This window comes from Pseudonaja textilis, chromosome 3 (genome assembly GCF_049901715.1).
Source record: "Pseudonaja textilis isolate UNSWEBS1 chromosome 3, rPseTex1.2, whole genome shotgun sequence".
Taxonomy (NCBI): domain Eukaryota; kingdom Metazoa; phylum Chordata; class Lepidosauria; order Squamata; family Elapidae; genus Pseudonaja; species Pseudonaja textilis.
This window is the reverse complement of record NC_141992.1, coordinates 199,850,587-199,971,711: the sequence shown is the minus strand read 5'-3', so window position 1 is coordinate 199,971,711 and position 121,125 is coordinate 199,850,587. Positions and strand designations below refer to the sequence as shown.

General features: G+C 47.4%; 3 protein-coding genes across 3 annotated transcripts in view; all 3 read right to left on the bottom strand.

Moving 5' to 3' along the window:
- Positions 1-820: 820 nt before the first annotated feature.
- On the bottom strand, positions 821-71,320 carry LOC113451644 (uncharacterized). The gene is made up of 23 exons (XM_087930409.1): positions 71,297-71,320; positions 70,173-70,261; positions 68,313-68,669; positions 66,249-66,386; positions 59,936-59,989; positions 59,031-59,119; positions 55,846-56,146; positions 52,818-52,955; positions 45,189-45,277; positions 41,470-41,770; positions 39,699-39,837; positions 33,492-33,571; positions 31,769-31,857; positions 30,704-31,004; positions 28,781-28,920; positions 22,632-22,926; positions 18,695-18,783; positions 14,691-14,985; positions 13,418-13,562; positions 7,719-7,996; positions 5,711-5,805; positions 3,336-3,630; positions 821-1,053 (listed from the first exon to the last, which is right to left on the bottom strand). Exons 1-23 carry the CDS (start codon positions 71,318-71,320, stop codon positions 867-869), a joined length of 4,008 nt encoding a protein of 1,335 aa, XP_087786535.1. The 3' UTR covers positions 821-866.
- Positions 71,321-82,902: 11,582 nt separating this feature from the next.
- Positions 82,903-87,492, bottom strand: LOC113454301 (fucolectin-like). The gene is made up of 3 exons (XM_087931857.1): positions 86,763-87,492; positions 85,158-85,455; positions 82,903-83,237 (listed from the first exon to the last, which is right to left on the bottom strand). The coding sequence occupies exons 1-3, from the start codon at positions 86,845-86,847 to the stop codon at positions 83,078-83,080; spliced, it is 543 nt and encodes a 180-aa protein (XP_087787983.1). The 5' UTR covers positions 86,848-87,492; the 3' UTR covers positions 82,903-83,077.
- A 4,116-nt stretch (positions 87,493-91,608) lies between these two features.
- Positions 91,609-121,125, bottom strand: part of GPT (glutamic--pyruvic transaminase) — a 43,675-nt gene continuing 14,158 nt past the window's right edge. The window contains 12 exon segments of the mRNA XM_087931856.1: positions 91,609-92,335; positions 93,031-93,143; positions 94,702-94,857; positions 98,253-98,427; positions 101,282-101,418; positions 102,992-103,071; positions 104,406-104,649; positions 107,312-107,335; positions 107,337-107,446; positions 108,298-108,406; positions 108,608-108,697; positions 116,023-116,194. Coding sequence (XP_087787982.1) covers positions 92,239-92,335; positions 93,031-93,143; positions 94,702-94,857; positions 98,253-98,427; positions 101,282-101,418; positions 102,992-103,071; positions 104,406-104,649; positions 107,312-107,335; positions 107,337-107,446; positions 108,298-108,406; positions 108,608-108,697; positions 116,023-116,194 — 1,507 coding nt within the window. The 3' untranslated portion in view covers positions 91,609-92,238.

The following is a 121,125-nucleotide window of genomic DNA, read 5'->3' as shown; positions in this document are numbered from 1 at the left end:
CTGATCCCCTTGTGGCCCCCTTCAAATATATTTTTTTTTTTTTTTTTTTTAACCCAACAAACAAAAATTTTTTTGATTTTTTTTTATTTTTTTTTTTTTTTTTTTTTTTTTTTTTTTTTTTTTTTTTTTATTTGCTACCGGTTCGCCCCGGTTCTATAGAACTGGTAGCTCTGTAGAGCAGCTGACCACGAACCAGTTCACTGCAACAACCTTCTGGTTGTCTGGTCCGCCCGCCCCCCGGGGCTCTTGGTTGTCCTTTATTTCTGGCTTTTTCAACCTCAGCCGCTTTGTGCGGCACGGCTGAGGTTGAAAAAGCAGGAAAGAAGACGATTTTCAAACTCTGCGCACTCGCGCACGTTTTCGGCTGTCCGGGTGGCAGAGCAGATGATTTTTGCAATTGCTTTACGCACATGTGCAAAACGCACTCTGACCGAACCAGTAGTAACACCGGTTGAATCCCACCCCTGCCTCGGAGGTCTTCTACTCCAAGCCCCTGCTCGTGCAGGAGACCCTATACAACTTGAGACAAGTGGCTGCCCAGCCTCTTCTTGGAAACCTCCAGGGACGGACACCCAGGACCCGTGGAGGCAAGTGGTTCCACTGGTTGATCGTTCTTGGTACCAGGTTGCTTCTCCCCTTGTTTGGTTTCCGTCTGTTGGGTCTTCTGGTGCTTTGGGCTTAGAAGAGGCTTTTATTAGAGGCCTTGATCTAAGGCCGCAGCACCAGGCAGATCTTGAAGATGCAGACGTTCCCTTCTCCTTCGTAGTCCTGACCCTCCTCGCCTTTGTACCTTACAAACCAACCCCAGGAACAAACCAGAATCGCTCCAAGGAAGTTTATTGAAGAGAATCAAGGTTGGTTATCCGTTATCCCTGTGTGTGTCCCGACACGCATGGGTCCTGGCTACACACCCTGCTCCCGTAGACCTCCACCTCGCACAGCGCCAGGGACACCGTGCAACCAGGAACAGTGACGGTGACATAGCGTCCAACAAGACCGTTGCAAGGGATGGTGCTGATGGCGCCCAGACGGGTGTCGGTGATGGTCCCACAGCTGTTAGGGAAAAAAAGGAAGCCAGAGAGTTCAAGGATGTTTCCAGGATATTTCAAGGCGCCTGGGATGCAGTGGTGGCATTCTACCAGTTCGGCCTGGTTCGAGCAAACTGGTAGTCAAACATGCTATAGTTCGGCTGAAGCGGTAGTAAAAAAACAGCTACTGGTTCAACCAAACCAGTATTTTCCCTCCTCCTGATGATCAGCTGTTCCGATGATCAGCTGTTCTGATGATCAGCTGTGCCAGGATCCCCCTCGCTGTCTTACTGCTTCACCCACAAAAATGGGCTCCCAGGTGGCTTCCCTGAGGCCCAGGAGACAAAGAAAAAGAGAGGGTGGGGGATGCTGCAAAACAAGCCACACCCACCCAGCCAACTAGCCACGCCCATCTAGCCATGCCCACAGAGCCAGTAGTAAAAATATTTGCCTCCCGCCCCTGCTGGGATGATCTCAGGGCAGCCCCAGCGGAAGCGGTTGGATGCAGGAGCAGCTTCCTTAGATATCGAACTATAACATCTATTCCATCGCGTCTGTATAGGGTCGTCTTATGGTGATTTTACTATGGTTTTATCTTAATCCTGTATTTGATCTCCTATATAAAATTGTACATGGTCATGTTTTACCCGTAAGTGACTTTTGTAAAGGACTTTTGTATCCACGAACACCAGCTGGCAGCCAAATGCCACAGCCCCAAATTCCCTCATCTTTACCCAGCACCGACACCAAACAGGACCAGGTCGATTGGAGCAACACGAAAAGCGTTGGCCACGCTACCCCTTCCCCCCCCCACGCCATGCTGGTGAGTCCATCCAAGCCTGGCACTCCATAAGCCATTCCGTGAACTACAACCCGCCTACGGGCCCCTCAGAAGCCAAACCAAACCGCCCAGCTAAGCAGAGGCGGCACCGACCCTCAACCAACCCACGCAACCTTCACCCCCATTGGAAGTTTCCCTCCCAATGATCCCCATCTGAGGCAACTTCCCTGTCACAAGACTCACACCTGACCCATCACAAGACCCTCACTTGACCTACCCACCTGGCTCATCACAGGACCTCCTGACCACAGGAGGCCCTTATAGACAACAACACCGACACGCTTCCCCTAAACTCTGCCGTCTGGTAACAAAATGTTTAGAAACCACCCCTCAAGTTTGGAGAACAAAGCTGCTCCACCCTCATGACTTTGTAATTTTAGTCGTAATGTAACGTGTGAACAACTGGTTTAAACCTAATGTAAATTGCTTTAAATACCATTGTAAAAAAACAACAACACGGATTTTTGTAACGAGAATTGTCAAATTCTGGAATATCCTCCTTGATTCAGTTGTCTTGGGTACTAATTTTCACAGTTTTTAATTCAAACTTAACTTTTGTGGAATTCATTCCATGTTTAAGAGGTTCCTAAAGAGACGTGCGTAAGTGCCCTAATGTGCCTATTGTCTCTGTCACATTTTAATATTTTTTTATTTGAAAATAAAAATAATATATTGCCCACCTATCTATCCATCCATCTATCCCTCCATTCTGATCCTTTATTTAAACATATTTGTATATCATGATTGGATGAACTCTGTATTTAATTTACTTTATTGTCATGGCACCTCATGCAACGAAATCAAACACCACCTTCAGTGCACATCATGACCGTGAAAATAATTGCAAACACACATGCTGTAGATGCCGTACGTTAAATAAAATGAAGATATGCATTCTTAAAAAAGATATGCATAGATTTTACCCCTGTGACTATGTAGGACAGGTGGGAAGGAAGCTAACCACCAGATTGCAAGAAGACAAGCAGGCGGTCAGGTGAGGAGACCCAAATTCATTGCTAGACTCCCACTGCAGTGAACAAGGACACACATTCCATTTCGCATCTAACTAAGATTGTCGGACGAGCAGGCACAAAAACAGCCAGGGAAGTTATGGAACTCTGGGAAACAGGCCCCTTGGGGTCAGTCAACAGGAGGGCTGATTTATCACCAGTTTATCAAACACTTAGGAGGTGAAGGATTGGCAGCAAAAGAAAATGATAGCCGGCACCCCAATCAACAACTAAAAAGCCTCACGCAAGAGGAATCGTAGAAATACCACACACATAACAGCAACACACTGCTAGAGACAAGTTCCCTAAAGATGGGCGCCAGCCCAAGCCTGAAAACTTGGAAGACAAAACCTCACACACACACAAATCCAAGCACTGCCATCGTCTATGATGTTTTGCTACAAAATTGACATCATTTTCCTGGCAATTTTGGCTTTTGTGGAAAGGGGAACTTACAGAGGATTGGATTTTCCATGGTCCGTCACGCAGTCTCCCACGCGGATTTCTGCTCCCCGGAGCCTTTCTCCACAGCAGTCCTCGCGGCTTTTCACCACCACGGAAGAAATGGCATACTGGCTCCCCAGGTCCACGTACCACCAGGGCTCCCTTTCTCGCTTGGTGTGGGTGCAACTGTTCTGCCCGATCCAGCGTCCACTGCAATTCCCGTCCACGGCTTTTCTGGCCACTGAATTGAACGGGCTTTTAATAGTGGACGATTGAAAAGCTGGGCGCCCTCTGGCCACATTTGTAGCTGGAAAGAAGTTGGGGAGAAGAAAGGCACGTCAACAGAATTGGTTCTCGGTTGGACTTCTCTGGATTTTGCAGACAAACCTCCAGGACTTTGAAAAACAAAATCCCTGGGACAACAATCTTGCTCCCTGTTGGAGACCACTTGGAAAAGCACAATGAAGGGGAAAGTGCTCTGGACTTTTCTGCATGCCTGACCAGGAAGTGGCCGACCGGAATGAGTGGACAGAGGCAGTCTGGAGAGCTTCTCACAAGAGGAAAAGAATTGGGGAGTTCTCCTGACTCAGCCAGGCTCCGTAATTGCTTTCTTTGCAAGACAACAAAAGGATGGAAAGGAAAATGGCTGATCTCTATCCTGAAGTAGGAATGTTGGTGCCCTCGGAGTCAGTCTTGGCAACTTCCAGGATGGAAATAATATACTGAAGATGGCTTTGCTAAAAGTGGAGGTCATGAGTGCGGCAGAATTAAGAGCTACAAGTAGACAGGCTCTTTGTAATTCCTCTCCGGACAAGGAGAAGACTTGAGACCAACCTCTAGTGCTCCAGACAGTGGTTCCTCATGAGGAGACCACAAGACTGAAGTTTCTGGTGGCTTTAGACCTGTCCTGCCCCTGTTAGAATCTGACTCTGAGGGAGAGGAGGAGCAGCCAACAGGGAGTGGGAGTGTGGCTCCAGAGGTTGTGGAGGAAACTGGGGAAGGGCAGAGGCTGGCTGGGCATTCAGAGGAAGACCCAGGTCCATCCTCTCTTCATCCTAGGGCACGCAGGGAGGAACGGAGAAGGGAGAAACATGAATGGCATGGTCTATGGGGAGGAAGGGGCCCTGATCCCCTTCATGGGCTGTAGCTGTGAGGGCTGTTTAAAAGGGCAAACTGTGCATGGGCCAGTGCTGGAAGCAAAGGATGAAATAATTCTAGTCTTTCCGTTCTTATCTGAGTTCTGGTGTCCTTCCCAGTGTGTGTATTTCGATATCTGTGGACGTCTTCAAGCCCTTTTCCTGCCTGGTCTCATTAATTGCTTCAGTGTGGTTTGTGTTGTTTTTTTCTATTTATAATTTATATGCATTTTGAGTTTGAACAGAATTTATTCCTTTTCGCAACTGTTTGTGAGGGAGTTTTTTTCTCCAGTCAATGACAATCGGACCTTTGAAGCCAAGTTGGAGGAATTGAAGGGACTTCACCTGTTTTTGTGACTTTCTTGCTTTTGTGTCCCACCCTGGGTCCTCACAAGACCTCTGGAAGACAAGGGAACGCCACCCTTGCTCAAATCATAGCTGGGACATTTAGATGTGCATATTTTCTTTTCTAATCACTTTTGGAAGTTGCTTGTTAATTGCTTTTCAGCTATTATGGATCTTTGGATCAACCACTAGGTGATTTATCTTAGCAAAAGAAGCTTAAATACAGGTTTAAGAACTTTAAAGGTTTTTTTTTTCTCCTTTTGGAATAAACAGCAAAAGGGTGATTAATTTAATTTTGGAAATTAAAACACATTAAGGGTCCAGATGAAATAAGATTTATGAATTCATTATAAGAATCCTCCCTGTGGGAAAATATTTTTGTGTTGAATTCTTTAAAAAAAAAACATGATAGGAGCAACTTTGAAGGCTGATCACTAAGAGGGAATTAGAAGGAACTAAAGATCACAATTAAAAGGAGAAGAATACTTAAATTCAACTTACTAGCGGTAATACAGAACGGAATGAAGTATCGTAACATCAGACTTATTGAAGTATACCTTTGAACAGTAATCCAGAAGTTAATTTTAATAGCATCCGCCATTATAGATTGGGTTGAAAAGATGTCATGAAAAATGAACAGATAATACTGGGCGAGACTATTGGCTGAACTGAAAGCGGGTTTTAAAATGGCGGTTTACAAGAACGGTACACAAAACGATGCTGCGCTTGAATGTACAAAGGAAATCGGACGACGTCCTGATAATTAAAAGGGGTATACCAATGAAAAAACCAAAATGGTGAGCTGGAAGGAAGGCAACGGGCCTTCCCCTTCCCCTTCCAGCATCTGAGCTAGCCAAACTCCTTCAGAGGGATGGCCTCACTTGATCCCATGTCCCCAGAGCTCACCGATGCCTCTCAGCTCCGGTTTGCAGCTCTGGGCCTCCCCGTGGCCAGCCAGGAGCCCCAGAAGAGGCAACCACATCCAGGTGACAAGCATCGTCCTGCAAGGAGACAAAGCAGACGGCAGAGAGAAGGTGTGATGACCCAAAGGGCGAGACGAAAAAATAACAGAGTCACAAAAGTAGAATAAATTCCCTTTAATTCCTCCAACTTGCCCCCCAATGTGCAGCTATCCTCGACTGGAGATCAAACTCTTCCAAAAAACAGTCTACGAAGGGAAGAAATGCAGTCCAAACTCAAAGTAAAGATCATTAGAAATAAAAAAACCCACACAAACCACACTGAAGGAATTAACACGACAGGCCAGGATGATAAATTGCAGATTTCCACAAGATAACGCAGCACCCACAGTTGGGAGGATGCCAAAACCCAGATAAGCCTCGACAAAGATAATGCACGTTTTGCTTCCAGTGAGGTGCTGTGTGCAAACGCCCTTCTTATATCCCTTTCTTCCAGCTGCAACTAATGAAAGGGATCAGGACCGTTTCCTCTCCTATAAGCCATGTTACTCCTTTCTCTGTTCCTCCCTGCATGCCCTAGGATGAAGAAGGGTTGGCCCTGGGTCTTCCTCTGAAGGCCTAGCCAGACTGGGCCCTTCCCCACTTTCCTCCACAGCCACTGGAGCCACACTCCCACTTCATGTCAGCTGCTCAGCCTCCCCCTCAGAATCAGACTCCAACAAGGGCACGACAGACGGAGTATTTGGGGACTGAAGGCTAAAACATATGAAGGACGGTTGCTGGAACTGGGCACGGCTAGTTCGAGGAAAAGAAGGACGAGGGGAGACGTGTGAGCAGTGTTCTGATATTTATGGGGCTCCCCAAAGAAGAGGAGGGGGTCAAGCTATTCTCCAAAGCACCTGAGATTAGGAGAAGAAGCAACGGGTGGAAACTCATCAAGGAAAGAAGCAACCTAGAACTAAGGAGAAATTTCCTTACAGTTAGAACAATTAACCAGTGGAGCAACCTGACTCCAGAGCTTGTGAATGCTCCAACACTGGACATTTTAAAGAAGAGGTTGGATAACCATTTGTCCGAAGTGGTACAGGTTTCCTGCTTAAGCAGGGGGTTGGACTAGAAGACCTCCAAGGTCCCTCCCACCTCTGCTATCCTACTCTATGCTGGAGCCCCTGGACCGGAGTCCTGCTTGGCAACTGACCTCTGCAGAGGCTGGGACTACTTTGGGGATCAAGACCTCTGTTGCCCGAAGAAGGGAGCCCATCCAATGGGACCTTCCCACTGGAAACCAACCAGACCAGCAGGCAGAAAAAGAGTTTTGAAGTGGGACATTCGCTCCCAGGTTCTTCTGTTCTTCCCACCTGCCCGCTCAGGTAATTGGCTACCTTTTATTTCCTGCTTTTTCAACCTCAGCTGTCTCGCGTGGCACAGCTGATCGCCGCGTGAATGTTGTGGTACGCACAGGGCTTCCAGGAGAAGGTGCTTCTCAAAATGCAGTGTGCATTTGGCGCACAAAGCCTGCACTCGCCAAAACCGGTTATTACACCTGGTTGGATCCCACTCCTGTTCTGCCTGCAGCTTCTGCCCAGAGGTTCTGGCTGCTTTCACCCAAAACTGAGCTGCTCCTAGGTGGAAGGACCTGGACTTCACAGCCCGCCAGAAGGCTAAGAGGGCAGCCACAGAGTTTCCTGATCCGCGTGGAATGCCCATTTCATCCAGTTTCGAATAACATCGGTTGAGGGTTGATTCCTTTCATCATATGCCAATGGTGTCTTAAAACATGGGGGGTCCCAGGTCCAGAGGTGGGTCTTCAGCAGGTTCTGACCCGTTCTGGAGAAGCGGTAGTGGAAATTTTGAGTAGTTTGGAGAACTGGCAAATTCCACCTCTGACTGGAGATTTTACAGTATCCTTCCCCTGCCACGTCCATCAAGCTGCACCTACAGAACCGGTAGCAAAAATGTTTGAATCCCACCACTGCTCAGGTCCAATTTCCCACCTTGGAGAACGAGGAAGCTCTCGATGAACTGCAAAAATCAGAGGGAAGCAGGGAGCGAAAGGTGAATTGCAGGAGGCAGATCTTATCCTGACCATGGATTGGAGTGGGATAATCTTGGGCAAATATTGACCCTGTGAGCAGCGAAAACAGATAACAGATGACCAGAGTTGGAAGGGACCTTGTAGGTCATCTAGTCCAACCTCCCCCCTCCCCGCAGGAGACCCTACACCATTTCTGACAAATGGCAGTCCAGCCTCTTCTTGAAAGCCTCCAGGGATGAAGCTCCCACAACTTCTTTCTTCTTTCTTTCTTTCTTTCTTTCTTTCTTTCTTTCTTTCTTTCTTTCTTTCTTTCTTTCTTTCTTTCTTTCTCTCTCTCTCTCTCTCTCTTTCCTTCCTTCCTCCCTTCCTTCCTTCCTTCCTCCCTTCCTTCCTTCCTTCTTTCTCTTTCCTTTCCTTCCTTCCTTCCTTTCTACCTTCCTTTCTACCTACCTACCTACCTACCAACCTATCAGATTAACAAACTTGGAAGGGACCTTGTAGGTCATCTAGTCCAACCCCCAGCCCAAGCAGGAGACCCTACACCATTGTCTGACAGATGGCAGTCCAGCCTCTTCTTGAAAGCCTCCAGTGATGAAGTTCCCACAACTTACTTCTTTCTTTCTTTCTTTCTTTCTTTCTTTCTTTCTTTCTTTCTTTCTTTCTTTCTTTCTTTCTTTCTTTCTTTCTTTCCTTCCTTCCTTCCTTCCTTCCTTCCTTCCTTCCTTCCTTCCTTTCTACCTTCCTTCCTTCCTTCCTTTCTTTCTACCTACCTACCTACCTACCTATCAGATTAACAAACTTGGAAGGGACCTTGTAGGTCATCTAGTCCAACCCCCCCACCCAAGCAGGAGACCCTACACCATTGTCTGACAGAGGGCAGTCCAGTCTCTTCTTGAAAGCCTCCAGGGATGAAGCTCCCACAACTTCTGAAGGCAACTTCTGTTCAATGGGTTGATGGTTCTCCCTGTCAGAAAGTTTCTCCTTATTTCCAGGTTGAATCTCTCCTTGGTCCGTTTCCATCCATGATTCCTTGTCTGGCCTACAGATTTCCTCTGTCCAGGTTTTTGGGATGCTGGGCTAGGGGGCCATGCTTCTGGATTCCTAGGATAGTTATTGGAAAACCTCTGGCTATTCCCAGAGAGGAGATCTAACCCAGCTTCCTTATGACTCTACGGAAATAGTATGGCAACATTTCTGGAAGTGTTTTGCCCTGACCTTCTTTGTAGGGCCGAGAGAGAGTGACTGGCCCAAGGCTGTCTAGTGTAGGTGTCTCCAACCTTGGCAACTTGTGGACTTCCAATACCCAGAATTCCCCAGCCAATTGAAGACTTTCCCCAAGTCTTAAAGTCTCAAGGTTGGACACCCCTGAGTTACAGCAAACGTAGAAGGGGCTGAGGGATTCAGGAGGGTTGAAGTCCACAAGTCTTCAAGTTGCCAAGGGTTAGAGACCCTTGGCCTAGTTGACTTTCATGCCTGTGGCAGGATAAGAACTCATGGCCTCCTGGCTACTCGAGCATGGCTGTATAACACTGTGGCATTTAAATGGCAGTCCGTCTATAAATGATCTCAGGACACACAAACACCCTCAAAACTCTTCAACGCCCATCCAGATGAAAAACATTTTGCAAATAGATCCATCAAGGTGAAGACCTCCTGTTGAAGGTAGAGAAGGCAAGCGGCTTTGTTCTTAGGCATTCCCTCCATAGTTTAACTCACCTGGAGTCTCTCACCTGGCCAACCAAATGGGGGTGAGTTTCACAGCTGCTCCTTCTCAAACTGAGATTTCTCCAGAATATTGGCATTCTTCTATTTTGGACAGTTTTAACTTCTTTCCTAATGGGGGGGTGGCTCCTCCTTCAGAGAGCACAGCCAGCCAACGGGAAGGTGCAGACCAATCAGGACCAGGTTAAAAATCTCCCATTGGCTGTTTCCTCCTTGTTTTTCCAAAGCACCTGGACGCCAGACAAGAAAGAATAGATGGAAACTGAACCAGGAGAGACTCAACCTGGAAATAAGGATAAACTTTCTGACAGGGAGGACAATCCACCCATGGAGCAGATTGCCATCACTTGAGGCTTTCAAGAAGAGATCGGACTGCCATTGGACAGAAATGGTGTAGGGTCTCTCATTTGGGCGAGGGGGTTGGACTAGATGATCTACAAGGCCCCTCCCACTCTGGTTATCTGTTATCTGCTTCTGGCTGCTGACAGTGGGAAGAGAGGACCTCCTGCATTACCCCTTATCCTACAGGATCTCACCTCTTTCTGCCTGTTAAGTGACTATCTTGAGAGGAACACAATAGCCTTCCTTGGCAGAGGCCAACTGGGTTCCATATGGGAACATCACCATGGTCTGTGAGCAAGCAGCATTATGAAGTTTTTTACAAGACTCAAGCATGCTTGCACCTCCAAAGTCAACATAAGTGGGCAGCTACATTTGGAGGAGATGACCGTAATAGTGGATTTGGAGAGAGAATAGTGTCCCACAGGGTATATACAAAGATGTTGAGATTCTACGAAGAGCAACCAACGGTAATTAGGTGACTAAAGGCTAAAACAGGAATTGGGTATGTCTAGTTTAATGAAAAGAAGGACCGGAGTGACATGATAACCGTGTTCCAATATTTGAGGGGCTGCCACAAAGTAGAGGGGGTCAGTTTATTCTCCAAAGCACCTGAAGCAACAGGTGGAAACCAAGTAGAGACGCAACCTGGAACTCAAGAGAAATTTTATGCCAGTGAGAACAATTGACCAGTGGAAGAGTTTCCCTCCGGAAGTTGTAGGTGCTTCATCCCTGGAGGTCTTTCAGAAGAGACTGGACAGCCACTTGTCTCAAATGATATAGGGTCTCCTGCTGGAGCAGGGGGTTGGACTAGAAGACCTCCAAGGTCCCTTCCAATCAGCGGTGGGATTCAAAAAATTTTACTACTGGTTTTGTGGGTGTGTCTTGATAGGCATGGCTTAGCTTGGTGGGTGTGGCATGGTGGGCGTGGCAGGGGAAGGTTACTGCAAAAAAACCCTTCCCTCCCCACCCCACTGACCTGCTTTCCAGCTCCGTTCTCCTGTGCAGGGCAACCAAAGGAGACCCAGCCAATCAGCTGGGACTCAATGGGAGGCAGAGGTGGACTTGGCAGGGCCAGTCAGAGGCGGGATTTGCTGGTTCTCCGAACTACTCAAAATTTCCAGTACTGGTTCTCTGGAACCGGTCAGAACCGGCTGAATTCCACCTCTGCTTCCACCTCTGTTATTCCTCTTTCTGTTTTTGTTATTGTTGTATATATTTTATTTGTTGTTGTATATATTTTATCCTTTAACAACCAACATTTTTTGTGGACAGTGTAATTACTGGGTTAATATATTTTTCACACAATGCTAATGGTAATAATACAATTTACATACACAGTTTTTATCTTCCAACTTCTAACCTTGATATGCTGATTATAATTATAATATATTCTTTTATATATCAATATATATGTGTGTGGGCCTGGCAGGGGAATGATACTCTAAAATCCCCATTGCCCCCCCACCTCACCAACCTGCTTTGCAGCTCTGTTCTCCTGTGCAGGGCAACAAAAGAGGATTCAGCCGATCAGCTGAGACTTGGGAGAAGGGGGGCAGGGTGGGAATCAGAGGTGGGATTTGCCGGTTCTCCGAACTACTTAAAATTTCCGCTACCAGATCTCCAGAACTGGTCAGAACCTGCTGAAGACCACCCTCTGAAGGTATCCACCTGACCACCTTAGTCAATGACTGGAATTCCCACTCTCCTGTTGTAGTAGCTAAGCGATTAATTCAGCCAGAGGGCTCCCAATTTGGCAATTTTAAGACTGGTGGACTTCAATTCCCAGAATTCCCCAGCCAGCCATGGGGAATTCTGGCTGTCAAGGTGAAATTCTTGGTTGAGGTTCAAGGGCCTCTCAGCAAATTCAGCAGGAGAAACAGAGAAAATGAGAACTATCAATTATTATCCAGAATTTTTATAGGAAACAATTTGAAATCCAGTCACTGCGGACGTTGTACTGTGTACAAACTTGGAGAGGACTCTTGTTATGGCCAAAGACTGAATTGGCCAATGTGAGACCTGGATGACGCTTTGTTGCCTTGTATTACTCTTTCTTTTACAGCATAACTTATTTGTTATTTAAGTCTGACCCGCTGCTTATGTTGCGCTGGATTCCTGGAGCTTTGCTAGATATGTGATAGAGCTTCCTTCACAGCGATCAATGGAAGGGATTGTGTCATCCCAATGCAACAAATACATTAAAAAGTTAGAGTATCGTAAATCCCTTGATTAAATATTGACCAAGTAGGCAGACAGGAAGCAGATTGCCACGGCGTGTGATCTGAACTGATACATTTATCCATCCCTGGCAGTCAACAGAAACCAGGGATTTCCTGGAGATATTTGGGGTCTTCTTAGCAATCTAGCAAGGTGTTTCTCGGAGCTCCTGGTGGATTGTTGGAATCGAGAAGCAATAGGTGGCTTGAAATAACACATATGAAGAATGGTTGCAGGAATTGGTTATGTCTAATCTAATTAAAAGGAGGACTTGGGGTGGCATGATAGTGGTCTTCCAATATTTGAGGAGCTGCCCCAAAGAAGACGGGTGGGGGTGGTCAACCTCTTCTCCAAAACCCCAGAAGGCAGGAGAAGAAGCAACAGGTGGAAACTGATCAAGGAGAGAAGCAACCTGGAATTCAGGAGAAACTTCCTAACAGTGAAGACAATCAACCAGTGGAACAGCCTGCCACCCGAAGTTGTGGGTGCTTCTTCATCACTGGAGGTTTTTTTAAGAAGAGACTGGACAGCCACTTGTCTGGAATGGTATATAGGGTCTCCTGCTTGAGCAGGGGGTTGGACTAGAAGACCTCCAAGGTCCCTTCCAGTCCTTTGGATCCGTGTTCTAGTTTGGAGCAGGAGACAGGAGTCTTTTTCCTGGTTTCACGCGTCCACAATTCAGGTTTCTCCACAAAAACAAAATGTGGAAGTTGAAGGGCCATAGAAAAGTTGCAAAGAGGGCTTGACCAAAGCTGGAGGAAGGACATCTCCCAGGGCATTTTTAAGAAGAGAGTGGACAGCAGTGGTGGGGTTCCAATTTTTTTTTACCACCAGTTCTGTGGGTGTGGCTCGGTGGGTGCGCTTTGCCTGTGCATGCACGCTTTGCTTTACGCGTGCACAGAGGGTTGGCTACTAACCTTCTCCTGCAATCCTGCACTCTCCTTGTGTCTCCAACAGCCGACGCTCAGCAATCCGCTGTGCCGCGCGAAACAGCGGAGGTTGAAAAGCAGGAAATCTAGGTCAGAATAGAGCCAGGGTGGGTGGAAGGAGCCAGCAGCTGATCACTGGAGCAAACCGGTTCACTCACAGACGATTGTTGGTGCTACCCGTTCTGCCAAACCAGGCCGAACCGGTAGAATACCACCACTGCTGGACAGGCATTTGTCTGGAATGGTATGGGGTCTCCTGATTGAGTAGTGGGCTGGACTAGAAGACCTTCAATCTCCCTTCCAACTTCGTTATTCTTCGGGGGCGGTTATTATAAACCAAACCCAGAAACAAAAGTGTTGCTTAAAGTAAGTTTATTTGAGAGTCAGAACTGATCTAAATGATGAATTATCCCCACATCTGTCCTGACGCACGTGGGTGCTGGCTTCACACTTTGGTCCCGTAGACCTCCACCTCGCACAGGGCCAGGGATACCGTGTGACCAGGGACGGTGACGATGACATAGCGCCCCACTTGACCCTTGCAGGAGATGGTGTTGATGGCGCCCAGACGGGTGTTGGCGATGGTCCCACAGCTGTTGGAAGGGGGAAAAAAAGAGGACACCCTTTCATGGTTTGTGGTGGCTCAGAAAGAGAGAATTAAAAGAACAGATAATGCGCCCCTGCAAATGGTAACATGTATAGTTGGAGAAGTGTCTCCTGGGACACTTCAAGGCACTTTGGAGGAACTCATGGCAGCCACAGCAGGAGCGGTTAGAAGGCTACCTTCCTTGGGTACCGGCCTGTACACCTACCCCAGGGCTTCTCAACCGTGGGCAACTTGAAGAGGTGGCTGGCTGCAGATTTCTGGCTGCAGAGTTGAAAGTCACACGTCTTTAAGTTGCTATGGTTGAGAACCACTGATCTACCCCATTGTGATTCCATGGTGCCATATTATGGTGGTTTTATTATGGTTTTATCTTAATTTAATGTTTTATCTCCTATATTGCATTGCCCTCATTCCCTATCTATTTTTCTATCTATCTATCATCTCTCTCTCCTCTCTCTATCTATCTATCTATCTATCTATCTATCTATTCTTCCATTTATCTATCTATCTATCTATCATCTATCTATCTATCATCTATCTATCTACCTATTTATCATCTATCTCTATCAATCTATCAATCATCCATTTATCATTCTATCTGTCTATCTATCTATCTATCTATCTATCTATCTATCTATCTATCTATCATCTATCTATCTATCTATCTATCTACCTATTTATCTATCATCTATCTATCTATCTATCAATCTATCAATCATCCATTTATCATTCTATTATCTATCTATCTATCTATCTATCATTCATTCATTCATTCATTCATTATCTCACATATCCTTTATCTAGTTTTATTATCTATCATCTAACTATCTGTCACGTATCTATATTTGCTGAAGCTTCATTTAAACTTATATTTGTACATTTGTGCATTGCATGACCTCTGTAGATGCCTTACACTAAACAAAATTAAGAAATCCATTCCTAAAGAAAGGATGCTCAAAAATACAGAAGACTTAAAGCAATTTAGCTTCCCCCCCCACACACAATCCAAGCGCTGCCACCATCTGTCCTGGGCGCTACCAAATTGACGTTGTATTCCTAGCTCTTTGATCTCCCAATTAACCGCTTTCTGCGGAGTGAGCCAAGAGGAACTTACAGGCGGTTGGAAAATCCACGGTTGGGCACGCAGTCTGCCACGCGGATCTGTGCTCCCCGGAGCCTTTCTCCGCAGCAGTCCTCGCGGCTTTTCACCACCACGGATGAAATGGCATACTGCCTCCCCAGGTCCACGTACCACCAGGGGTCCTTTTCTTTCTTGGTGTGGGTGCAACTGTTCTGCCCGATCCAGCGTCCACTGCAATTCCCGTCCACGGCTTTTCTGGCCACTGAATTGAACTGGCTTTCAATAGTGGACGATTGAAAAGCTGGGCGCCCTCTGGCCACATTTGTAGCTGAAAAGAAGTTGGGGAGAAGACAGGCACGTCAACAGAATTGGTTCTCGGTTGGACTTCTCTGGATTTTGCAGACAAACCTCCAGGAGGAAAAACCAAATCCCTGGGATAAACTTTCAGCTCTCTTGAAGTCTTGTTACCTGCTGGGGACCAGTCTGGGAGAGCGGAAGGGCAGGAAAGGCTGGTGACCCTCGGCACTTTCTCGCATGCCTGACCAGGAAGTGGCCGGCCAGAATGAGTGGACAGACAGAGGCAGTCTGGAGAGCTATTCATGGACATCAACTTATTTCATTAGTTTATCAAAATATAAAATACAGGGATATCAAGAAAAATGAAGACAATGGGAAAATAAGGGAGGAAAAAGGGAAGAGAGAAAAGTTTATCAGATTGACAGAGTCGGAGGGGACCTTGTAGCAAAGCTGGCTGGGGAATTCTGGGAGTTGAAGTCCGCCAGGCTTAAAGTGGCCAAGGTTGGAGACCCCTGCTCTAGAGAGAAGGAAAGAAGTTGGAACTTCTCCTAGCTTGGCTATCTCCATATTTGCTTTGTTTACAAGAGAACAAAAGGGTGGGAACGCAGGGGTGGGATTCAAATTTCTTAACAACCGGTTCTGTGGGTGTGGCCTAATTTGTGGCTTGGTAGTCACTTGACTGGCTGGGCATGGCTTGTATGTAAACATTGTAAACATTTATGTAAATATTGAATTTTTTAATAAAAAAAGAACAACTTCTACCCAAAATCAGGCAAGGCAGGCAGGCAGATTGAGTTGCTCACAGAATCACAGATTCACTCAGAGATCTACCTTTCTGCAATCTGCTGCCTGAGTCTGTCACATAAAATTTGCTTGCACAATGCAGGCAAGTTGGCTGGCACACACGTGAGATAAAGAGTGACTGGGCAGGGAGGGGAGGGGTGAGCAGGGAGGGGCAGGGCCAGCCAGTGGCATGATTTGCCGGTTCTCCAAACTGTGCAGAATGGTAACAACCGGTTCTTATAGAACTGGTCCAAACTGGTAGAATCCCAACCCTGGTGGAAGGGGAAATCCGTATCTCCTTAAGAGGTAGGAATGTGGGGCAGAGTTGGTCTTGATATCAAGGAAGGCAACCTCTGGGGCTTTATTCTTTATTATTTGGTGTATTCAAACAGAATAGAGTTGGAAGGGACCTTGGAGGTCTTCTAGTCCACTCCCGTGCTCAAGCAGGAGACCCTATACCATTTCGGACAGGTGGGCATCCATTCTCTTCTTAAAGACCTCCAGTGTTGGAGCACCCACAACTTCTGGTGGCAGGCAGTTCCACCGGTTAATTGTCCTCACAGTCAGGAAATTTCTCCTTAGTTCCAGGTTGCTTCCTTCCTGGATTTGTTTCCATCTGTTGCTTCTTGTCCTGCCTTCAGGGGCTTTGGGAAACAGATTGTCCCCCTCCCTTCTTTGGGGCAGCCCCTCAAATACTGGAATACTGCTACCATGTCACCCCTAGTCCTTCTTTTCTCTAGACTCAATTCCTGGAATTGTTCTTCATGGGTTTTTTTGGTCTCTGTGCTGTCCAGACAGTATATAATTAATGGGGAATTGGTATTGTTAGTTAGGAATTGGGAGCTGTCCCCTTAAGGGAATGCATCATGGTAAATGTAGTTAAGGTATCCTAGGAAATGTAGCCCATGTCACGAGACCACATCTGTAATCCTGATTGGTCACTGAATGGACCCTTGATGGGTTGGGGGAGGGTCCTTCACTCTGGCCTGAAGCCAGCAACAGGCTGATGCTTCACCCCCTTGCTCCACCGTTATCGGAATGAAAGGAGACCTATTATCCCTTTACACCGGAAAGTCAGCTATGCAAAGAGTTGGACATTGAGATGAATCTCGACGTAACCGTGAGTTATCTCGAGGATGTCTGATGAACCACTAAAAAGTGGAGTTATTCAGTCTGCTTTATAATCAGATATTGATTGTAAGGTCCAGAACAGTCTCCAAGTCCTTAATCGTTTTAGCTGTCCTTCTTTTCACTTTTTTGGGGGAAAGTCTCAGCATATTTTTGTAATGTGGGGACCAAAACCGGGTGCCGTATTCCAGGTGTGGTCCATTCACATCACGTTTTGATAAAAACACAAGAGATAAAAATACAAAACCGTGAACTATAACGTCTAAAACATTATAAACCTATTAGATTACAGGTATCATTTTTTGCTTCCTTCGTCACAGCCAGGAAATCAGCCACGTCTCCATTATAGCCTTTGTTTTGGCACTTTCGATGTTGGCCCCGTCATCACAGTTCAGAATAACAAGAGTTGGAAGGAACCGTCTGTGATTCTATGCTGAATGGAACTACACAATGGCACACGTTAATATGAAATTCCGATGAACTGCTCTTGAAAAAGAAAAAAAAAGAAAAGACCACGCACCAAACAGCGTCACCATCCCAAGGAGAAGGAGGATAACAACAGCAGCATCCCAAAATGCCAAATTATTACCAATGTTCTAAGGCCGTGATGGCGAACTTATGGCACATGTGCCAAACTTACCTGCACTGCACATACGTGTGCCTCCCAGCAGATTTTTGGTCCGTTTGAGGCTGTATTCGCCCTCCCGGAGGCTCGAGGGAAGCCTCTACAGCCTCAGGAGGCCGAAAAATGGGCCTTCCGGAAATACCAGAAGTGCCCATTTTCAGCCTTTGGAGGGCTTCTGGAGCCCAGGGGAGGCTGTTTCCATCCTCCCGGGAGCTTGAGGGAAGCCTCTACAGCCTTTGGAGGCTGAAAAACGGGCCCGTTTCGGCACTTCTGGTATTTCCAGAAATACCGGAAGTGCTGAAATGGGCCTGTGTTTCGGCCTCCAAAGGCTGCAGAGGATTCCCTGGAGCCTCTGGGAAGCTGAAAAAGGCCTCAAATGAGCCAAGCATTAGCTGGGAGGTGCACACATGCTCAGTGCAGATAAGGAGGGCATTGTGTGCACATGAGCATGGGGGTATGGGGCTGATTGCATTGCGGGTGCTGACATGCGTGCGCACAGGCTATCGTGCACGTGCTTTCGGCATACCACAACGAAAAGGTTCACCATCACTGTTCTAAGTTTTTTTTTCTATCTTTATCGTCTGCACTTTCTCACTGATTTCTTCCTTTATTTTTTAGTTTGTGTTACTTTTTATTCTCTTTACTTTGTAATGTTGGATAAAATTACTTAAAAATAGAGCCACCAAGGAAGGCAACACAGGCGCTCCCCTTTCCCCTTCAGCAAATGAGCTGGCCAAACCAGCGGTGGGATTCAAACATCCCAGCAACTGGTTCGCTGCCCAGTTGCTGGGTGGGTGGGGCCATGGTGGGCCCCGGTTCTTCTGGGAGGGCAGTTTTTCACCTTCCCAAGGGTCTGGAGGGTTCCCTCTGGCCTCTGAGAGGGCGAAAATGGCCTCCCCGGGCTCTGGAGGCCTCCCGGAAGCCAGAAACAGGTGTAGAAAGGTCCGTTTTTCCCCCTCCCAGAGCCTCCGCACAGGCCCCGCCCTTACCTGCATTGAAAATGGGCTGCGTGGGGACTCCTGGGAGGGCTGGGAGGGGGTGGGAGAGGCCAGCCGATCAGTTCAAATACAAGTTCGGTGAACCAGATGCAAATTTAACATCCAGTTCAGGCGAACCAGTCCGAACCGGTAGAAACCGAACTCCTTGGCCAAACTCTTTCCAAGGGAGGATTTGAGTTCTCCCGTGTCCGTAGTGCTCACAGTACCTTTCATCTCCGGTTTGCAGCGCTTCGCCTCCCCGTGGCTGGCCAGGAGCCCCAGAAGAGGCAGCCACATCCAGGTGACAAGCATCGTCCTACGAGGAGACAAAGCAGACGGCAGTCAGCAGGAGCGCGACCTGCGGGACCCTCATAGCTGGGTTCCTGCTCAGCAATTGGTCTCTGCAGATCCCCTCTTGGGGGACACTGGGAGGGCCTTGGGCATCAAGACCTTCCCAGTGGAAACGGACCAGACCAGCAGACAGAAAAAGAGTTCTTTTTTTTTTGTAATTTTTTAAAAAATTATTTAAGGTATAGTAGGGGTGGGATTCAAATCTCTTAGCAACCTGTTCTGTGGGCATGGCCTAATTTGTGGGTGTGGCTTGGTGCCCACGTGACTGGCTGGGTGTGGTTTGTATGTAAATATTGTAAATATTTATGTAAATATTTAATTTTTTATTAAAAAGAGCAACTTTTACCCCAAATCAGGCAAAGCAGGCAGGCAGATTGAGTTGCTCACACTTAAGAGACCTGTGTTTCTGCCATCGGCTATCTGAGTCTGTCACATAAAATTTGCTAGCAAGCAAACTCAAATAATTTGCCGGCATGCAAACGCACAAAATTAACTCACAACACACCATATATGTCAATATTGAATTTTTTTAATAGAAAAATAGCAACTTTTACCCAAAATCAAGCAAAGCAGGCAGGCAGATTGAGTTGCTTGCAGAATCACAGATTCACTTCGAGATCTATCTATCTGCAATCTGCTACCTGAGTCTGTCACATAAAATTTGCTAGCAAGCAAACTCACAAACTTAGCTCACAACACGCCATATACGTAAATATTGATTTTTTTTTAATTAAAAAAAGAGCAACTTTTACCCAAAATCAGGCAAGGCAGGCAGGCAGATTGAGTTGCTCACAGAATCACAGATTCACTTAGAAATCGATCTTTCAGCAATCTGCTACACGAGTCCACACTGAAAGATAGAAGCTTCAGCCCTAAAGAAGGTTCAGTTCTGCTTTTAGATTAGCTAGAAAGCAAGAAATCCAACAATTTCCTGCTTTCTAGCTAATCTAGTTGGAACAGCTGATGGTTGGTGGGGGGAAAGGAAAATTAGCATCTTAGCAGGCAAGTTTGCCAGGTAAGGAGTGAGTGAGCAGGGAGCGGAGTGGCCAGCCAGTGGCACAATTTGCCAGTTTTCCAAACTGGGCAGAATCATAACAATTGGTTCTATAGAACTGGTCCGATCAGGTAGAATCCCACCCCTGAGGTACATACAATTCATCTTCCATTTAACAGTGTGTTATCTGGGTATAAATATCTTATGCAATAACAATTAAAATGTACATCCATGTTCATTCGTTTGATATTAATATTCTTATTCTTATCTTATTAGTATACATAATATGACTATTCCTATAACCCTCCTCTTCTTAACATATTTAATTCTGAACCTATTTTCTATATTTCACTAATCTATCAGCTATTTCCAGCTTTCCTTTTTTTTCCCCTCTAGCCATCGTTTAAATAATTCCCATACCTTATAATATTCAGTTTGTTCCTTCTCTTTAATTGCAAGGGTTAATCTATTCATTTCTGCACAGAAAAAGAATTCTGAGAAGAAGCGAACATAACAGTTACGGTCAAGTAAAAAAGACCAGCAAAATTGGAACGAAGGCAGGATTCCAAAGAGGGCAGAAGCAAATTTAAGGGTCGTTTGTGCTCTCTGAGCTTGGTTGATTCTTTGCAGATGTTTCATTACTAGAACTAGGCAACGTAGCACTGGTACTGATGATGTTACTTAGCTTGGGGGATGCAATGTCTCCAAAAAAATCCACCAAGCTCAGAGAGCACCAAGGACCCTGCAGTTGTCATCGTCCTCTTCCTCCTCTCCTCAAACCCTACTCCCTTCTAGCACTGATGATGTTCCCCAGTTGGGTCATGAAACGTCTGCAAGAAAACAACCCAGCTCAGAAAGCATCAAGGACTCCACAGTCCTCCTCCTCCTCCTCCTCCTCCTCCTCCTCCTCCTCCTCCTCCTCCTCCTCCTCCTCCTCCTCTCTCCTCCTCCTCCCTCCTCCTCCTCCCCCCTCCCCTCCCTCCTGAATCCCACTCCCTTCTACCACTTTGGGTAATTTGTGTAATTAAACACCTGCAGGAAAACCACCCAGCTCAGAGAACTCCATGGAGCGCTCCTTTCAATCCTGAGCTACAAATAGTTGCGTTTATTGGTAGCACATTTAGCGTAGTGATTGGGATGGGTGAATGGATGGACTGATTGACAGGACTTACGTGATTGCCTATCACGTACAATGATTCTCAGCGATTCACCACAGGAAAAAAAACTTCTCCCTGAGTACCAAACTGAACAAATTTGCACTTCAACTCCCTCTCTAGGTTTGCTGGACTCTCCGGCAAATTTTTATTTTATTTTTTCCCAAACATATCTTCTTCCATTTGATGACGTGTCATCTGGAAACCAATATCTTGTGCAATAGAGTTGGTGTTTACGGTCATATTCATGACCTAGTGTTATTCTCTGATTTATCTTATTGTACTTATTGTACTTAATATCACTATCTCTTTATCTTTCTTCTTAGCTTTTTATTTCTATTAAAAATATCTATTATCTTTCTTAACTAATCCATTAATTGTAACTAGCCTTCATATTTTTTCTCTAACCATTGATAAAATAATCCCCATACCTTATAATATTCAGTTTGCTCTCTCTCTTTAATTACAAGGGTTAATCTATTCATTTCTGCACATTGTAGTATTTTCCTAATCACATTTTCTCCAGTTGGAGTCTGTTCCCTTTTCCAATTTTGAACAAATACAATTCTCGCTACAGTTATCACATGAATAATCAGATGTACATTTTTCTTTACTGTAAGTTTCAGGTAAGATCACCAACTGGAATATTTCTGGTTTTAAATCAATATGTTGTTGTATCGTCTTTTCCAGCCATATTTTTTAGCTTCCTGTCCAACACTGGAGCGGTATATAAGTCCAGGGGCTACTGCTTTTGGGGTCTATGCACTGCAGGAGGTGGCCAAACCTTCCGCAGAATCTCCGAAGACTTATTTTGCTTTTCCAAAGCAAATCCAGCCAGTCTGGTGAGATTCTTGTAGCTTTGATGACTAGCAAGGAAGCTTCTGTTTGCAACTCTTCACCAGGTGGTTCTGGTTGCTTTCACTGAGACTGAGCTACTACCTGGTGGAAGAACCAAATCTTCACAGCCCTCCGGAACAGGAGGTGTCCAACCTTAGCCACTTTAAGGCTTGTGGAGTTCAACTCCCAGAATTCCTCAGCCCAGCAAAGCTGAAGAATTTCTGGAGGTGTTCTGTCCTGACCTCCTTTTTAGGGCTGAGAGAGAGTGACTGGCCCAAGGTCATCTAGTTCAGGGGTCTCCAACTTGGCAACTTGCAACTCCCAGAATCCCCCAGCCAGCATGTCTTGAGTTGAAACCCACAATCCAGTGTTGCAAGGTTGGACACCCCTGGGTTACAGCAAACCTAGAGGTGGCTGGGGGGGTTCTGAGAGTTGAAGTCCACAAGTCTTCAACTTGCCAAGGTCAGAAACCCCTGAGCTAGTTGACTTTCATGCCCGTGGCAAGATAAGAATTCATGGCTCTCTACCTACTAAGGCATGGGCGTAATCCGGTATCAAATCGCTATCTAAGCATAATAGAATAGAATAGAATTCTTTCTTGGCCAAGTGTGATTGGACACCAAGGAATTTGTCTTGGTGCAGATGCTCTCAGGGTACATAGAAGTAAAGATACATTCATCAAGAGATTGGATCTAAGTCTCTTCAAATGTTTTGTGTGTCAACTCCCCACCAGAAGAAAAGCATTATATTCATCCAGGTAGAGACCACCTGTTTAAGAAAGCCTGTGGCTCTGGTCTTTGACAGAATCTTGGACTTTGTTTAACTCACCTGGAGTCTCTCACTTGGCCAACCAAATGTGGACGAATTTCACAGCTGGTCTTCTCCAAACCGCAATTTCTCCAAAATATTGACCTTCTTCTGTATGGGGCATTTTTAACTTCTTTCTTGGTGGCTTGGCTCCTCCTTATTCTTCCTTCAGACAGCTCAGCCAACCAATGGGAAGGTGCAGAGCTTCTGCCGGAGACCAATCGAGGTCGGGTTACAAATCTTCCATGTCTGTTTCCGCTTTGCTTCGGGGTGCTGGCAATGGCGTGAGACGGCATGTTACCCAACCCACATTTTACTGGATCTCACCTCCTCTTTCCACGTATTAAGTGATTCTTTTGGACAGGCATTTAATAGTCTTCCTTGGCAGAGGTCAACTGGTTTCCCTATGAGAAGATCACTATTGTCTGTGAGCAAACAGCCATATAAATGTAGTTTTTACAAGGCCCGGGGATGCTCACACCTCCAAAGTCAACACCCATGCAATGTTCAGGTGACACCTGTCAGGTTTCCAAGTGATGAAATCCATTTTAAAAGAAAAGAACAAAGTCCATCTTCCAAGATGATTTCTTTTATTTAGGAAAGCATCGGATCGGCCTAGTCCACGGAAATTGACAACACCAAGCTGGCAGGAATAAGCCACACTCCAGCAGATGGGCTCAAGATGCAGAAAGACCTGGGCAGACTTGAACGTTGGAGCCTATCTAACACAAGGAAAGCCAAGGGTGAAAAAAGCCAGGTTCTACATTTAGGCAAGAAAAAACGAACGCACAGCTACGGTATACAGGCGGAACCTGGCTCAACTGCAGTAACTGTGAGAGGGATCTCGGAGTCCTTGGACAGAGATCGTGGCGGATTACCAGGCCTTGAACGGTTGAGAACCAGGCTGAGGAAGTGGCGGGAGAGAAGGCGTGCAGGTGTTCTATTTGCAGGAGTGGCAGGTGTGCAGCTGCTCACACCAATGGAGTTGCATGCACACTCACGCACTTGCTCATTACTTGTGCGGATCCATCCTCTCCACACACACACACACACCCGCCGGTCCACAAAGCCAGAAAGGTTGGAGAAGTCTGTCCTAGGGGACAATCCCTTAGATAGGAGCCAGCTGTGTGCTGCAGCTGCCAAAAAAGCCAACACAATCTGAGGCTGCATCAACAGAGGAGTAGAATCAAGAATACCTGAAGTGTTAATACCACTCTATAAAGCCTGAGTAAGACCACACCTAGAGTACAACATCCAGTTCTGGTCACCTCGCTATAAAAAAAAAGATGTTGAGACTCTAGAAAGAGGGCAGAGAAGAGCAACAAAGAGAATTAGGGGACTGGAGGCTAAAACATATAAAGAACAGTTGCTGGAACTAGATAGGTCTACTTTGATGAAAAGAAGGACTGGGGGAGACATGAGAACAAAACGTAAAATCACCGAACCGTTAGTTACACCGGTTGGATCCCACCCCTGCTCCCAGGGAACCATGCAGGGGCAACTCTGTAGGCTGTCCTGAGTCCCAGTCTTGGTTGAGCCTTGCTGGGGGATGATGGAATGAAAGGGCTTTGGCCAACTCCTATTATAGCTCTACCTGGAATAGATCTTTGTTATGTAAAATAGACTGGCCCAGGCCAGAGTAATGGCCCAATGAGCAAAAATGGGGGCTGAGTTTCTGCTTCTGAGTGTCTATTTTTTCCTTTTAGGGGAAATATTCTGCCTTTTTAGTATATCCTAAAATATTTCATTTTCCTTGGAGAGGGGAGGGTTTTAAACTTCCAACACGACGGATGGAAACTAATCAAGGAGAGAAGCAACCTGGAACTAAGGAGAGACTTCCTGACAGCGAGGGCAATTAACCAGTGGAACGACTGCCACCAGAAGTTGTGGGAGCTCCATCCCTGGAGGTCTTTAAGAAGAGACTGGGCAGCCATTTATCCAGAATGGTTTACAACAGGGGCCTTGGCCACTTTAAGACATGTGGACTTCAACTCCCAGAATCCCTCAGCCAGCCCCCACATCTTAGTGGCCAAGATTGGAGACCCCTGGTTTAGAATTTCCTCCTTGAGCAGGGGGTTAGACTAGAAGATCTTGAAGGTCCCCTTTGGTGGCCCCTCTGCTAAAATAAAGCCAGGTCATGGCACGTGCTTGAAAGTAAACCAGGAAGCCTGTCATTGTGGAGTCTGCCTGGCGAGGACAAAGAATGCTTATCCACAGGAGGATATGCGGGTGTAAACCTTGTAACAATCCTGGTTAACTGGAAAGCTGTAACACGAGTTAGCCAACTTGTAGGGCTTGAAATGGCCTGCAGAAAATCAAATGTGTATTAGATAACTCCTAGGGCATTCATTACCTAAGACTTGGGAATAGGGACAGCGAGAGACCAATAGAACCAACTGTAGAATTATTACTAAAAGATGATATGTCTTATTACCTCGCTTTGTCCCACGTTCTCCTTTAGTAAAAAACCATAAAACTTGCTCAATCCTTTGTTCTTGGCTCTTGGCATTTCGGTCACGAGCCCCTTTTCCTTGGAGGACTCCAGTAAGTAGCGGTCGGAAAACCTGCACCTCGTGTCTGGCGTCTCTCACTGGCTTTGGCACCAGGCTCAGACCCGAATTGGGGACAACACCTTCCAACACTAAAATGGCTCTTCCTGGGCACCCGCTCAGTCCCAGGAGAACCTCATGGCGGTGGGCAGAAGGGATACGCGGAGCCTCCGTGGAGGAAGACCAAAATGGCACTGGACCAAGCCCAGCTCCGAGCTTTCATAGAATAGAATAGAATAGAATAGAATAGAATAGAATAGAATAGAATAGAATTCTTCCTTGGCCAAGTGTGATTGGACACCCAAGGAATTTGTCTTGGTGCAAATGCTCTCTGTGTACATAAAAGAGAAGGTACATTCATTAAGAATCAAGAATCATCAACTGCAACACTTAATGATAGTCATAGGGTACAATAAGCAATCAAATCATACCAGGAAACAGTCAATATAAATCGTAAGGATACAAGCGACAAAGTGACAGTCCTACAATCACAAGAGGGAGGGGAGGGGCGATAAGGAGTGAGGAGAATGTTAACAGTAATAGAAGTGCAGACTTTGTAAATAGTTGGATAGTGTTGAGGGAATGATTTGTTTAGCAGAGTGATGGCTTTCGGGAAAAACCTCCCCTTGTGTCTAGTTGTTCTGGTGTGCAGGGCTCTACAGTGTCGTTTTGAGGGAAGGAGTTGAAACAGTTCCGGTCCGGGATGTGAGGGGTTTGTAGATATTTTCTCAGCCCTCCTTTTGACTAGTGCAGTATACAGGTCCTCCATGGAAGGCAGGTGGGTAGTAATTGTTTTTTCTGCAGTCCTAATTCCCCTCTGGAGTCTGTGTCTGTCCTGTTGGGTTGCAGAACCAAACCAGACAGTTAATAGAGGTGCAGACAACAGACTCAATGATTCCTCTGTAGAACTGGATCAGCAGCTCCTTTTGGGCAGTTTGAGCTTCCTGAGTTGGCGCAGAAAGAACATCCTTTGTTGTGCTTTTTTGATGACGTTTTTGATGTTAGGTGTCCATTTTAGGTCTTGTGATATGATGGAACCTAGAAATTTGAATGTTGATACTGTGTTGTCTAGTATTGTAAGAGGTGGTAGTATGGGAGGGTTTCTCCTAAAGTCTACCACCATTTCTACGGTTTTGAGTGTGTTCAGTTCCAGATTGTTCTGGTTACACCACGAGGCAAATTGTACAACCTCCTGTCTGTATAGGGATTCGGGTTCGTTGTTGTCTCAAATGAGACCAATCACCGTTGTGTCACCTGCAAACTTCAGTATTTTAACAGATGGATCGTTTGAGATGCAGTCATTGGTATATAGGGAGAAGAGAAGTGGAGGAAGCACACAGCCTTGGGGGGGGGAACTGTGCTGATTGTACAGGTATCAGGTGTGATTCTGCCTAGCTTCACCCGCTGCTTCCTGTCTGTTCATGGTGGTGGGGCCAGCAGGGAAGCGCCTGCAAGTCTGGTTTCATTGCCTCAGCCGGTGGCTTCTCCACTGACCAGGTTTAAGGCCCCGTCTTTTGGGGAGACCAGGCAGGAAATGCTGACAATTGGACCAGAATAGGTTTCAAGTAAAGCTTAGTTAGGTACACAAAGGTTGTGTTAAGAGTTGTTTATTTAGCATCCTTTTCAGGACAGACTCAAGGATGTGAGGAAGGAAGGGCATAGTACACAAAGCTTTGCTTGGCTGGTTCTAGAGAATGGCAGAGGTGTGGCGGGGGGCAGGCGGGGGGGGATGATTACACAGGAAAGATTGTTTTTTTTTAAACAAAAGAAATTGGCAACGTTGAAGCTGAAAGGTGAGAATCCGGGCATATTCTTGAAAAGGCCTGGCAGATTTTCAGGCTGACTGTTTTGCCTGTGGACAAATGGAGAAAAGACGTGGAAATGGGCTGCTCTTATTGCAATTGTGAACTTGGATTGTTGCATACAGAATGGTGGCTGTGATGGGGTCTTAAATACGGCAGTGTTATTTACCCTTGTGTTACCTCTTATTCCCCCTTTCTCCTGATTGAACACTTTGAGTGGAATTATTATTACTTTCTCTGTTGTCTTGCAAGTGGAATGAGTGTTTCTCTACCCAAAACACACTTGTTCAAATAACTATTCTATTCTATTCTATTCTATTCTATTCTATTCCATTCCATTCCATTCCATTCCATTCCATTCCATTCCTTTCCAATCTATATTCTATTCTATTCTATTCTATTCTATTCTATTCTATTCTATTCTATTCTATTCTATTCTATTCTATTCTATTCTATTCTATTCTATTCCATTCCATTCCATTCCATTCCAATCTATATTCTTTTCTATTCTATTCTATTCCATTCCATTCTATTCTATGCTATATCTATCTATCTATCTATCTATCTATCTATCTATCTATCTATCTATCTATCTATCTATCTATCTATCTATCTGATTTGATTGCTTACTGTACCCTATGACTATTATTAAGGGTTGTGCCTCATGATTCTTGACTTTTGATAAATGTATCTTTTCTTTTATGTACACTGAGAACATCTGCAACAAGACAAAATCCTTGTGTGTCCGATTACACTTGGCCAATAAAGAATTCTGTTCCGTTCCCTTCCCTTCCCTTCTCTTCCCTTCCAGACGTTTCATTACTCAGCCTTGTAACATCGTGGTGTTTGTCTGCAGAGAGACAGCCAAGGACTCCACTGGCTGGACTGTTGAGGCAGCTGGACTGGCTCAGCCCCAAAGCTCCTCTGTGAAAAAGGGAGAATCCCCACCTCCAAACTCAATTCCATGCAGGTTGATACAGGTGGATTTCCACCCTCAGAGATCTTTGAGCTTCTTGACCAAGCTCACCTTTCAGGCATACAGTCCATCTTCCCTTACATTCTCAAGGAGAGACATGCAGAGGTTGGTTTAAGTCTTACCCCTGTGTAAAGGGGTTTACAAGACCCCCTCTCTCTTCTTCCACTGCGTACAACCTGTGTGGTGTTTTCGTTTACATTTATCACCAGGAGAAGTTGAATAGTATGTGCCATTCTGCAGGAAATGCGATACGCAACTCCCTGTAATACCACGGACCACCAGGATCTCCTAAAGCTAATGTACTGTATATAAAGTAAGTGTGAAGGTCTGTGAGTCTATCCGTCCATGCACCCATGCATCCCTGCATCTATCCCCCCATCCCTCCATCTATCCCTCCATCCCTCCATCCCTTCATTCCTTCATCTATTCCTTCATCCATCTATTTATCCATCCATCTATTTAACCATATATCCATTTATCTACACATCAATTCCTCCATCCATCCATCCAATCCTCTATAGATACACACAATCATCTTCTTAAACGCAAAAGTCGGAAAGTTCAGTCCCAGTAGACGTTGGGACCTCCATCTCTGAGGAGTCCCAATAAGGACCAGCTGGTCACACTGGGATTCCTGGGGGTCAATACATCAGATGACCTGAAAAGCGCATGGAGGAGTGAGGACAATCAGGGAATAATTCTCCCGACAGGCACAAAGGTTTTCACCAAAGAAGGAACAGGGGAAATCCAGGAAGGCATTTTAGGAGCTCGTTTATTTGGGGAGCAATTGGCATTTCGTAGGAGCATTAATGCCCCCCCCCCAATGCAAGGCGTGGCTTCTCTACTTGGCGGTGTAGGCCTCCACTTCACAGATGGTCAAGAACTCCTCCCCGGGTAAGTGGATACTGACGTAGCGGCCTTCCTGCCCGTTGCAGTAGATGGTGGTGATGGAGCCCAGGCTGGTGTTCAGGATAATCCCACAGCTGTGGGGCAAGAGAGGTCACAGGTTAGGAGGACAGTCCTTCTGGGCCCCCACCTGCTGGGGGTGATTCTGCAGGGAATGTTTTTTTTTAAAAAAACCCAAACTTTGATTGCTTTCTCAAGGTCATCAACTGTTCTGACCCAAACCTGGTTCCAAGCAAACAAACACCAAGCAGAGGTAAAAGCAAAACCTTTTAACGCTTCTCTGCGAATTCCTTTCCTTCACAGTTAAAAGGTTGTTTCAAACTCATTGTTTCTGATAAGAACGAGCCTTGCCAAGGTGGCGCAAGGCTGACAAAAGCACTAGATTAAGTTGCCAAGAAATATTCCAAACAAAATGTCTCCAAACACAAACCAGGATAGTCCAAACATCCACAAGGCTTGAGGAGCAAGAATTTCTTTGCTTCCTGCAAAGAATCCCACCTCTGAGGGCTGGCTTTTATCCCTTAAGGGAGAGGCCATCGCCTTGCAGCCTTACTCATGAGTCATCCATGCTGCTGCTGCTGCTCTTTACTTTGAGCAGCCTTGCACGCACGTACACTGGGCACAGGCTCCTCAGGGGACTCTTCCTCACTGCTGCCAGCCTCCACAGACTCCAAAGGCAGCACTTCACTCCCTGATTTTCCTGGCCCCATCCCTGCATCACACACAGGTCCCTCATCCGAGTCCTCGCTCTCTAAGGCCTCAGCCGTCCTCACCGGCTGCCAGCGAATCACCTAATTATCTTGATTTTTCTGGATCCAGCTCTGAAGAATGCTACTGTCAAGTACAAGAAACCAGGAGATCCGGGCAATTCAAAAGATTATATAGGTTTATAGCAAACTGAGTCTCTCTACAAGAATCTGAGCTACTAACGGTCAAAGCAAACTGGCCGTAGATAAGAGTCAGCAGAATTCAAGGCGGGTTGGAGTTGGATCTCTTGTAGGCACGAAGGGATGCGAGTCGAGACTGATAACGTGTTTGACCCCTCCCTCCCCCGGGCTCATCCTGTTCATCTCCGACAGCTACGGCCCTTGTTTTTTGGTCCTGCCCTGAAGAAGGTTACAGTCTTCTTCATCAAGGACCGCATGAATTTATCCAGCCTGGTTTTGTCCCTGACCCAGATGGCTGTCTTGGCCAGATCCATCCTCCGGAGTTGGGCAGCTAATCAGTTCAAATAAACAAACATATATATAAAATCCCATATCTAATGGGAAACCTGAGCAATTTATTCACCCGTGACTTAAAATCTCTCTTTTGCTCCCTTATACAACAGTTTAAGTGCAATAAAATGATCGAATCCACCTATATTTGATGTTGTCTTGTCCTAATTTATTGTTTTAGTTCTAAGTCTTGCCCAAAATACTTTGGAAGCCTCTTTTCCGCGCCGAGAACATCTTTTTTGAGATTCAGAGACCAGAACAAAAGTCCAAGGAGAGAAAACTGCCTTTTCTACCCCAGCCTCATATCAGGTGCTTTACCCGGTTCTGAGGGAACCCAAGTTCTAGATTTGCAACATAAATGATAGCAGGAAATTAGCAATCGGGTCCCCCAAACAACGGATAAGACAACTTTAGCCAGATGTCTCGGGTCTTTCCCTCCCTCTTGGGGGAGCAAGGAGGGAGGTGATCTCACAATATCCACATCAGTGGAGTCACGATATCTTGGTCCCCAGGACAAAGTCAGCACCTCATACCCAACCGCACCCCAAAATCTCCTGCACTGGCTGTGGATTCTGTCTATTCTGGCGATGCCCCAAATACCTGGAGGACTCCAGTTGGGGAGGACGGGCTCCGAGCAACTTACAGAGGGTTGGCTCTTCCGTGGTCATCCAGAGAATCTCCTACGTGGACCTCTGCTCCATACAGCCTTTCTCCACAGCAGTCCTCGCGGTTTTTCAACACCACCACGTAGATTTTATGAGACTCCCGCAGGTCCACCAACAACCAGGGGTTTCTCTCTAGGCTGGTGTGGGTGCAGGAGCCATGTCTCCAGGTCCCATTGCAGTCCCCATCCACGGCTTTGTCTGGTGATCCAAGGCTCTCATATATGTAGTCGGAAGACTGGGAGGTCGGCTTCCCTAAGGCCAAATTCTCTGCGCCTGCACCTGCAGGAGAGAACGGAGGAGATCCTTCAAGCGGAGAACGGTTGGGAGGAGAAGAAAAAGGGAAGGTGCAAAAGCCACATTTTGGAGACACAAGGAGTAAGTTTTGAAACGGGTTAAAAGAAGTGAAGCTGAGTGCCATGCTACCTTCCTTGGCTATTGGGGGAGGAACCTCTTGGCCTCCTTTTCTCCCACTCCCAGGGAAGATCTGGACCTCATCACAGTAGGTTCAATGAGATCCATATCAAGTGGCCATTGACCGTGTGATGTTGCTCCGCTGGAGACCATGTGGGTGATGAGGTCGTAGGACGGATTAGGGAGAGCAAATATCCGGTTGGCCTGAAGTGCTGTGGACAATTACACACACACACACACACACACACACACACACCCAGTTTACACTCTGTTGCCTTGTTCCTCTGCAAGGGTCTCCAGGGGACACCCAGATGTTCTGAAGTGTGCGAGCAGAGAGAAGCAAGGGACACACATCAAAGAGAACATAAGGCCCAGTTTGTAGATAAACCTACAAGCAGGAGTCCCTGCTCCCAAGGACAATCTTACGGTGGTTGTGCAACAGACCCACTGAAGTTCAGGGATCTCATGGCCCTTGTACCCTTTGAGCAACAACTACAGTCTGTGTTGCAGGCAGTGCACCGGTATCTGAAGGTGCCACAAGACTAAGAGGAGAGACAGGGAGAGGACTAGTGGATGTTATATCTGTATCCACACACACACGCAACACACAAGGGTCTTTAGGTGATTCTTACCTATAGGGGGAGGCCTGCAACTCTGAGCTGCTCCAGGGCCTGCCAGGAGGACCACGGTCAGCAGACCCACCCAGACGATGAGCTTCATCCTGCAAGCGAGGAGGGGAGAGATCAGGGAAGGCGTGGGAAGGCCACGTAGAGATGATGAAGAGTTGGCTTCCTCTGCCCAACACACCTGAGCACCAGGACTGGCCATGAAGACCCAAAGGAGGGTTGGCGGTACCTTCAAGGTTCTGCCCTTCTCCCAGAGGTCCATCACGAGCACACCTGAAATCGCTCTTCTGCCTCTTCCCTCACCTGGCCTTTCCCACACGCTGAGGTCAATCTCATTAATAACACCAAGGTGGGTTTATTGGAGTCTCTTTCTCTTCTGCCCACTTTCTCGGGCCATCCCATAATTTCACCCACCCCTCCTCTTCCAGGACACACTCTGTAGTCAGTCCTTCCTTCTTTCCCCGCCACTCACCTCCTTCAATCTCTTGGCGATGTCCAAAGGGCTGGATCTCCTTCCTGGAAGGGGAACAAGGACAGCTCCTTTCCACCCACAGGTGCTTCAGGTGAGCCCAGGGCCTCCCTCTGACCAGCCTCAGGGTTTTATCCCCTTCCTCCCAGGTAGGACTAACCCGACTCAGGAAGCCCAAGCCAATCAGGAGGCCAGAGCAAAGGTTGACCTCTTTCCCAACTCAGGGGGACCTTTAGGTTGGCATTGCTACAAGATTTGTCACCAACTTAGCAAACATGGGATTTTCTCTCCAGTCTTTCCATCACTGTGACTCGTCTCCAACAGGTATTAGCTCTCTCCCACAGTGAAGGACAAGACACGGCTTTTTATCAGGAAACTCTGCACTGCTGTCCAGCTCACGATAAACTCTCAGCAAACACGGGGCTTCTTTCTTCACTCAGCACTGAATTTCCCGAGGTCTCTGGGTCTTATGCATGGAATGGGGGTAGTTCGCTTAGTTTTACAAGCACGAGTTTTACAAACTCAAGGGGTTCTTTTCAGAAAAAACCATGGCTGCATCAACTAAGCCAACTATTCATTATTTTCCCCATAATTATCTTCTCCAACCCCACCTCTTTGTCCACATAAATAAAAACATTGGCTGTTGCCTCTGTTGAAGACCCAAAGGGGAGGAGCAGCAGTGAGATCCTACCTGTTCAACTACTGGTTTGGCGATGGTGTGTGTGCAGAGGTCTGTATACAGGCACACCTAACTCACACGCACTTAACGCACGCGTGCAGCTTTCCAAACTCCAGCTGAGGCTCTGCCGCACCAATCAGCTGAAAGGATAAAGAGGAGAAAAGTGTAGGGGCAGGTGAGAGGGCTGATCCTGTGCTTTTCTCTTCTTCCTCTTCTCAGCTGATCGACTTTCAGCCCAACTGGGTAGCAATTTTTGCAACCGGATCAGTTGAACCGGGCCAAACCGGTAGCCTACAATCACTGGTGTGTGGAGCAACCTTCTCCAACAGATTCTGGTCTCCTGCAGGAGCCAGGATCCTCAAGAACTGGGCCCTTCCAGGAGAGGACCTCAAGGTCCATTGACCTCTCATCATCTTCAGAAGATGCCTGAACGAGCCATCCACAGCTACAGAGCTTCAAAGTCCCCAGGACAAGCTCTGCTCCAGCAAGGTCCCTCAAAGTGGGGACCCTCCCTGTTCATAGGAGACCAGGGTTGAGGGTCTGGTCTTGACATTGTCTCCACAGACTTCTTAAAAACTCACCCATAGTCTGTCACCAACCAAATGAGCTTTCCCAGCTGTTCCTCTTCAACCTGCGATCTCTGCAAAATATTGGAATTCTTCTGTAGCAGATGTTTTTAACTTTGTTCCTCATGGAGTGAACTCTCCCTTCAGGGAGCCAACCAGCCAATGGAAAGTGGCAGAGCTTGTGCTGAAGACCAGGGACCCAATCAAGACTACGTTTCAATTTTTCCACAAGTGGTTTCCTCCCTACCTCCTGGGTGTTGACAGTGAGGGGAGAGCGCACGCGACACAACCCACATTCTACTCGATCTCACTTCCTCCTTCCAGGTGTTCAGGGACTCTCTTCTACACAGGTACACAATAATCTTCCTTGGCAGATGTCAACTGGTTTCCACGTGAGAACCTCATCCTTGTTTGGAAACAAAGAGCAGCGTGAATATTGTTTTTGCAAGGTGCAACCATGCTCACACCTCCAAAGTCAACACGAGTTCTGGTAGCTTCCAAATCACTTCCTCCCAATCCTGAAAAATGCTATTACATAAGAAGAGAATATTTCCAAATTAAAGTCAGAAAAAGGCTTCCTGGCAATGAAAGTGTACCACGCTGACGTGCCTCATCAAAGGAAACATTGAGCTCCTGTGAAAAGTAGTCAAATTGCCATCTTTTGATGTGTCCAACTGAAGAGGAGGCTGGACCTGATAGCCTCCGAGGGAAGCTTCCAGAACACCAGGAAACCTGCTTTCTGGGGACATGAGACTCTTGCTGTGTATGATGAATGTGCTGTTAGGTACCTGGACAGGTACATATACTCTATAAAGCCTTAATAAGACCACACCTAGAATACAGCATCCAGTTTTTGATCACCACACTATAAAAAAGAGGTTGAGACTCTAGAAAAAGTGCAGAGAAGAGCAACCAGGATGATGAGAGGACTGGAGGCTAAAAGATATGAGGAACGGTTGCAGGAACTGGGCCTGGCTAGTCTAGGGAAGAGAAGGACCAGGGGAGACAGGAGAGCAGCCTTCCAATATTTGAGGGGCTGCCCCAGAGAGGAGGAAGGGGATCAAGCTATTCTCCAAAGCTCCTGTAGGCCAGACAAGGAATAATGGATGGAAACTGACCAAGGAGAGATTCAACCTGGAAATAAGGAGAAACTTTCTGACAATGAGAACAATCCACCTGTGGAACAGAAGTTGCCTTCAGAAGTTGTGGGAACTTCATCACTGGAGGCTTTCAAGAAGAGATTGGACGGCCATCTGTCAGAAATGGTGTAGGGTCTCCTGCTTGGACTAGATGACCTCCAAGGTCCCTTCCAACTCTGTTAATCTGTATGGTGGATGGCCAGAACGCCTCTTGCCTCTGATCACCTGGGTTTTCCATCCAGTCCAGTCAGGGTGTGATGGACATTCATTGTCTTAGGTAAACCACAAGCGTTTGCCTGCATCACCGTGTCATGGATGGTTGACACGGCCCCTCTGGCCAAGGAGGACAACTCTGGTTGGGGTGGGAAGGAGTGGAGGGGGGTGTTTCACTTGGAGGACACTTGGTAATTTTGGGGAATCCATCTGCTGGCCCAGCCCAAAGTTGGGCATTTTTTTTCCACCTTGTGTGAGTTAGCTAACATAGGTAGTGTCATGCCTCTTTTAGAATCTCACTCCGAGGGAGAGGAAAAACAGCCAACAGAGAGCGGGAGTGTAGCTCCAGAGGTCGTGGAGGAAACTGGGGAAGGGCACAGGCCGGCTGGGCAGTCAGAGGAAGACCCAGGCCCATCCCCTCTTCATCCTAGGGCACACAGAGAGGAACGGAGAAGGGAGAAACATGAATGGCATGGTCTATGGGGGAGGAAGGGGCCCTGATCCCCTTCATGGGCTGCAGCTGTGAGGCCTGTTTAAAAGGACAAATTGTGCATGGTCCAGTGCTGGAAGCAAAGGATGAAATAATTCTAGTCTGTTCTTATCTCAGTTTTGGCGTCCTTCCCAGTGTGTGTATTTCGATATCCGTGGACGTCTTCAAGCCCTTATCCTGCCTGGTCTCATTAATTGCTTCAGTGTGGTTTGCATTGTTGTTTTTTCTATTTATAATTTAAATGTTATGTTGAGTTTGAACGGCATTTCTTCCTTTTCGCAACTGTTTGTGGGGGAGTTTTTTTCTCCAGTCCATGATAATCGGACCTTTGAAGCCAAGTTGGAGGAATTGAAGGGACTTCACCTGTTTTTGTGACTTTCTTGCTTTTGTGTCCCACCCTGCGTCCTCACAGGTAAGTCCTCGGCTTTACAAAGTTCATTAAGAGACCATTTGAAGTTACAGCAGCAATGAAAAAGGGGACAGGACAACTTTTCACACTTATGACCATCGCAGCCTCCCCGGGGCCAGGTGATTAAAATTTGCTTAGCAAACGGCCCGTACTTATGACGGTTGCAGCATCCTGGGTATGTGGTGTCTCGTCACCACTTTCCATGACATGCAAAATCCTCGGGGAAGCCAAATCTCCCACGACAACTGCGGGACTAATTTTGCACCTGCTGTGATTCACTTAAACAGCGGTGGCAAGAAAGGTCGTAAAACAAGGCTAAAAAAAACTCCGCTAATGACCCTCTCGCTTTGCAACGGGAATTTTTCGGGGTTCGCTTGTGGTCCCAAATTAACGACTGCCTACAATTTCACAAAGGAAGGGGGAAACATTTTTTTAAAAAACTTTATCTCTGCGCAAAAGTCATGGCCAGGACTAATGTCTCAACTTCCTCCCCCTTTTGTGTCATGGCCAAGGGTTGCGTCCCCTTTTCTCTGCTGCAAAGGCGTTATATAATTGGTACTGAGCAATGGAAGATTTTAACATGGCATTTCATGGTCTAGGACAGGGGTCTCCAACTGCGGCCCCTTTAAGATTGGTGGACTTCAACTCCCAGAATTCCTCATCCAGCTTTGCTTTGGGAGTTGAAGTCCACCAGTCTTAAAGGGGCCACAGTTGGAGTCCCCTGGTCCAGGAAGCTTTGGCTCCAAAGAGATAAGCAGAGACAAAGGCCTGCGATGCAAGCACCGACGGACTAAAATTCCCATGATTACTTACAGAACAAGGCAAACAGACCATAATTTCAGCTGTCCAAAATTTGGCAACCGCGAAATAACACAATTCCAAAGTTCAAAGAAAGGAGGGAAAGAGGCATCCGAAGGTCCTACGCTGTGGTGGGATGCTGCCGGTTTGGACAGGTTCTAGCAAACCGGTAGCTCCGATGAACAGCTGGCCACGCCCACTCCCCCCCTCCCTATCCTGTCCTATATCTCCATGTTTTTCAGCTCAGCTGATTTGCGCAGCACAGCGAATTTCCGCGCCTCGGCTGTTTCACTTACCGGGGCTGTAGCGGTTGAAATTGGTGTATTTTGAATGCTGTGCGCACGTGCTCACGGAACCGGTTGTTAAATGGGTTGCAGCCCACCACTGCTTCTATGGTGTGCAATATAGCTGATTGGTTTCAGATGGTCAGGCAAGTATCTGGCCCTCCTGGTCATAGAAGGTATGAGCCAGGGTGGCGCAGTGGTTAAAGTGAAGTACTGCAGGCTCCTTCTTGCTGACTGCAATTTGGCAGTTCGGGTTCAAGGTTGACTCAGCCTTCCGTCCTTCTGAGGTTGGCAAAATGAGGAGCCAAAATTGTGGGGGGTCCAGAGGCTGACTCTATAAACTGCTTAGAGAGAGACGTAAAAGCATTGTGAAGTCTAAGGGCTATCGCTAAGTGGGAAGGAAGGAAGGAAGGAAGGAAGGAAGGAAGGAAGGAAGGAAGGAAGACAGACCGTGGTGGCATAGTGGTGAGAGTGCAGTATTGCAGGCTGCTTCTGCCCACTGCCAGGAGTTTGATCCTGACCAGCTCAAGATTGACTCAGCCTTCCCTCCTTCCGAGGTGGGTCAAATGAGGAGGCAGATTGTTGTGGGGGGAAAAGCCGACTCTGTAAACTGCTTAGAGAGGGCTGCAAAGCACGGTGAAGCGGTAGATAAGTCTAAGGGCTCTTGCCCTTCTCCGGAAGCCCTGGAGGCAGGACAAGGAGCAACGGATGAGCATTAAGGAAGGAGAGAAGCAACCTGGAATTCAGGAGAAATTTCCCCACATGAGGACAACTAACCAGTGGGAGAGAAGTTGTAGGGCTCCATTATGGGGGCTTTCGAGAAGAGGTTGATAACCATTATTGGATAGTTATACCATTCTAGAATATAGTTTCTCCTGTTTGAGGAGGGGGCTGGATTGGGAGACCTCCAAGGTGCCTCCCAATTATTCTATAATCCTGCGAGTGCAGCTGCTAGCATTGATGAGGGCGCAGGGCACAACAATTGGCTGGCTATAAAAAAAAAGTCCGGAGCCTCACAATTCTGCAGGATCCATTCTGGATCCGTCTCCAGGACCAGAAGTTTAGACTTCTGAGTTCTCTCCGATGCGCTGAAGCTCCGTGAGAATGGCATACAGGTAGTCCTTGACTTACAACCGCCATTGAGCCTCACCCTTTCCATTGCTAAGTGAGACAGTTGTTAAGTGAATTTTGCCTCATTCGACGACCTTTCTTGCCTCAGGGGATAAGTGACTCACTGCAGTGGATACGTTAGTAACCCGATTGTTAAGTGAATCGGGCTTCCCCCTTGACTTTGTTCATTGGGAGGTCACAAAAGGGGATCACAGGATCGACGGTCCTAAATAGGAACCGTCTGAATTTTCATCCCACAATCATAGGGAAGCTGGAAAGGTTGCAAGGGTCATAAGTCACTATTTCAGTGCCGTTGTAACTTTGAACGTTCACTAAAAGAGCTGAATTATGGACAACGTTGTCTTGTTCAGCATGGAAGCCTGGGAGTTCACACATACACACCTACAATTACTAACCTTCTTAAAGGCAAATGTCTCTAAATTCAATTCTGAATCAAGGTTGGAACCTCAACAGATCCTGCTCTGACCTCGGCATCCCCAAAACGCACTAAGCCGACGCTTTGTCCTGGCAAAACCCCTTTTCTTAAACGAAGGCAAATTTCTTGCATTCACCGTCCGCCAAAGGCCTGGCCAACCGTCTTTCCAGGGTGTGATTAGAAGCACAGACCTTATCTAGCCTGGAGAGCTGCCAAGTAACTATTTCCAAACTGCAGTGCTGACAAGGAAGGACTCAGCAAAGCGTCTCTTGAGATGCACAGACAGATCTTCACATGGCTGGAACGGACAAATTGTTTCCTGCAAAAGCCCCCCCCCCCCTTACGCTCCTCTTTTAATCCCTAGGGGAGGGGCCATTCACCGTTTACCTGTGGCCTTACTCCCACATCGACCTTTAGTTCGTAATTCTTCTTTTCTTTTGGCAGCTCTGTGCCTTGCAGGCTGGGAACCGGCTCCGCCTCACTGCTGTCACTGCTGATGACTGCCAGCCTGCCCCGGCCCCATCTCCGCTTCCAAAGCAGAGCCCTCATCCGAGCCTTTCTAGGACTCCAGGACCGGCCCAGGTTCTTCCCCAACCTCCTCACTGCCTGACTCTGCTGCCAGCTCTGCTAGCCACTGCCAGGCCCCAACAGATCCTACCCATCTGCATGTCTCCGAGGAGCCCGACTAAAGACAAATGGGTAACACGGGCCTCCTGGGGACCAACAGATCAGATGAGAGGAGGAGCCAAGGGAGCATATGGGCATAGGGGAAGAATGGAGAGTGTCGCCCCAGAAGTGAGCCCGGCTGAGGCCATCTTGGAGGGTTGCCACACAATAAAGGAAGGGCAGAAATAGTTAGATGAGGTTTGGTAGCCAAAACAATAAAGCTTTCCTGTGGGAACCAAGGACATCCTCACAAGTGGCTGGCCAGAGGAGGAGCGAAGTAACCAAGCAACCAGCCAGCAACTGGATTGGACAATGTGACCAATGACTTGAAGGAAAGGGGAAACTTTTACTTTTTAATTAGGTGAAAGGTGCAGGAACTTTCAGAGTCGGCTTTCACCAGTTGTGCCTAAATGAGGTAACCAAGACATCGTTTTTGAGGAATTTGCCTGCCTTGGAGTTTCTATGGGTGCATTACTTGGAATGATGACAGAGAGCAGAGACGGTTTGAGGAAGAGGGGGCTTGGATCCCCCCGACAGACACAAAGGTCTCCCTTTTCCCCAAAGAAGGAACAGGGAAGCCCAGGAATGCATCTTAGGAGCTCGTTTATTTGGGGAGCAATTGACATTTCGTAGGAGCGTTAATGCACACCCCCCCAATGCAAGGCGTGGCTTCTCTACATGGCGCCGTAGACCTCCACTTCACAGACGGTCAAGTACTCCTCCCTGGGTAAGTGGATACTGACGTAGCGGCCTCGATTATTGTCGCAATAGATGGTACTGATGGAGCCCAGGCTGGCGTCCTGGATTGTCCCACAGCTGTGAGACAAGAGAGGTCACGTTAGGAGAGCAGCCCTTCTGGCCCCCACCTGCTGGTCACCCCAAGCCCCCATCCCCCCCATTGACTCTTCAAGCCCAGCCCCATCCGAGCAGAAAACCCGTCCTCCCATGATCCTCTGCTCCCTCAGGTGCTCTGCCTCCATTTTGTCTCTACTATTCCATTCACTGTAAACATGAACCTCGTTGGACAAACCCCGGGGGTGATTCTGCAGGAAATGTTGTTGTTGTTGGGTTTTGAACTTTGATTGCTTTCTCGGGGTCGTCATCATCATCATTTTGATTTTTCCTGGATCCAGCTCTGAAGAATGCTACCGTCAAGTACAAGAAACCAGGAGATCCGGGCAGTCCAAAAGATTATATAGGTTTATAGCAAACAGAGTCTCTCTACAAGAATCTGAGCTCCTAACAGATAACAGAGAATCAGAGTTGGAAGGGACCTTGTAGGTCATCTAGTCCAACCCCCCCACCCAAGCGGGAGACCCTACATCATTTCTGACAGGTGGGAGTCCAATCTCTTCTTGAAAGTCTCAACTAGCCGTAGATGAGAGTCAGCAGAATTCAAGGCGGGCTGGACTTGGATCTTTTGTGGGCACGGAAAGGATGCGAGACCAATGATGTGTTTGACCCTTCCCTCTCCCTGGCTCAGCCTGGTCATCTTCGACAGCTACGGCCGTTGTTTTTTGGTCCTGCCCTGAAGGAGGCTATAGTCTTCTTCATCAAGGACCACGTGAATTTATCCAGCCCGGTTTTGTCCCTGACCCGGATGGCTGTCTTGGCCAGAACCATCCCCTGGAGTTGGGCAGCTAATCAGTTCAAATAAAGAAACATCTAAATAAAATCCCAGATCTAATGGGAAACCAGAGCAATTTATTCAGCCCAGTGGTGGGATTCTACAATCCTCGGTGCCCCTCCCCCTCTTATGCTTCGCCCAGGGAGGCAAAGGAAAGGGAGCGCGGGGGGAGGGGTGCTGCACGAAGAAGAAGAAGAAGAAGCCACGCCCACCCAGCTACAGGGCCACTCCCACCCAGACACACCCACAGATCTGGTAGTAAAAATATTTGCATCCCACCCTGGATTCACCCATAACTAAATCTCTCTCTTTTGCTCCCTTGTACAACAGTTCCTCTAAGTGCAATGAGATGATTGGATCCACCTATATTTGCCGTTGTCTTTTGTTCTAAGCCTCTTTTCTATCTCAAGGGCCCCCTTTTTTTCCCATCTGCAGAGACCAGGACAGAAGTCCAAGCAGAGAAACCCCTTTTTCTACCCCAGCCACGTGGCCTCATCTCAGGTGCTTTACCCAGTGCTGAGGGAACCCAGGTTCTAGATAAACGTTAGCAGAAATCCACCAGTCAGGTGGAGTTCACACAGTCCCCCAAATGAACGGAGACCACAGTGCAGCCAAGCTAACAGGTGTTTTATCAGGCCAGGTCATTTGCTGCCTCTGGGGGAGCAAGGAGGGAGGTGATCTCATGACAACTTGGTCCCCAGGCCGAAAATTGGGGCAGCACCCCAAGATCACCCATACTGGGCTGTGAATTCTGTACGTGGGAGGCCCCAAATCCCTGGAAGTCCCCAACATTTGGTGGCAGCTGGAGCAGAGCAACTTACAGATAATTGAATCTTCCGTTGTTTTCCAGAGAGTCGCCTAAGCGGATCTCCGCTCCAAGGAGCCGATGGCTACAGCAGTCCTGGCGGTTTTTCACCAACACCGCGTAGATTTTATAAGACTCTCCCAGGTTCACCCTCCACCAAGGGTTTCTCTCCAGGTTGGTGTGGGTGCAGGAGGCATGGGTCCAGACCCCGTGGCAGTCCCCATCCACGGCTCTGTCTGGTGGTCCACCATGTCTATTAGGGTAGATGGATGACTGGTAGGTCGGCTTCCTTAAGGCCAAGTTAGTTCGATCTACACCTGCAGGGAAGAATGGAGGAGATCCTTCAAGGAGAGAATGGTTGGGAGAAGAATAGAATAGAATGGAACGGAACGGAACAGAACAGAACAGAACAGAACAGAACAGAACAGAACAGAATAGAATAGAATAGAATAGAATAGAATAGAATAGAATAGAATAGAATAGAATAGAATAGAATTCTTGATTGGCCAAGTGTGATTGGACACCCAAGGAATTTGTCTTGGTGCAAATTGCTCTCAGTGTACATAAAAGAAAACATAAATTCGTCAAGAGTCATCAGGTACAACACTTAATGATAGTCATGGGGTACAATAAGCAATCAAATCATACCAGGAAACAGTCAATATAAATCATAATGATACAAGCAACAAAGTTACAGTCATACAGTCACAAGTAGGAGGAGATGGGTGATAAGAAGTGATGAGAAGATTAACAGTAATAGTAGTGCAGACTTTGTAAATAGTTGGACAGTGTTGAGGGAATGATTTGTTTAGCAGAGGGATGGTGATGAAGGGAAAAACTCCCCTGTGTCTAGTTGTTCTGGTGTGCAGTGCTCTATAGCGTCGTTTTGAGGGAAGGAGTTGAAACAGTTTCTGTCCGGGATGTGAGGGGTCTGTAGATATTTTCTCAGCCCTCCTTTTGATTCGTACAGTATACAAGTCCTTGATTGAAGGCAGGTGGGTAGCAATTGTTTCTTCTGCAGTCCTAATTCTCCTCTGAAGTCTGTGTCTGTCCTGTTGGGTTGCAGAACCAAACCGGACAGTTATAGAGGTGCAGATGACAGACTCAATAATTCCTCTGTAGAAACGGATCAGCAGCTCCTTTTGGGCAGTTTGAGCTTCCTGAGTTGGTGCAGAAAGAACCTTCTTTGTTCGGCTTTTTTGATGATGTTTTTGATGTTAGGTGTCCATTTTAGGTCTTGTGATATGATGGAACCTAGAAATTTGAATGTTGATACTGTGTTGTCTAGTATTGTAAGAGGTGGTAGTGTGGGAGGGGTTCTCCTAAAGTCTACCATCATTTCTATGGTTTTGAGTGTGTTCAGTTCCAGATTGTTCCAGTTACACTATAAGGTGTTGCATAACCTCCTGTCTGTATGACACCAATCACTGTTGTGTCATCTGCAAACTTCAGTATTTTAACAGATGGATCATTTGAGATGCAGTCATTGGTATATAGGGAGAAGAGAAGTGGAGGAAGCACACAGCCTGGGGGAGGGGCTGTGCTGATTGTACAGGTATCAGGTGTGATTCTGCCTAGCTTCACCTGCTGCTTCCTGTCTGTTAGGAAGCTTATGATCCACTTACAAGTGTGTTCAGGTACCACTACCTGGTTTAATTTACTTAGAAGAGTGTCTGGAATGATGGTATTGAATGCTGAACTGAAGTCTACAAAGAGGACCCTTGCGCAGGTCTTTGGAGATTCAAGGTGCTGTAGGATGTAATGCAGAGCCATGTTAACAGCATCATCTGTCTACCTATTTGCTCGGTATGCAAACTGCACGGGATCTAACAGCGGATCCGTGATGGTTTTCAGGTGGATGATATTACAGTATCTGTGAGCTCATCTAGGTCTTCAGAGGCGTCTTCAAAAACATTCCAATCAGTGCAATCAAGGCAGGCCTGGAGTTTCAGCTTTGCCTCATCCGACCGAGTCCTCACTGATTTAATTGTTGGGTTCATGGTTTTAAGTCTTTGTCTGTAGGCAGGTGCAAGGTGAAACATGCAGTGGTCAGAGTGTCCCACAGCTGCTCATGGTTGTTAGGATACCCCCTAGCAGAATCTGCACGGCAGGCAGGCAGACAGGCAAAATATGTGAGATAGACGTTTTTGTAGCTTACACTCAGTAAAACAGATACACCGTGCTAGTTAAATAGTTTATTCCAGTAAGAGTTATAGCATAGTCAAACAGTCCATATATCATTCACTAATTCAGTCCATCCGGGAATTATTCAGTTGCAAAGTCCAGTGTCAAAAAAGAGCTCAGTAAACTTACAAATATCAGTCCAGTAATATATCTCTTCGCAGTAGAGATATGAAGAAGTCAAACCTCCTCTCTTCCTTCAGCAACTCAGCAGCAGGGAAAACACGCAGTTAACAAACCATCAATTCATCAAACCAGGAATTGTCAGCAATCCAGCAGGTTCTCTTGCTCCCTCTTATGGCGGTTTTACACCCACCCAAAATTACATGCTTTGCAGTTTAAAGTGACACACACTTAAACTTACTATCATAGTTTATATATATTATTTTACCCAAACTACGTTAGGTAACCTTGTTATTCCTAACAGTGGTAAAGACCTATAAGCCTCTTTTACTGTTGTGTAGCAGTGGTCTAAAGTATTTTTGCCCCTGGTGGGACAATTGACGTGCTGGAAATATTTTGGGAGCTCTTTCCTTAAATTTGCATGATTTAAATCTCCTAAAATGATGGGAAGGGAACCTGGGTGTTTGGCTTCAGAAGAAGAAGGGAAGGTGCAAAGGGCACGAGGGCAGCCTTTCTGGGGGGATTGTGGGGTGAGTTTTGAAGGCTGTGAAAGGGGTGGAGGGAAGAGAGCCGAGTGCAGCTCTCCATGTTCTTTGCTATTTGGTCGGAGGAAACCTCTTTGGCCTCCTCTTCCTCCCTGGCTGCAAATTGTCCAGAGAAGAACTGGACACCATCACATCAGAGGCAAGGACAACTCAGTGGATAGCAGGTTCTTATTCTGACCGGTGAGATCCATCCTTGGCACCAATACCTGCATAATCGGTATGCAATGTTGCTGCACCGGAGACCTCGTGGGTGATGGAACTGTAGCCAGCGGGAAGACTCGGGAGAGCCAAGATCCAGTTGAAGTACTGAAGTACGATGGGCAGTTATGCCATTCCACGCCCCACACCCCAGTTTTCAGTCCTTGATCTCCCCAGTTCTCTTCAGGGGTCACCCAAACGTTGTGTATGGGCAGGGGTCTCCAACCTTGGCCACTTTAAGACTTGTGGACTTCAACTCCCAGAATTCTGGGAGCCAAAGTCCACAAGTCTTAAAGTTGCAAAGTTCACTGAGGAATTCTGGGAGTTGAAATCCACAAGTCCTAAAGTTGCAAAGCTCGCTGAGGAATTCTGGGAGTTGAAGTCTACAAGTCCTAAAGTTGCAAAGCTCGCTGAGGAATTCTGGGAGTTGAAGTCCAGAAGTCTTAAAGTGGCCAAGGTTGGAGAGCCCTGGTGTAGAAGGTGTTTGTGGAATAGAAAAACATAAAAGGTACATCATAGAACATAGAACCCTAAGGCTGGAGGGGAACCTTGGAGGTCTTCTAGCCTAACCTTCTCCTGCTTGTATCCAAGAGGAGTTGGGGGGGGGATTAGGGAGGCTTTGAAATGGCCAGGAGTACAACTATATCTATGCACATGCAGCACACAGGGATTTTCTGGTGGTTCTTACCTACAGGTAGGTGTGCGCAACCCTGAACTGCTGCAGGGCCTGCCAGGAGGACCACGGCCAGCAGACCCCCCCAGACGGTGAGCTTCATCCTGCAAGCGAGGAGGGGAGAGGTCAGGGAAGGCGTGGGAGGGCCATGTAGAGACGGTGAAGAGCTGGCTTCCTCTGCTCCACACATCAGGACTGGCCTGATGGACCCAAAGGAGGGTTGAAGACTCTGAAAGTCTGTGGAGATTCTTCATCATCTCAATCATGGTTGTCCCAAAGGTGCTTTCTTTTTTTTTTCCCAAAAGGCAACTGGACTTTCTTTGTTTTGCTTTGAAGAAGTTTCGCTTCTCATCAAAGAAGCTTCTTCGGCTCTGACTGGGTGGTGGGACTGAATGGAAGGATCGATAGTCCTTGCGGACAGAACTGGTCGTTTGCATCCTTTTAGAGAGTCCTTGAGGCCACCTGGAGGTTTATCTGTGTCCTGAGGGTCAGGACTTCCAAGCGCTTCAGTGACCCTCCTGTTGCGGTTCGCCAGCAGCCGGTGCAGACAGCAGAGGTATAAGGACGAAAGGGAACCAGTCTGGGAGTCCGGAGAGGACTCAGATAAGGGTCCTGCATCCAATGCAGAGATGGGGCCAGGACAACCTGAGGGTGGGGTGCTGCCTTCGAAGTCTAGCAGCAGTGAGGCAGAGGACCCAGGGGAGCCTGTTCCCAGGGTGTGTGTGTGTGCAGAGCTGCTAGAAGGCGAGAGAAGCTGAAGGGGCAACGTGGGAGTAAGGCTGGGAAGTGATTGGCCCTCCCATCAGGGATAAAAGTCAGCCCTCAGTGACGGAAAGTTTTGCAGGAAGCAAAGCAGTTCAGTAATTTCCAAGTCTGTCTTGAAGCTCTAACTCTGGTCGATTTTTTTTCTGGGCTTTTGGGTTGGTTTATGTTAAGCCTTTAATTGGATGTCTGTTTGTTGGCGGCATTCTACGGCACTGAAAAGCGTGCTCTTATCTGGAGGAAGTGTGTATAATTTGTTCCGGCTGGAAATGCAAGTCATTCCCAGCGTCACATTAAAATAGGCTTTACTTTTAAACTCAGTTTGTGTTTTATTAAGTTTGATGAAGCCTGGTCAGAACAACTCCAAAAAGGATGCAAGTGACCAGCTCTGTCTGCAAGGAGTATGAATCCTTCCCTTCCCCTCCATTCAGTCAGAGCTGAAGAAGCTTCTTGGATGAGAAGCGAAACGCCTTCAAAAGAAAAAGCAAGGAAGTCCAGTCACCTCTTGAAAAAGTGCCCGTGGTCGTATGCTGCCGGTTCACACCAGTTCTAGTGATCTGGTTGTGCTGGTCAGCAGTCGGCCCCACCCACCCGCCCTCACCGTTTCCTCTCCTACATTTCCTTTCTTTGTAGCTCAGCTGATAGGCGCGGCAGAATGAAGTGCACGCCCACAGAACTGGTAGTGAAATATTTCGAATTCCACCACCGAAAAGCACCTTTGGGATCTGAAGGTTGTGCCGTTTTCTTGTCCATCACGAGCACACCTGAAATTGCTCCTCCGCCCCTTCCCTCACCTGGCCTTCCCCACACCCTGGCATCAATCCCATTAAAAACACCAAGGTGGGTTTATTGGAGTCTCTTCCTCATCTGCCCACTTTCTCGGGCCATCCCATAATTTCACCCACCCCTCCTTCCAGGGCTCGCTCTGTGGTCAGTCCTTCCTTCTTTCCCCGCCACTCACCTCCTTCAATCTCTTGGCGATGTCCAAAGGGCTGGATCTCCTTCCTGGCAAGGGAACAAGGGCAGCTCCTTTCCACCAGTAGGTCTAAATTCTTCCGTGTGCTCTGGACTTCTTTCTGGCTGGCCCTGCTTTTATCTCCTTCCTCCTGGATGGGACTAGCCTGACTCAGGAAGTCCAATCAGAAGGAGGCCAGGCCAGAGGCTGGACTCCAACCTGATTCCGATGGACCGTTAGGTTTGCTTTGCTACAAGATCTGTCCCCAACCTAGCAAACATAAGAGTTTTCTCTCCTGTATTTGCAGCACCATGACCGTGACTCATCTCCAGGTGGTGTTGGCTCTTCCCCATAGCAAAGGAAAACAACACACGGCTTTTTCGCGGAAAAGTCAGCCTTCCATACAACCCACGACAAGCTCTCAGCAAACACTAAACTTGGGACTGAGTATCAGAAGACCTGTGCGTCTTATGCATGGAATGCGGCCGTGATTTCGACATGCTCAGTTCATCAAACAGACCAAAAGCAAACTCAATCTTTGATACATCCGCTCAGCCAACGATCCATTGATTTTATTTTCTCAGAAATTATGTTCTCCAACCCCACTTCCTCGTCCATATAATTTTTTTTTAAAAAAGGCCATCGTCTCTGTGGCTATTACCCCCGTGGGGGATCCAAGGGTGAGGAATGTTCTCCAACAAGTTGTAAAACAACCCTTGGGATATTGCAATCAGTTTTGGTCACCAAAATATAGAGATGTTGAAAGAGTGGAAAGAGTGCAGGAAAAAGCAACGAGGATGATGAGAGGACTGGAGGCTGAAACATATGATGAACGGTTGCAGGAACTGGGCGTGGCTAGTCCAGGGAAGAGAAGGACCAGGGGAGACAGGAGAGCATCTTCCAATATTTGAGGGGCTGCCACAAAGAAGAGGCAGTCAAGCTCTTCTCCAAAGCACCTGAGCTACAGGGACAAGAAGCAACAGGTGGAAACTCATCAAGGAGAGAACCAACTTTTGGATAAAAAGCCATGGTAATGTAATAGACTAGATAATTTTGTGATAGAAATTTAATAGATTGATATAAAACCTAATATAGATATATATATATAACCACTGGTTGAAAGTATAACATAAATTTTAAGATAAAACTTGGAACATCTCGTATAAAATGATGGAATAAATAGTTTAGTCACGGATGATTAATAACTGATAAATACATAAGCATATGTTAGTTCGACAACGTGAAAACTGATATAAATTGTGAGTCAGTGACTATAAAAGGATAGCATAAAAGTTTTGCAACCAACTGACACACTGTATGTATATAAAATGGAAGGTGGATTTATGTTTTGTATGTGTATGTTTGTTTTTAAAGATAAAAATTCTTTATATATATAAAAAAGGAGAGAACCAACCTTGAACTAAGGGGGAATTTCCTGACTGGGAGGACAATTAACCAATGGGACAACTTGCCTTCAGAAGTGGTGGGCGCTCTCCATCACTGGAAATTTTCCAGAAGAGACTGGACAGCCATTTGTCCGAAATGGTAGAGGGCAGTGATGGCTAGCCTTTTCGGCACCAAGTGCCCAAAGCGCATGCCCCCTGCATCCCCAAAATGTGCCCTGTGCATGCGCCCCACCTGCCAACCATGAATGTGACCCCATGTGTGCACACACACCCCCTGCAGCGCATGCACGGCAGAGACCTGAAGACCAGCTGCCCAGTGGGAGGCACATGCACACGCGCACAGAGAGAGGGCTCTGCGTGCCACTTCTGGCACACCTGTCATAGGTTCACCATCGTGGGTATGAGATCTCCTGCTTGGACAAGGGTTGGACTAGAAAACTTCCAAGGTTCCTTCCAACCCTGTTTTTCTCCTATTCTTCCAGGACCCAAGATCCTTGAGAATTGGGTCTTTCCAGAGAGACCCTCCCCTCCTTTTCAGAATGCCAGGGTTCCAAGCAACCCCTGCAACAGAATTAAGGCAAAGTCCTTCTTCAAAGTATAAATGTATTGGAGGCATCATATTGGCATATCTGGGGAAAACCTAAATCTAAAATCCCACGTTTTCCCCACCCAAAGTAAAACCCCACAGTTCCTTTCCCTGCATCCATCTCTGCATCGCGTGGTCCAATCATAGCCACGTCCCAACTCCGGCCAACTTCTCTCACACCTTCCCAGGTGCCAGGTGGATGTCCTTGGCTCCCAGAGGAAAGAATGTTGTTATGATTCTACAACCCCACCCCCATCTACACCAGGGGTCTCCAAGCTTGGGCTCTTGAAGCCTGGTGGACTTCGACAGCTTTGCTGGCTGGGGAATTCTGGGAGTCGAAGTCTGCCAGGCTTCAAGGGCCCAAGGTTGGAGACCCCTGGTCTACACCTCCCCCCTTTCGTTCCCAGAGCTAGCTAAACCATCGCTATGGCTGTGGCAGCCCTATAGACTCTCTCATTGGGCGCACCTAACACATGCGCACCTAATGCATGCATGCAGCTTTCCACACGCCAGCTGAGGCTCTGCTGCACCAATCAGCTGAGAGATAAAGAGGAGAAAAGTGTAGGGGCAGGTGAGAGGGCTGATCCTGCGCTTTTCTCTGCTTCCTCTTCTCAGCTGATCGACTTTCAGCCCAACTGGTAGCAATTTTCGCAACCGGATCAGTTGAACCGGGCCAAACCGGTAGCCTACAACCACTGGTGTGTGGAGCAACCTTCTCCAACAGATTCTGGTCTCCTTCAGGAGCCAGGATCCTCGAGAACTGGGCCCTTCCAGGAGAGGACCTCAAGGTCCACTGACCTCCTATCATCTTCAGAAGATGCCCGAACGAGGCATCCACAGCTACAGAGCTTCAAAGTCCCCAGGACAAGCTCTGCTCCAGCAAGGTCCCTCAAAGTGGGGACCCTCCCTGTTCATAGGAGACCAGGATTGAGGGTCTGGTCTTGGCATTGTCTCCACAGACTTCTTAAAAACTCACCTGGAGTCTGTCGCAAAGGTGGTTTTTCAAGAGGCAACCGTATACGCTTTAGCTCTGAGCTGAAGAAGCATCTTGGATGAGAAGTGAAACATCCTCCAAGAAAAGCCAAGAAAGTCCAGGTGCCTCTTGAAAAAAAAAAAAAGTACTTTTGGGAGAACCAGGACCTGGATGACTGAGAATCTCCATAGACATTCACCTGGAGTCAGTCACCTGGCCAGCCAAATAAGCTTTCACAGCTGCTGCTCTTCAAACTATGAAACATTGAAATTCTTATGTACCAGGTATTTTTAACTTCTTTCTAGTGGGGTGAACTCTTCCTTCAGAGGATTCAACCAGCCAATGGAAAGCAGCTGAAGACCAGGGACCCAATAAAGACCTGGTTTCAAACCCCCCACAAGTGGTTTCCCCCTAACAACTAGGTGTTAGCAGTAGGGGAGATGGCATGTCACACAACCCTTATTCTACTGGATTTCACTTCCTCTTTCCAGGTGTTCAGGGACTCTCTTTTGGACCGGAAGACAATAGTCTTCCTTGGCAAATGCCAACTGATTTCCACATCAGAATCTCATCGTTGTCTGGGAGCAAAGAGCAGCACGAATGTTGTTTTTGCAAGATCCAACCACATTCATACCCCCAAAGTCAACACGACTTGCAGCTGCTGAGAGATGCTGAGAGAACCAGAATGCTCCCCCAGTGTTCTAACTTGATAGGACATAAGAAGGGGATATTTCCAAATTAAAGTCAGAAAAAAAATGCTTTCTGGCAATAAATGTGCACGCCGTGTTTCTCAACCTTCGCAACTTTACGACTTGTGGACTTCAACTCCCAGAATTCCCCAGCCAGCAGAGCTTGGCCGTTGAACTCCACCCACCTTCCCGCAGCTAAGATTGAGAAAGTGTGCAACGCCGATCAAGAGAGACGGAAAGAGATGCTCCTGTTCAAAAAAGTAGCCAGAATGCCATCTTTGGAAGATGACCAGTGGAGTGGGAGGTTGGACTTGATGGCCTCAGAGAGAAGCTTCCAAAACACCAGGTAAGTAAAGGACACCTGTTTTCTGGCATCATAAGTTTCCTAATTTGTACTGTGCATCTACTGCTATGTACCTGGAGAGTAAGATGATAGTAAGAGCTACTCCCACCTCTGATCTCCTGGGTTTTCAATTCACCCCAGTCTGGCCTAACGAGTGCAAGCAACACCTTCCTTATGGGCCAAACATTTGCTGTCATATGGAAACCACATTTAGAAAGACTAGAGTAGAATAGAGTAGAAAAGAATAGAGTAGGAGTAGGTTGGAATAGAATAGAGTAGAGTAGAGTAGAGTAGAGTAGAGTAGAGTAGAGTAGAGTAGAGTAGAGTAGAGTAGAGTAGGTTGGAATAAAATAGAAGAGAATAAGGAATAGAAGAGAATAAGGAATAGAAGAGAATAAGGAATAGAATGCAGAATAGATATAGAATAGAATAGAATAGAATAGAATAGAATAGAGAATAGAAAATAATTAGAGAATAAAATAGAGAATAGAACAGAATAGAATAGAGAATAGAGAAGAGAAGAGAAGAGAAGAGAAGAGAGAAGAGAATAGAGAATAGAAAAGAGAATAGAACAGAACAGAATAGAATAAAGAATAGAACAGAACAGAATAGAATAAAGAATAGAATAGAATAGAATAGAATAGAATAGAGAAGAGAAGAGAAGAGAAGAGAAGAAGAGAGAATAGAATAGAGAATAGAAAAGAAAATAGAACAGAACAGAATAGAATAAAGAATAGAATAGAATAGAATAGAGAAGAGCAGAGAAGAGAAGAGAAGAGAAGAGAAGAAGAGAGAATAGAATAGAGAATAGAAAAGAAAATAGAACAGAACAGAATAAAGAATAGAACAGAACAGAATAGAATAAAGAATAGAATAGAATAGAATAGAATAGAATAGAGAAGAGAAGAGAAGAGAAGAGAAGAAGAGAGAATAGAATAGAGAATAGAAAAGAAAATAGAACAGAACAGAATAGAATAAAGAATAGAATAGAATAGAATAGAATAGAGAAGAGCAGAGAAGAGAAGAGAAGAGAAGAGAAGAAGAGAGAATAGAATAGAGAATAGAAAAGAAAATAGAACAGAACAGAATAAAGAATAGAACAGAACAGAACAGGAATAGAATAAATGGAATTCTTTTTTGGCCAAGTGTGAATTAGGTGCGCAAGTAATTTGTCTCTGGTGCAGAAGCTCTCAGTATACATACAAGCGACAAGTGATAAATCGTGGTCATAATCATAAAATACAATCATCATAAATCATAAGATACGAGGCTTGGTGAGTCATAAGCTATTAAACAAGCAATTGATATAATCTGACAGCAGAAAAAGACCTAGTTGTCCATCAAATCAGCCTTTTGAGTTTACTTGCTTTTTGTTTTCTTTCTAATTTATTCATTTTTAAGGACTATTATTTTATTTTGTATTTTATGATACCGAGAAGGCTTCCCTCGCTTTCCCCAAACAGACCTCAAGGCACAGGTGGTCTTCAGCAGGTTCTGACCAATTCTGGAGAACCGGTGGCGGAAATTTTGGGTAGTTCGGAGAGCCGGCCCATCCCGCCTCCGACTGGCCCCGCCAAGCCCCCATCTCTTCTCCGCCTCCCATGGAGTCCCAGCTGATCGGCTGGGTCCCCTTTGGTTGCCCTGCACAGGAGGACGGAGCTGGAAAGCAGGTCAGTGGGGTAGGGAGGGATTGGGGATTTTGCAGTATATCCTTCCCCTGCCACGCCCACCAAGCCACGCCCACCAAGCCACGCCCACAGAACCGGTAGTTTAAAAAGGTTGAATCCCACCCCTGCTCCAAGGCCTCCCTTTCCACCAAAGAAGGACCAGAGGAAACCCAGGAAGTCGTCTCAGGAGCCCAGAGGCCGTTTATTTGGATTTATTTGCAGGTGTCGTCCGTCGTCCCCAGAACAGGGCGTGGCTTCCCTACTGAGTGCCATAGACCTCCACTTCGCACAAGGCCAAGGTGTTGACTCCAGGTAGGTGCACACTGACGTAGCGGCCTTCCTGCCCGTTGCAGTAGATGGTGGTGATGGAGCCCAGGCGGGTGTTCAGGATAATCCCACAGCTGTGGGGCAAGAGAGGTCGCAGGTTAGGAGGGCGGTCCTTCTGCCCCCCCCCCACACGCCCCCTGAGAACAGAGCCCCCCTCGCTCCCCCCAGCTCTCCGGTCCTCTTCTCCCTCTTCCATTCGGCCTCCAGGTGGCCTTTAATATTGAAACTCGTTGGAAAAATTAATCTAGTTGGACAAAGAATAGAATAGGAGTAGAAGAAGAGAACGAAATTCAATACAATGAATAGAATAGAATAGAATAGAATAGAATAGAATAGAATAGAATAGGGGATAGAATATAATAGAAGATAGAAATAGAATAGAATAGAAATTGAATAGAATAGAAAATAGAAGAGAGAATAGAATAGAGAATAGAAATAGAATAGAATAGAAGATAGAAATAGAATAGAATAGAGAATAGAAATAGAATAGAATATAATAGAAGATAGAAATAGAATAGAATAGAAGATAGAAATAGAAATAGAATAGAATAGAAGATAGAAATAGAATAGAATAGAGAATAGAAATAGAATAGAATAGAATAGAAGATAGAAATAGAATAGAATAGAAGATAGAAATAGAATAGAATAGAGAATAGAAATAGAATAGAATAGAAAGAATAGAAGATAGAATAGAATAGAAGATAGAAATAGAATAGAATAGAATAGAAATAGAAATAGAATAGAATAGAGAATAGAAATAGAATAGAATAGAGAGTAGAAATAGAATAGAATAGAAGATAGAAATAGAATAGAATAGAGAATAGAAATAGAATAGAATAGAATAGAATAGAAGATAGAAATAGAATAGAATAGAAGATAGAAATAGAAATAGAATAGAATAGAAGATAGAAATAGAATAGAATAGAGAATAGAAATAGAATAGAATAGAATAGAATAGAAGATAGAAATAGAATAGAATAGAATAGAAATAGAAATAGAAATAGAATAGAATAGAGAATAGAAATAGAATAGAATAGAAGATAGAAATAGAATAGAATAGAGAATAGAAATAGAATAGAATAGAAATAGAATAGAATAGAATAGAATAGAATAGAATAGAATAGAATAGAAGATAGAAATAGAATAGAGAATAGAATAGAAATAGAAATAGAATACAATACAATACAATATAGGAATAAGAATAGAATTAGAATAGAATTAGAATAGCAATAGAATATGCTTTATATGGCCAAGTATGGTTAGATACACTAGGAATTTGTCTCCGGTGCAGAAGCTGTCAATGTACGTACAAACAACAAAGGAATAAATAAGCATAATAACAAAGGAAAATCATAATAATGATACCAATAGAAGGTTGTGGAACAGATGAGAAAGAGAACAGTAATACAGCCATACCACGTGGGTAAATATCCTTAGACGTAACACCGTATTGTGGTCATTAGGTGCTTGGCAGAGGGGTGGCGTAAGGGGAAAACTATAGGGGTACGGTTTTTTTAAAAAAATACCGTCATTGCTTTATCAAGGAAAATGTCTAATTGTGCAGCAGTTTCTCTAAGTGAAGTGCAACGATTGAGTCCATCCTAATTTGCTATTTCCCCCCCATGACTGGTTAGTCCTGGGTCTGGCCCCAAATAATTTGGAAGCATCTTTTCCACCTTGGGACATTTGGTATAGTCACCACGGGCGAATAGGTGGCAATATAAATGTAATAGATAAATAAATAGCGACCAAAACGCCATGCACCAAACCCCAGGCAGAGAAAAAAAAACCTCTTCTACCACAGCCAGGTGCCCTCATATCAGGTGCTCCACCTCAGTTCTGAAGGAGCCCATGTTCTAGATTTGCAACGTACATGCTGGCAGAAATGAACCAATCAGGTGGGATTCACACAGGCCCCAAACTAACTGAGACCCCAATTGAGTCAGGTGAACAGCTGGCATCAGCCCAAAAGTCAGGCCTTTCTCTGTCTCTTGGGGGAGCGAGGAGGGAGGTGAACTCACAATGGAGCCGTGGCCTCTTGGTCCTAAGCCAAAGTTGACACCTCATATTCAACAGCACCCCAAAAGCATCCACACACTAGCTGTGGATTCTATGTGTGACCCCAAACACCCAGACATGGTGGCTCAGTGGCTAAGACGCTGAGCTTGTCAAGCAGAAAGGTCGGTGCCAACTCATCCAACATTCCTGTGCCTGTTTGAGTGGTTGCCATAGAAACAGGAGGAGGGGAGAGGAAGGAAATCTGGAAGAGCCGCGCGGCAGTTTGGAAGCGAAAGTACATTCCAACTCTTCTCTTTAAAAGGCTGTAACTAAACTACCGGAGCTTTTGCCCGCGAATATATTTAATTGGAGAAAGTGATGGATGACACCCAGCCTGTGAACGGGCTCAGTTGGAGAATCTGATTTATGACACACCCGGGAGGGGAGTGGGGGAAACAGGGTCCCAGAGGGCTGTAAATGATGTAGGGCAGAGTTGGCTTCATCCAGGGCCGGGCCAGTAGGTCACCTCTAAGGAATCCTTTGAAGTTTTTTTAAGTTGGGCTTGAGAATCATGATTTAATTAGAGCGATTGCTGGAATCCTGACAGCCGGCAGTTCGGTGGTTCGAATCCCTAGTACTCCGAATTAGAATGAGCTTCTGTTACTTCTCCCAGCTTCTGCCAACCTAGCAGTTTGAAAGCATCTAAAAATGCAAGTAGGAAAATAGGGAGCCCTTTGGTGGGAAGGTCACAGTGTTCTGTGCACCTTCGGCTTTTAGTCATGCCGACCACATGACCATGGAGACATCTTCAGACAGCGCTGGCTCTTTGGCTTTGTAATGGAGATGAGCAGCGCCTCCTAGAGCTGGAAATGACTAGCACATAGGTGCCAGGGGAACCTTTACCTTTTACCTTTAAATACCCGGAGCCCCCAAACACCTGGTGACCGCTGGCTCAGCGCAACTTACAGAGCATTGGATCTCCCGTGGTTTTCCAGAGCGTCTCCCACGTGGACCTCAAGGTGATCGATTAGTTCTCCACAGCAGTCCTCGACGCTTTTGACCACCACCGTGGAGATGTTATAGGAGTGTCCCAGGTCTACATACCACCATGGCTGTGCTTCATGCTTGGTGCGGATGCAGGAGCCGTGGCTCCAGTTCCCGTTGCAGTCCCCATCCACGGCTTTGTCTGCTGACCCAAGGATCTCATGAGGGTGGACGGAGGACTGGTAGGCCGGCTTTCCTAAGGCCACGTTCGTTGCCTTTACTCCTGCAGGAGAGAACAGAGGAGGCCTTGAAGGAGGACAGGCAACGGGGGACCTTCAGGGAGAGAGGAAGGAAGGTGCAAAGCCGCCAGGGGAGCCCTTTTGGAGTGGGCGTGGGGTGAGTTTTGAAGACTGGGAAAGGGGTGAAAGGAAGTGAGCGGAGTTCTGTGCTCTGTTTCTTTGCTATTGGGGGAGGCAACTGGACTTTCTGGTTTTTCTTTGAAGACGTTTCGCTTCTCAGAAGAGCAGGGGGTTAGACTAGAACAGTGGTCGCCAGCCAGTGGTCCACGGCCCACTGGTGGTCTGTGAGAAAATTTTGGTGGTCCACAGAGAAATGTCACCCCCAGGTGACAGGAACACAAGTCTGCCCCACCCACATGGCCCACAGGAACCCTCCCCGCCCACTCACTCCTTCCGTGGCAAACTTGCCTGCTAAATTGCTATTTTTCCTCCCCCGACCATCAGCTGTTCTGCTGTGCCGGGAGATTTAGATTAGCTAGAAAGCAGGAAATGGTTGGATTTCTTGCTTTCTATCCTAAACTTTAGATCTTCGGCTGTGCTTTTAAGCAGAGCCAAACCTCCCTTAGGACTGAAGGTTCTGTTATTCAGTGCAGACTCAGATAGCTGATGGCAGAAAGACAGATCTCTGAATGAATCTGTGATTCTTTTTTTTAAAAAACAGTTTTATTAATTTTAACAACAAACAAAAACACATAAAACATAAAAACATCATCCTTTCCTTCATGAGTTTACAGACAGTGTGTCGGTTGGTTTACCACTTTTTTTTGTGCATCCATTTCAGTCTCCATTGTAGTTATATTACATAATAGCTCATATTATCAATCAACAATTATATAGCCTGATATCATTATTAAACAATCGTTTGACTATAATTTTGTTAGTTCATACTTTAATGAGATAACTATAGTTTACTTAATTTATTTTATAGCAAATCATAAAGTCATACCAAGTCTATCTTAATAGAATTTTATAAAGATAGTATCAAATAAAAAAAAGAAATATGTATTCTTTGTTTCCTAAGGTTCTAAATATTCTATTATTGTATTTTATTATCTAGCCATTGATAGAAATGGTCCCAAACTTCATAGAATTGTTTATCTTCTTGTTCTCTAATTTCAAATGTCAATCTACTCATTTCAGCACATTCCAATATTTTCTTAATAATTTCTTCCTGTGATGGTATTTTCTCATTCTTCCAATTTTTAGCAAATACAATCCTAGCCGCTGTTAATACATTTACAATCAAATATTTCAAATTTTTATTGTATATATCAGGTAAGATACCCAATAAAAAAATATCTGGCTTTAAATCTATATGTTTCTTTGTCATTTTTTCCAACCATATGTGAATTTTAGTCCAATATTTTCTAGCGTCCTCACAAGTCCACCACATATGAATCTGTTATTCTGTGAGCAACTCAATCTGCCTGCCTGCTTTGCCTAATTTTGGGTAAAAGTTGCTCTTTTTTAAATAAAGAATTCAATATTTACATAAATATTGATAATAATTACATACAAGCCATGCCCAGCCAGTCACATGACCACCAAGTCACACCCACAAATTAGGTCACTCCAAGAACTGGTTGTTAATAGATTTGAATTCCACCCCTGCCTCTGTGTGTTTGTGTGTGTGTGAATGAGAGAGGGAGGGAGGGAGAGAGAGAGGTTAGATCAGATCTCTCTCTCTCTCTCCCTCCCTCCCTCTCCCTCTCCCTCTCTCTCTCTCTCCCACCAACGTCAGTCAAAATTCATATTAGTGGTCCCTGAGATTTAAAATTATGAGTTTTGTGGTCCTTGAGGTCCAAAAGATTGGCAACCCCTGGACTAGATGACCTCCAAGGTCTCTTCCAACTCTGTTATTCTATTCTATTCTATTCTATTCTATTCTATTCTATTCTATTCTATTCTATTCTGTTCTGTTCTGTTCTGTTCTGTTCTGTTCTGTTCTATTTCCTATTCTATTCCTATTCTATTCCATTCTGTTCTGTTCTATTTTCTATTCTGTTCTATTCTATTCTGTTCTGTTCTGTTCTATTTTCTATTCTATTCTGTTCTATTTCCTATTCTATTCCTATTCTATTCTATTCTGTTCTGTTCTGTTCTATTTTCTATTCTGTTCTATTCTATTCTATTCCTTATTCTATTCTATTCTATTCTATTCTATTCTATTCTATTCTATTCTGTTCTGTTCTGTTCTATTTTCTATTCTGTTCTATTCTATTCTGTTCTATTTTCTATTCTGTTCTATTCTATTCTATTCTTTATTCTATTCTATTCTTTATTCTATTCTGTTCTGTTCTGTTCTGTTCTGTTCTATTCTTCATTCCATTATTCTATTCCTATTCCTGTTCTATTCTATTCCATCCCATCCTGTATATTCTGTTCTGTTCTGTTCTATTTCTTTTGAGATGAGAAGTGAAACGTCTTCAAAGAAAAACTAAGAAAGTCCAGTTGCCTCTTGAAAAAAAAGCGCCTCTGGGACAGCCACGGCCCTGGAGGACGGAAAATCTCCACCGACATGTAGCGTTGCCCGCTTGGCCTCTTCTTCCTCCCTCCCTACTTTGCAACACCCTGGCATCTCAGTAGATTCAATGCGGTCTACATTGAGACACCGTTCGACCTGTTTCTATTCTGATTGGCCAGACTCGCCCACTCTCACAAGGACGACGCAGCAGGCCACAGGTTCCACTGAGGTTGAGGGGTCTTATAGCCCGTGTTCCCCTCAAGCAACCACGTAGGGCCTCAAAGGCGTTTGAGGGGGTGTGCTGGTATCCGAAGGCACTACAAGGCGAAGAGGAGATTGTTGGGTTATCGAGATGGCCAGGACTACCCCTATATCCCCTCCACGGGTCTACAGGTGATTCTTACCTATAGGTGGGGTCCTGCAATTCTGAGCTGCTCCAGGGCCTGCCAAGAGGGTCACGGCCAGCAGACCCCCCCAGACGGTGAGCTTCATCCTGCAAGCGAGGAGGGGAGAGATCAGGAAAGGCGTGGGAGGGCCACGTAGAGACGGTGAAGAGCTGGCTTCCTCGGCTCAACACACCTGAGCACCAGGACTGGCCATGGAGACCCAAAGGAGGGTGGGAGATACTTTAAAGATACTTGGGCCATTCTCCCAGAAGTCAATCTAGAGGATTCCTGAAATTGCTCCTCTGCCTATTTCCTCACCTGCTCTACTCCATCAGAGAGAGAGAGAGAGAGAGAGAGAGAGAGAGAAACAGATAGAGAGAAACAGATAGAGATAGATAGATCAATGATAGATGATAGATAGATAGATAGATAGATAGATAGATAGATAGATAGATAGATTAGATAGATTAGATAGATAGATAGATAGATAGATAGATAGATAGATAGATAGATAGATAGATAGATAGATAGATAGATAGATTAGATAGATTAGATAGATAGATAGATGATTGATAGATAGATAGATAGATAGATAGATAGATAGATAGATAGATAGATAGATAGACAGACAGACAGACAGACAGACAGATATGATAGATAGATGATAGATAGATAGATAGATAGATAGATAGATAGATAGATAGATAGATAGATAGATAGATAGATAAATTCAGGTGAGTTGTTCCATTGGTCTTGGGCAGTGGAACACCTTGCATCCAGAAATCATGGGCACTCCAACGCTCTTAAGAAGAGTCTAGACAGTCACTTATCTAAAATGGTATAGGTTCGCCTGCTTGAGCTGGACTGGAAGACCTCCAAGGCCCCTTCCAGCTTCTATTCTATTCTATTTCCTTTAACTCAACTGGACTCTCTTACTTGGCCAACCAAAATGGAGGTGAGCTTTCCAGGTTGCTTCTCTTCAAACTGCGATTTCTCCAGAGTGTGGGGATCGTTCTGTACAGGACTCTTTTACGTGTCCTTCCTCGTGGGGGAATTCCTCTGGGGAGCTCTGCCAGCCAATGGGAAGGGGCAGAGCTTCTGCTGGAGACCAGGGACCCTATCGAGAGCAGGTTTCCAATCTCCCACAAGTGGTTTTCCTGTGGTTCCTGAGTGTTGACAGTGGGCGAGGGGGCAGGTTACACACTCTACATTCCACAGGGTTTCACACGTCCTTCCGTGGGTTAAGTGTCTTCTCGAGAAGAACACAATGGGCTTCTTTGGCGGATGCCAACTGAGTATCGATATCAGAACCACACCAGGGTCTGTGGGCAAACAGCAATGGGAATGTTGGTTTTGCTAGACCCAAGCATACTCCACACCTCCCAAGTCAACACAAGTGGGCAGTTTGCAGAGGCTGGAGAGAACCAGGAACACCTGCCCGCAATCTTACTGGAACATAAGAGAATATTGCCAAATTAAAGTTTAAAAAGAGAAAAACTTCCTGGCAACAAATAACAGTGAAGTGCTTTAATGTTCAGGGATGTGTTTGAAAAGTAGCCAAATTGCCGTCTTTGGAAGACACTCAACCGAACAGGAAGTTGGACCTGATGGCCTCCAAGGGAAGCTTCCAAAATGCCAGGTAAGTGAAGGACACCTGCTTTCCGGGGACATGAGACTCCTGGTTTGTACAACAAATGTGCTGCTATGTACCTGGAGAGGTAAGAATGATAGTAAGAGCTACTCCCACCTCTGATCTCCTGGGTTTTCAATTCACCTCAGTCTGGCCTGACGAGTGTCAGCAAGACCCTCCTTAGTTGCTGTCATATGTAAATCATATTTTAGAAACATAGAAACCGACGGAGAAAAAGACCTGGTGATCCATCAAGCCTACCTGTGATGACTTAGAGGGGCGTGGCACAAAGGCAACACAGTCAGATAATCAGTAGGAATCCCTTTATTAGCTCCAACTTTGCCCCCAATGTCCTGGTTACCTTCTGGGCTGGAGAAAAATTCTTTGGCTGCAGAGAATCAAGTCCAAAACGTGGTCAACAAAAATCGTAACTATAAGTCCAATCAAGGCAAAATAAGGTAATAAGTCTGGCAGGGCAGGAGAAGGAATTCCAGAAGGCACGGCAATAACTCAACACAGTGGGGAGGACACCAGGCATGTAGATAACCAAAGTCAACCCAAGATAAACTCACATTTGTTCCCAGCAGCTGCCACACTCAGCATGCATCTCTTTTAAACTCTCATTCCCAGGTGTGGCTACTGAAGGGAATCAGGGCCCTTTCCTCCCCCATAAGCCACGCAACCCACCTTGCTCCCTTCTCCGTTCCTCCCTGCGTGCCCTAGGATGAAGAGGGGGTGGGCCTGGGTCTTCCTCTGAACTCCCTCTCCCTTGTGCTACCTCTCCCCTGCTCTGCCCAGCTGGACTTTGCCCTTCCCCAGTCTCCTCCACAGCCAACAGGGGGAGCCACACTCCCCCTCCCTGTCAGCTGTCCATCTTCCTCCTCGGATTCAGACGCTGACAGGAGAATGACACTGCCTTTTGAGTTTATGTTTTGTTTTTGTTTTGTTTTCCATGTATTGATATTTCATGGTTATTATTTTTATGCTTTATTAATTTTTAATTCTTTATTTGTGTTGGATAGTGGACATGTGTTTATCCCAAGCATGTTTCCAGCCATGAGCAGCGCAACAGATGGACCGCTGAGTCCACGATTGAGGGTCTGGGAGAGGAGGATGAGTCTCGTTGGGACAAAGGAGGGAAGGGGAAGCTCCCTTTGAGGGACCTTTGGTACTTTCGGAGAGTCCATCTGCTGGCCCAGCCCAGAGCTTGGGGGTTATGCTTGTTCATAACCTTTGCACACGTTGCAGACAGAAGCAACAAAGCCGAGCCCAGCTAGAGTCTTGAATTTGACAAGAGCTGATTTCAATAAACTTGGAGAGAGCTTAGGAAGCATCAAAGGGGAAACCCCTTGGACTCTTCAAGGGGAAAACAACTCAAGGAGCTTGGGAAATCCCTGGAAAATGAGATGATAAAAGTCCAGTCTGGTACCCCTGGAACAGATAAATGAAAAAACTTGCCCTTTGTCTTGCTTTGAGAAAATATTGAGAGATTTTATTATGATTACTTATGGCATTTGTTGCTAGTGTTACTTCATTCTGGGCCTTGGATTTCCTGACTTCATCTTGGCACGTCTGCCAAGGCTCTTTGCTGGTTCTCTGCCTTCGTTATTGTCCTTTTTATCTTTCAGTTGATCAGATATGTCTTTATGAAACTATGCCGGTTTCTTCTGAGATCTCTTCTTTTTCTTTTTCAGTGGTTTTGTGCTAGACTGGGCTTTTATAGTCTTAATTCTTTCCCAGTTTCCTAAGTTGTTTTCCCCTTTAAAATTTCCATTCATGGAATCCTCCTCAAGCACTAGGTTTGTTGATATCAGCTCCCTTAAAATCTAAGGCATGCATTGACTTCCTTCTATTGTTTATGCTTGCATTTTGTTGAATTCCAACATGACATGGCCACTTTCTCTCAAAGTTCCCACAACTTTGGTATTTGAAGCAGAACATCCAGATTCAGTCATAGTTTTGTTACATATAGCATCAACTTTGTGAACTCTTTTAAGTTTCCTCTTTCCGGTATGTATGTATGTATCTATGTATCTATGTGTGTATGTATATATATGTGTGTGTTGTGAATCCGAGACTTGAACCTGATCAGTCAGCAGATGTGAGTTCGAGCGAGGAAGACGATCTGGCACTGAGATTTGAGCCTGCATTATTAAGTGACTCAGAGGGGAGTCAAGTAGAGGGAGAGGAGTTGGATTTGAGAGATGAACCTGATTTATTGGAGGATTCAGAGTCCACTCTCTCCCCTGAATCTACTTCCCTAATTAAACCTCAGGTGTTAACTGTTGATCAGGAAAGTGTATCAGAGGATTCAAGCTGTGATGAAACTGCCGGATGCTGGCTGGGATGCCAGAACTAGGAGAAGATTGAGACGTCAATCTCAATTAGAAAAGAGACGTCCAGCAAAGGATTAGTTAATGAGACTGACACGCCCTTTCTTAGAGGATTTAAGGGAGCGCACGACTTTGAAATATTTGCTGGAAACAAAGTGAATCTTGTCTGATTTACTGCGTTGTGAGTTACGAACTTTACAGAATTGCCGGACAGATTCTAGGAGGATTGCCAAAGGACTCTGATAACAGAGCAATTGAATCTTCTGCCTCTGGTTTTGTTTACGTAAAGTATTTGAACTATATAACTTGAAGTTTCATCTGTGGATACAGGTGGGACAGAACATATGTGTGTGTGTGTGTGTGTTTGTATAATATTCACACACACAGACACACACACACATACACTCATGTGTGATCTATATGTGTGTGTGCGTGTATCCATTCCTACAATCACAGGGTGTTCATCCCAAATTGTGGAGCTAAAAGTGTGTACGGATTCTCTGCCTTCCAGGTCCCGGTTGTCCCAAAGGGGCTTTTTCAGGAGACAATTGGATTCCCAGAGAAAAGAAATTTCAGACGACAGGAACCACTTGCACCACTCAGGTGACCCCGAGGACCCAGAGAAACCCCCCAAGTGGCCTCAAGGACCCTCTTAAAGGGTGCAAATGACCATTTCTGTTTGCAAGGAGCATCAATCCTTCCATTTCCCCACCATCCAGTCAGAGCTGAAGAAGCTTCTGGGATGAGAAGCGAAACAACTTCAAAAGAAAAAACTAGAGAGTCCAGTTACTTCTGAAAAAAAATCCCCTTTGGGACAACCTGGAGGACTCAGAACCTCCACAGACTGTCTGCATGGAGGCAACCGAGCTCAAGGAGCACCAAGGACTGTGGCGGTGAGGGCTCCCTCGGGCCTCCGGGAGGGCGAAAACAGCCTCCCCCGGGCTCCCGAGGCATTCCGAAAGCCGGAAACAGGCCCGTTTCGGGACTTCCGGGACTCCCGGTTCGGCCTGGGCTTCGCCCTCTCAGAGCCTCCACGCGGGCCCTGCACTTCCCCGCATCGGAAATGGGCTCCGTGGAGGCTCCTGGGAGGGGAGGGGTGGGCGGGGCTGGTTCAAATCCTGGTTTGGTGAACCAGATGCAAATTTAACACCTGGTTCTCCCGAACCGGTCCGAATGGGTAGAACCCTGCCCCCTGCCCCACCCCTTCTGTTTATACACAGTGTGTGTGTGTGTGTGTGTGTCCTGGGCAGCATTTCTGGTTTCATTCATCATCGATGCCTCCTGGTGGCCGGTGGACTAAATGTTTGGAAGAGTCAAGTGAATGTACAACCGTGCTGGGGTTTCTTCTCGTGCCGAGTCCCTCCCGTGGTCCAGTCGCTTCTTGGAAGCCTCCGAGGACGGAGCACGCACAACTCGCGGAGGCAAGTAGTTCCACTGGTCGATTGCTCTCCCTGCCAGGAAATTCCTCCTGAGTTCTAAATCGCTTCTCTCTCCTTGAGGAGTTTCCTGCCTTCAATAGGTGGACCCCCTCTTTGTGGGGGCAGCCCCCAAATACTGGAAGAGGGTGATCATGTCACATGTGGATGCGGGGGGGAGTGATAGAGGGCAGACGAAGAACGGAGGCACTTTCTTGGTCTCCCTGGACTGACCCAAAGGCTGACCCAGGGACCCACTGCAATCCTCCAAGCCTCCTTGGCGGAGTCCCTCCACTGCCAGGGTCTCCATCCTTGGGCCTTGAGCTGCACGGATGCGCCTGGATCCTTGACCACCCCGCTAGGAGGGACTGGCCAAATGAGAGGGAAGGAAGGAAGGAAGGAAGGAAGGAAGGAAGGAAGGAAGGAAGGAAGGAAGGAAGGAAGGAAGGAAAAAGAAAAGAGGAGGGAGGAAGCGAAGGGAGGAAGGAAAGAAAGGAAAATAGGGAAGGGGAGGGAGGAAGCGGAGGGAGGGAGGGAGGGAGGAGGGTTAGAGTTAACTGCTTAGAGAGGGCTGTGAAGCTCTGTGAAGTGGTATATAAGTCTAAGTGCTATTGCTAAGTAGGTAGGAAGGAAAGAAGGAAAAAGTGGGAGGGAATGAAGGAAAAGGGAGAGAAGGGAAGGGAGGAAGAAAAGAGGGGGAGGGGGAGGAGGGAGAAAGGAAGGGAGGCAATGAGGAAAAGAGGGAGGGGGAGGAGGGAAGGAAGGAAGGAAGGAAGGAAGGAAGGAAGGAAGGAAGGAAGGAAGGAAGGAAGGAAGGAAGGAAGGAAGGAAGGAAAAGAGGGAAGAAAGGAAGGAGGCAATGAGGGAAAGGAAGGGAGGAGGGAAGGAAAGGAAGGAAGGAAGGAAGGAAGGAAGGAAGGAAGGAAGGAAGGAAGGAAAGAAGGAAGGAAGGAAAGGAAGGAAGGGAGGGATTGTAGCTGCCAGGAGGGGACTATCGTAGAGGAGCAAATCAGGAAACAAGCCCATTTCTGAGGAACATTTTCTTCATTTGTGGGCACTTGTGCTGGAAGGGTGAGGCCTACCTGCAAGGCCGGTCAGTGTGTCACCACAAAAAGATTTGTCCCCTGGAGTTTTCTGTATCTATTTAAAATATTGATAGAGCTGCCCGCCTTCTACCGGTCTCTGGGCGGCTGCCATGAAGGCTGGGGAAACCACCGTCCCCAGGAAGGCCTGAATCCTGGGTGCCTGCCGGGGACAACAGCCAGGGTCTGTGGTGCGCAGACACTCAAAGCCCACCTCCCATTAAAAAAAATGTTCTCTCTTGTTCACCAGCAGATGCCCTGGCCACTGCAGGAGGTGGGGTGTGTGTGTGTGACAAATCTCTCCACCCTTGGAACAGAGGTGGGATTCAGCCGGTTCTACAGAACTGGTAGCGGAACTTTTGAGTAGTTGGGAGAACCGGCCGATCCCACCTGTGACTGGCCCCGCCAACCCCGTCTCTTCTCCGCCTCCCATTGAGTCCCAGCTGATGGGCTGGGTCTCCTTGGGTTGCCCTGCACAGGAGAACGGAGCTGGAAAGCAGGTCAGTGGGGTGAGGAGGGAAGGGGGATTTTGCAGTATCCTTCCCCTGCCACGCCCATCATGCCATGCCCACCAAGCCACACCACGCCCACCAAGCCACGCCCACAGAACCGGTACTATAAAAAAAATTGAATCCCACCACTGCCTTGGAGGACTAAAAATCTGAGGAAACCCCAGAATGCCTCTTAGTAGCCCGTTTATTCAGATTCTTTGGGGAGAGCACTTGGCGTTTGGTAGGAGACGGGTTGGCCCCCAACCCGAGCCGTGGTTTCTCTACTTGATGCCGTAGGCCTCCACTTCGCACATGTTCAAGTAGTCCTTCCCGGGCAGGTGCACACTGATGTAGCGGCCTTCCTGCCCGTTGCAGTAGATGGTAGTGATGGAACCTGGGCTGACGTTCAGGATGATTCCACAGCTGCGGGGCAAGAGAGGTCATGTTGAGGAGAGCCTCCCCACCTGCTGGTCACCCCACCCTCAACCCCAGGACGCAGTCTCCACCCCCCCCTTGAATCTTCAAAGGCAGCCCCATTTCAGCAGCAGTCCAGACCTCACACCCTCTGCTGCCTCTGCTGCAGGGATCGGCTTCAAAAAATTTTTAGCAACCGGCTCTCTTCCCAGTTGCTGGGTGGGTGTGGCCAGGGTGGGTGTGGCCTAGTCGGCCTCCCTGCACCAGAGGCTTCTGTCAAGTCCTTCCCAGACTCTGGAGGCCGTCTGGAGGCCAGAAAACAGGAGCCCCTTTTTTCATCTTTCCCGAGCCTCTGCTCAGGCCCCGTCCTTACCTGCATCCAAAATGAGGTGGGGGCTCCTGGGAGGGGAAGGGCAGGGTGGGCAGGGCCAGCCAGGGGTGGGATTTACCAATTCGCCGAACCAGCCCTTTAAAAGGATAAAATTAGCCACCGGTTCCTCCAAACCGGGGTGAACCGTTAGCAGCCCAGCCCTGCTCTGCTGTTGTGCCTCCATGGTGCCTTTAATATTCCAATTAATTGGAAGTATTAACCAAGTGGGAAGGCCTGTGGAGGGGTGCGGGTTTTTTTTTAAAAAAAGTACTTAGATTGCTCTATTATCAAGGAAAATATCTCTTTTGCTCCCTTGTGCAACAGTTTCTCTGAGGGAATGTCATGATCAAGTCTGCCTTTCTTTGCGGGGTCCTCTCTGAGTTTGGTGGTTCTCTTGAAGGGGTTTCGTGCAGCAATGATCATACAACATCATCATGCACTGATGACGATAGCTAGTTGGGTAGTGAAATGTCTGCAAGAAAACTATTGAGGTCAGAACCCCATGGTCCTCCCCCTCCTCGTCCTGCTCCTTCTCTCCTCTCCCCTCCTCCTCCTCCTCATCTTCCCTTCTCCTCAACTCTGCAATCCCCACTCCAAAAGACTTTGGAACCATATTTTCCACTTAAGAGCATCTCTTTGAGGTGCAGGGACCGGCATTTTGTACAAAACCCAAGCAGAGAAACCCCCTTTTCCACCCCAGCCCCATGGCCTCATATCAAGTGCTTTAGCCGGTGCTGAAGGAACCCGATTTGCAACGTGAACGATACTGAAAATTAACAATCAGGTGGAGTTCGCACAGCCATACACCCCTCCCACACACAATTGAGACCCATAGCGTAGGGAGGTGGTATCAAGTGAGGTCATTCCCTGTCTCTTGGGGGAGCAAGGAGGGAGGTGATCTCACAAGGTCCACACCAATGAACTCATGCCACCTTGGCCACCAGCCCAAAATTGGCACTTCATACGCAATAGCACCAGAGGGGGTATTCAGCCGGTTCCGACCAGTTCTGGAGAACCGGTAGTGGAGATTTTGAATAGTTCAGAAAACCGGCCAATCCCACCTCTGACTGGCCCCGCCCCCATCCATTGTCTGCCTTCCAAGTCCCAGCTGATGGGCTGGGTCTCCTTTGGTTGCCCTGCACAGGAGAACGGAGCTGGAAAGCAGGTTAGTGGGGTGGGGAGGGAATTGAGATTTTATCCTTCCCCTGCCATGCCCACCGAGCCACACCAACAAAACACCACGCCCACCAAGCCACGTCCACCAAACACCACACCCACAGAATGCCATGCCCACAGCTGATCGGCTGGGTCTCCTTTGGTTGCCCTGCACAGGAGAATGGAGCTGGAAAGCAGGTCAGTGAGGAGGGGAGGGAATGGGGATTTTGCAGTATATCCGTCCCCTTCCACGTCTACCAATCCACGCCACACCCACCAAGCCATGCCCACAGAACTGGTAGTAAAAAAATGTGAATCCCACCACTGTACAGACCCCCCCCCCCAAAAAATCATGTACACTGCTTGTGAATTCTCTGTGTGAGGGGGGTGACTGGCTCCAAGCTACTTACAGAGGGTTGGCTCTTCCGTGGTCTTTGAGAGAATTTCCTAAGTGGACCTCCGCTTCATACATCCTTTTGGCACAGCAGTCATAGCGGGTTTTCACCAAGACCACCGAAATTTTACGAGGCTCCCCCAGGTCCACCAACCACCAGGGGTTCATCTCGTTTTTGGTGTGGATGCAGGAGTTGTTGTACCAGTCCCCGTTGCAGTTCCCGTCCACCGCTTTGTCTGCTGACCCAACGATGTCATGGTGATGGATGGAAGACTGGCTGGCCGGCTTCCCTAAGGCCAAATTCTGACCTTCCACACCTGCAGGAGAGGATGGAGAGGAAGAGGAAGGTGCAAAGGGCACGAGGGCAGCCTTTCTGGGGGGGGTTGTGGGGTGAGTTTTGAAGGCTGAGAAAGGGGTGGAGGGAAGAGAGCCGAGTGCAGCTCTCCATGTTCTTTGCCAACTAGGTAACATTATCAGGGATGTTTCTTCCCTCCCTCCCTCCTTCCCTCTCCTTCTTTCTTTCCTTCCTTCCTTCCTTCCTTCCTTCCTTCCTCCCTCCCTCCCTCCCTCCCTCCCTCCCTCCCTCCCTCTCCTTCCTTTCTTCCTTCCTTCCTCCCTCCCTCTCCTTCCTTCCTTCCTCCCTCCCTCCCTCTCCTTCCTTTCTTCCTTCCTCCCACCCTCCCTCCCTCCCTCCCTCGCCTTCCTTCCTTCCTTCCTCCCTCCCTCCCTCCCTCCCTCTCCTTCCTTCCTTCCTTCCTTCCTTCCTTCCTTCCTTCCTTCCTTCCTTCCCCTTCCTTCCTCCCTCCCTCCCTCCCTCCTCGCCTTTCCTTCCTCCCTCCCTTCCTCCCTCCCTCCCTCCCTCTCCTTCCTTCCTTCCTTCCTTCCTTCCTTCCTTCCTTCCTTCCTTCCTTCCTTCCTTCCTTCCTTGCACTAACACCTAGGCTTATATGCCGCTTCACCACGCTTTTACTGCCCTCTCTAAGCGGTTTAGCCGAATCAGCCTTTTGCCCCCAACAACCTGGGGCCTCATTTAACTGACCTCGGAAGGGCAGAAGGCTGAGTCAATCTTGAGCCGGTCAGGATCGAACTGCTGGCAGTGGGCAGAGTCAGCCTGCAGGACTACATTCTGACCACTAGCCCTCCAGTGCAAATGAAAGGGCCAAGTGCCCAGTGTGAGGAGAAGCACACAGACCCTTCGCTCTCCGTTCTTCCCCAAATACGTTGGAGGCTGCTGAAGGTGTGTTATTATCCTCCACCCTCCAGGTCCTGGTTGTCCCAAAGGTGCCTTTTTTTCCAAGAGGCAACTGTGATTTCTTGGTTTTTCCTTGGAGACATTTCTCTTCTTCATCCGAGAAGCTTCTTTGGCTCAATTTGACGAGAAGCAAAGCGTCTTCAAGGCAAAAGTCCGGCTGCTGTTTGAAAAAGCACCTTTGGAGGCTGCTGGGATCTAAGAGGAGTTGGAGGCGGAGGCTGGCGGGGGGGGGCTTTGAAACGGCCAGGAATACAACTATATCTCCGTACACACAGCCCACACAGGGGTCTTGCGATGGTTCTTACCCAGAGGTATTATTCAGCTGGTTCTGACCGGTTCTGGAGAACCAGTAGCGGAACTTTGGAGTGGTTTGGAGAACCAGCCCATCCTGCCTCTGACTGGCCCCGCCCACCCCAATCTCTTCTCCGCCTCCCATGGAGTCCCAGCTGATCGGCTGGATCTCCTTTGGTTGCCCCACACAGGAGAACGGAGCTGGAAAGCAGGTCAGTGGGGTGGGGAGGGAAGGGTGTTTTTTTTGCAGTATAGCCTTCCCCTGCCACGCCCACTAAGCCACGCCCACAGAACCGGTAGTAAAAAAAATTGGAATCCCACCCCTGTTCTTACCTATAGGTAGGGTCCTGCAACTCTGAGCTGCTCCAGGGCCTGCCAGGAGGGTCACAGCCAGCAGACCCCTCCAGATGTTGAGCGTCATCCTGCAAGCGAGGAGGGGAGAGATCAGGGAAGGCGGGGGAGGGCCACGTAGAGACGGTGAAGAGCTGGATTCCTCTGCTCCACACACCTGAGCACCAGGACTGGCCACGGACTGGAACTATTTTATTGATGGCTAGAGCCAAAAACACGTAAGCTAGAAATATCTAACAGAGCAGCGAAATACGGAAAATATCTTCATAGAATTAAACACGGTAAGAAAAGGACTGTTATAATGATAGATAGATTATTATATACTACTAATAAGTGAAGATCTAAACAGGCTATTGTTACAGTGTGAGAGATATTGTGTATATTAATAACAAGATAACAACGGAGAACTAACATCAATGTAATGAATAGGGTAGTAATTTTGATTATTGTCACGCAAGACGACACACCGTTGAATGGAAGATGAATTGTTTGTACTTATATTTAAAACAAAAAAAACCCCTTTTATTTGATTATGAGGACTGGCCACAGACTCAAAGGAGAGTTGGAGATACTTTCAAGGTTCTGAAAGTCTGTGGAGATTCTGGGTCATCCAGATCCTGGTTGTCCTTCTCTTTTTTTTTCCCCCAAGAGACAACTGGACTTTCTGGTTTTCTTCTTTTTAAGACATTTCGCTTCTCATCCAAGAAGCTTCTTCATCTCCGACTGGATAGTGGGACTGAATGGAAGGATTAATCCTCCTTGCAGACAGAACTGGTCATTTGCATCCTTTTAGAGGGTCATTGAAGCCCTTGGAAGCCCCGCTCGGGTGACTCTGGGGACACAGGTCAACCTCCAAGTGGCCTCAATCACCCTCCCAAAGGATGCAAACGACCAGCTCTGTCTGGAGTATCAATCCTTCCCTTCCCCACCGTCCAGTCGGAACGGAAGAAGCTTCTGGATGAGAAGAGAAACATCTTACAACGAAAAAGCAAAAAAGTCCAGTTGCACCATGAAAAAAATGCACTTTGGGGATTTGAAGGTTCTGCCCTTCTCTCAGAGGTCCATCATGAGCACACCTGAAATCGCTCCTCCGCCTCTTCCCTCACCTGGCCTTTCCCACACGCTGGCATCAATCCCATTAAAAACACCAAGGTGGGTTTATTGGAGTCTCTTCCTCATTTGCCCACTTTCTCGGGCCATCCCATAATTTCACCCACCCCTCCTCTTCCAGGACACACTCTGTGGTCAGTCCTTCCTTCTTTCCCCGCCACTCACCTCCTTCAATCTCTTGGCGATGTCCAAAGGGCCGGATCTCCTTCCTGGAGGGGGAACAAGGGCAGCTCCTTTCCACCCACAGGTGCTTCAGGTGAGCCCAGGGCCTCCCTCTGACCAGCCTCAGGGTTTTATCCCCTTCCTCCCAGGGGAGTCCAAGCCAATCAGGAGGCGGCCAGAGCAAAGCTTGGCCTGGCTCCCAACTCAGGTGGAGTTTTACGTTTGCTTTGCTACAAGACCTTCCACCAACTCAGCAAATACTCAGGGCTTCTCTCCTCTTGTTTTCGCCACCAGGGCCCGTCCTAAACTGGGGTTGACTCTGCTGCTGTGGGTGGGACAACAGGCACTTTTGTAGCAGGAAATGCTGCGTTCCCATCCAACTCACGACAAGCCCTCAGCACACACGAAATCAGTGACTGGGGACTAATCAGTTCTAGATCTGAATCTGTCCCCAAGTGGGAGCATAACTTTGGTAAGATTTGAAATGCTCCATTGATTTACTCTCCCTCCCTCTCTCTCTCTCTCTCTCACACACACACACACACACACACACACAGAGAAAGAGGGGGGAGACAGGGAGAGAGAGAAGGAGAGAGAGGGAGAGGGAGGGAGACAGAGAGGGAGAGGGAGAGAGGTAGTGGGAGGGCGGAGAGAAGGAGATGGAGGAGGGGGAGAAAAAGAGAGGGGGAAGAGGGAGAGAGATAGAGGGAGAGAAAGAGGGAGGGAGAAAGAGAGGAGGAGACAGGAGGAGAGGGAGAGAGGGGAGAGAGGGAGGGAGTGGAGGGAGAGAGAGAGGGAGAGATAGAAGGAGAAAGAGGGGGAGAGAGAAGGAGAGGGAGAGAAAGAGAGAGGGAGGGAGACAGAGAGAAGGAGAGAGGGGGAGAGAGGGAGATAGAGGGAGAGAGAGGGAGGGAGGGAGAGGGAGAAAGAGGGAGAGAAAGAGAAAGACGGAGAGGAAGAGAGAGAGAGAGACATTGAATATCACAAGATCTCTCCCTATTATGCACAGAGCAGGGACATTATTTCATTGGGGCAATTTGTTTAGCACTAAAAACACATCGAAAGCAAAGTCGTCTTTTCAAAAGTCTTGGATGCATCAGCTGAACCAGGGTCTCCGGACTCAGGGGGTTCCCAACCCCCAGTAGTGGCTGGTGGCCTGTTCGGAACCAGGCCGCACAACAGGCAGGCCAGCACACATGCGCGCATGCAGCCCCATGCCAGTCGCACACACACTAGCGCATCGCTCGCCTGGCCCAGATCCCCTCTCCCCCGAAGCCGGGCAGCCAAGCCCCAAAGGTTGGGGACCACTGTCCAAACTTGGCAACTTTAAGGCTTGTAGACTTCAACTCCCAGAGTTCTCCAAGCGGCTATGCAGAAATCACTGGAAAACACAATTATGCAGGGAAGTAAAAGGGAACCAGGCGGCCAAAGAAGTCGGTGGCCAAACACCAGCAAAGCTGACGCCAGCCAGAGCACAGAACAACTCAAAGAACAACTCCTCCTCCTCTTCCTCCTCCTCCTCCTCATCTAATACCCTGTTTTCCCAAAAATAAGACCTACCCTGAAAGTAAGCTTGATTTTTACATGTGTGCCCAATATAAGCCCTTCCCCCCCAAAATAAGCCCTAATTAAGATCCCACCCACTCCAGAGTGGACGGGTAAAAATTAAGCTAGGGTGGGGGTGGAGGGGTGGAGCTGCCCTACTACTACTTACCTTTGGCCAGGTGTAGCCACCCCTGGCACACCCCGACACCTGCCTCGCCAGCCCATTTCTTCTGCAGACGGCAAGGCTGGCCAGGCTTTCCTGAAGTCCTCTGGAGCTGATAACAATGCTCAGGATCGATCCAAAGCTCTGTTACCGGCTGCAGAGGCCTTCAGGAAAGCCGGTCGCAGAAGAAGAGGTTCCTGAAGGCCTCGGACAGCGAAAAGGAGGCCAGGTGCGACACACACAAGTGAGGCTAGTCAGTAAATGGTATCCCCCCAAAATAAGACCTGGTGCCTCTTTTTTTGGTGGCAAAAAAATATGTAAGACAGGGTCTTATTTTCGGGAAAACACAGTAGCAATGGGCTAATATTTGTCCAGCTTCCTAAGGTCCTTATGTGAGCAGAAGCAAAAACGGCAAGCGGCAAATCAACCTTTTAGGTTTGACGAGAAGTTCTTGGCTCCAACCACTTATTCTGAATAGACCTGCGATGCATTCGAGGGCTTTTTCCTCCAATATAACCCACATAGGACTCCAGGGCATGCTCCGAAATCGCCAGACTTCCTCCTTAGAAGAATTTGATGAATGCAGGGTTTTGGAGCCCGTCGAAGTTCGTCATGTCCCCAAGTGAAATAGTTGATGCATGAGGCGGATAAAAACGCAGGAAGAAATAAAAAAACCTTCCCAGTGTAACAGATGGGCAAGAGTCCCAAGCTGTAATGTTCAGAGATTATGGCATATTTGTACTTTTTAATTTTTGCTTCTGGTGGCGATTTATAAGCCCCAAGCAGCATTTGAAACAATGGAAGAGGACTAGAAGACAGTAGCACTCGGGCACAGTTCAGTTCACCAAGGATGAAGAAAGAGAAAGGTCTAGAGCGAGAAAGAAAGATCTAGAAAGAGAAGGAGGATTAGAGGGCTGGAGGCTAAAATATACGAAGAACGGTTGCAGGAACTGGGTACGTCTAGTTTAACGAAAAGAAGGACTAGGAGGGACATGATAGCAGTCTTCCAATATCTCGGGGGCTGCCCCAGAGAAGAGGGGGTGGTGGTGGTCCCCCTCTTCTCCAAAGAACTTAAAAACAGGACAAGAAGCAAAGGATGGAAACTCAACAAGGAGAGAAGCAACCTGGAATTCAGGAGAAACTTCCTAATAGTGAGGACAATCGACCAGTGGAACTGCCTGCCACCAAAAGTTGTGGGAGCTCCAACACTGGAAGGTTTTAAGAAGAAACTGGACAAAATCCGAAATGTTATACGGTTTCTTGCTTAAGCAGGAGGGGTGGACTAGAAGACCTCCAAGATCCCTTCCAAGCCTATTGTTCTGAAGAAAGATTCTTGGCCTGAAGGAAGATATTTTATTTATTTGTTTGTTTGTTTATGTTTGTTTGTTTATTTATTGTTCTGTCTCACATTTCTTCTTTCCAAAAGATGAAAGAGTACAAACTCACACAAACACAGGCAGGCAGGCAGGCCGGCTCGGACTTCACAGAGTTAATTCTTTGGAACTGATAACGTCCTTGGCATTCCAACACGCTCTGCCTGCCAAGTCCGAACTGATAACAAGTAAAAAGCTACTTCCAAAAAATTACAAGGCAGACCACAAAAATCATTCACAAAGAAAACCTGAAGTAAGATCAAACTTTGCCCCGCACAAAGTTCCAGCTGACAACACACCCACTTTTATCCCCTGTGGAGTGTGGCGCAATGACTCAGCTCACTCTCTGACCCTCCCACGCCTCCTACGCTGCAGCTCACATTTCTTCCTACGACGCTGCCTAGGATCAAGCCAACATTCGTCCACTTGACTCCCTGTCAGGGGCTGCTCCGATATGCCCTCCTCCTCCTGATTAATCTCAGGCTGTTCCTCTCGGCTGTCCGATGAAACCTGAGGCATTATCAGGGAGGAAGGTCCTGGGGAGGAAGGCATTCCCAGTTCCTCCTCCTCATCTTCCAGGTCCTCTTCCTCCGACAGCACAGGCTCGGGAATCGGAGCCACAACATTTATTTTTGTCAATTGCTTACAAGATAATAGGTATAAGTAAAAAAACATAGTTATGAATACATGGACATATATATAAGAAAAATAAAAATAAACAATAGGACAGGGACGGTAGGCATGTTGGTGTGCTTATGCCCGCCCCCTACAGACCTCTTAGGAAAGTGGGGTGGTCAATAGTAGACAGTCTAAGGTTTAACGTTTTTGGGTTTCCATTCTACGAGAATGGAATCAGGAAGACATCCACCAAATAGAAGTCCTCCAGAAAGGTTTCACTTCTCACCTAATTTGGACAGGTCCTTAGGTGAGTGGGCAAAGGTCCAGTGGTTTGTAAATGTTCCAACTCCTGAATCCTTTACATCTCAACACCTGGCATGGCTCACGTTCCAGACAGGTCTACCTGGGCGACTGAGGGTGTTTGTCGCCAACAGGAGAGGAAATTGAGCAGGAACAAGGACTCTCCATAACTACCGACCAGAAAGATGCAACCAAGACCACTGATGGGGAGCAAAGCACTTGCAGACCAGGAGCCAAGGGTCTACCAAGACCACCCCCCAAGTTCCTCTCTAGAAGGAGAGCCCCCATTTTTAATGGGGGCAAAAAAAAAAACCAGAAGAAATTTGGTAGCACCTTTTCCAATACACACTGTTTATTCAAGCGTCTGGGGACTAATACAGATTAACAGAGTTGGAAGGGACCTTGTAGGCCATCTAGTCCAACCCCACCCCACCCCCACCCAAGCTGGAGACCCTACACCATTTCTGACAGCAGTCCAATCTCTTCTTGAAAGCTTCCAGGGATGAAGCTCCCACAACTTCCGAAGGTATGAAGAACAGTTGCAGGAATTGGGTGTATCTAGTCTGCGGAAAAGAAGAATTTGGGGTGACATGATAGCATCTTCCAATATTTGAGGGGCTGCCCCAAAGAAGAGGGGGGGTCAATTTGTTCTCCAAAGCCCCTGAAGGCAGGACAAAAAAGTAATTGATGGAAACTCATCCAGGAGAGGAGCCATCTGGAACGAAGGAGGAATTTCCTGACAGTTGGAACACTCAAATCAGTGGAACAACTCCAGAATTTGTGGGTCTTTCATCACTGGAGGTTTTTTAAGAAGAGACTGGAGAGCCATTTGTCTATAATGGTTTAGTCTCCTGCTTCAGCAGGGGGTTGGACTAGACCAGTGGTCACCAAACAGTGAGCCGGGGACCACTGGTGGTCCACGAGAAAATTTTGGTGGTCCACGGAATAATATCGCCCTCAAAGCAACTAATCCAGGCTGTGTGGGAATACAAGGCTTGTGTCACTTGCATTTTGAACAACATGAGGTAGTGAGGGGAGGGGGGGAAAGGGCAGAGTGGGGGGAACTTGCCCCACTCACCCCACGCACCTCGCCTGGCCACCAGGCTGCGTCTTTCTGCTTCTTTCTTCTTCTGCTTTTGGCTGCACGCAAGGAAAGCAGCCAAAGTCTTTCTTTCTCTCCCCCAAACTCCGCCAGAAATGAGTCTTTGGGACCCTGCAAGGCCTCCTGCTCCAAGAGGCTGCGCAGGCGTGAGAAGTCTCACAAAGACTCATTTCTGGCAGAGTTTGCGGGAGAGAAAGGAAGACTTCTGCGGCTTCTGCTGCTTTCCTTGCATGAAGCCAAAAGTCTCTCCCTCTGTCACTGAGAACGGAGCTGGAGGTGATATCCTGCGATCCCAAATAAAGAACGATCGAGTGAAAGGAAAATGGGGTGGCGAATTTTCCTGCAGACTTTGGGGGGGGGATTTTCCCAGGGTCTCTGGGATTTAAAATTATGAGTTTGGTGGTCCCTGGGATCCGAAAGGTTGGTGACCCCTCGACTAGATGACCTCCAACGTCATTTCCAAATTTGTTATTCTGTTAAAGCTGCAGCTCCACTTTTCGAATAAAAGTTGGGATCCTAAAAGGTGCTATCAAACCCCCTTGGAGCTCTCCTTTAAAATTCTGATTTGCCCCATGGTTTCATGAGTCCTGCATTCAGCCAAACTGTTTTTTTTAAAAAAATCTCTTCTTCTGGTGCCTTTGATCAGCCATTCCCAGGTCAGAGTGGCCGGCGTCTGAAAGGAGCCAATTCTGCAAGTCAGATGAAGATGATGAGATTTTGAGGAAGGAAGGTGTCACACACACACACACACAAGCACACACAGTCCTTATTCCTAGGGCAGCCAGAATGTTTTAGAGACGTTCCTAGTTTGTTTTCCTTTCGGTTCCACGTCATTAATGCTCTTTCACCGCTGCTGCCTCTAACTCTTTTGTGGTTTTCTTGTAAATGTTGTCACAGTCTTTGCCTCTTGGAGCAGCCTCTTGGAGCAGGAAGGCCTTGCAGTGTCCCCAAGACTCCTTTGTGGCGGAGTTTGGGGGAGAGAAAGAAAGACTTCTGCTGCTTTTGTTGCATGCACCAAAAGCAGAAGAAGAAAGAAGTGGAAAGAAACAGCCCGGTAGCCAGGCCAGGTGCGTGGGATAAGTGGGGCAAGTTCCCCCCCCCTTCACCCTTTCCCCCCTCCCCTCACTACCTCGTGTGGCTCCCAATGCAAGCGACGCAAGCGCAGCCTGGATTCATTGCTTTGGGGGGGGGGGGTGACATTTCTCTGCGGACCAGCAAAATTTTCTCACGGACCACCAGTGGTCCCCAGCCCACCGGTTGTCAACCCCTGTGCTGGAGCAGGAGAGTCTCTTCCAAATCTTAGACTCTACCCAGGATCGAACTCACAGCCTCTTTCATTAATTGTGTGGTTGGAAATGGTGCTGACAATCCTTGATTGATTGATTTACGTTTTGCCGCAACAGACTAACAAGGCCTGCTCCTTCTCCTACCATCTCACCAAAGAGGCAAAAACTCCCAAGACACAAACGGAAGGCGGGGGGGGGAGGGTATCCATATTTTCAAAAATGAGGAAAGGAAGATCCGGAGAAAGTGACGGGCAGAGATATTCAGCCGGGGACACTTCGGACTCAGGGACGGCTGCAAAAATGGACGGAGTGAGCAGAGGTGGCGAAACTGATGGCTCTGCTGGAAGAAAAGAAGAGCACAATTCATTTCTGCTTGGAAACCACTTTTGAGGACTTTGGACAAAAATGGAACTTTGAGTTTGAGTTTTGTTGTTGTAGAAATGGCTGTATTACTATGTAAAAAGCTGAGGCCGTGTGTAACTATCTTATTCTAGGGCACTAAAAAGAATCAGAAGTCAATGCTTCCCTCCCCACCCTTAACGTGAAGAGAAGAGAAGAGAAGAGAAGAGAAGAGAAGAGAAGAGAAGAGAAGAGAAGAGAAGAGAAGAGAAGAGAAGAGAGAATAGAACAGAATTCTTTATTGGCCAAGTGTGATTGGACACACAAGGAATTTGTCGGTGCAAATGCTCTCAGTGTACATAAAAGAAAAGATACATTTGTCAAGAGTCAAGAATCATAAAATACAACACTTAATAATAGTCATAGGGTACAATAAGAATAGAATAGAATAGAATAGAATAGAATAGAATAGAATAGAATAGAATAGAATAGAATAGAATAGAATGCAGAATAGATGCAGAATAGATGCAGAATAGATGCAGAATAGAATAGGAATAGGAATAAGAATAGAATAGAATAGATGCAGAATAGAATAGGAATAGGAATAAGAATAGAATAGAATAGAATAGAATAGAATAGGATAGAATAGAATAGAATAGAATAGAATAGAATAGAACAGCAATGGATCAAGCCCAGTACTTCCGAATCGAAGCCCAGACAACTACAATGATCTAATACATATCGATTTTACAGAAGACAATGTTGACAAAGCACTGCGCAATCTAAAACCATCTCTATCTATTGGACCGGATGGAATATGTGCCTACTTCTTAAAAAAGCTGCCCACTGCCATAGCCAAACCGCTAAGCATAATCTTTTAAAAATCTTTCAGGACCAGCTCCTTGCCAAAACTATGGTCACAAGCCACGGTCATCCCCATCTTCAAATAGGGAGACCCCAGCCTAGTTGAAAATTACAGACCAATCTCCTTATGCTGCGTCACCTGTAAAGTCATGGAATCAATTATTAACCAATCCATTATCCTCCACTTAGAGACAAACAACCTACTCTCTAATAAACAATTTGGTTTCAGGAAAGAAACTATCCTGTAATCTACAACTCTTACACTGCAAAAACATATGGATGACAAAACTCGATCAGGGCAAAGTAATAGACGCAATTTATACAGCCTTCTGTAAAGCCTGTGATTCAGTGGTACATGACAAACTATTCCTAAAACTAAAATCCTATGGTATCTCTGGACACCTGCATAACTGGATAGAAGCATTCCTGTCAAACAAATGGTCAAAATTGGGAGCGTCTTATCAAATCCTGTACCTGTCAACAGTGGTGTCCACCAAGGGAGTGTTCTAGGACCAACTCTCTTCATACTCTACATAAATGACCTCTGTGATCATATCAAGAGCAACTGTGTTCTCTTCGCTGATGACGTAAAGCTATTCAACACCACAGACAATACTGCTACCCTTCAAAAAGGCCTCGACTATGTATCAGAACGGTCAAACAAATGGCAACTTCAAATCTCAACAAATAAATGCTCTATCTTACATATTGGCAGAAAAAATCAGAAAATAAAATACAAGCTAAATAGTCAAGACCTTGTTGAGGATCCAAACTCTGTCAAGGATCTTGGAATACTCATCTCTAATGATCTAAGTGCTAGAGCCCACTGTAACTACAGAACCAACACGATATTAAGAGTTATTAACCTAATCTTACGTAGCTTTTTATCTGGTAATATCACACTACTAACTAGAGCCTACAAAACATTTGCTAGACCAATACTCGAATACAGCTCATCAGTCTGGAACCCTCATTACGTATCTGATATTAACACAGTTGAGAAAGTCCAGAAATATTTCACAAGAAGAGTTCTCCACTCCTCTCCTCGTTGCAGAAGACCTTATGCCACCAGACTCGAAATTCTAGACATAGAAAACCTAGAACTACACCACCTTCAGTCCAATCTAAGTATAGTATATAAAATAATACATTGCAATGTCCTACCTGTCAATGAATACTTCAGGTTCAATAGCTACAAACTCAAGGTTAATCGCACCAAACTTGATTGCAGGAAATATGACTTCAGCCACAGAGTGGTCAATGTCTGGAATCCTCTACCTGACTCTGTGGTTTGTTCCCCAAACCCCAAAAACGTTAAACCTTAGACTGTCTACTATTGACCTCACCCCTTTCCTAAGAGGTCTCTAGGGGGCGTGCATAAGCACACCAATGTGCCTTCCGTCCCTGTCCTATTGTTTCTTTTATTTTTCTTATATGTACCCATTTCATGTATATTTATTCTTATACCTGTATCTTGTAAGCGACTGACAAATCAAATAAACACTAAATGCTAAATTTGCCCTTGGGGCACCCCCGCAGATATCCCTGGAAAAGCGACCCACCTGTAGCAAGCGGACTTGCAAGTGGCTGCCCAGCTCCTGCCTCGTTAGCTTGAATTTCTTTCGCCGTTATCTCTTCCCATCACTCCAGCTTTGGTCTCTCAGGCATGGCCACGCTGCCAAGACACACCTACCCTCCGCCTTCCTGCTTTTTACCTCACCGGACTAAGCAAATAGCCCCAAGTCAGAGACCCAGGGACCGAGCGAGGCTCTTTTGCTTACTTCAATAGGAATTGTTTGAAAATTGGAAAGATTCAAATTTAGAAAATGGATCGGCCCTAATGCCAGAATACAGAATAACAGAGTTGGAAGGGACCTTGGAGGTCATCTAGTCCAACCCGCTGCCCAAGCAGGAGACCCTACACCATTTCTGACAGGTGGTAGTCCAATCTCTTCTTGAAAGCCTCCAGGGATGAAGCTCCCACAACTTCTGAAGGAAGTTTCTCCTTATTTCCAGGTTGAATCTCTCCTTGTTCAGTTTCCATCCATTATTCCTTGTCTGGCCTTCGGGTGCTTTGGAGAATAGCTTGACCCCCTTCCTCCTTCAAGTATTAGAAGACCACTATCCTGTCTCCCCTGGTCCTTCTCTTCCCTAGACTAGCCAAGCCCAGTTCCTGCAACCCTTCATTGTATGTTTGAGCCTCCAGTCCCTTCATCATCCTGGTTGCTCTTCTCTGCACTTTTTCTAGAATCTCAACATCTTTTTTATAGTGTGGTGACCAAAACTGGATGCAGGACTCTAGGTGTGGCCTTACTAAGGCTTCATAGAGAGATACCAGACATTCTGCAGGCAGGAAAGCCATGAGGTGTTTGATTAAGATACCTGTCTCTTTTTCAGGCGACCAGAAGGCCACCTGGAGCCACAAGAGAGAACAGGTGCCTCTTGTCACAATGCCCTGTTCCTCCCTGGATTTCAACAGAGCGAATAGACACAACACAGAATCCTTTCCCTGGGAGCCTGATTGTTGAAAATGGAAAAGATTTGGCCATCCCTCTAGGCTGAATACAATCACAGGTGGGCGACTCTGACGGTTTCAACATCAGAAAGGCTGAATCCCATTGCGGGAAGAAATTATTAAGAAAATATTGGAATGTGCTGAGATGAGTAGATTGACATTTGAAATTAGAGAGCAAGAGGATAAACAATTTTATGACATTTGGGGTCTTTTCTATCGATGGTTGGATGATAAAATATAATAAATAGAATATTTAGAATCTTAGATAATAATGAATATATAAAGAGACATTTTTTTCTTTTCTATTTGATACTATATTTATAAAATGTTTTTAGGATAGATTTGGTATGATTATATGATTTGCTATTAAACAAACTAAGTAAATTATAGTTACCTCGTAAAGCACGAATGAATAAAATCAGAGTCAAAGGATTGTTTAATAGTGATACTAGGGGAAATAATTTTTAAATATGAGTCATTATGTAATGTAATTGTAATTGAGACTACAAAATGGATGCACAAAAAAATTGGTAAACCAACCGACACACTGTTCGTATACTTATACTTACATAATGAAAAGTATACTTATACCTTTCCTTATGGAAAAGTTGGATGTTTTTATGTTTGTTTTGTTTGTCTTTAAAAACTAATAAAACTGTTTTCAAAAAGAAAAAAGGAAAAAGGAAAGGCTGAATCCCCTTTGTGGCTGTTTTCCTAATACCCCACCCAGCAATCCAAAGGAACAGGGGAAAAAGAGGAACGCAGTTGACCGTTCGTTTCCCTCGTCCCGTTGCCTCCAGCTTCTTCCAAGTCCCAGATATGCCGCTTTCCTTTCAGCTTTTGCAGTTATTTGGAAATGGGGGTGGGGGGCTTGGGTGGGAGGCATGGGATGGAGAGAGGCAAGAGGGGAGGAAAGATTCCTGGAGAAGATCTTGCCCAGTTTCCCTTCCCCATTGCTGGCTCTCACCTTAAAGGCCTGCCGGGGTGGAGGTAGTTGTGGGATGGGAAGGTGCCAAGCCGTGGTGGGATTCAAAGCATTGTTTACTACGGATTCTGTGGCCGTGGCTTGGTAAGCGTGGCTTGATGGGCATGGCTACGTGGTTAAAAAAAAAATCACTGAGATGATACAACCTGACCCTGGGAATGAGGAAAGTGTGAGAAAGAAACTCAAAACTAACTTGACTTTGCTGGGTATAAGATGAAGTAGAAACTCTGACTTCCTTTGAGATTCTCTGATGACCCCCCAGTACAAAAATAAAGCAGTATTGCCTGACTCCCTCGTGCCTCTCTCTTCTCTGCGGGACATTGCGCCACTTCACTCCTTCAGCCCCAAGAAGCCTTCATCCTGGCTGAGGTAACCATCGCTGCAGACCACAGGCCAACAAAGCTGGCTTCTCAAACCTGGCCTGCCGACGGAGGAAGGAAACAAGAAAGCGTTCCTTGAACCGGGAGTTTTATTAGGGAGCCATTCCAGTCCGGTTCGTAGTCCCCCCCCCTCCCTCGATGGCCTCTAGCACCCCTCCCCCACTCTGGAGCCATAGACCTCCAGCTCACAGAGGGTCAGGTACTCTGCTCGGCCAGGGATGACCACCGTCACGTAACGTCCTCGCCGTCCGTTACAACAGATGATGCTGAGAGAGCCGGCGCTGCCATTCGAGATGGACCCACAGCTGCAAAGGTAGAAAATCAACTGACTTATTGTTAAAGACACCCCCTGTTAGGAATAACAAGGTTACCTAACGTAGTTTGGGTAAAATAATATATATAAACTATGATAGTAAGTTTAAGTGTGTGTCACTTTAAACTGCAAAGCATGTAATTTTGGGTGCGGTTGTGAAACCACCATAAGAGGGAGCAAGAGAACCTGCTCATTTGCTGACAATTCCCTGACGATTGACTGATTTGATGAATTGATGGTTTGTTAACTGCGTGTTTTCCCTACTGCTGAGTTGCTGAAGGAAGAGAGGAGGTTTGACTTCTTCATATCTCTACTGCGAAGAGATATATTACTGGACTGATATTTGTAAGTTTACTGAGCTCTTTTTCGACACTGGACTTTGCAACTGAATAATTCCCGGATGGACTGAATTAGTGAATGATATATGGACTGTTTGACTATGCTATAACGCTTACTGGAATAAACTATTTAACTAGCACAGTGTATCTGTTTTACTGAGTGTAAGCTACAAAAACGTTTATCTCACATATTTTGCCTGCCTGCCTGACTGCCATGCAGATTCTGCTAGGATGTATCCCTAACACCCCCCCACACACACACATGCAGAAAACAGCTGGCGTGGCATCCACGCGGGGGTGGCTGCCAGTTCACTTTTGGGGCACCCTCTGGGCCCCGTTGCAGAGAAAGCAGCTGCCTCCCGGCCCCCTTGCCTTGGGTGGGGAGGCTCCTGGTCAACCCTGAAGCCGGCCTGGCAGAAGCCATCTTGGAGCTTCAGTGCTGCCACTCTGGAGCAGAGGGATGGGGGGAGGGATAGAGATCGCTGGGGTTGTGCGGTCAAAACAAAATACTTCCTCTTGGGAACCAAGGACGTTCTCACACCTGGTTGGAGGAAGGATGTCACCAGACCATCTGACGGAGCCTTGATTGGGCCATGTGACGGATTGCTTAAGGTTGGAGGAAAAATTTTTAATTAGCTGAAAACCGTGGGGACCTTCAGAGCCGGTTTTCACCAGTACTGTGCCAATATGGTATAGCCACGGGTGGGGCTGCTACCGGTTCACACCGGTTCAGCTAAACCAGTTATTAATTTTAATGGCCAGTTTGGCGAACTGGCAAACCCTGGCTGGCCCCGCCCCGCCCACCCCAACCCCATGTGGCCCATTTTGGATGCAGGTAAGTGCAAGGCAGGTGCGGAGGCTCAGGGAGAGCAAGAAATGGGCCCGTTACCTGCATCCAGAGAGCCTCTGGAGCCAGGGAGGCTGTTTTCGCCCTCTTGGAGGCTCAAGGGAAGCCTCAGGAGTCTGGGGAGGGTGAAAACGTCCCCCGCCATGGTGCAGGAGGCCGACTAGGCCATGCCCACCATGGTCACACCCACCCAGCAACCAGGAGAGAACCTGTTGCTAAAAATTTTGGAGGCCACCCCTGGGTATATCTAATAAAAGTATTCTTTGAGGCATCTACCTGACTCTTGCTTGCAATGGATCTATTCCTTGGAACCCTGATATTAAACCCATTCCCCTAAATCTCAAGCTCCAACCAGAGCCGCTATTTGGGCTCCTGAGCCCCAGATGCTTACCCAGGCTACTTGGGCAGCAGGAAGACTCAGGGAAGATGAAGGAGAGCTTGAGGCTCAGCAGGTGTTGGATATGGTTGGTGGCAGAGGTCATGCACCAAGTGGGTGCCCAACCCAAAGTCCACCCTGAGTGGCCAGTCACCCAGGAGCTCTATGCGCAGAGGAAGACATCGGCTGCCAGGCTGCGTTCCAGGCGCCAGTGAGAGAGCACCCAGTCACCTCGATGGGGGAGGCAAGAACAACGCTCCTCATATGGAGGCTGATGGCCCCCCCGGAATCTACCTGCCTTGGAATTTTGTTGGATATGGGTGCCTCACTCGGAATCCGGACACTCCTTACATTGGGTTGCACTTGCCGTGGTGGGCCCCGCAGTCTCCCACGTGGATCTGGGCCCCCTGAAGCCGGCCTGAGCAGCACTCCTGGCGATTCTTCACCACCACAGCCGAGATGGCGTAGGAGGCGCCCAGATCCAGGCTCCACCAGGGCTCTTCCTCTGCCAGGGTGTGGCTGCAGGAGCCATGGCGCCAGTCCCCATCGCGGTCGCCATCGACGGCGCTCTCTGCTCGGCTGTAGACGGTGCCCCACTGAGGGTATGTGGAGGACTGAGTGGCAGGCTGGCCTCTGGCCCAGTTCCTGGCTGAGGGGCAAAAGGAGCCATGGGTTGGTTGACCTCTTGGCTGTCCGTCAATTCCTTAGGCTGAGAGTGAAGGAGGGGGAGCAGGAGGGGGAAGGAGGAGGAGGATTGAGGGGTCCTTGGTGCTCTCTGAGCTGGGTTGTTTTCCTGCAGACGTTTCATGACCCAGCTAGGCAACATCATTAGTGCTAGAAGGGAGTGCAGCTGGAGGAGGAGGGGGAGGGGAAGACGGAGGAAGAGGAGGAGGGGGAAGAGAAGGAGAAGCAGGAGGGGTTTGGAGTTTGGTGCTCTCTGAGCTTGGTTGTTTTCTTGCAGACATTTCGTGACCCAATTAGGAAACATCTTCAGTGCTAGAGGGTGTGGCAGAGAGGAGGAAGAGGAGGAGGAGGAGGTGGTGGTGAACAGCCAGAAACCCCCTTTCAACATGCCCCAGCATTATTGGGGCCCCATGGCAAAGAAGACCTCCCCTCCACCTCTTGGGTGGCTCCTACCTCTTCCTCCATGCTCTTAGGCAGATGTTCTGGGGAGGGGGCTGCAGAGGAGATAAAAGCAAGACCCCAGGAAAGGCACCACAGCAGAGAAAGAGCTTCCTAGAGAGGTTCTGGAGGAGGAGGAGGATTAAGCCAACGCAAGAGGACGAGGAGGCATCCAGCATCCTCAAGTGAGGAGCCCGCATTCGCAAGACCCAAAGGGGAGGCCGCTCGGCAGTGGTCTGGCAGGGATAGACCCTGGAAGAGCCCAGGGAGCTACTCTGGGGAAGCTCCCAAGCACAGCCAGCCTCTTTTAAGGTCAGGCTGCAATGCCCCGATGGCCTCTGCCATCCTACGGGGTAGATGGAGGTGGGCACGGCTGTGGAGGCATCTGTCCCCAGGTGGGGATGGTTCACAATATTAATCCAGCATAGATGGAGGGCAGGAGTCATCCTGGGGGTCATCCTTGAAAACCTCGGAGCAACCACAACTTCTGGTGGCAAGCTGTTCCCCTGGCTAGTTGTCCTCACTGCTAGGAAGTTTCTCCTTAATTCCTGGTTGCTTCTCTCCTTGATGAGTTTCCATCCGTTGCTTCTTCTCCTGCCTTCAGGGGCTTTGGGGACTAGATTGCCTTCCCCCTCTTCTTTGGGGCACCCCATCTAATATTGTAAGGCTGCTCTCACGTCCCCCCTAGTCCTTCTTTCCACTAGACTAGACCCTCCAAGGGTCTTCTGGAACTCCCCAAAGAAGAGTTATAGATGTCCTCCCCTGCCCCAAGCCAGCTCCCACCCAGCATTTGTGCCAAACCTCCCCACAAATACCCTCTTTCCCCCTTCTTACCCCCCGGAGGAGGCACACAGCTCAGGGCCCCCCTCAGCCCTGCCAGGAGACCCACAGCCAGCAGGCAGCTCCAGAGCCCAGCCATCCTCTGTGTGAAGCGGGCAGAGAGAGCTGCCCGAAGCAGCCGAGGCGGGTCAGGAAAGGGAACGCAGCACGTGGGGTGCTGGACGGGGTCCAGAGGGCGGTTTGCCCCAGACTGCTGGGTCCCAGCTGGGGCTTGGCTTGCTTCCACATCGGGAGAAATGCTCCGAGGGATCTTTGGCCCGTCTCCTGGTCAACGATGCAGGAGGTCCCCTTGGGAGGAGGCCAAGGCTCAGGACCAGGGTCTCCGCCATGGCCAAGAGATCTCTGCGGGGTCCTCCATCCTACGGGAGTCCCAGCCATGGAGGACTCCATTGGGGGCAGCAGAAAGTGTCAGTCTGTTTGGTTCAGGAACTCGATTAGACATGGCAACAGGTCAGCCAATGGGACTGTCTGGATTAGACATGGCAACAGCTCAGCCAATGGGGACTGGCTGGAATAGACATGGCAACAGGTCAGCCAATGGGGACTGGTTGGAATAGACATGGCAACAGGTCAGCCAATGGGGACTGGTTGGAATAGACATGGCAACAGGTCAGTCAATGGGGACTGGCTGGATTAGACATGGCAACAGGTCAGCCAATGGGGACTGACTGTATTAGACATGGCAACAGGTCAGCCAATGGGGACTGGTTGGAATAGACATGGCAACAGGTCAGCCAATGGGGACTGGCTGGAATAGAAATGGCAACAGGTCAGCCAATGGGAACTGTCTGGAATAGACATGGCAACAGGTCAGCCAATGGGGACTGGCTGGAATAGACAGGGCAATAGGTCAGCCAATGGGACTGTCTGGATGAGAGATGGCAACAGGTCAGGTAATGGGGACTGTCTGGAATAGACATGGCAACAGGTCAGCCAATGGGGACTGGCTGGATTAGACATGGCAACAGGTCAGCCAATGGGGACTGGCTGGAATAGACAGGGCAATAGGTCAGCCAATGGGACTGTCTGGATTAGACATGGCAACAGGTCAGCCAATGGGGACTGTCTGGATTAGACATGGCAACAGGTCAGCCAATGGGGACTGGCTGGATGAGACATGGCAACAGGTCAGCCAATGGGGACTGTCTGGAATAGACATGGCAACAGGTCAGCCAATGGGGACTGGTTGGAATAGACATGGCAACAGGTCAACCAATGGGGACTGGCTGGATTAGACATGGCAACAGGTCAGCCAATGGGGACTGGCTGAATTAGACATGGCAACAGGTCAGCCAATGGGGACTGTCTGGGTTAGACATGGCAACAGGTCAGCCAATGGGGACTGTCTGGGTTAGACATGGCAGCAGGTCAACAGGTTGATTACTGAAACAAAATATTCGTTTTGTATGGGGCCATAAGAGACCGTTTGGAGTCTGGGCGTGGCCTTGGTTGGTTGGTCCTCAGTCATTTGGCGGCCTCTGCAAATCTCGGCCTCTGGGCCTCTGTAGGGACTGGCTTCTGAGAATATGGCTTCCGTGCTCCTGAATGTGTATGCTGACTTCTGCTCTATGGGATTGTATGTAAAGAAGTTTTTCTTAGGTGGATGAATCCTGCAGGATTATTTCCCTTGTGTGCTGGTCAGATGTGCTGCAAAAACTCTTGACCGAAAGCCCCCTCAGGTGACTTCAAGCCCTACTACGGTCAGGGGATGTCCTGCTCAGTCGCTGGACCCTGTGCTTCTGCTCTCACCATGACCAGAGACTGGGCTCTCGTAGGATGGAGGAGCCAGCAGAGGACACAGGTAGTCCTCAGCCGTTCATTGAATGACCATTAGAAGCCACAAGGGCACTGAAAAAGGGGACTTATGGCTGTTTCTCACACTTACATCCGTTGCAGCATCTCAGAAGTCACGTGATCAAAATTCGGCCGCTTGGCAACTGACTCATACTTATGACGGAAAGAAGAAAGAAAAGGAGGAAGGAGGAGGAGGAGGGGAGGAAGAGGAAGAGGAGGAAGAAGAAGAAGAAGAAGAGGAAGAAGAAGAGGAAGAGGAAGAGGAAGAGGAAGAAGAGCAAGAGGAAGAAGAAGAAGAAGAAGAAGAAGAAGAAGAAGAAGAAGAAGAAGAAGAAGAAGAAGAAGAAGAAGAAGAAGAAGAAGAAGTAGAAGAAGAGAAGGGGGAGGAGGAGGAAGAGGAGGAGGAGGAGGAGGAGAAGAACAACAACAACAACAAGAACAACAAGAACAACAACAAGAAGGACAAGAAGAACAAGAAGAAGATCAAGATCAAGAAGAAGAACAAGATCAAGAGGAAGAGGAAGAGAAAGAAGAGGAGGAGGAAGAGGAAGAACAATAACAAGAAAACAAGAACAAGAAGAATTAGAACAAAATGTGCGCAAGATTAAGAGGAAGAGAAGAAGGACTAGGAGGAGGAGGAGGAGGAGGAGCAGGACTCTCGTCGGGGCGGGGTTTCTCCTCCAAACTGACCCCTACCAGATGGCTGAGCTATAACTCCCACCTCACCCAGCCCGGCCACCGAGGGGAGCTGCAGCCCAAGAACCTCTGGAAGACGCCCACAGCGCCAGGCTCCTCTCAGCCGGTGCAGCCCTGTGGCTCCGCTCTCTGGAAGGAGCGCCCAGCGGGCAAGGTGCCCAGAGGGCTGATTGTATCTTGCCGAGAGGCGACCGAGAGCGGAGAGGACTTCACGGCCTCTGGTGCCCTTTCAAAGAGAGCATTGTCTCCGGCCAGGGCAGGGGGCGGAGGGACCCGCCCCGTGGAGAAACGTTTTGCAGGGGTTCCAAACAATGAACGGTGGGCCTTCCCTCCTTCCTCTTCCAGTGCTCCCTGGGATCACTTCCCCCAACCAGGTTTGTTGTGCTGGAGCAGCTTCTCTTCTGCGGCCTTTAACTCCCCCTCCTGGTTCGGGAGTGGCTCAGCCTGCACAAAACAGAATAATGAGAAAATAGCTACGGTCCCCTCGCACCCAGGACACAAACTGTTTCAACTCCTTCCCTCAGAACGACGCTATACAGAGCACCGCACACCAGAACAACTAGACACAAGGGCAGTTTTTTCCCCAATGCCATCACTCTACTCAACAAATAATTCCCTCAACATTGTCCAACAATTTACAAAGTCTCCACTACTATCACTATTAATCTCCTCCTCACTCCTTATCTCCCATCCCCTCCCAGTTGTGACTATAAGCCTGTTGCTTGTATCTTTACAATGTATGTTGTTTTATTTAGTCTCCTAGTACGATTTGATTGCTTATTTAGTATGCTATGACTATCACTAAGTGTTGTATCTTATCATTCTTGATGAATGTATTTTTTTTCTTTATGTACACTGAGAGCAGATGCACCAGGCAAATTCCTTGTGTGTCCAATCACGCTTGGCCAATAAAGAATTCTATTCTATTCTATTCTATTCTATTCCAATGTTCTATTCTATTCGATTCTATTTTCCAATTTCTATTCTATTCTATTAGATTCTCTTCTATATTCCAATTCTATTCTATTCTATTCCATTCCATTCGTCGTCTTCATTCTATTCTTTTCTATATTCCAATTCTATTCTATATTCCTATTCTATTCTATTTTCCAATTCTATTCTATTGTATTTTATTCTATTGTATTCAATTCTATTCTATTCTATTCCATTCCTCTTCTTCATTCTATTCTATTCTATTCTATTCTATTCTATTCTATTCTATTCTATTCTATTCTAATGTTCTATTTTATTCTATTCTATATTCCAATTTCTATTCTATTCCATTCCATTCTATTCTATATTCCAATTTCTATTCTATTCTATTCTATTATATTCTATTCTATTCTATTCTATTCTATTCTATTCTATTCTATATTCCTATTTTTATTCTATTCTATTCTATATTACAATTCTATTCTGTTCTATTCCATTCTATTCTATTCCATTCCATTCTCTTCTTCATTCTATTCTGTTCTATTCTATTCTATTGTATTCTATATTCCAATTCTATTCTATTCTATATTCCAATTCTATTCTATTCTATATATTCCAATTCTATTCTATTCTGTTCTATATTGCAATTCTATTCTATTCTATTCTATTCTATTCTATTCTATTCTATTCCAATGTTCTATTCTATTTGATTCTATTCTATTCAATTCTCTTCTATTTTCCAATTTCTATTCTATTCTATTCTATTCTATTCTATATTCCAATTCTATTCTATTCTATTCCATTCCATTCCATTCGTCTTCTTCATTCTGTTCTATTCTATATTCCTATTCTATTCTATTCTATTGTATTTTATTCTATTCTATTCTATTCCATTCCGCTTCTTCATTCTGTTCTATTCTATTCTATTCTATTCTATTCTATTCTATTCTATTCTATTCTATTCTATTCCATTCCATTCCATTCCATTTCTATTCTATTCTAGAGTTGGAAAGGATTTTCAAGTGCAACCCCCGCTGCCCATGGGAGGAGACCCTAGACCATTTCAGACAAATGGTTCCTCAGTTTCTTCTTAAAAAACCTCCGGTGATGGAGCACTTATAACTTCTGGTGGCAGGCAGTTCCACTGGTTAATGGTTCTGACTGTCAGGAAGTTTCTCCTGAGTTCCAGGTTGCTTCTCTCCTTGAGGAGTTTCCACCCGTTGCTGCTTCTCCTGCCTCCTTCGGGGGCTTTGGGGAATAGAGTGCCCCCCCTCCCTCTGGTGTCCCCCCCTCAGATACTGGAACGCCGCTATCCTGTCCCCCCCTCGTCCTTCTTTCCCCCCCGACTAGATCCACCCAATTCCATTCAGTTCAGAAGACGGTTCAGCTGTTCCACTGCTTAATCCGCAGAGACGGGTTTCGACTCTTGATCAGGTCGGTTTTATTGATCCTCTGCAGCCCCCTTGCACGCTCCCCGGAATGTGAGGGAGGGAGCCCTGGCCCTCCCTTCCCCCCCCAGGCACAACGGTCATCTCGGAAGGCTTCGCGGCTCCCTCAGCTGGGCAGCCACTCCGGACGGTGTGTCTGCAGGCCCCGTGGATGGCCAGGTTCCCTGAGCCAGTGAGGCCCCCGCTAGCCGGGTCCGTGAATGGGGCAGCGGGCGCCCCTGGGGAACCCCGGGCACAAAGGCACATCCGCACCAGGGGGCCACGTTAGAAGGCAGGCCTGGTTGAGCCTCTTGGCTGGACGACCCCAAATCGCTGGAGGGCGCTGGTGCCCAGAGCTGCCCGGGTCTTGCTGGCAGGAGGCGCCCGTCTGTAGATCCTGGGAGGTCCTGGAATTGGAGGTCAGGCAGGGCTGGTGGTCTTCTCAGGCGCCCACCTGCGCACCGAGCCTTCCCCTTTCGTCCGTGGAGGAGTGACAAGGATGGGACTGCTGGGGCGCTTATGAACCCCGAAGGTGGGATGAGGCCCAGAGGGTGACACCCCCCCACACCCTTGGCCCACCCAGTGCCCCGCCTCCTCTACGGCCGGCCTTCCTGGACCCGCTACAGCTGGGAATATTCCCGGGTGAACTTTGCGTGGAAGTGGCTCAGCTTCTGCAGGAGAACCTCCAGCTTCTCCTCGGGAGGCAAGATGGTCATTCTGGGAGGGAGAGAGCGAGAAGAGAGCGTGTGAGAAGGAAAGAAAGAGAGAAGGAAGGAAGGAAGGAAGGAAGGAAGGAAGGAAGGAAGGAAGGAAGGAAGGAAGGAAGGAAGGGAGAAAGAATGAATGAAAGAAAGAAAGAAAGAAAGAAAGGGAAGGAAGGAAGGAAGGAAGGAAGGAAGGAAGGAAGGAAGGAAGGAACAAAGAAAGAAAGAAATGGAGAAAGAATGAAAGAAAGGAAGGAAGGAAGGAAGGAAGGAAGGAAGGAAGGAAGGAAGGAAGGAAGGAAGAAAGAAAGAAAGAAGGAAAGGAAGGAAGGAAGGAAGGAAGGAAGGAAGGAAGGAACGAAGAAAGAAAGAAATGGAGAAAGAATGAAAGAAAGGAAGGAAGGAAGGAAGAAAGAAAGAAGGAAAGGAAGGAAGGAGGAAGGAAGGAACAAAGAAAGAAAGAAATGGAGAAAGAATGAAAGGAAGGAAGGAAGGAAGAAATGAAGAAACAAAGGAAAGAAAGGAAGGAAGGAAGGAAGGAGGAAGGAGGAAGGAAAGAAAAGAGAGGGAGGGAGGAAAGAAAGAAAGGAAGGGGAGGAAGGGAGGGAGGAAGGTTACAAGCAGTCCTTGACTTATAACCATTCACTCAGGGACCCTGTGAAGTGAGCCATGCCCGGGCGACTCAAGGCAGGGCAGGTGATCACTTACCGGAAGTGGAAGGTGCCTTCTCGCTGGCCAAAGCCGCTGCCGGGCACCACGCAGATGCCCGTCTCCTCCAGCAGTCGGAGGCAGAAGAACATATCGGGCGCCTGGCCCTGGTCCTGCAGGAGATCCGGGGGCGGGGGGGGAGGGGGGAGGAAGTGGGGGTCAGCCTGGCTTTCCTTGGGCTCCTGAACTCAGGGAAACTCGGGGTGCGGGGTGGGGGGGGGCTCAGCACGGAGGCTTTGGACCCTCGGGGACCCAAAACCTCTGCAGGGGAGTCCAAACCGCTCTAGCCAAAAGCTGCTTTCTCAAAAGGCAACCTGGACACAGTTTCCCTTTTTGCCCTTATAGGGGCAGCATTATTTGCATATTTGCCCCCAACCATCAGGGTCCCCGTTTTGTCCACCTCGGAAGGACAGAAGGCTGAATCAGAAGGCTGGAGCCGGTCAGGATCGAACTCCTGGCAGTCAGCAGAATCTGCCTGCAATACTGCATTGTGACCACTGCACCATTATGGCCCTTCCTTCCATCCATCCATCCATCCATCCATCCATCCATCCATCCATCCTCCCTCCTTCCCTGCCTGCATCCTCCGCTCTTCTCCTTTCTTTCCTCTATCCTTCCTTCCTTCTCCTTCCTTCCATCCTCCCTCACTCCTTCCCTGCCTGCATCCTCCCCTCCTCTCCTCTCCTTTCTTTTCTCCATCTCTCGTTCCTTCTCCTTCCTTCCTTCCTTCCTTCCTTCCTTCCTTCCTTCCTTCCTTCCTTCCTTCCTTCCTTCCTTCCTTCCTTCCTTCCAACTTAGCAACAGCACTTAAGACTTATATACCGCTCACAGTGCTTTTACAGCCCCCAACAATCTGGCTCCTCATTTTACCGGCCTCGGAAGGACGGAAGGCTGAGTCAACCTTGAGCCGGTCAGGATCAAACTGCTGGCAGTGGGCAGAGCCGGCCTGCAAGGCTGCACTCTAATCACTAGGCCACCAAGTCAAGAGGGTGGAAAAACCCCACACCCTTGAAGGCCTCTCTCCTTGTAACACTTGGACTGGGCAGCAGCCATTTTGACTTTTTCGACCTTCCCCTGGTCATCCCTTGCCCCACTTCCTCGTCTCCCTGAGCAGCCCACCTGTCCTTCCCTCCCTGCCTTATTCTCCCGTGTCCTTTCCCATCTATGCAACCTGTCAACTAAAAAGATTCTCCTCGGGTCTTTTTAGCTGCCAGCAGAAAGGGAGTTGTGGGGTGAAAACAGTGCATTCCTCAAATGTTTCGGATAATTGCTAGGCAGCCGAAGCTGTTGGCACGCAAGATTATTACTGGAGAGCAGCCTGATTGATGACTCTTGGCTATGGATGGGTCCCATTGGAGAATATACATCCAGGGAGCGGGAGGAAGACCAGGATCAAAGGGGAAATGAATGACGTATCTTAGTGTCGGCTGCACCCAGGTAACGCCGACACGGCCACTCCGAATAAATCGTGGTTTTTTTTTTTTACTCTGCGAGGTGCGGCTAGAGACGTAGGATTTGAATGGGGGTGGATTTGTCGGAGCCCTGACGCGAGCAAGCTTGTCCTCCCTGGGGTGCCCCCACAGCCCCCCACAGCCCCTGCAGGGTGCAAACCTGCCTGCTGCCCCCTTCCCAACCTCTGGAAACGCCAGACCTGCAGAGTGCCCGCCTTACCTGAGCCTCTTGGACGGCTCGAGCAGGCAGCTCAATTCGGGGAAAGGCATACATGGCCCCCTGGACCGGGTTGCAGTGGATCCCGGGCGCCCGGTTGAAGATCTCCTCGGTCAGCCGGGCCTTCCTGGCCAGAGCGCCCAGGACAGCGGCCTTTTCCTGCAGGCAGGTGAGCAGACAGATGTGGGTGCCCAGTCGCTCTTAGCCCAACCACCCCACGGGGGTTTAATGCCCGTCCCCAGCACACAAAGTGGATCCAGCTGATCAGCTCAATCGGGGTGTCCGATCTTGCAAGTTTAGCACTTGTGGACTTCAGCTCCTAGAATTTCCCAGCCAGCACTGATGAGGTTCCCTAGTTGGGTCATGAGACATCTGCAAGAAAACCCCCAAGCTCAGAGAGCACCCAGGACCCCACAGTCGTCTCCTCCTCCTCCTCCTCCTCCTCCTCCTCCTCCTCCTCCTCCTCCTCCTCCTCCTCCTCCTCCTCCTCCTCCCTGCAAACTGCACATCCCTCACACACTGATGAGGTTCCTTAGTTGGGTCATGAAACATCTGCAAGAAAACCCCCAAGCTCAGAGAGCACCAGGACCCCACAGTCATCGTCTCCTCCTCCTCCTCCTCCTCCTCCTCCTCCACCACCACCACCACCACCTCCTCCTCCTCCTCCTCCTCCTCCTCCTCCTCCTCCTCCTCCCTGCAAACTGCACATCCCTCACACGCTGATGAGGTTCCCTAGTTGGGTCATGAAACGTCTGCAAGAAAATCTCCAGGCTCCGAGAGCACGAGGGATCCCCTTAGGGTGCCAAAACAGGTCAGGGGGCTCCAAGCAGGCCTGGAGACTATGAAGGGTCCCCCCTACCTTCCTGCTCCAAGCATAATACAAGGCCTCCCGTAGCTTCTCCCATCACGTCTCATACATTCGCATTTCACGTATTTCCAGGGCTGCCCACCCCCCACCCCCCCGATCAGGGCTGGGCAGCTCGCAAGACGTTAAAAATAAAATATTCTATTTCTGTTGTAATTTCGAACTGTTATTAAACAAAAGGACTACTTTATGGAGGACTAAAATAAAATAAAATAAAATAAAATAAAATAAAATAAAATAAAATATAAAATAAAATAAAATAAAATAAAATAATAAAATAAAAAATAAAATAAAATAAAATAAAATAAAATAAAATAAAATAAAATAAAATAAAATAAAATAAAATAAAATAAAATAAAATAAAATAAAATAAAATAAAATAAAATAAAATAATAAAATAATAAAATAATAAAATAAAATAAAATAAAATAAAATAAAATAATAAAATAAAATAAAATAAAATAAAATAATAAAATAAAATAAAATAAAATAAAATAAAATAAAATAAAATAAAATAAAATAAAATAAAATAAAATAATAAAATAATAAAATAAAATAAATAAAATAAAATAAAATAAAATAAAATAAAATAAAATAATAAAATAAAAATAAATAAAATAATAATAAATAAAATAATAAAATAAAATAAAATAATAAAATAAAATAAAATAAAATAAAATAAAAATAAAATAATAAAATAAAATAAAATAATAATAAATAAAATAAAATAAAATAAAATAAAATAAAATAAAATAATAAAATAAAATAAAATAAAATAAATCAACACAATTAAGTGCCAGGGAGGACGTGCCAAGAAGCCACTCCGGGTGAAAGAACCCCCCATTCCAGGCGAGCCCCCCGCCGTCTCCTGCTGGCTCCGTTTCTGGACAAGATGTTCTGATTTCTCCTTTTTGCATCGAACGACACAATGGCAGCGATCCAATACTTGTGTGGGGGGTTAGACACGGGGGGTGTGTGTCTTTCTCCAGACACCGCAATGCAGGAGGAATGGCCAACTAAGCAGAAAAGGGGTCAAGCTTCAATGGACGGTCCCAGCGGCCATCTTGACTTTTTTGCCCATCTCTGTGCTTGTGGATGTGTGTGTGTGTGTGGGGAGGGTCAAAGCCAACATGGAAGCTCTGCAGGGTTGTCGTTTTTTTTCGTGAGGGCTTCCCCGTCCCCCACCCCAGAATAAAAACACGCCAACTTCAAAGAAAATTTCAAACCTCGTGCTGTGCATTATACCGGGAGCTCCTGGACTTGGACCCTTCGTTTAGTGATTGTTCGAAATCACAACATCACTCAGAAAAGGGACTTGGGACCATTTTCCACACTTAACAACCGTCCCGTCTGGTCACGTGATCAAAATCCAGAGGCTTGGCAACTGGCATGGACTCATGTGACGACCCCGGGCGTGACACAAAAATAAGCAATCTCCAACCTGGCCCCAATGTCCAATGATCCTCGGCAGGATATCAAACTCTTAAAGAAAACAGTTTATGGAGGGAGTAAATGCTGTCTGCACCCAAAGTAAAGTTAATTCAAAATAAAAAACCCAACACAAACCACACTGAAGGAATTACTACGGCAGGCAAGGATGATGAATTGCAGACTTCAACCAGATAACGCAGCAACCACAGTCGGGAGGAAGCCAAAACACAGATAAGCTCCGACAAGAATAACACACGCTTTGCTTCCAGCAACTTTGCCATGCGCAGTTTGCCCTTTTAAACAGCCCTCACAGCTACAGCCCATGAAGGGGATCAGGGCCCTTTCCTCCACTTGGCCTGTGCCCTCCCCCAGTTTCCTCCACAACCATCGGAGCCACACTCCCACTCCCTCCGCTGTTCCTACTCTTCCTCGGAGTCAGACTCCAACAGAGGCACGACAACTCATGTCAGCTGCGGTGTCCCGGGGTCACGCGATCCCCTTTTGCACCCAGCAAAGTCCAATGGGGGGAAGGCAGATTCACTTAATGATCATGTGACTAATTTAACAAGTGCAGTGATTCACTTAGCGATGGTGGTAAGGTAGGTCGTAAAATGGGGCAAAGTTCAGTTAACGACCGTCTTGCTTAGCAACAGAAGTGTTGGGCTCCATTGCGGTCGTAAGTCAAGGACTCCCTGGACCTGCCACTATCTCTACTCTCATGTCCTCTGGGTCTGCAGGATGACAACGACCACAATCCTCAGACGGGGTTAGACGGGCACGATGCGCATGGTAGTCCAGAGGTCTGAAAGGGTCTAGGGCTCAGGAAGTCCAACATCCAAGACAAAATACAGGCAGTCCTCGAGTTACGACCCCAATTGGGACCAGAATTTCCATGGCTAAGTGAGGCGGTCGTTAAGTGAGTCGCACCCAATTTTACAATTTTTGTTGTTGTTGTTGAGCGAATCACGAACGGCTTTTCTTGTCCAATGTTTGCCGGTTTGTCAATTCTGGTCACGTGATTGTGCGGATGCTACGACGGTCATAAGTGCAAGGACTTGAGTCACGTCGCGTTTTTTTTCCAGAGCTGTTGAACGGCCGTTAAACGAATCGTCATAAGTTGAGGACCACCTTTGTGCCATCCAGCAGACGATCTGGATTTTTTAGCATCCTCATGAAACCGATTCCCTGGGCTCAGTAAGGAGTGAGGCACCCCCCCTTTCCCCCCCACCCCATATGCCCCCCCCTCTTCTGAACTCACCTGGCTGAACTGCGGGTAGGAGGGGTCCCCTGGCTGGGGCCGGTTGACCACAGCGTCCAGGAGAATCTGACCAGTCACTGGTGGGCATAAACGGACGGAGACCAGCTTGGTCAGCTGTTGCTGGACTAAGGGGTCCATATTAACCACTTCCATGTAGCCTCCACGGAAACCACACCTGGCCAGGTACAGATACGGATGAATAGAGGTGCAAGGGACCTTGCAGGTCATCTAGTCCAACCCCACAACTTCTATCTCTCTATTATGTCTCTCTCTCTCTTTCTCTATAGAGGAAATAGGTACGAATAAATGGGGACAATAGGACAGGGACAGGAGGCACGATGGTGCACTTATGCACGCCCCTTACAGGCCTCTTAGGAAAGGGGTGAGGTCAATAGTGGTTAGTTTGAGATTAAAGGAGTCAAGGTTAGAGGATGTAACCACAGAGTCAGGTAGCGCATTCCAGGCATTGACCGCTCTGTGGCTGAAGTCGTACTTTCTGCAACCGAGTCTGAAGCGGTTTACATTGAGTTTGTATCTGTTGTGTACTCTTGTATTGTTGTGGTTGAAGCTGAAGTAGTCATTGATAGGTAGGACATTGTAGCAGGTAATTTTGTGTGCTAGTCTTAAGTCCACAACCGCAGGCGGCGTAGTTCAAGGTTGTCCAAGCCTGGTGTTGTAGGGTATCCTGTTGCGAGCAGAGGAGTGTAGTATTCTTCTCATGAAATACTTCTGGGCTCGCTCAACTGTATTAATGTCTGATATGCAGTGCGGATTCCAAACTGATGAGCTGTATTCGAGTACTGGTCTGGCAAAAGTTTTGTATGCCCTAATTAGCAATTCTATATTTCCAGAGGGAAAGCTTCGTAAGATTAGATTTACAACTCTTAATGCCTTTTTTGGCGATGCTGTTACAGTGAGCTCTGGCACTTATATCATTTGATATGAGAACTCCAAGGTCCTTGACAGAGTGAGGATCATCAACCAGGTCATCTTCACATGGTCAGTGCCTGGATTGCACTACCTGACTGTTGTCACATCCTCTAACCCCCACTCCTTGACCCTCAAACTAACCACCATTGACTTCACCCCATTCCTAAGAGGTCTGTAAGGAGCGGGCATAAGTGCACCAATGTGCCTCCTGTCCCTGTCCTATTGTCCCCATTTAGTTGTACCTGTTTCCTGTAATTCTTATTCATGTTTATATTTATATCTATTATCTTGTAAGCGATTGACAAATCAAATAAATAAATAAATAAATAATCTATCTATCTATCAATCATCTATCTCTATCTATCTATCTATCTATCTATCTATCTATCTATCTATCTATCTATCTATCTATCTATCTATCTATCTATCTATCTATCTCCATCTAACAGATTAACAGAGTTGGAAGGGACCTTGTAGGTCATCTAGCCCAACCCCTCCACCCAAGGAGGAGACCCTTCCCCATTTCTGACAGGTGGCAAGTCCAGTCTCTTCTTGAAAGCTTCCAGTGATGAAGCTTCCACAACTTCCGACAGCAACTTCTGTTCCATCGGTTGATTGCTCTCACTATCAGTCAATTCCTCCTTACATCTATTGTTCCTTGTCTGGCTTTCGGGGGCTTTGGAAAATAATAGCTTGAGCCCTTCCTCCTCCTCCTCTCTGGGGCAGCCCCTCAAATACTGGAAGGCTGCTCTCCTGCCTCCCCTGGTCCTTCTCTTCCCTAGACCAGCCAGGCCTGGTTCCTGCAATCGTCCATCGCATGATTTAGCCTCCAGTCCCTCTAATCATCTTTGTTGATCTTCTCTGCCCTCTTTCTAGAGCCTCAACGTCTTTTTCATAATGCGGTGACCCAAAAAGATAAGTCCAGAGGAGATGATGGCCTTGGCCAGCAGGAACCAAAGACTTGGCGGCATGTCCTGCACTTCCCTGTCCCGCCAGCAGGGGACGACCAAGTCAAGAAGGAAACCCAAAGGTTCCTGTCCCCAAAGCTTTCTTCCGGTTTGTTTTTTTCTTTGAAAAAGTTTTGCTTCTCCTCCAAGAAGCTTCTTCAGTTCTGACATCCAAGAAGTCTAAAGTGGTCAAGGCGGGGTCTCCTGCTTGAGCAGAAGGTTGGACTAGAAGACCTCCAAGGTCCCTTCTAGCTCTATTCTTAATTTCTTCAATTAGAACTGAAGAAGCTTCCTGGATGAGAAGGAAGTATCCAAAGGGGGGGAAAAACCTGAAGGAAGTCCAGTTGCCTTTTGGAAAAAGCCCCTTTGGTTCCCTGGTGACCTGGATGCCGGAGAGTTTCCGCAGACCTCAAGGAGGAAGGAAGGAAAGGGAAGGAAGGAAAGAAAAGGAAGGAAAGAAAAGGAAGGAAAGAGAAAAGGAAAGAAAGAAAAGGAGGAAGGAAAGGAAGGGAGGAAGGGGAGGAGGAAGGAGGGAGGAAAAGAAGGAAGGAAGGAAGAAGGAAGGAGAAAGGAAGGAAAGGAGGAAAGGAAGGAAGGAAAGAAAGGAAGGAGAAGGGAGGGAGGAAAAGGAAGGAAGGAGAAGGAAGGAAAGAAGAGGAAGGAAAGAAAGGGAAGGAAAGGAAGGGAGGGAAGAGGGAGGAAGGGGAAGGAAGGAGAAGGAAGGAAAGAAAAGGAAGGAGAAGGGAGGGAGGAAAAGGAAGGAAGGAAAGAAAAGGAAGGAGAAGGGAGGGAGGAAAAGGAAGGAAGGAGAAGGAAGGAAAGAAAAGGAAGGAAAGAAAGGGAAGGAAAGGAAGGGAGGGAAGAGGAGGAGGAAGGAAGGAAGGAAGGAAAGAAAAGGAAGGAGAAGGGAGGGAGGAAAAGGAAGGAAGAAGGAAGGAAAAGGAAGGAAAGAAAAGAAAATGAAGAAGGGAGGGAGGAACTCCCACAACTTCCAAAGGCAACTTCTGTTCCATGGGTTGATTCCTCTCATTTGTCAGAAATTTTTTTCCCTATTTCCAGGTTGAATCTCCCCTTGTTGAGTTTCCATCCATCCCTCCTTGTCTGCCCTTCGCTCTGGATGCTGGAGAATCTCCCCAGACCCCTGCTACTCACTCGCCCATGAAGCCCTTTGAAATGGAGTGGAAGGAGGCCAGCTCCACCGTTTCTGAGTACTTGGGACCCATCTCAAAAAGGACCTTCTTGAAGGAGTGGAACTTGGAGCCCTCTGCATAGACGTTGTCCTGATAGACCTGGGGGTGGGGTGGGGAAATAATCCAGATGTGGTTGGTAGGCAACTGGGCAACTGAAATGGTGAGGCTACTTAAGTCCCAGAGTTTTTCCAGGTGTTTTTGATTACAGTTCTCCTCATCTTCAATGGTAAAATACTACCAGTTCGCTCTGGTTTGGGTGAACCGGTAGTAAAAAAAAAAGCCTCCCATGATCAGCTGAGGAAAAAAAAAACCACTATCAGCTGAGGAAAAAAAGCCTCCCATGATCAGCTGAGGAAAAAAGGCCTCCCATGATCAGCTGAGGAAAAAAAGCCTCCCGTGATCAGCTGAGGAAAAAAACCCACTATCAGCTGAGGAAAAAAAGCCTCCATGATCAGCTGAGGAAAAAAAGCCTCCATGATCCGCTAAGGAAAAAAGCCTCCCATGATCAGCTGAGGAAAAAAAGCCTCCCATGATCAGCTGAGGAAAAAAAGCCTCCCATGATCAGCTGAGGAAAAAAGCCTCCCATGATCAGCTGAGGAAAAAAACCCACTATCAGCTGAGGAAAAAAAAGCCTCCATGATCAGCTGAGGAAAAAAGCCTCCATGATCAGCTGAGGAAAAAAGCCTCCATGATCAGCTGAGGAAAAAAACCTCCATGATCAGCTGAGGAAAAAGCCTCCATGATCAGCTGAGGAAAAAAAGCCTCCATGATCAGCTGAGGAAAAAAGCCTCCATGATCAGCTGAGGAAAAAAGCTGCCATGATCAGCTGAGGAAAAAAGCCTCCATGATCAGCTGAGGAAAAAAGCCTCCCATGATCAGCTGAGGAAAAAGCCGCCCATGATCAGCTGAGGAAAAAAAGCCTCCCATGATCAGCTGAGGAAAAAAAACCCACTATCAGCTGAGGAAAAAAAAGCCTCCATGATCAGCTGAGGAAAAAAAGCCTCCATGATCAGCTGAGGAAAAAAGCCTCCATGATCAGCTGAGGAAAAAAAGCCACCCATGATCAGCTGAGGAAAAAAAACTACTATCAGCTGAGGAAAAAATAACCACTATCAGCTGAGGAAAAAAATCCTCCCATGATCAGCTGAGGAAAAAAACCCTCACAATCAGCTGAGGAAAAAAAGCCTCCCACAATTAACTGAGGAGAAAAGCCCCCACTATTAACTGAGAGGAGGAAAAAAAAAACCACGATCAGCTGAGGAAAAAAGCCCCCATGATCAGCTGAGAGGAGGGGGGAAAGCCTCCAACCATCAGCTGAGAGGATAAAAGACCCAAAAATGCATGGGGGGGAGGTTCTCTCCTCTCAGCTGATTGGTACATTAGGGGCGCACACACACACACGTGCTCACCCACCAAACCTGTAGTGAATTAAGGTTGGATCCCAGTACTGCTCATCTCTGACCATGCTGATTGGATCTGGGGAGCCCTGTGGGCCCCAACATCTACAGGGTACCCCACTCAAGGAGGCTGAGGCAGAACAGTGGGCCAGAAGCATCAGTGAAACCCTGGACATGCTCTTCCTCCTGGCCCAGGTGCCCCACCTGGCAAAGGGAAGAGTTGGGGGTGGGAAGGACTCTGTTTTGGGGGGCAGGTGAGACTTCCCAGGTTTTACCTCATCGGCCATGAGGAAGAGACGCTCTTCCCAAGCAAAGTGAATGACCTCTTCGATGCATTTGCGGCTTTGGACTTGACCTGCGGGGAGAAGGAGAGGGAGGAAGACTCTCTGAAGCAGGGCCTCCCCAAGGACGACTCCAGGCCAGCTGGGACAGAGAAGAGAAGCAACTCCCTAAAAAACCAGTCTCAGCCAAGGGGTCAACTTAAGGGTCAATCAGCCCAGGACTAAGTCTTCTGAAGCAGCGGTCGCCAACCGGTGGGCCGTGAGAAAATTTTGGTGGGCCGCAGAGAAATCTCACTCCCAGAGCACTCCCCCAAAAGCGATTAATCCAGGCCGCGCAGAAGCACAAGGCTGTGCCACCCACATGGCCCGCGGGAACCCTCCTTGCCCACTCACTCCTTACCCGGTAAACTTGTCTGCTAAGTTGCTATTTTTCCTTTTTCCGACCATCAGCTGTTCTGCTGTGCTGGGAGATTTAGACTAGCTAGGAAGCAGGAAATGGTTGGATTTCTTGCTCTCTAGCTAGTCTTGAGATCTTCGGCTCTGCTTCCCTTAGGGCTGAAGGTTTGCTTGCAAGCAAATTCAGTGCCGACTCACGGCAAGCAAATTTGAGAGACTGAGCTAGCTGATGGCAGATAGATAGATCACTGAAGGATTCTGTGAGCAACTCAATCTGCCTGCTTTGCCTGATTTTGGGTAAAAATTGCAAAAATTGTTCTTTTTTATATAAAAAAAATCAATATTTTCACATATGGCAGGTTGTGAGTTAATTTGTGAGTTTGCTTGCTAGTAAATTTTAGGAGTTTGCTTGCAAACAATTTTTTTGTGACAGACTGAGCTAGCCAATGTCAGATAGATAGATCTCTGAATGTATCTGTGATTCTGTGAGCAATTCAATCTGCCTGCCTGCTTTGCCTGATTTTTGGGTAAAACTTCCTTTTTTAAATTAAAAATAAAATCAATATTTACATATATGGCGTGTTGCGAGTTAAGTTTGTAAGTTTGCTTGCTAGCAAATTTTATGTGACAGACTCAGGTAGCAGATGGCAGATAGATAGATCTCTGAATGTATCTGTGATTCTGTGAGCAATTCAATCTGCCTGCCTGCTTTGCCTGATTTTTGGGTAAAACTTCCTTTTTTAAATTAAAAATAAAATCAATATTTACATATATGGCGTGTTGCGAGTTAAGTTTGTGAGTTTGCTTGCTAGCAAATTTTATGTGACAGACTCAGGTAGCAGATGGCAGATAGAGAGATCTCTCAGTGAATCTGTGATTCTGCGAGCAACTCAATCTGCCTGCCTGCTTTGCTTGATTTGGGGTAAAAGTTGCTTTTTTAATAAAGTGGCCAAGGTTGGAGACCTCTGTCTTAAGAGGCACCTTCTTGAGCTGCCTGGCACTGAGACCATACCTGTGGGGTTGCCTGGGTTGATGACGCACAGCACCCGTGGTTGGCATCGCTTCCGAGCTTGGCCCAGCGCCCTCCGCAGCTCCTCAACGTTCAGAGCCCAGCAATTGTCCTCATCCAGGTAGTAGTTGATCTGCTGTGCGTTGAGTTCTGCCAGTGTGGCTGAGTAGAGCGGATATTGTGGGATGGGAATCATCACGCCGGTCCGGAAAGACCCCTCCCCTGAGACCAGCAGCTTCAGGATGGTCTACGGAAGAAACCCAGAGGGGGCTTAGCAACGCCAGGAGCAGAGCAGGACAGGTGCAGGATTTGGGTTTATGTAGTCGAACGAAGAAACGGACTAGGTGGGGGGGGCATGACAGCAGCGTCCCAGTATTTGAGGGGCTGCCCCAAAGAAGAGGAGGAGGGCTCCACCTATTCTCCAAAGCAGGGGTCTCCAACCTCAGCAGAGCTGGCTGAGAGGTTCTGGAGGCTGAACTCCACGAGCCTTAAAGGGGCCAAGGTTGGAGACCCCTGCCCCAAAGACCCTGAAGGCAGGACAAGGAGCAACGGGTGGAAACTCATCAAGGGGAGAAGCAACCCAGAACTAAGGAGAAATTTCCCGACAAAGTGAGAACAATTAACCAGTGGGATGGCTTCTCTCCAGGGCAAGGGTCTTCCAACTTGGCCAGTTTCAGACTTGTGGACTTCAACTCCCAGGATTCCTGAGCTAGCATGACTGGAACAGAATAGAAAATAGAGAAGAGAAGAGAAGAGAAGAGAAGAGAAGAGAAGAGAAGAGAAGAGAAGAGAAGAGAAGAGAAGAGAAGAATAGAATAGAATAGAATAGAATAGAATAGAATAGAATAGAATAGAATAGAATAAGGAATAGAGTAGAGTAGAGTTGAGTAGAGTCGAGTCGGGTCAAGTCGAGTCGAATCAAATAGAATAGAATAGAATAGAGTAGAATAGAATAGAATAAGGAATAGAATAGAGTAGAGTAAAGTAGAGTAGAGTAGAATAGAGAGTCGAGTCGAGTCAAAAAGAGTCGAGTCGGTAGAGTAGGGTAGAATAGAATAGAATAGAAATTGAGTCGGTAAATCGAATCAAATAGAATAGAATAGAATAGAATAGAATAGAATAGAATAGAATAGAATAGAATAAGGAATAGAGTAGAGTAGAGTAGAGTAGAGTAGAATAGAGTCGAGTCGTCGTCAGAGTCGAGTAGAATAGAATAAATAGAATAGAATAGAATAGAATAGAATAGAATAAGGAATGAGAGTAGAGTAGAGTAGAGTAGAGTAATGAGATAGAGTCGAAGTCGAGTCGGAGTCGAGTCGAGATCGAGGTAGTCTAGTAGAATAGAATAAATAGAATAGAATAGAATAGAATAGAATAGAATAGAACAGAATAGAGTCGAGGTCAGGTCGGGTCGAATCAAATAGAATAGAATAGAATAGAATAGGGAATAGAATATAATAGAGTTGAGTCGAGTCAAACAGAACAGAACAGAACAGAATAGAATAGAATAGAACAGCAGAGTTGAAAGGGACCTTGGAGGTCTTCTAGCCCAACCCCCTGCCTAGGCAGGAAACCCAACACCGTTTCATTATCCAACATCTTCCTAAAAACTTCCATCGTTGGAGCATTCACAACTTCCGGAGGGAAATTGTTCCACGGATTCATGGTTGTAACCGTCCGGAAAGTTCTTCTTAGTTCCAGGTTGCTTCTCTCCTGGATTAGTGTCCACCCATTGAAGAAGCTTCTGGGATGAGAAGCAAAAGGTCTTCAAAGAAAAACCCAGAAAACCCGGCGGCCTCTGGAGGAAACGGCCCCTTTGAGCCCCCGGAGGCTTCCCCACCGATCCGAATTGCCAGAACGGGGCCACCGCTACCGTCCTAAAATGGGGAAACGGAGGGGAGGCGTTCTGGGGCCAGTCAAGGCAGGCAGGCAGGCACGGCAACTTCTCCGCCTGGGAGCCTCCTCCAGCTCTCAGTCCCCCCCCCCCGCCACCTGCTTGGGGGTCCCGGGCAAGGCCCCCTCCCTCCTTTGCCTGCCCTACTTCTGCCAGGAGACGGGATAAAAGGGGCTTTGTGTAGTTGTTGCCATGCTCAGCGTGGGGTTCTGCCAGGGGAGGGCATTGGAGGGGGGGCTAGTGGGAGGCCCCACCAGGGGCTCCCCATGACTCGGCTCTTTTGGGCGAGCGGCCGAGCAATCAGACAGTGGCAGCCTTGCCAGGAGGAGGAGGAGGAGAGGAGGAGGAGGAGGAGGAAGAAGAGATGGAGGAAGAGAGGAGGAGAAGGGGAGGAGGAGAAAGAAGAGATGGAGGAAGAGAGGAGGAGGAGAAGGGGAGGAGGAGGAGGAAGAGATGGAGGAAGAGAGGAGGAGGGGGAAGAAGAGATGGAGGAAGAGAGGGAGGAGGAGGAGAAGGGGAGGAGGAGGAGGAAGAGATGGAGGAAGAGAGGAGGAGGAGAAAGAAGAGATGGAGGAAGAGAGGAGGAGAGGAGGAGGAGGAGAAGAGATGGAGGAAGAGAGGAGGAGGAGGCGGTTTGCAATTCTGGGTTGCAATTCTGGGTTGCAATTCTATCACGCCTGCTAACTTTAGTCCTATTTTTGCATTTCTGACTCCATTTTCTGGCTTGTTTTTTTTTTTAACTTAGTAACTCACAGATCACCAAAGACCCTCACAGCCCTCCTCCTCCTCCTTCTCCCCCCCCCATTCTCCTTCTCTCCTCAAACCCAACCTCCTTCTAGCACTGATGATGTTACCCAGTTGGTTGACGAAAGGTCTGCACGAAAACCACCAAACTCAGCGATCACCTAGGATGCCCCCCGCTCCCAAGAAATCTTTCTTTCCTTCCATCCTTTGGTGCCACCTGAATTCAGCGCCCCCCCTTTCCACAGTGGCTCCCTAGGGCTGGGCTCCTTACCACCACAGCGTTGCTGGCCCCCGTGAGACAGGTAGATGTTCTCCGGGTTGGAGGGAATTCCCTCATCTCGGTGCTGGATGAAGGCAGCCACATCGTGACGGATCAGCTCGATCCCAGGACTGGCACTGTAAGCCCCTGAAACGGGGGAGAAGGCAGGAGTAGAAAGGAGGAGGAGGAGGAGGAGGACTTGGCTCTGGTCTTCGGGGGTTGTGGGGGGCAAAGGGGTTTAATGAGAGGAAGAGGAGTCTGCCTCGGGGTGAATGAGGAAGCCCTGCGGAGCCCATATGGGATGTGCAACTTTGGTCTGCAGGGGCTACACAGGGAGGGGCAGGAATGTATTAGTTTATTTAAAATATATGAATGTATTTTATTTTTTCTTTTATGTACACTGGGAGCATTTGCACCAGACACAAATTCTTTGCGTGTCCAATCACACTTGGCCAATAAAATTCTGTTCTATTCTGTTCCTTTCCATCTATACCATCCTATCCTGTTCTATTCTGTCTGTTCTGTTCTGTGCTGTTTTGTTCTCTTGTGTTGCGTTAGGTTCTACTCTACTCTACTTTACTCCACTCTACTCCATATTTTCTGTTCTGTTCTATTCTATTCTCTCCTCTCCTCTCCTCTTCTCTTCTTTCCATTCCATTTCTATTTCTATTCCATTCTATTACTTCATTCTATTCTATTCTGTTCTGTTCTGTTTCATTCCGTTATGTTTTGTTCTATTCTATCCTATTCTATTTCTATTCTATTTCTATTCATTCCATTCCATTCTATTCTATTCTTCTTTCCATTCTATTTCTATTCCATTCTATTACTTCCAACACGGAGACGAAGGAAGATCCATTTAGTCGGAGGGACCCAGTTTTTCCGGGGGTCTCTCTGGGGCTCAGGTGAGGCTCCTGCCCAGGCAGGTCTTCCAAGGACTCTCCCCCCTTTCAAGGAAGAGGGAAGCCGGGACCCTCAAGGGATGCCCAGACACTCACCAATGCTCTGCCCTCCGCACGCGGCCAGGAGCCGCTGAGCCTTCTGCTTGGCATCTTTGGGGAAATCGGGAGAATTCAGGAGGTCAGGATACATGCAGAGGGCACTGACCTGTTTGTGGGGGGGGGAGGAATTAGGGTGATGTGCAGCCTCCCCACCCCCTCCCCACCCCTCCTCACTTCCCACCCACCCCCCCAGGTCTCACACCCGAGCTGTTTGCGGGCTTTCTGCACGTGCTCAGAGACCCTCTGTTCCTCGTTCCGTCCTCCCAGGTACCAAGTCTGTCTGGGTCAGTGTGGGGCTTGGGCATACCTGGCGCAAGAAAGTGATGGGCTTCTGCCCCATAGCTTGAGCGTCCCCAATGTTGGCTCCAATCACTTCATTGAAGGGTTTCTCCAGCCCCTGCAAGGAAGAAATTGAGATTGAGATTGAGATTGGGATTGGGATTGGGATTGGGATTGGGATTGGGATTGGGATTCAGATTGGGATTCAGATTGGGATTCAGTTTCAGATTAGACAAGGATTAGGATAAGATTGAGGTTGGGATTGGGATTGGGATTCAATTAGACAAGGATTAGGATAAGATTGGGATTGGGATTCAGATTGGGATTCAGATTCAGATTGGGATTCAGATTGGGATTCAGATTCAAATTAGACAAGACAAGGATTAGGATAAGATTGAGATTGAGATTGAGATTGGGATTGGGATTGGGATTCAGATTCAGATTCAGATTCAGATTCAGATTTAGATTCAGATTAGACAAGACAAGGATTAGGATAAGATTGGGATTGGGATTGAGATTCAGATTTAGATTCAGATTCAAATTAGACAAGACAAGGATTAGGATAAGATTGGGATTGGGATTGAGATTCCGATTCCGATTCAGATTCAGATTCCGATTAGACAAGACAAGGATTAGGATAAGATTGGGATTGGGATTGAGATTCAGATTCCGATTCAGATTCCGATTCGATTAGACAAGACAAGGATTAGGATAAGATTGGGATTGGGATTCAGATTCAGATTCAGATTGGGATTCAGATTGGGATTCAGATTGGGATTCAGATTGGGATTCAGATTCAGATTAGACAAGACAAGGATTAGGATAAGATTGAGATTGAGATTGAGATTGAGATTGGGATTGGGATTCAGATTCAGATTCAGATTCAGATTGGGATTCAGATTCCGATTAGACAAGACAAGGATTAAGATAAGATTGGGATTGGGATTGAGATTCAGATTCAGATTCAGATTCAGATTCAGATTCAGATTAGACAAGATGAGGATTAGGATAAGATTGGGATTCAGATTCAGATTCAGATTCAGATTGGGATTCAGATTGGGATTCAGATTCAGATTAGACAAGACAAGGATTAGGATAAGATTGAGATTGAGATTGGGATTGGGATTCAGATTTAGATTGAGATTCAGATTCAGATTGAGATTCAGATTAGACAAGACAAGGATTAAGATAAGATTGGGATTGAGATTAACTGTTATTGTCATTTTCCTGTATCGACTTCTTATTTATTTATTTGTTTGTTTGTTTGTTTAGTGACCGTTCAAAGTTACAATGGAATTGGAAAAAGGGAGTCATGACCATTTTTCACACTTACGACCATTGCAGCATCCCTGGGGGGGGAGGGGGGTGCCACGGGATCAAAATCCGGATGCTCGGCAACTGACTCTTATTTATGATGGGAGCCGCGTCCCAGGATCGCCCGGTCCCCTCTGCTTGCGACCGTCCGAGCAAGGAAAGTCCTTGGGGGAGCCTGATCCACTTAACGACTGGGAGACTAACAGAACCGCCCTGATTCTGCGGCAAGAAAGCTGGTGAAAATGGGCCCAAACTCACGGAACAACCGTCCTGCTTAGCAACGGAAAGTGTCCTCTCCGTTGTGGTCGCCAGTCGAAGCCTACCTGGAATGGGGGCTCCTGCAGTGGCCGAGGTTGGGCACCCCGAGATACAAGGCGTTCAGTGGGGACCGAAGCCTGGACTGTTGGCTGCAATCATGCCCCCGCCCCTTAAAGACAGGAGCCCCCTTTACAAGGCCCAGAGTCTGGGCCCACCCTCCTCCAAGGCTCATCTGAACAGGTCGCGCTTCAGAGGAAAGGAAAGGAAATGGCGGTCCAAGGGTCCCTGACAGGGTTCCAATATTGGGGGGGGGGCTCCCCAAAGAAGAGGGAGGGGCTCCACCCATTTTTCCAAAGCCCCTGAAGGCGGGACGAGAAGCAACGGATGGAAACTCATCCAGGAGAGAAGCAACCTGCAACGAAGGAGAAACTTCCGAACGGGGAGGAGGAGGACAATGAACCAGGGGAACAGCTGGCCACTGGTTGTTGTTCATCCTCTAGAGGTTTCCAAGAAGAGACTGGACAGCTGCTTGTCTGAAATGGTCCAGGGTCTCCTGCATGAGCAGGGGGCTGGACTAGAAGACCTCCAGGGTCCCTTCCGACTCTGTCATTCTATAGTCTGTAAAAGTTCAGAACAGAAGGACTAGGGTTGACGTGACTGTTTCAACTCCAACCCTCAAAACGATGCTATACAGAACAACCAGACAACAAGGGGAGTTTTTCCCTCATCACCATCCCTCTGCTAAACAAATCCTTCCCTCAACACTTGTCCAACTATTTACAAAGTCTGCACTACTATTACTATTAATCTTCTCATCACTCCTTATCACCCATCCCCTCCCTCTTGTGACTGTATGACACTAACTTTATCGCTTGTAACCTTATGATTTATATTGACTGTTTCCTAGTATGATTTGATTGCTATCACTACTATTAAGTGCGATACTTAATATGATGCTTAACTCTGGACGAATGTATCTTTTCTTTTATGTACACTGAGAGCATCTGCACCAAGACAATTTCCTTGTGTGTCCAATCACACCTGGCCAATAAAGAATTCTATTCTTTCTTTCTTCTTTCTTTCTTTCCTTCTTTCCTTCTTTCCTTCTTTCTTTCTTTCTTTCTTTCTTTCTTTCTTTCTTTCTTTCTTTCTTTCTTTCTTCCTTCCTTCCTTCCTTCCTTCCTTCCTTTCATTTTCTATCTATCTATCTATCTATCTGATTTGATTGCTTATTGTACCCTATGACTATCATTGTGTTGTACCTGATGATTCTTGACTCTTGACGAATCTATCTTTTCTTTTATGTACACTGAGAGCATTTGCACCAAGACTAATCCCTTGTGTGTCCAATCACACTTGGCCAATAAAGAATTCTATTCTTTCTTTTTCTTTCTTTCTTTCTTTCTTTCTTTCTTTCTTTCTTTCTTTCTTTCTTTCTTTCTTTCTTTCTTTCTTTCTTTCCTTCCTTCTTTCTTTCTTCCTTTTTCTTTCTTTCATTTTCTATCTATCTATCTATCCATCTGATTTGATTGCTTATTGCACCCTATGACTATTATTAAGTGTTGCACCTGATGATTCTTGACTCTTGATGAACGTATCTTTTCTTCTATGTACACTGAGAACATTTGCACCAAGACAAATTCCTTGTGTGTCCAATCACACTTGGCCAATCAAGAATTTTATTCTATTATTTCTTTCTTTCTTTCTTTCTTTCTTTCTTTCTTTCTTTCTTTCTTTCTTTCTTTCTTTCTTTTTTCTTTCTCTTTCTTTCTTTCTTTCTTTCTTTCTTTCTTTCTTTCTTTCTTTCTTTTTCTATCTATCTATCTATCTGATTTGATTGCTTATTGCACCCTATGACTATCATTAAGTGTTGTACCTGATGATTCTTGACTCTTGCCGAATGTATCTTTCCTTTTATGTGCACTGAGAGCATCTGCACCAAGACAAAATCCTTGTGTGTCCCAACCACATTTGGCCAATCAAGAATTCTGTTCTATTCTATTCTATATTCCAATCTCTCAGGGGCTGCCATAAAGAAGAGGGAGTCAAGCTATTCTCCAAAGCACCCGAGGGCAGGGCAAGGAGAGAACCAACCTGGAATTAAGAAGAACTTTCCTGACGGTTACAACCAGGAATCAGCGGGACAAACTTGCCCCCAGAAGTTGTGAATGCTCCGACACTGGAAGTTTTTTAGGAAGAGGTTGGATAACCGTTTGTATGAAATGGTGTAGGGTCTCCTGCCTGAACAAGGGGTTGAGCTAGAAGACCTCCAAGGACCCTTCCAACTCAAGTTATTCTGGCTCCCTCTCCCAGCCGACTCTTAGAGGACCTCAAGGTCGGCCTCTCCCTCTTCCCCTCCCCACCGTCCTTGGGTGCTTTTGCAGGCCTCCTTATCGCCTTGAAAATAATTGCACAGTATTTACCTAAGAGTTAAGGCGGTTTCTCGGGCATTGATTTCTCACGGGGGTGGGTGGAGACTGCCAAGGCTCCTCTCTCCCCTCACGTAGACTTGCCGGATCATTCCTCTGCAGGCAGAGGACACCGGTATCAGTTTAACAGAGCTGGAAGGGACCTTGGAGATCCTCTAGCCCAACCCCCACTCAAGCAGGAGTCTCTATCCCAGGAGCGTCCCACCTTGGGGACTTTAAGGCTTGTGGACTTCAGCTCCCAGAATTCTTCAGATCTATGGACATCCCACCTACAGCTTTTGAAGGCAAGCCGGTCTACGGTTTGACAATTCTATCCAGAAATTCTTCCTTAGTTCCAGGTTGTTTGGTTGGTGGTTTGCATCCGTGGCTTCTTGACCAGTTTCTGTCGAATGAAGCACTTTTCCAGTGCTTTCTTGGTGGCGGGTGCAAAGATTAAAGGGGCATTTATTTAAAGTCAAATCGTGTAACATTTTAAACATGTGAATAGCTTTTAGGGTTGAAGTCCACAAGTCTTAAAGCTGTCATGTTTAAAGACCCCTACTTTGGACCATAGGCTGACTCTCCTCTTCTCTGGGGCAGCCCCTCAAATATTGGAAGGCTGCTCTCCTGTCTCCCCTGGTCCTTCTCTTCACTAGACTAGCCAGGCCCGGTTCCTGCAACCGTCCATCGTAGGTTTTAGCCTCCAGTCCCCTCTAATCATCTTTGTTGGTCTTCTCTGCACGCTTTCTAGAACAGGGGTCTCCAGACTTGGCACCTTTAAGACTTGTGGACTTCAACTCTAAAAGCTATTCACACGTTTAAAATATTACATGATTTTACTTTAAACAAATGCACTTTAATCTTTGCACCCGCCACCAAGCAAGCACTGGAAAAGTGCTTCATTCCACAGAATACCCTAACTCGGCATCTTCACTTAATATTTATTTGGCTGAAGACATTTTGGAGTTAAGACCCCATTTCCTGAATCCATAAATTTGCTACAAACTGTCAAACATTCCAACAGTCACACAATTAACAAAATTACCCTCGTGAAAAATGTCTACAGTTTGCTTCCGGGTACCCAGTACTTTGTCAATGTACTTCCTTCATCTAGGATCTGGATCCAACTTTTAATTATAATCAGTGGAAATAAAATTGTGGTTTAATTATTAGATGGTTGAACGGTTGTTCAGTATATTGTGATTATAATACTAGAAATGCTACGAATGCCTAGTCTTCGGCAATGAGAGTGCCAGCAAATAAATTTTATAAATAAAGGTAAATAAATAAATCGTGCCAAGTTTGGAGACCTCCCTTCTAGAGCCTCAACGTCTTTTTTTGCACCCTTTGCACCAGAACTGGACACAGTACTCCAGAATCAGAATCAAGCTGGGAGGACCCGAGAGGTCTTCTAGTCCAACCCCCATCTTTCAAGCAGGAGGCCCCATATGCCAGTTCAGACAAACGGTCATCTCTTCTTTTTTTAAAAGCCTCCAGTGATGAGGCACCCAGAGCTTCTGGTGGCAGGCTGTTCCGCTGGTTCATTGTCCTCACTGTCAGGAAGTTTCCCCTGAGTTCTGGGTTGCTTCTGTCCCGAATGGGTTTCCATCCAAGATGACCTCTTAGCTCCCTTCTGGCTGATGCCCAGGAAGAAGACCGCCCTTCATTCCAGATGGCCTCCTCCCCGCTGGCATCCCACAACCTCAGAGTGTCTTCGTGCCTGGGGTGGCAAAGCTCTTCCCCCCAAAAAACCCCCCTCCCTCCCCTAATGCAACCTCCCCATCACTTGACCCAGGTCAGAATCCTGGCTTCATCCTAGAAGCTGGCCTGGCTACTCTAGGGAAGAAAGAGAAGGACCAGGGGAGACAGGAGAGCATCTTCCAATATCTGAGGGGCTGCCCCGGAGAAGAGGAGGAGGAAGCAGTCAAGCTATTCTCCAAGGCACCCGAAGGCCAGACAAGGAATAATAATGGATGGAAACTGACCAAGGAGAGATTCAACCTGGAAATAAGGAGAAACTTTCTGACAGGGAGAACCATCACCCAATGGAACAGCTTTGCCTTTGGAAGTTGTGGGAGTTTCATCACTGGAGGCTTTCAAGGAGAGACTGGACTTCCCTCTGTCAGAAATGGTGTAGGGTCTCCTGCTTGGACTAGATGACCTCCAAGGTCCCTTCCATTGTTGTTAACCAGATAGATAGATAGATAGATAGATAGATAGATAGATAGATAGATAGATACATAGATAGATAGATGATAGAGAAAGAGAGAGAAAGAAAAGAAAGAAAAGAAAGAAAGAAAGAAAGAAAGAAAGAAAGAAAGAAAGAAAGAAAGAAAGAAAGAAAGAAAGAAAGAAAGAAAGAAAGAAAGAAAGTTAGTTAGTTGTGGGAGCTTCATCCCTGGAGACTTTCACAAAGAGACTGGACTGGCATCTGTCAGACAATGGTGTAGGGTCAGCTGCTTGGGCAGGGGGTTGGACTAGATGACCTCCAAGAGCCCTTCCAACTCTGATCATCTGTAATATTCCCTGTAATATTCAGCTGGGGCCCTTCTCTTCCCCAGGGCTTCGAGGTCCCTTTTCCTTTAGTTTTATCAGTGTGCATCGAGCAGATACTGCTTTGCAGCTGGTCCTCATCTTATGACCACAACTGGGCCCAAAATATTGATGCTAAGCGAGGCAGGCATTCTGTGCCATTGGACAACCTTTCTTGCCACCGTTGTTAAGTGAATCACTGCCGTTATTAGACAGTTAAGCGAATCTGGCTTCCCCGCTGACTGTCAGCAGGTCATAAAAGGGGATCACGTGACCCCAGGACCCTGAGACCGTCATAAATAGGAGTCAGTTGCCAAGAGTCACCAGTTTGACCATGTGACCCTGGGGAGGGGTCGTTAAGTGAGGAAAATGGTCATTGTAACTCACTTTTTTCCATATTAAAGTTTGTGTTAACTTTCAGTGGTCACTAAATTAACTGTTGTAAGTTGAGGACAACTTGCATTCCTGGACAGTCAAGGAAGAAAACTGACAGCCTTGAAAGAAGCTGCCCAGAATCACTTTGGATAAGAGCCATGGGCAGGATGTAAATTTAATAACTAAACCAAATTAGAACTAAACTAAATCGAACGTGAAAGTAAAAGTAAAAGTAAAGTAAAAGTAAAGTAAAAGTAAAGTAAAAGTAAAGTAAAAGTAAAATAGAGGTAAAGTAAAGGTAAAAGTAAAAGTAAAGTAAAAGTAAAGTTAAAGTAAAGTAAAGTAAAGTAAAAGTAAAAGTAAAAGTAAAAGTAAAAGTAAAAGTAAAAGTAAAAGTAAAAGTAAAAGTAAAAGTAAAAGTAAAAGTAAAAGTAAAAAAGTAAAAGTAAAAGTAAAAGTAAAGCCAATAAATCAAGGAAACCCCAAAGCCAAGACCCCACTTTCCAATCTTCGGACTCCAGAACAGACAAGCGATCTAGTCAGTTGCCCAGCTTACTTGCGCCAGCTCCTTCTTCAGCTGGTTGGCCCTGGCAACGATGGGGCCCCGCACGGCGTACTCCACCACCCGGACGTGGGGGTTCATGGACTCCAGAGTCAGGACCCTGTCCTTGCGCGTTGCCTGGTTGCCCGCCATGCCCGGCTGTTGCTTCTCCTGTCGTCTCAGCGCCCTGCAATGCAAGAGAGATTCGGGGCTGAGCGAGGGGGGCCCCCAGCAGAGGGGGGCCCTCGCCCGGAGCCCGGGGAGCCTGCTGCTCAGGACCATCCCGGCAAAGCGAAGCATGAGGAGCCCCGACGGCTTCAGCCGCTGCTGCCCAGACAAGAGATCCGCTGTTTGGGATCCCGGCTGGGGGCAGGGAAGGCGGGATCCACCACGCAGGTGGCCGAAGTCTCTCCCTTCCCAAGTGGCTCCGGGGATTTTGCAGAGGGGCTGGCCCAATCCCCAACCGAGGGGAGGGTCTTTTCCCAGACTTAGGGCTCAAGGTTCCCCTCCCCCTTGTTCCTCCCCCCCCCCCACCACCACCCAGCAACAGGAGGGACCCACCAGCCTCCCAGGCGAGTGAGCAGCTGCTCCCACATGGGCAGAGAGGGGGAGGGCACGGCTCCTTTTAACCCAGGGCCGGAGGGAGGAGACTGGCTGGAAGAAAGCTGCGCTTTGTGCAGGGCGGCTGAAAGGATCCGGCCGGAGCAACAAGGACGATGACGGTGACACAGGAACAAAGCCGAAACGAGCTGTCCCACCGAGGCTCTGGCTGCCAACTGCGGGCAGGATGCCCAGGTGGCTGGCAGGGAGGGAGGGAAGGAGGGAGGGAAGGGCTGGCCGGCTGCCTCGCCCTCACTTGCCCCCTGGAGGAAGCGGCAGAGGAGGGATGGCAAGGCTGGGCACCTCTGAGGAGCAGCAGCTGAAAGGCACGGCCAGGATGCCCCTCCACACCCCACACCCCACCCCCAAAACTGGCTCCCGGATGCCCTAAAATACCCCTCCCCCCCAGGACCCCTTTCAAGAACAGGTGGCACCTGGGCAGCACCACTTGCTCGCAACGGCTCCACCCCATCCTAGCTCGAAGGGTGCATTTTATCTGCATTTGTATTTATATTTGTATTTATATTTGTATTTATATGCATTTGTATTTGTATTTATATATATAAATACAAATTTGTATTTATATATATAAATACAAATGCAGATAAAATGCACCCTTCGAGCTAGGATGGGGTATATGGTTTGGTATTTTATATTATATTTTGTACCCTGTATTGTACGGGTAGTCCTCCACTTGCACCCTTTCGTTTAACGGCCATTCAACGGCACTGGAAAAAAAGAGACTCTTATGACCAGTGTTCACAGCGACTTACGACCGTTGCAACATTTCCATGATCCACCTCAGGGGTCCCCAAACTTGGCCCCTTTAAGACTGGTGGACTTCCAACTCCCAGAATTCTCCAGCCAGTTTGGAGACCTCGGAATTCCAATCACACGACCACAGGGGATGCTGCCACGGTCATAAGTTTGAAAAACGGTCCTTTTCAGTGCCATTGTAATTTCGAACGGTCACTAAATCAGAGATCTCCAACCTTGGCCCCTTTAAGACTGGTGGACTTCAACTCCCAGAATTCTCCAGCCTTCTGGGAGTTGAAGTCCACCAGTCTTAAAGGGGCCAAGGTTGGAGACCTCTGATTCACCTGATCAGAATTCAAACACTTGGCAACTGACTCATATTTACGACGGTCGCAGTGTTTTGGGACCACAAGCGGATGCCCTGCAGAGAAGCTGAACTCCGACTCCCAGAATCCCCCTGGACCTTGCTGGACTTCTAATCAAACCAGGCCGGGGGTTTCCTGAGGGGCGGAAGTCCCAAAGTAGCTTTTTTCCCTCAAAAGGCAACCGGACTTCCTTGGTTCTTTGAAAACATTTCACTCCTCATCCAAGAAGCTTCCTCGGTTCATCGTTCCGTTCTTCCCGAACTGAAGAAGCTTCTTGGATGAGGAGCGAAATGTTTTCAAAAGGGGGAAGAGAAAAAAAAAAACCAGGAAAACCCAGTTGCCTTTGGGGGGAAAAAGCCCCTTTGGGACCAAACAATGACCTGGACAACGGAGAATCTCCGTAGACACCGAGGAATTCAAGGGTACATCTAGAAGACCCCCCTCCCCGCTCACGCGGGCCCTCCCCCCCTTGTATCAAACACAACATGGGATCAATCGATCAGAATCGAGCTGGAAGGGGCCCTTTGGAGGTCTTCTAGTCAAACCCCCCTCCGCTCAAGCAGGAGACCATTTCAGACAATCTCTTCTTGAAAACCTCCAGGGATGATGTAGCACCCACAATTTCTGGTGGCAGGCTGTTCCACCGGATAATTCTCCTCACTATTAGGAAGTTTCTCCTCAATTCCGGGGTTGCTTCTCTCCTTGAGGAGTTTTCATCCGTGGTTCCTTGTCTCTCTCTGGCGTTTTGGAGAATAGCTTGAATCCCCTGCTCCAAAAACGCTGCTCTCACGTCCCCCTTGGTCCTTCTCTTCTCCAGACTGGTCATCCTTAAATCCTGCAACGGTTCTTCAAATATTTCAGTCTCCAAGCCTTCAATCCTCCTCGTTGCTCTTCTCTGCCCCTTTTCCCAAACTCTCAACCTCTTTTTTTTTTGTACCCTGTTGACCAAAACGGGATGCAGGATTCCAGGTGACCCTGGGAAATATTTATTTCCACGGGCATCTAAAACAGGGGGCATATTTCCTGGGACCTGTGCAATTCCCTCCATCCACACGTGCCGTGTTCCTCTTCTGCCCGTGAGGAAAATCCTCCCGAGGAGAGAAGACGTTTGTCGGCGTTCACGTGGTTTTCCCCACACCTTGCCCAGCCCTGAGTGCGGGGTGTTTGCCGCTACAGGTGAGCCAGGCTGGCTAAGAAGGTGGCTCTGCAGGTGCCAAGACAAACGCCTCGCTGGCAGGTCACCTCCGGGGAGAGCAGGGAGAGGCGGAGGGCCCCAGGGCGGGTCCCAAGCCGGTTGGGCCAATCCAGGAAACTTGATCGGGAGCCCTGAGCAAACAGGCTCACCTGAGCAGCGACAGGTTGGCTCCTGAGCGTAGGTGAAGCCGGGACAGGAGGAGAGGCGGCCTCTGGCACACCTATCGAGGCTCAACTCACTGCAGGAGACCCCCCCCCAAAAAACCCACCTTGCTGGCCTCCAGCCCCACCCCTCGAGCGTCTCTGGGTGGGCTGGTGGGCTCTGTGCAGAGCCCCAGGCAAAAGAAGGGGGAGGAATCCACCCAAAGGCACCCACCCCAACTGCAGTGCAGGAGCCCCCCTGGGGATGAGCTGACCCCTCCCCATCTTTGCAAGCCGAGCCCCCAGCCCCACGCGATCCAGAACCCGGGGCTGGGAGGGTCCCCCTCTCTCCCCTGGCACTGAGGAGGTTGCCTAGTCTGGATAATGAGACGCCTGAAAGGAAACCACTCAGCTCAGAGAGCAGCGAAGACCCCCCGCACACACACATTTCAGGCCTCCTCCTCTCTGCAAAACCCCCCACTCCCTTAAGCACTGGTGAAGGTACCTAGGTGGGTAATGAGACGCCTGTAAGGAGACCGCCGAGCTCGGAGAGCATCAAGGACCCCTCAGTTGTTGTTTCTTCTTCCTCTCCTCCTCCTCCTCCTCCTCGCAAACCAACCCCTTCGAGCACTGATAAAGTTACCTAATTGGGTCATGAAACACGTGCAACAAACATCCAAGCTCAGAGAGCACGAAGGACCCTCCTCCTCCTCCTCCTCCTCTCCAGGAACCCTGCTCCCTTCTAGCACTGAAGATGTTACCTAGTCGGGTCACGAAACGTCTGCAGAAAAACCACCATGCTCAGAGACCACCAAGGACCCCACAGCCAGTCAATCTGCCCCTCCCTCCCTCCTCCTCCTCCCTGCAAACCCCTTTCCCTTCTAGCATTGATGACGCTACCTAGTTGGGTAATGAAACATCTGCAAGAAAATACCAAGGACACAGTTCTCTCCTCCTCCTCCTCCTCCTCCTTTTTACAAACCCATCCTCCCCACTAACACTGACAACATTACCTACTTAGGTAATGAGACGCCTGTAAGGAGTTCGCCGAGTTCAGAGAACACCCAGGACCCCACAGTTCTCTCCTCCTCCTCCTCCTCCTCCTCCTCCTCTCCACAAGCCCCACTCCCTTCTAGCCCTGAAGATGTTACTTGGTCGGGTCACGAAACGTCTGCCAGAAAAACCAGCCAGCTCAGAAGAGAGCACCAAGGACCCCACAGCCAGTCAATCTGCCCCTCCCTCCCTCCCTCCCTCCCTTCCCTCCTCCCCTCCCTGCAAACCTTCCTCCCTGCCAGCACTGATGACGCTACCTAGTTGGGTGGTAGAAACGTCTGCCAGAAAAACCACCCAGCTCAGAAGAGAGCACCAAGGACCGAGCTATGAAGATCCTCCTTGATCAGTACCCTCCATTGTACCCAAAGGGACAGAACAGGAAGATTTAAAAACGGTTTTAAAAAACAGCTTGGAACCCCCGCTGAAGATCACAGGTTCGCTCCCCCAAAGAGAGGTGGGGGGGACCAATACCAGCCCAGGGGCCACAATGCTGCCTGCCAATAGAAGCCCCCTGACTGGGGTGGCACCTCGTTCCGCTTCAGCAGGCCCGCCTGGCATGGGGCCCTCCCAGGGCCCGATGTGGGGCGAGAGCTTGTCCGTCCTACCCTTGGCCTCCTCCCAGTCATCAGGGCCTCTTCTTAGGGTAGGGGGGGCGTTGCTGGAGAGAGAAGGCAAGGCCTTTCGGGCTGGGCCCTGTCAGCCTGGCACGGCCGCCTCCGCTCCTGGGCAGGGGGTGATAAGGAACCAGCCGGTCCTTGCCCAGAGGCTGCAGAAGATCCCCACCCAGTGCAGGGCTTCTGGTGGCCCGGGGAAAAAGACTCCAAGGCTCTTTGGGTTAGGCCAGGATCCCTCTCCTGCCTTCGTGGCGTTCCTTGTAAACGGGCACTGCCAGCTGGCATTGGGCCCCGAAGGAGGAGGAGGCTGTTGGCTGGAGGCGCCTGCATTTATATCTATTTTTTAAAATTATTTTATTATTACTTGATTGGAATTTATACGACCGCTCTCTCAT

Excerpts from the sequence above, each read along its gene's own strand:
- LOC113451644 (XM_087930409.1), bottom strand. The coding sequence starts at position 71,320 with ATGCCAGCGTGTGGGAAAGGCCAG. Across the intron at positions 68,670-70,172 it reads TTGCAGGACCCTACCTATAG|AAAGGCTGCCCTCGTGCCCT; the intron begins GTAAGAACAGGG and ends AACCCCCCCCAG. Across the intron at positions 28,921-30,703 it reads CACGGAAGAGCCAACCCTCT|CTGTGGGATTATCCTGAACA; the intron begins GTAAGTTGCTCG and ends CTTGCCCCACAG.
- LOC113454301 (XM_087931857.1), bottom strand. The coding sequence starts at position 86,847 with ATGGCTGGGCTCTGGAGCTGCCTGCTGGCTGTGGGTCTCCTGGCAGGG. Across the intron at positions 85,456-86,762 it reads CTGTGTGCCTCCTCCGGGGG|CCAGGAACTGGGCCAGAGGC; the intron begins GTAAGAAGGGGG and ends TTTGCCCCTCAG. Across the intron at positions 83,238-85,157 it reads CACGGCAAGTGCAACCCAAT|CTGTGGGTCCATCTCGAATG; the intron begins GTAAGGAGTGTC and ends CTACCTTTGCAG.